Source organism: Enhydra lutris, unplaced genomic scaffold (genome assembly GCF_002288905.1).
Source record: "Enhydra lutris kenyoni isolate GAN:26980312 unplaced genomic scaffold, ASM228890v2 scaffoldscaffold47, whole genome shotgun sequence".
Lineage (NCBI taxonomy): Eukaryota > Metazoa > Chordata > Mammalia > Carnivora > Mustelidae > Enhydra > Enhydra lutris.
In genome coordinates, this window is record NW_019154131.1 from 14,792,149 (window position 1) to 14,936,327 (window position 144,179).

Consider the following 144,179-nt stretch of genomic DNA (forward strand, 5'->3'; position numbering starts at 1 on the left):
AAGTTGATTGGATGTTGGCGCTACCACAGCCTCATCACAGCCACGATGATTCCTGCTGAACCCCAACTTGCTTCTTGTTCTTCTTTGGGGTATCTCTCCCTTTTGCGCTTAATTCAAAAGCTTGTAAACAAAGCGATCGTCTCAAATAGATTTCCCAGTTGTGAAGAGGACGTTCTTTCGAGCAGATCCAGGTTTCCGAGTGCTATCCAAGTTCCTTATAACCTGCACAAGTGACTGGACAGATTCAAGCTAGCATGGGTCCTCACTGCCTTCTTTACTGCCAGACAACTCCTCGGTGACTGCTGGCAGGACAAGTGCATCATGTGAGTTGCCTAATCCAAGTGTCTCCGAGTTGCCAGGTTGAGGCTGAGAGGTTCCAATAAAAAATGAAGGCAGCCTCCCAGTCTTTGCCTGAACTTGATTCAGCTCACATCTACTTGGAATAAATTACCTTCACGATGTTTTCTTCATGACTTCTCCAGTTATAATCGAGAGAAGAAACCCAGAAGCTACTTATTAACATTTCCAGGTAGAGAAGAAGAGGGCAAATTCATCCAAATCAACGCAAGGACAGTATTTCCTCCTTCTGAGTTTTCTTCAGGTTCAGGTAGAGATTGGGAATAGATGGGCCTCTAAAGAAATAGGGATAAAGAAAGGGGGAATGCATATGTTTAAAACCTTTTATGCATTCATCCTAATGTAGGGTCTGCAAACATTATGACTTGCCCCTTTCCACTTAAGTAGAAGTTTGGAGGAATCAAGGGAGATGACTTCGTGGTGAAATGGGTTTTTCTGGATACAAAGGAACTTGCGGGCAGGTCAGTAGAGGTGGAGAGAAATGAAGAGGGTGGATTAGATCACTCTAAGAAGAAACCAAACAGGAGGTGATGATTCAAAGGCTTTTAAATACACCGTGGCCACGACGGTTAGTTGTCTCAATAACCCACATCCATTCTAAAAGTTGTGTTTTATCTGCCTGCCATTCTGTCTGCCTGTGCTTGCTCTTTCTCCCTCTCTTTCTGACAAATAAATAAAAAATCTTTAAAAAAAAAAAAAAAAAAGTTGTGTTTTAGTGAGAGGACCTCCTGAGTTTTAGCTGAGTGGCTGTCCAGCTGGAGACGACATCGACCAGCCTGCCTCGCAGCTTTGGTGTTGACGCTGTGACTAACTCTAGCTTCTGGTCATGCCTTTAAGGAAGCTGATTGCTTTCCACTTGCTTTCTCTTTACAAACACCGCAGTGTGGTTGTGGTGGTTCATTTTTGACCTATGTAGATGCGGGCAATCCCTAAGGGTCCAGAAGGCACCTGGATCCTTAGACCACCTCGTGGAAAGGAACCACCCCGCACCTCTGGACTGCCCCCCAGTGTAAACTAGCTGTTTACAGGTGAGGTGGTTTCGCACTGTGCCTGCGATTCTGAGTGTGTTCAGATCAGCCGCAGCAGCAGGGAGTGTATTAGAAATGAAGACTCTGATTCCACCTCAGGCCTGTTGAGTTATAATCTGCATTAAAAAGGAAAAAAAAATCAACAATCTGTAGACACATTAGAAGTTGAGAAGCATGGGTGTAGGAGTTAAAAGCATAGATTTGGGAGCCAGAGCCCGAGTTTAAATCCAATTCGTGACTTATTTGGCTGTGTCGCCTTGGGCAAATCTTTAAAACTCTCTGTGACTCAGTTTTTTCATCTGTACATGGGGGATATTAATAATACCTCCCTGACAGGGTTGTTGTGAGGACTGTATCAGTTTATATAGGCAAACAGGTTGATGCAGTGCTACGTAAGGCTTATGATCATTATCATCATCACCATCATTATTATTATAAAAAAACTTTTGCTAAAGTCCTTTGGTCTCTGGTAATATTCAGCCCTCATGAAGCTCCTATTTTAACGGAAGAGAGAGGAATGACATGGAGATGGGGATTATCAAGTTTGGGTTTCATTATCAGGTTGTGGTTCAGACTGTGTTGGAAAATTTAAGCACCATGAAAAGAGGAAGTGAAAAATAGATCAGAACCTCTGAGGGCCTATGAGGTTGTGGTTATTACAAAATCTGTTTAGGACCAACAAGATTTTGCATAAGGGACTTTGTGACCACAGGAAACCTATATTCCAAAGCAAAGTCAGAAGACTACTAAGTGGGATGGTTGGCTCCAGTTGAGTTTCCCGATTAGGAGCACTCATTGCTGAAGAACAGGTAAAGGGCTCCTCCCTGAGGCCTTTGATGAGTATCACCAGGAGTATCACTTCCTCATCGAGAGCCTTGACTGTCCTAGGAATTCATTCATGTAACTCTTTAGGAAGTGTCCAAATCTTCCACTCACTTCTTTAAAATTGTGTTGTTTTTAAGTTGTCACTGTTACTTTTTAATTTTTTTTTCTTTTTAAATCTGTATAACTTACCTTTTAATTTTTTAAAGTGTCTTTTGACAGAGAAGAATTTCTAACTTACCAATTTACCATTTTTTTTTCCTCTTACGGTTTGAGGTTTTTATGTCCTATTTAGGAATCTTCATGTCACAAAGATTTTTTTTATCTCATTTTTTTCTAGAATTTTAATAGTTTTAGTTCTTTAGTTCTATGACATAGTTTGAGTTAATTTTTACATAGACAGTTTAAGTTAATTTTTGTGTATTGTGTGGGGTGTAAAGGTCAAGGTTCATTTTTTTTTTTTCATGCCGATATTTAGTACCCAGAATAGTTTTTTAAAAAAATTATTCTTAGGGTGCCTGGGTGACTCAGTTGATTAAGCAGCTGACTTGATTTTGGCTCAGGTCATGATCTCCAGGTCATGAACTTGAACACCACCTCAGGCTCTGTAGTGGATGTGGAGCCTGCTTGAAATTCTCTGGCCTTCTCCCTCTGTCCCTCCCCTGGCTCATGTGTGCTCACGTGCTCTTACTCTCTCTTTTACAAGCAAATAAATCTTATTTTTAAAGACTATCCTTTTTCCATTGGATTGACTTGACACATTTGTCAACAATTAATTGATTCTAAATAAAGGGTTTATTTCCAGATTATTGATTTAAATGTTTATTCTTACACCAATATCACAGTATCTTGATTACTATAGTTTTGTGATAAATCTGGGAATTAGGTAGTATAACTCCTCCAATTTTCTTTAACAAAATTGTCTTAGCTTCACTAAGTCCTTTCTATTTGATATAAATTTTAGTAATGTTGGGAGAATAGGTCTAAACATGGGCAGTCCTGGGAAAATTGGCATGTCTTTTCCCCCAAGTAAGATCAGAAATCATTGCTTTTCGCAACTTCAGCAGGACTACGCATGTGTTAGGCAACAAAGCAGCATTTTCTACCAGACTTCTTCACTCTCTTATCTTGGGATTCTGTAGATTCCACTTTTTTTTAAAAAAGATTGATTGATTTGAGAGAGTGTATATGTGAGCAGAAGAGGGGGAACAGGGGCAGAGGGAGAGGGAGAGAGAGAATCTCAAGCAGATTCAGTGGTGTGTTCGGAGCCCAATGTGGGGCTCATTCTTATGACACTGAGATCGTGACCTGGCCAAAATCAAGTCAAATACTTAACCTGAGCCACCCAGGTGCCTGTAGAGAGTCCATATTATGTCACCCTGTGGTTGTAAGAATTTTGAAATGATTCCTTGGGCTTCAATGGAACCAACTCTTACTGTGAACAGAAGCACAGGGTCAAGAAGGCCAAAACTGTTGAAACTGATGAGTGAACATCTCTATGACTCGCCAATGCTTTTTAGGAGCATTGGCAGCAGTAAGGGAATCAAAAAGACTGGGTTTTGGAACAACACAAATATTATTTACTTAATAAGCAACGATCAAAGTTCTTGTTCAGTTTAAAAGCTATGAAAGTAGGTCACGAAGTCCCACCCCCGTATCACTGCTAAGATTATTTAGTCTGACTTTAAAGCAGTACAGGGGCATCTGGCTGGCTCAGTTGGGAGAGCCTAGCTTTTTGCTCAAAACCCTGAATGCTCCTCTGGGTCAGCTCTGTAATTAGAGACCTGATGACCTGGGTAGCTCAGGCCGTCATCACTGGGACCTTGTTCACACTTTTGGTACCACACAGTCATAGCAGGGAAGGACATACTGGCCTCTTCTTAGTCCAGCTTGTTCAAGGTCCTGTTCCTTGGGCTCTGGATTCCCTGGCTTTCAAGGACGCTGCCTGTGACAATGGAAAAGAAGTCATGGTATAGGGTTCTTGAGGACATCAATCATGCCTGACTGGGGGAAGAACATCTTGCCTAGAAGCCCACTGGGCTCAAGAGCCAGTCCTATAAGTTCTCTCAAAGCCATTGGGAGACTTGAATCCCAGTGCTTTAACTAGACAGACTTCTGGAGCTGAGTCCATGTCCCCACAGTGAAATGATGTGGCCACCATGCTGACAGATATTAACGAGGGACATTGTCCAGCTGCTGCAAATCAGCAAAGCTTCCCTGAAAAGTCTGCCCAGAGGTAGCTGTTTCTCCACCATTTTGGAGACGCCTGAGGCCTGAGTTCTCCCACTAAGGACTTCTGAGACCCACATCTGTTGCAAGTGGTGCAGTTGTACCCCATGATGGTGAGCTGGGTGCTGAATGTGTCTGAGTCTCAGGCACTGATCAGTAAGGGCTGGTGCTCCGGGTGTCAGACTCCAGTATTAAACCTGCCCTTCAGGAGCTAAAGTGACACTGGGCAAGACACGATCTCTCTAAGCTTCAATTTCCTTGTCTGAAAAATGAGGATAAAATACTTGTTATGTCTACTTCATGGAGAGGTCTCTTGGAACATCAAATAATCCTTATTCTCATTGGTTTTACAAGGCCCTGGAGGCATCAGATAAGTGTGTGAAATAAAAGGAAATGTAGGTGAAAATACTTTGTCAAGGTTAAAGGGGCACACGAGTGTAGACATTACTGCTTGTGACTTTCTAATAGAAATATAGGCTAAAATATCATCATTTTCATGTTCAGTGAAAATCAACCAACAGTTTCTAGGCTCTGCTTTTATATGTGAGCCTTTGGGAAGGAGTGGTAAGCCCTACACATTCACCTTAAGCCTGGAAAGGCAATTTTTGTGTGGTGAACTCCCTACCTTCAAAGCAAAGGTGTGTGGCAAAGAATTAGAAGCCAGAAGCCAGAATCCTTTCCCTGTGGCTCTTTTCCCCTAAGACTCACACTTCGATTCTTGCTAATCTGCCTCTCATTGGAAATGTGTACGGGAAGAAATGTGGGTCCCATAGCTCAGGGCTGGAGATAATTGGCAGAACATAAGAGGAGAGTCAGTGATCAGGGGAGGGTATAGAAGAGAAAAAGAGGGACCTGGGAATTGGAGAGAAGAAAAGACAATGTACGAGGAAAATCAATCCTCCTGATTATGGCATGTAGAGAGAAGGGACTAAGCTATAAAAATGGAAAGTGGGGACCTCAGATTCAATCAATCAGATGCCATGTGGACATAGCTTTAAAAAATGAGGCTATTATCGCTCAAGTTCATTTGACAGAGCTTACATGTAAGAGTTCAGTGATGATCATTCTTGTCCACAATCATAAAATAAGGTGCCAAAGTGATTTATCACTCTGCTCTTCTAATACACCCCAACTTTAAGAAGAATCTATAAATTTGGATTTCACCTTTAAAAACTCTCATGTTATGGTCAATGAGTCCAGTCTCTGGCACACAGTAGGCATTCCGTAAGTATTTGCTAAATAAATGAACTGAAAGGATGCAGACCTACTTATGTTAATTTGTTGTCATGGGGTTGGAGGCATCAAGCCTGGAAAAGAATACATTTCCCTCCTTACCCTTTTATTTCCTTAAACGTGAGACTCAGAGTTAACGATTCCTCCAGTTCATGTAGGTAACTTAATAGCTGGTGCTCATTTAATGATTGTTGTGTCAGGCGCTATGCTGAGAAGTACCTGTTATCTCAGTCAATCAACATACGTGAGCATGTAATTACCCAGCTTTAAAGATGGGGAAAGTAAAATTCAGAGAGTCTGCCTTCAGAAAGGTCAAGTCACTCGACAAAGGTCACACAGCTGGTACGTTGAGATCAAGTTAACTGATTGCATATAGTTGTCTTTAATAATTTTATTTGAGTAGAAAGGGCACCAGGAAGTGGATCAAGAATTGTAATTACCCTTTTCTAGGTGCTTAGGGCCAGAGGAAACTGTGTACAAAGGGTAAGCTGTCATTAAAACCTGAACACTTACCTATTGGCAGTGACCTTAAGAATAGATGGAGGAGAGGCTCCTGGGTGGCTCAGTGGGTTAAGCATCTGACTTCTCCTAGGCTCGTGATCTCAGGGTCCTGGGATTGAGCCCTGTGTCAGGACCTCTGCTCAACAGGGAGCCTGCTTCTCCCTCTGCCTCTCTCCCTGCTTGTGCTCTTGCTCTCTCTCTCGAAAAAAAAAGTAAAATCTTTAAAAAAAAAAGGGGGGAGGTGGTGTGTGTGACTAGGGCAGAGGCTTTCCAATACCTTTGATGCAGCCAAAGTCATACATGCACACACACTCATAACCATACACACAGTCATACATAGGCACACACACACACACACACACACACACACACGTAAGTACATAACTGAAATAAAACTTTCATTCAGCAATGCTTACTGTTACTATGTGTGAGGCATACTAATATTTTCATTCCTTTTTCCTTCTCCTTTCTCCTTCCAGTATTGTTTTGCGTATAGCTGGCAAACAATGTTGCATGAGTTTCATGTGTACAATAGTGGTTCAACCACTCTCTTCACTATGCTGGGCTCACCCTTGGTCACCATGCAACACCATCACAGCACCATTGACTCTGTTCCCCAGGCTGTAACTTTTATCCCTGTGACAAAGTCCTCCCATAATTGGAAGCCTGTGTCTCCCACTCTCCTTCATCTATTTTTTCCCATCTCCCCCTCCCCCAGTTGCCTCCCCTCTGGCAACGTCAGTTTGTTCTCTGTGTCTATGCGTCTGATCTTCTTCTTCCTTGTGTATTCATTTGTTTTGTTTTTTTTTTTTAGATTCCCCATAATGAGCGAAATCCTGTGGTATTTATCTCTGACTGACTTATTTCACTTAGCATTACACCGTCTAGGCCTTATGTATGTTGTTGCAAGTGACAAGATTTCATTCTTTTTATGGCTGCATAATATTCCTTTGTGTGTGTGTGTGTGTGTGTGTGTGTGTGTGTGTGTGTGTACCACATCTTCTTTATCTATTCATCTGCCAGTGGACACTCGAGTTGCTTCCATATCTTAGCTATTGTAGATAATGCTGCAATAAACAGGGGTGCATAGATCTTTTCAGATTAGTGTTTTTGTTTTCTTTGGGTAAATACCCCATAGTGGAATTACCAGATCATAAGAGTACTTCTATTTTTTTAAGATTTTATGTATTTTTTGAGAGAGAGAGAGAAAACACAAGTAGGGGGAGTGGAAGATGGAGAGGGAGAAGCAGGCTCCCTGCTGAACAGGGAGCCTGACATGGGGCTCGATCCCAGGACCCTGGGATCATGACCTGAGCCCCAGGCAGACGCTTAACCAACTGAGCCACCTAGGCACCCTGATACATCTATTTTTAAATTTTTAAGGAAACTCCATTCTGTTTTACTTTCTTACACTATATACAAAAATAAACTCAAAATAGATTAAAGACCTAAATGTGAGACCTGAAGTCATGAAACTCCTAGAAGAGAACACAGGAAGCAATTTTTTTGACATCAGCTATAGCAACATTTTTCCAGTTATGTCTCCTAAGGCAAGAGAAACAAAAACAAGAATAAACTGTTGGGACTACATCACAATAAAAAGCTTCTGTACAGCAAAGGAAACTATAGACGAAACAAAAAGCCTACTGAATGGGAGAAGATATTTGCAAAGATATATTCAATAAGGGGTTAATATCCAAAATACATAATTTATACAACTTAATGTGAAAAAAAACCACACATAATCTGTCCATAGAAATGGACAGAGGACCTGAATAGACATTTTTCCAAAAAAGACATACAGATGGCCAACAGACACATGAAAAGACACTCAACATCATGAACCATCAGAGAAAATGATGAGATCTCATCGTACACATGTCACAATGGCTAGAATCAAAGACGAAATATCACAAGTGTTGGTGAGGCTGTGAAGAAAGAGGAGCCCTTGTACATTCTTGGTGGGAATGTAAATTAGTGCAAGCCTGGTAAAGAGTATGGAGGTTCCTCAAAACATTAAAAATATCTACATCCATATATTCAGTGCTGGCTGGGACACAATGACTTCACTACACACTAATAGGTTCTGATCTGCAGTTTGAAAACCACTGAGCTAGAAGGTGGTAAAGGTGATAGAAGGCGCACAGACTTGATTCACACAGCAGTGGGGCTTGAATCCCAGGCTGCTGTTACATTAACTGTGTGGGCTAAAGCAAGTGACCTCTTCTTTGAACTTGAGTTTCTCATCCACAAAATGGGGACAATAATACCTACCTCAAAGGGTTATTGAGAATGGCAAGTGGTGAACATAGGCACCTACCCTCATACCTAGTATCTCACAGAAGTATGATGATAGCAGTGTGATGAGGCATTCAAGAGTGAAGAGTGCCAGGGCGTCTGAGTGGCTCAGTTGGTCAAGTGTCCGATTCTTGATCTCAGCTCAGGTCTGGATCTCAGGGTCATGAGTTCAAGCTCCGCTTTGGGCTCTAGGATGGACGTAGAGCGTACCTTAAAAAAATAAAAAATAAAAATGGAGTTCTGGCCCTGGCACTAGCCAGCTGTTTGAGCTTAGTTAGGCAATGTCTCTAAACTTCTAAATCATGTCATCCCTCTAAGCGGCACCTATTCACCTGTAAAAAATTGGAGAAATAGTAACACTTACCTCATACGATTTGTTCAAGAATTAGGTATAATAATACATGTAAAGCCCTTACCACAATCCCTGGTGCTTAGGGAGTGCTCAATAAATTATTGGCTGTATTAGCTGGTCAACAAATAGATCTATTATTGTCCTCAATTCCTCTAGACTAGGTTACAAGATTATTTTGATGAGACAAACTCAGCAGTGTGTGTGTGTGTGTGTGTGTGTGTGTGTGTGTGTGTGTGTGACAAAACTGCTGTTTACTTGCTCATCAGTGTTCTCTAGAGGCCAAATCAAACTTGGCTGCAGCAAAGGAAATCATTTTTGTAAAGAAAGGTTAGATCCAAATTGGATTCCTTCTCCTTGTTCTCCTTTGAAAGTATTTCCACAAAATCCAATCTTTGGCTTGACATTAAAGGCCTATTTTCAGTTTGAGTAGACTTTTACCAAAAAAATAAATAAAGGGGGGGGAAAACATGACTCTACACACCAAGTAGTGGGGAGTGAGTTTAACTTTTTTGAATTCAGCTAAAGAATGTTATCGCATGGTCTCCTGCCTAAAGCCTTCCTTTTTCCTCACTTGTGTGAGGCGGCCTTTAAGATGGCCTCTAATGATGAAAATCTCATGGTATTCATGCTCTGTGTAAACACTCCTCTTGCTGAGTATAGGCTGTACTGACTCACTGCTAAGAGGATAAGGTAGAAATCACAATGTATGACTCAGAATAGGTCATAAAGGCAGTACAGCATTGCCTTTCTCTTCTGGATCCCTTGCTCTAGGAGAAGCCAGTTGCCATGTTGTGGTAGCCCCATGGAGAGGCCCATCTGATGAGGAAGAAAAGCCCTCCTGTCAATAGTCACAGAGGTGAGACTGGAAGCCCCTTCAAATGACCAGAGCATGGCCAGTAGTTTGACTATGACTTTACCAGAGGCCCTGAGCCCCAAAGACCCAGCAAAGCTGTTCCTGGCTTCAAGACTCTCAGAAACTGTGAGACGGTTAACTGTTGTTTCAGGCTGCTAAGTTTTGGGGAATGGGGTAGGTAGGAATAGATCATGAATACACCGCCCTTGAATCTGGCTTCCCACAGCATCTCAGTGTCTGGTCAGTTAGTTCATTATTCATTCATTCATTCTCTCATTCATTCCGTGAAGGTTTCTGAACTACTCGCTATGTGTCAGACAGTGTCACTACCTTCAGATCCTTACTTTCAGGAGGCTACAGTCTCGTGGAAATACTGTGGGCAGACTAACAGTGAAAATGCTGGATGCATGTGAAATGCCACCATGTGGTTTTGCTGGAGGGCTTTCGGGACTCAGAGGAGGGAATGAGAACTTCCAGCTTGGCCAGAAGAAAGGGGGATATAGGTAGGAGATGGCACTTGACCTAAGCCTTGATACCAAGGTGTGAGGGCTTTGTCATGTGTTAACTTGGCTAGGCTGACCTACCTTCCCCAGAATTCCCATGCTTCTGTGTTTCTGTTTAGGGTGAGGCACAAGGGAGATTCTCCCTGATGGCAGAAGGGAAGCAGCAGCCGTTTTGTAGTGCACACACGTCATTGCTGATCTGCTAACTTAGCTTGTTGGTGTGGAGCTACAGCCAAGCCTGTGATCGCTCTACTTTGCCCTGCATTCTCCTTTAGCTTTTCTGACTTCTGGGGCAGCCATGTACTAAGCTTAGCTCTGTGATAAAGGGCTTTGGCTTCTGAGGAATACTCTCCTCACCAAGGTGAGAGGCAAGAACAGACAAGGTTTTGATTGTTCCTTGTGCCTGGGCCGCCAGCCTTCCCGATGGCCAGCCACATGGATTTAAGCTCCAGTCTCAGACGACAGCCTTCTAGAGAATGCCTCACCAACCCCCACAGTTGTGGAAGCTAGTTCCCTGGTACTAACCTGAGGTACAAGGTGAATCGGTGAAAAGAGATCATTCAAGGCAGAAAGAACTGTGTGAACAAAAGCAAGGAAGGGAAAATGTAGGTCTACTAGAGTTCTTAACCACTGGCACACCCTTGGTACTGACTCATCAGAATAAATGCTGGTCCCAGCACAGACCAGCCAGAAGAAACAGTGGCACCAGCACCAGCCAATCAGAACAGATGCTGGCTGTGGTGCCCAGCAGGGTCTTTAAGGACTCTGACTCTTCCCCTTTAGTGACTGAATTATGGAGACTAAGGAGATGTCTGAGTGGATTTTGAGGTGCTTAAAAGCATTTGGGCCATCAAATATGTGACTATTTCCCAATTGGAAGAAAAATGTTTTCTATTTTAATAACTTGTGCTCTTTCCCCACGGGGGCCCAGTGTACAATGGCTGCAAACAGTAGCTTCCTTGACAGTGTATGCAGTCTGCTGATTGAATGGGTTGTCCCAAGGAACCTTGGAGATAGCCTTTCCAGACATTGATGTTGGACCCCATACTCCAGGCTAGTCTCCAAACAGGTATGTGGGGTGCCTTTGGAAAGCCTTAGGGTGCAGTGGCCAGGGTCCATGTTGGCCAAGTCATCATGTCCATCTGTACCCACCTGCAGAACAAGGAGCATGTGATTGAGGCTCTCTGCAGGGCCAAGTTCAAGTTCCCTGATTGCCAAAAGGTCCACATTTCCAAGAAGTGGGGCTTTCCTAAATTTAACGTGGATGAATTTAGAGACAAGGTGGCTGGAAGATGGCTTATCCCCAATGGCTGGGGGTCAAATGTATCCCGAGTCATGACCGTCTGGACAAATGGCAGGCTTTGCATTCATGGGAACATCAGCACTACTCCCTTCTTATTCATACCCACCGATAAATCCTACTTCCTGTCAAAAATTTTTTTAACAACTTGTACTGTCATATTGATGCATTCCAGCTGACTTCCAGCTTTCAAGGAAATAATGCCAGGGGAAGGTGATGAAGAGCAAATTGTTGAGTGTGACTGGAACATTGGCTGACTTTGTGGTCATAGTTTTAAACCCAGTTACTCAAGTCAGTGAAATTGATTTAACCTGTTGTGTCTGGTGTGACTATAGTCAAAATAGCTATTAAAATGGTTCCATGGAGGAATGCAACTTAATCCAATCATAGGAGACCAGGACCCTATCCCTTTACTGAATGAAGGATCAGAAAACAGGAATTTTAGCCTCTGCTCTGCTGCTGACACACTGTGATCTGGCAAGTAACTTACCACAACTCCTCCTGAACCAGAAAGTGGTGACTTGACTTGGGCTTTTCTCTCTGCAGTTTTCTGGAGACCTGGAATGCTTGCTTGTCCATTCCTTAAAACTATACCCACTAGTCCCTTCAATTCTGGAGTCAAGACAAAAAGCTTGCTTTGTATTTTCCTGCCTCACCACATCATTTTTCTTCTGGCAATTCCTTGGTATGAGTTGACCCATTATTGCCTTTTTCTCTCTAGATAGCCTCACCAGTGTAAGTTTATATCCCTCCTTTTGAGAGACTTGATCGCTCAGCAAATTATTTACCAGGTACTCCTTTCATACTTCAAAAGGTCCCCTGGCACTCAGAAATCTGTATACAGCAGGTGCCCATTAAATACTTAAATGTTCCTGTGTCATTTTGGTAACTTCTCTGGTTCCAAAGGAAAGTCAAGCAAGACATTCTAAACTAAAATATTTCGGGGTTTTGAGTTGCATATAGCTTTGTATTGTCCCTGCCTCCCTTCCACTAGCATGAGTAATTAAGAATAGAGTTGGACCCCTGTGTGTGCATGCTGATAATAGTATTTGTGTGCATACAGTAACGGTGTATAAATTAACGTCTTTTGCTTCAGATGAAAAGGCAGCCTTGTTCAATGATTAAGAATGAATGCAAAGATCATTTCAGCATCTTCAGAGCCATTAATTGGGTTGGGCATAATTTGTCACATTGGAACACCATCTTCACTAACAAACACATCACTATCAACTCACTGTCCTTCTGGAAAATGAGATACAGGTTAAACATTTTATAGGGATAAGTAAACACAGGAAAATATGGGACTGTGGTTAAAAAGAAATTCCTAAAACAAAGTAGGTCTGCCAACTAATAAAATGGTGGTGTCTCAGTGTGATTCCTGAGAATTTGGAATTTTGAATACAAATTCTCTGCTCTCAAGCAATTGAATTAGTAGAAGAAAATACCAAGAAAAGCTGAACAGAAAGGACCATAAACAAAAATCTTAAGGCTTTTGAACTACCATGAGGCAACTTTTTCTTCTTAAGCCTGGAAAATTTCCCCCCAAAATGTTGAGGTAGGTTTCTGATCATTTTTACTTACCTGGTGTTCGTATTTAGCAAATATATATTTAATTGAATTTGGTTATGCTTGCTGAAGCCATGGGTGAAAAAAATTAACATCTACACTTAGCATGACCTTGTGAAGCACACAAAGCAGAACAGAATAAGAATTCTTCCTCTTCATTCTCTTTCCCTGGAATAAATCCTATGTTGTTCCACTGTTATTAAACCATTTTTCAATAATAGTTCATCTGCCAGCGTTAGCATGAATAAATTTCTCCTCTCAGTATAGGAAGCAATTCACCACTTTCTTTATCTTTCTTAAGCACATCCAATCCTTCAAGTTCACTTGTCCACTTACACATGCAACTAGGTGTATATAGCTCCTAATTCTTAGCAAACTTTGCTTTCCCCAGTACAAAAAATGTCTCCACCTACCCCAGTAGATTTTGTTAGGTTTGGTCTTCTAAGTCCGTTTTTTGCCTCTTGTAGATTTCCTTTCATAAAACGCAATACAGAAGCTTTAATCATTAGCATTCTGAATCAGGCCTCAAACATGGGGATAGCTCCAGTGCTATTTCTGTTTAGCTCATGCCATGCTTGTAGTTCTTTACGTCAAGCTGCCCTATTTGTGCTGAGGATAAGGGAGTCCGTTGGAAAAGGTTTTGAACCCTTGGCAGATTTTATCATAAAATACACCAAAACGCTATAATCTGTATGCAATCTTCATTAAGAATTTCTACCACCTGCTTGCCGAAGCCACAGCACAGCTCCACTCATAATCACCATGCAGGGGCGGCATTAGTTAACGTCAGTAGACAAATGTTGAGATCTTCTTTTTCATGTTCATTAGCACCAGGTGGGAAGAAACTGCTAGATCCAGGCATGGGACTTTGGGGGCTAAGTCAGGCTTATGCATTATTTAATCAGCCAACTTTCTGAGCATCTGCAAAAAACCAAAAAGGCTAGAATAGCAGTGATTTTCTGGGTTTTTTTTTTTTTCCAGATATGTTAGGGGCAGTGTCAATTTTCAACTTCAGTAAGGAGAGGGTGATCTATAGAAGCTGTGTGGCATTGAGCAAATCACTTAACTTCTCTGTGGCTCTTCCTAAGTGCCAGTCGCTATGCTAAGCTCTCCACATTTTCTCACATAAACCTCAAAACAAGTCTAAAAGGAGAGATGCTACCGTAATTTCCATTTTATAGATGAGGACATTGCATTTTGGAGAAGTTAATTTGTTTATGCAATTAAGCTCCACAGTCTCTAAGAAGTGGATGGTTTTCTAATATGTCATATTACCTTTCGTTATGGGTTATAGTCACCTTAAGACGGGTTATGATAAGAACTTTGAGAGCTGAAAGGACCTTTACACTTGATGTAATCCACATGAAGGAGTTAAAGCTCAGAGAAGTCAAAGACTTCACCCAAGGTCACACAGCCCATTGTGACCAGCTGGGACAAGGACTTTTGCAGGGATCCCTGCTCCTACAACGCACTGCTTTTTATCTTCATGTTATTTTACATAATTAATAGATCTCTTCAAGCATGCAAATACTTAAAAGTATGCATTCCTCTCAGGGCATGAGTTTCTTCAGCCCAGAGATCATATACTTAAATGGAAAATTAATTAAAGGGAGAAAAGAAATACTTGGGAGGTGTTTTTTATTTAATTTAAAATTAAACACAATTGCTTTAAGTGAGCAACATCTTAAAAGATGGTATTAAAGTCATACCCCAGAAACCACAAATACGATAATAAGAGGTTTACAGAGCTTGTTTTACTAGACATTCTTCAGTCCCATGTTTCTTTCCTGTGTTTTTAACCAGCAGGGGACTGAAGGAATTAAGTACAGTATTCTTTCAGCTTCTTTAAGACTTTTCCTGCTTTAAACCTGAATTCCTTATGGCAGAAAAGAAAAGGGAATTCCCTGTTCCTGGATCCACCCACCCCACCCTCTCACACCGCATGGTTACACACACACACATATTCCTCTCCGAACTAAATCTCCTTTTTTTATCTCTTCTTTCTCACAGCCTCCACACTTTCCCCAAAATCCCTTCCCCCAAAACCTAAATCTCAACATTTGGCTCAGTGACATTGTCTCAAGATCAAAGTCAAAAGATAATTTCCATGAAAATCAAAGTAACGTCAGTCTCCTCAGTCCTGCTCCCTAGCTCCTTGGAAAGCCTGGGTCTCCAGCCTGTGAAAAACGAAAAATTCCACACTTGCCCTCTCCTCAGGATGAAACTCTCTGCTCCCTCTTCCTCTTTTCAGGTGTCTCTTCACTTCAAGCATATTTCTGCTTTTCTGTAGAAATGGAGATAGAAACTTGCAGCATCAAATTCAAGACCTACTGGCGCCTGAGTGGCTTGGTAGTTAAGTGACTGCCTTCAGCTCAGGTCATGATCCCAGTATCCTGGGATTGAGCCCCCCCACATCAGGCTCCTTGCTCAGCGGGAGGCCTGCGTCTCCCTCTCCCACTCCCCCTGCTTGTGTTCCCTCTCTCGCTGTCTCTTTCTCTCTGTCAAATAAATAAAATCTTAAAAAAAAAAAAACAAACAAATTCAAGACCGACCTACTGTTAGTGTCTCTCTCTTCCTGGGATCAGCAATGTCTGTGAGGCTTGAGGTGAAGCTGGGACAAGAAGGAGGTTGGAACAGAAAGAGAGGGACAGTAGATGTAGTGGGGGGTGGTAGGAAAGTCCTATTTAGTGACTTCCTGTATGTCAGGTATCGCCGTACAGTAAGAAACCTGTTCTTACTTTACGAGTGAATGGCCTCAAGTTCGCAGAAACTTGAAAATTTTCAAGGTCACAGAGTTTGTAAATGGTCTGGTTAAAATACTAACCCAAGGCTGTCTGACCTCAGAGTCCAAATTTTGTGTGAGGATGTGAGTCAGTCATTTTGTGTGAGGACGTCTTCCCAAGACAAGTATGGGGAAGAGCGGTAGGGGCTCTTTGCAATGCCAGGATCCCGCCCTTATACACCTTCATACATCTTTACGATGAATTATCCACCTGACCTTGTTTAGCACAAATGATGGGCCAGACTGTGGACAAGTACTCTGCTCCCTGTCATTGCCCCACCCTCCCTCCGTGCACAATCATATGTATGCCCAGGTAGCTCCTTTATGGCCAGGCACTCGTAATTTTGCTCTTAAATTGGAAGGGCTCATTCTGAAATCATTGCTGCTGTCCAGGAATCCTCCCATAAAGTCACTAATTGGAGAGTTAACTGATAATAAGAGGACTTCATTATTTCCCTTTGACCAAGACCTCATCTAAGAAATTTCACACAAGTGAAAAGAATCTGCCTCCTCAAGAAATAGCAATAGTAATCCTGGGCTTTGTTAGGAAATGCCTTCAGAAAGGAAATACAGTAGGTTTCTTTTTTTGTTTTTGTTTTTGTTTGTTTTTTTTTTTTTTGAGAGGAAAATATCAAATAACTAACACAGGAAATCTCCCTAGAGTCTACCTCCAGTAGGAGAGCTCATTTTATATTTTGCAAGTTTTATGAGAAAAGCATTCAACTCTAATAAGTAGCTATTTGAATATTATTCCTTGTGTGTGAAATTCATTTGTTGAGACTAGCATAATTCCATGGGATGAAGCCTGTCCCAATAGAAGCTATAAGTCATCCTAGGGATTATGACCTGAAATGTTCAGATATCCATTATTAAAAATGAATGTTTTCTTTTGCTACTTTCCTACCTAGTGGGGAAAAGAAAGAAAAGTACCCTACAGATTATGTTAAAACAAACAAACAAACCAAATCCTAGAGTGTATATTCAATAAAATCTTGGCTTGGCACAGGGACCTGAGTTGGTAATAGGAATCAGCAAGTGTTTTTCCTGATCCGATTGGACAGGAGTGTAAGGAAACGGAAGGCAAAACAAGCATCTAATGAGCATGCTACCCTTGCCTAGCGCCCTGTTACATCGTAGCACTGTTTTACCACTACTCTGGACTTAGCTCTGTGACCTGCTTTGGCCCATCTGATTAACAAATGTGTTGCAAGTAGAGACCTGAGAAGTGTTTCAGTTCCCCCTTATTATCACGTTCTGCCCTAACCCTGAGAACATGTCTGCATTAGCCTGCTGGTGGATGAAACCCACGCAAAACACCCGTTACCCCAACAGAGACGATCCTAGATCAGTCAAGCACTAGATGATCCTCCCCACACATTAGCAAGTCCAACCAAGAGCAGCAGAATTATTTAGCAGGTCCACAAGCAGCAAAGCTTCTGAGCACACCTCTCAGAGGCATGAGTGTTATTGTGGCACTAGATAATGGATACAAAACCCACAGTTAGGAAATAGTTTCTGGGTATCAAAATCTATTGTAAGTTGCATTGCATATTATGTGAAAGCCACAGGAAAGGTTTGCATTAAGATAGGCTGTAGCCCTGTATAGGTAAACCACAGCTAGGAAAGAAGGGGAAGGAATCTCCCTGAAAAGGTTAGCTCATTTCCTTACCAATCACTCAAAGAAAAGGAGTATCTCCCCAAGTGGAAATGAAATCTAAGAGTAAGGGTCATAGGTAGGTGCTATGATGGGATCTCTCCTAGGAGAGTGTTTCTCTAGGGTCCATTCAGAATGACTTCTGCTTTGTGGGGACTGTCCAGGAGCTGAGACGTGAAGGGTTCAGGGGTTTCCATGTGACAGCGATGATGATGATGGCATGTAACACTTTATCGAGCAGATTGCTTCTTTTGTCCCAGGTGCTATACTCAGTTCTTGATATGAATTACCTCATTCAGTCTTCATGCCAGCCCAACAGGTAGATATTATCTTTTCCCCATTCTATACATGAGGCAATTGAAGCCCACAGTTATCATTACATAACTTGCCAAAGACAAAACAACAGAGCTGGGCGGTCACCAATCTGACTCAAGGACCTCTATCCCATAGAGCTATGGAACCACACATCAGACAAGTGGGATTGGGACCAGACTTGATACTTTGTAAATTCAGTTGTTGTTAGCCCATGTACTCTGTTTCTGACTTGGAATGGGAAGGAATTTCATTGCACAGTAAGGCCAGTATCATGGCGGCATCAGGAAGGGAATAGGTAGTTAGAGAAAAACCAATGGGAAGGTCAAGTTGGGGACAAGGTCAGGTGCCCTTAGTTAGGGGCTTTATCTCACTCACTTAGGCCAGGATATTCTCAACCTGGTGTTGTTTCCTTAGAAGTCTGGTGTTTAATTTTATGGCAGAGACGAGAATTTCCTTGTGTTTGTACTTGCTAGGCACTTTTCTATCTGCATTGAATTCTAGCAACAACCTTCAGTGATTAAAGATATTTTTATCCCTAATTTTAAAAATCAGTGTGATTTGAAATGGACTCTCTGGACTGATGGCAGGCTGTTAACTCTTTCCAGGCCTCAGTGGGATGAGAAATTGAAAGTAGGTGTTTAGAAACTTTTAACAACTAAAGCAATGTTTTACCTGTTGAATCTAATAATCTAAAACAAATGAGTATATATTTCATATGTTTATGTTTTCTATTTCATTTTCCTGGTAATTCATTTTAAGGTATTTTACAAAAGTATTTTTCCTCAAATGGATTTGATGTTTAAAAAATAGAGTTTGAGAAACACTTCTGGATAAAAAAGTTGAGGATCAGAGAAATAACTTTGTGCCAAGGTTTTAGTCATTAAGAGGCAGAATAAGATTCAAACTCAAGTCTTAATCCAATGCCTATCAAATAATTTTATTTTTATTAAAATTAACATGCAAGTTGATTAAGACTGTGTCTGCCCGCATCTGCCGATTTAAATAATGATGCAAAGTTTGATTTGGGAGGGGGGAGTGGACGGGGAGGAGAGTAGTAGGCACGTAAGTCTTTCTATTGACAGTCAAGCACTTACAGAACATAGAAACAGGACTTAAGAGCTGAACTTTAAAAATCAAAAGGAGGCTACCAGTGTGGACATGTGATACACACAGAGATAGCATGATTCTTCCAGCATCACTTGGAAAGACCAGGACTTTTTCCTTTGCTCCTTCTCCAACTTCCTCAAAGAGAAAGGTAGGAAATACAGAAAATTCTCCTTTGAGAAAAATTGTCTAACAGATCCTACACCCAGTGAAGCAATTGATTTTTGTGGTCATAAATTCAAAAGCATTTCTTCCCATCATCTGTTACAGTAAAACTGTGTCTCGATTGTAGCCAGTAGTAGTAGATCTAGAAGGGCTTTGGAGCCAGACTTAGGTCCTGCTTTGCCATTTTTTTTTTCCCTCCATAACCTTGGCATCAAGCTAACCTTTCTGGACTTTTTTTCTCATTTGTAAAACGTGAATAATTCATACCTCCTAGGATTTTGAGATAATTTAATAAGGTAACTCGTATAAACTGCTCTCATCAAGTATGAAGTAAGAGGATAATTACATCGGATGCCCCCAAACCAAATACATTTAACCAGCTTGTTTGAGATCCTTTCAAATGCAGTGACTGTACAATCTCAAAATAATTAACTAAAAGATTTTTTTTTTTAATTTAGTTATTCGGCAAGTAGGTTTCTTTTCAGCAAGGAGTAAAACAGGGTCATTTGACTCAATTTTAAAAATTGAGTTAACTGAATTGTTGGCATGTTTTGTTTCCATATACAGAGAGTCTAATAATTCAGGATGATAATTCTGACCTAAAGTACACTGAAAACTGGTTTTATTAAATTTGTAAAGTATTCACTTTTATAGATTACTGATAATCTTATCTCAAAGGGATTTTGGGAGAGTCAAATTAGATTATGTTGTATATAGTTTCTGGTACACGATAACCCCTGAATAAGGATCTTTTCCCTGTATCCCACCTTTTTTTTTTTCCTTCTTTTTTTTTTTTTTTTTTTTGTTTTTTACAGTTGCTGCTGTTTTTAGGTCAGTGTTGCTTTATAGCATTTGATTATGTACAATGGTTAACACCTTGGTCAACTTTTTTACTTCAAGACTTAACAGAATGAAATTATTTGTACCAGAAAGGTGGAAATGTGGGCACACGTGATTTAAAGCCGTGGTGAATTTACCTTGAAATGCTATGGTGAAATTTCTCCAAACAAATGATGATAAAACCTCTCTGAGAAACGATCATCAGGGTCTGTACTCCAACTAGTTTCTGAACTGGCTTGGAGCCTTTGGCATTTTCTCAGTAATTGGCCCCTAAATTATGTCAACAAGTGCTTGTGTATGTACCCTTTATAGTTTTGCCTAACCTTTAATCATTCCAGTATTCTTTTCCAGACAAAACTCAAACCTGTGCTTTAGATCATTAATTGATTTTCCTTGTGACATCCTGGGGACCCGAAGTCTGAAGTCTCTTTTGGGAGCTCCCATCAGGCAACCCTGGAAAGGATTTCAGATTGTTACAGAGGACCCGTTAGAAAACCAGCTGCGGAATATTGCGTGATTTTGTTTCCATCTTCTGGCTGTCGTTTTAGGGAAATCTACAGATTTTAGATCCTTCCAGAGCATGCATAATAACAAGCTCACAGGATCATTTAAGCATTAAATGAGATTAGGTATATAAAAGTACTTTTCAAACTATCAACCATGGACAGAGGATGTACAAAGTTCAAAATATTATTATTTCCCAGGGTGCTTTTACTTCTCTGTGGTTCCTTAATGGGCACAAGATGGCTGCTAGGGCCAGATGTCACATTTATTTCTATGACTGTGTCTCAAGCAGTAAGTGGGGTGGGGTGGAAGGATTTTTCAGAATTTTCTTTCTTTGTATCAGGCAGGAAAATCTTCGCAGAAGCCCCTGAATCCAGCAGATTTCCCTTAAGTTTTCATTGGCCCAAACTAGGTCACATATTCATCCCTAAGGGAGGATCATAGAATTACCCATCCCAGGCAAGGAGAAACAGGATTATCATAATTGGTTTAGGCCAAAGGGACACAAATGGTCTGATTTAAAGATCTTTGATATTTAGCATCTAGTCTTAAGAGCCTAGTATAGTTCTTTTGGGCTCCCTTACTTCTTGGCTCCCACCCTGCTTCCAATGAATACCTCTCTTATCTTGACATTCTCTGGACATATTGATGATCCATTCTGATTTTTCCTCTTAAAATATACTTTTCTACGAAGGGAGTATGCAATCTCAAAAAAAAGAAAAAAAAATCCTTCAAGTGTGCCTGAACTCTGCTACATGAATTCTTGCATGTTTGTCTCCTCCTCTGTACCTCTTGGCCATGCAGACTAATACAGAATTGATGAGAAATGCTGAGCTTTGGAATCAGTTGGACCAAAGTTTGAATCCCAGCCCTCTTAAAGCTAAGTTAAGTCATGGAACCCCTTTGGACCTCCGTTTCCTCATGCATACAAGGAATATAAAGATGTCCGCTTTATAGGATTTAGTACCAGAATAGAAAGTACATGGCAACCAAAGGACATGATCCATTGTTTTGGTATTTCCATCATCAAGTCCCACATCAGTTGCTCTGATTGCTGTATCTCAAAGCCTGGTCAAATTCTTCACTCAAATTTTTCAGCTCACTAGGGTTGGAGACCAGGTTTTTGATGACTTATCCTGGCTTTAACGCCATACTCTTTTAACGGCATGCTCATTGCTTCCAATATTCTATTCTTTGCTGATTACAGTACAGTTCTGGATAAAAGGGTCACATGACAATAATAAATGCTTGTGAAAATAAAAAAGATGTAATGAACATATAAGTATGTGGAGTAAGGTCCATCAATTGCAGTCATAACAAAGACTGGACAGGTGGCTAATTGCAGTGGGTAACCTAGGCTTTGGCAACTTGAATAACAACAAGGACAATAAAACTTCAAAAGATGACATTATGCAATATGGTAAAGAGAGCCACTGAAACAGATCAGGAGAAGACAATGGATCAAAAGAGAAAGGAACTTGGGCTTGACCCAAGCTATTCCAGTAAATGAACTATTGAGAAAGACCTGGAAGCATGAAAGATATTCCTTTCTTTTCTTTCTTTCTTTCTTTTTTTTTTTTTTAAAGATTTCATTTATTTACTTAGAGAGAGAGAGAGTTGAGGAGAGGCAGAGGGAAAGAGAGAGCATCTCAAACAGACTCACCGCTGAGTGTGGAGCCCATCCTCGTTTAATCTCACGACCCCAAGATCATGACCTGAGCCAAAATCAAGAGTCAGAGGCTTCATTGACTGAGCTACCCAGGCACCTCCCCTTTATTTCTTTTAAATGATAATGAAACACTTATAGTTAGCTGTATTTGTTTAATTTAGATACATAGTCGATTTGTGTTATAATCTTTTTCATGGTGTTTTGTCACACCAAGTATTTATTTTTATTTCATTTTTGGATATATATAGAGCCTCAAAAGAAGCCAGGTAACATCTAATACAGTTCAGTCTGGCTCTTGCCACCAATTATACCTAGTGGTGTTCATCGGCACTCTTACCCTCACAGGGCTAAGGTGAGGTAAAATGTCTCACAGATAATTACCTGCTGTTCTCTCTTCTTGAGACCTCACATTTAGTACTTGACCGAGGAACAGAGGCACAAGAAAGGTTGGTCATTGTCATCAGGTCCTTTCTGCTGACCTTCCAGACGGTCTACTTGGGTTCTACACACTGTTCCACGTGAGTTGTTGAGTTTTCTGCACACCTGTCCCTGGCTAATCTAGCTTTCTGGTTTCTTGACTCTGCTTTGCTCTGACCTTACAATTTTGAAGAGTAACTTATTTTATTTGGGTCACCAGCCAGGGTCTTCTATCTCCCACCTTACATTCCTGGGGAAGATCTGCATGGTGTTAAGAGGCTACAGTTTTTCTGCCTTGAATTACCAGTATGCATCCCTGTTTCCACTCTTCCTCAGACTTTTCAGTCCTGCCCTCCTTGGCTTTTCTGGCCTCTTCCCAACCAATCCAGGGAACCAGTTGTCCATGGATCATGGCACTGGGTCCCTGAAGTCTGCCTTCAGGTCTCATTCCCAGTTTCAAACTCTGAGTTTGACTGACCTGCTTCTCCCTGAGTTCTCCTGCCTCCCCAGATTCTGAGCTGTGTTTTAGTTCAGCTTCATTTTTCCATAGTGAGAAAACTGAAAGGGAAAGAGAAACCAGGATCTCACGAGCACTTTTCTACTTTCTTAGGTCCCATAGTCCTAAAGGCAAGGCGCAACACTGAGCTGGTGAGGACGAAGCTTTGCACCACGTGGTGGTTTAGAACATGCTCCTTTTTCTGTCATTAGTATGCTCATTTCTTCCTAACATTTAAAAAAAAAAAAAAAGATTTTATTTATTAGAGAGAGAGAGAACATGAACAGAGGGAGGGGCAGAGGGACAAGCAGACTCCCTGCTGAGCATGGAGCCTGACTTGGGGCTTGATCCTAAGACCCTGAAATCAATGTGAGCTGAAGTCAGATGCTTAAACAGACCGAGCTGCCCAGGCTCCCTTCCCTGATTTTAAAACAAGTGTAACCCCTAGATCAGAACATCAGTTTTATTTCTATGGAATGTCAAGAGAAGTAGCTTTAATTTCATCGGATCTAAATGATGATAATAACAGCAAACTTTCATCAAGTGCTTAACCATGATAACCAATATATTCATCACTCAGACCCTCTGAGGTATCATTGTCATCCCCACTTTACATATGAGGAAACTCAGAGGCAAAGGAACTTCCCCAAGATCACACAGCAAAGGATTGCCTGACAGGATTCACACTAGGACATTGTACAGTCTGAGATCTTAATCATTATGTCACATGCTTCTAGATCTTTGATACGGTCCTTGATATCAATCAATCAATCAATCAATCATAGAGGATATACAAATTATGAATTTTGGCAGGGATTTTTTAAGTTTGGAGATTTTTTTTTTTTAAATCTGACACGTGAAAATAGGTAATTCATCCTTTAATCGAAAGGATGATGCACTGAGATGCATGATGATGCTCTGAGAGGTACATCGTCCTGTCTGTAGTCTGAAGTGCAAAGTCATTTCTATAGCCTAGTTGATTACAAACGCAAGTGGGCTCTGGTCGCCTTCAGCCTTCAGACTGCTGGAGAAGCTAGAGGGCATGTAGGGAAAGGTAAATGTGTGATACTGTTTTCAACGTCCGCCCTCCCAGCAATGCTTTTTAATAATTATGATGGTTAATAGCAGTCATAACTCCTCATATGGATATAGTATTTTACAGTTTATAAAGCACAGCTCCATGATTTATTTCCATTTTTGTCCTCCTGATATTCATTTGCAAGATGACAGGTCGAACAGCTCATTTAATTAAATGAGCAAACTGAGGAGTCGCAAGATTAAGTGACTTGTCCACAGTACGTCGATAGTGGATGATCCCAGCGAGATAAATTCCTTTGCCACAAATCCTCAATCCAGGTGTTTGTGACTAGACCGGGCAAGTCCCGAATATATGAATTTCAAGGAGCTTTTAATATCTGAAGAATAATCATTGGACTGAAATATTTAATAGCTCACTGATGCATGATGATAAAAGTTTTTCTCTCCACCCCAGAAGTGGCTCACATCACTGTGATTTTAGACTTAGCTTTATGCTGCAAGGGTGGGTTTCTTTCCTGTCACTAGAGGACATAACGTTCTGACTCAACAAATGGGGACCGATAGGAGACGTTATTGTCAACGCAAAACAAAAGAGGGATCTGGGCTGGGTAAGGAATGCCTACAAACAACAAAAAGATACAAGACACTCAATAGGAAAATAGCAAAGCAATTAAAAATGGAAAACTTCAATGACATAATAAAAACAATGTTCCAGCCCAATAGTAATCTGAGAAGTGCATTTTCCCCATCAACTTGGGAAAAAATTAGAGAACTACATAATGCCATGTGTTGGTAAGGATATGGGTAAAGGAATCTTCACACACAATTGTCAGGGAGATGAGTATTTTGGTTCTGCACCTAATTTTGATTCATGGGGGGAGGGGCCCCCCACACCTCCAAACAAATAATGTTCTCACACCAGCTGGGTGTCCTACCATTTAACTCACTGTCTATCACAAAACAGTATCAGATCCCTTGGGGTAAATCATGAGTCCTATGAGACAACCACCCCCCCACCATCACCCAGCCCCAATTCTGGCCAATGGAAGCTCGCCTGTGCTTCTCACCAACTGACTATAAGTCAGAGAGTCCCACAACCCCTTCCTCAGCTTCAGCTAATTTGCTAAGTGGCTCACAAAACTCAGGGAAACATTGTTCTCACTAGATCCCTGGTTTATTTAAAAAAGGATAAAACTCAGAAACAGCCAAATGAAGGCAATACAAAAGGCAGGGTATGGATAAAGAGGGCAGAGCCTCCATGTCCATGTACACTGCTCACCCAGCACCCCAAGTGTTCACCAACCCAGAAGCTCTCCAAACCCAGTTCTTCTGGGTTTTTACAAAGGCTTCAATTCATAGTCATGATTTTTTTTTTTTTAACAAAGGCTTCAATTCATGGTCATGATTTCTTAAATCATTGGCCATTGGTGATAGATTCAGCCTCCCTCTCTTCTCCTCTTCCTAGGGTTGAGGGTTGGGATGGAAAGTTCCAACCCTCTAATCACTAGACTGATTCTCCTGGCAGGCAGCTCCCACCATTAGGTGAGTACCTTTGGTTGCCTCATTAACATAACAAAGGGCACCTCTATCTCCTCATCACGTAGGAAATTCCAAGAGTTTTAGGAGTTAGGTGCCAAGAACAGTGGAAGAAGACCAAATATACATTTGTTATAAATCACGGTGTCACAGCAAACCAGCATAGCCATTCGGGAAAGTAGTTCTTTGTGAAATTAATATGTATGTACTTTATACCCAGTAATCTGCTGTTGGCTATAAATCTTAGAAAAGTCCTCAACCAATCTGTAAAGGAAAATGTATAGGGATATTCCTTGCAGCATGTTACTGAGGTTGGAGGACACTCCCACTTCCATGAGTCCTTCACTAAAGGATTAGATGAGGGAAATGTGTATCAAATGCTAGATTTGTTAGAGTCTTAAGACCTTGCTAAAAGCAATAAATACATATAATTATAGTATTAAATAAGTTTCTTGAATGAAAGTTTCTGAATAAAAATAACTTGAATAAAAAAAGATAGAAATCACAAACACATTCACAATGTCATCTAAACACATTCAAAGGCGGTCCTCCGCTATGTCTCCTCATTGCATTTGGGCTTTACAAAGATGCCTTCAAATACCTGCTTCCTTCTGCCCTGCACAAGTCCCCAAAGCAAGGTGACATCAGGGCTCCAGCTACTTGCCTGAAACATAAGAGAAAGGGAAAGATTCAGTAAATCAAGCCCAAATTTGTATCTCAACTTAGCATTCCAACTCTTCTCTAGGGAAGAAAATCGCACCCATCTTCCTATCTTCTTTTTCTGACCTTGCTGCAGAGAAAAGATGTGCACACAGCTAAAGACATACTAAATACATTCAAGTGGGCACCTTGCAAGAGGTGGGAGAATGTAAGCTGAGATAAGGATAAAGGAGAAAAATAAGTAAATCCAGAGTGGGACCTTGATTTAGCGGATGATGGTCATGGGCCATGAACTAAAGAGAAAGACAACTTCCTTCCTCCTACAGCCTTCCCACAACCCCCAGGAGAGTCTTATAAATAACTTAAATTTCCTGCCAGATTAGATAGATAGGTGCTTAGAGGAAGATTTAATTTAATTGCAGAGAATAAGAGAATGGGCATTTCTGCACTTTTCAATTTGTTAAAGAAGACTCCAACTTGCTTCAAATACATTTCTATTCATAGAAGAGTCATTGACTAAGCTGGTTTTCCAACTTTATAACTGCATGTAATGCCCTGTATAATATTATGTCGCCATCTGTATCGTGATCACTTGATGCCTTCTTTAGCAAAAGGATAGAGGAGCCACTTTTATCAGTTCCTTAAGAAGAGAGCCTTAGAGAGAAATGATAAGTCTCAGCGCACTGTTGTTCAGAAATAACCCCTCGTGGTTATCTTTAGCTTGCTTCAATTGCCAATTTTTTTTTGAGTTGAAGAATGTATTATTCAGAGAGAGAAAAAATGTGACCCTCGGATAATTTCTATACTCTTAAAAAAGCCTTAGGGTATGGGACAGGTGGTGGTAGAGGAGGAAAGGAGAAAGTGTCAGCGTAACCAACCAATATTATGATTGCCAAGACCAATTCAAGGAAAGGAAAGGGCATATTTTCTTCAGAGTATTTAGCAACTTGAGAAATAGCCATTGTTCCCAGCTACCTTAGGACAAAGTGGAGCAGGCAGATACCCACATCTAAGTCATAGGGGTGGGGCAGTGGAGAAAATGAATAATTCTCTGGGTTGCCAGAAGGAAGGCCAGTGAAGAGAAAAGTTATCTTCTTGCTAAGGAGTGGTTGTGGAGGTGGGGAGGAAAGCTAGCAGAAAGAGGAAGAAAGGGACAAGTGAGGAGCTCTATTGAATGAAAGAAGCAAGTTTTTCCTGTACCTTGAGGAAGGCTTTAAGGCCAAACCAGATCATAAAGTATCAATAAGGTTCGGGTATGTTCTGTGTGCTTGTGTGTGCTCCCCTTTCTAAGTGTTAAACTGGATCTTTGCCCACCGGTGTGCGAAGAGCAGAGGTGTGAGATAACGATCCCAGGGTACGGCAAGTAACTGAAACATTTCTCTGGCAGCCCTTCAGCATCTTAGCTTAGACCTGCCGTGACAGCCTGTCCTGGTATACTTGGGATGATTTAGAATAGTGCTCGCAAACTTTTATGTGCACATGAATCATCCAGGGATCCGATTCAAAATTCAGATTCTGGTTCCGTATGTCTGAGATGATGTCTGAGATTTTGCATTTCCACCAATTTCCAGGTGATGCCCATGTTGCTGGTCTTCCAGACCACACTTGGAAGAATAGCAAGGGCCTAGAACACACAGTTGCAGGTATACCTAGCTATTTAAGATGTGTGGTATAAACATGTGACCTTGGACATGCATATAGGTGCAAAGAAAGACATTCACTCATTCATTTAGACAATAAATTTTGAGGACTTTTTTTTTTAAGGGCAGGCACTGTACACATACAGACATACATATGAAGGACATTCAGATAGTACATTTTAGGACTGACCTTTGCGGATGGACCTTAAAATTATAAAATATTTCTTTGGTCTCCTAAGACATGTGTAATTCTTTAGCACCAATCTCTTTTGCCTTACTTTCCTTACTCTTAGTTACCAACTTTAGATTTAGGCAGCTACCCACATGCAGAAAATCCCAGTATGCTAAGGTATCTCTCTTCACTGTCTAAAATTCTTAAAATGGCTGTACTGGCATAAAGGTGAACACATACGTATTAAAATGAAGAGGTCTGGGCTCAAATTTCAACTCTGTCATTACAACACAATTTTAAATTTTAACCTCCTTGGGCTCCAATTTCTGCATTTACAATATAATGATAAAAAGTCTCCCTCCTGTGGATGGCTATTTGCCTAATTCAGAAAAATATCTATTGTCAGTTGATTGTTTGCAAAGGATGTAGAAATGGAGTTGATTCAATTTCTTGATGCAGGGAATTCATAGTCTAGTAAAGAAAACCGATATAGTAGAATGTAAAAGTAGAGGTCAAAGAAATGGCATGGGAAGGAATTGATTGATTTACGTGGGACATGGGTGAAGGCTTCCTAGAGGAGGTAATAGCTAAGCTGGACTTTGAAGGATGGGAGGAGTTACCTGACAGAAAAGGAGAAAATAGACCCATGTTTCTCAAATTAAATCTACATTTATATCATTGGAGTTACGGATCCTGACTTAGTTGCTGGGATAGAGCATGTAATTCTGCATTTTCTAACACGCTTTAAGTATTGCTATTGTTGGTCACACAGTTAGAGAAGTGAAGGAGTTAGGCATTCTGGTTAAGGAAAAGCCAGCACAAAGGTGAACTGAGAAACAGTATAGTGGGTTTGAAGAATAATAAGCAGCTAGGAATGCTTGGACCATCAACTCCAAGGAAAGAAGACATGGGCGCTGATGCTGAAAAGTGGGCAGAGTTGGATCAAGGGAGAATTAAATGAAGAGACAGGAGTGACTCTTCCTGGCACTTAGCAGGGACTTCAGCAAAGTTGCAGGACAAAAGATCAACACACAAATTTAGGTTGCATCTTTGTATTCCAGTGGTGAATAATCTGAAAAGGAAATTAAGTAAACAATTCCATTTACAGTTGCATACAAAAAAATATAATGCCTAGAAAAAAACCTAACCCAGAAAATAAGAGACCTGTACACTGAAAACACAAAACATTGCTGAAAGAAATGAAAGAATTATAAATGGAAAGACATCCCGTAATCGTGAATTGGAAGACAATAATATTGAGACGGAAATACTACCCAAAGTAATCTACAGATTCAGCCCAATCCTTATCAAAATTCTAATGGCCCTTTCTGCAGAAATGGAAAAACTGATCATCCCATCCGTATGGAATTGCAAGGGGTCCTGAAGAGCCAAACAGTACCGGAAATGAGCAAAGTTAGAGACTCACACTTCTGATTTCAAACCTTACTACAAAACTGCAGCAATCACAATAGCACGATACTGGCATAAGGACAGATGTATAGACCAGTGGAATAGAATTCAAAGTCCAGAATAAACCCATACATTTATGGCCAATTTGTTTTTGACAAGGTTGCAAAGACCATTCAATGGGAAAAGAGTATTCTTTTCCCATTCAATGGTCCTAGAATAACTGGATATCCACATTTAAAAAAAAAAAAAAAATGAAGTTGGGCGCATACCTCACCCCATCTGTAAAACTTAAGGGACTTGGGGGAGAGGAACATATGGGACTCTCTTTACTTGCTGTGTAATTTTACAGTAAACCTAAAAGTACTGTAAAAAATAAGTGTAATTAAAAAAACAAAACTCCTGGTGAAACAGCAATCCACATTGCTCGAATAGCTACAATGAAAAAAGACTGACAATATCAAGTGTTGTTGAGGACCTACAACGTCTGAAACATACATTGCCAGTAAGAGTTGAAAATCATATGTCTATTTTGGAACATAGTTTGGTAGTTTTCTTGTAAACTTAAACTTACACTTACCATATGACTCAGCATTCCCACTCCTGGGAATTTCTTCAAGAGAACTAAAAACATATGTCTATAAAAAGACTTGTATGAAATGTGCATAGCAGCTTCATTTATAATAGCCAAAACATTGGAAACAAAAGTTAATCAACTGGTGACTGGACAAATTGTGGTACAAATATACAATAGGCATACTACTCAGAAATAAAAAAGAACGAATTACTGATACACACAGCTTAGGTGAATCTCATAAAGTATTATAAGTGAAGAAGACATACTATATGAATCCATTTCTATGAAATTCTAGAAAAGATGAAACTGTATTGACATAAAGCCAATTAATTTTTGCCAGGGACCAGGGTCAGAGAGGGTATTAACAATGAAAGGAGGCAAGCAGACTTTTGAGGGGTAATGGAAGTGCTCTAAATCATGATTGTGATGTAACTGCATACATTTGTCAAACCTCACCAAGTTGTACATTAAAAATGGAATGTTTTCATATGTAAATTATACTTTAATAAGGGTGATTTTTAAAAGCATTGAAAAAAATGAACTCAAAATGGATCAGTAACTTAAACACGAGAGCTAAAACTATAAAACTCTTAGAAGAAAACAGGGGTAAATGTTCACAATGTTGGATTTGACAATGAATCCTTATTTAAGACAAAATCTAAACAATCAAAAGCATTAATAACAACAAATAGGTAAAATGGAGTCTATCAAAATGTAGAGTTTCTGTGTATCAAAGGACATTATCAAGAGAATGAAAAGATAACATACAGAACAGGAAAAAATATCTGGAAATCACATTTCTGATAAGAGTCTAATATCCGGAATATATAAAGAACTATTAAATTCAATAACAAAAAGACCAACAATCCAATTAAAAATGAACAAAGGGCTTACATAGACATTTCTCCACAAAAGATATAAAAGTGGCCAAAAAAGCGCATGAAAAGTTCAATCTCATTAGCCATTAGGGAATTGCAAATCAATACCACTTCACACCCCACCCTCTAGGATGGCTATAACAAACAAATGGAAAAGGAAAAGTGTTGGCGAGGATATGGAGAAATCAGAATCCTTGTAAAATCAGAATCCTTGTAATTGCTGGTGGGAATATAAAATGGTTCAGCTGCTGTAGGAAACAGCTTGGCAGTTCCTCAACAGTGAAACCTAGAATTACCATTTGACTAAGCAATCTCACTCCTCTGTAGATACTCCCAAAGAACAGTAAAGCAAATTCAGGTGCACCTGTGTTCACAGCAGCACTACTCACAATAGCCAAAAGGTGGAAACAACCCAAATGTCCATCTACAGATGAAAGGATAAATAAATTATGCTATATACATGCAAAGTGATGTTATTATACCACAAGAAAAGGAATGAAGAACTGATACATGTTACAATGTCAAGGATCCTAGAAAATACCATGCTAAGTGAAAGAAGTCTGGGACAAAATATGGGCATGTTGTGTGAATCCTTTTATACAAAGTACCTAGAATAGGTAAATCCATAGAGATAGAAAACAGACTGATTGTTACCAGGGACCAGAGATGGGAGGGAATAGAAGGTAACTGCTAATGGGTACAGATTTCCTTTTGGGGTGATGCAAATATTTTAGGAACTAGGTAGAGGTGTGGTAGTTTCATGATACTGTGATTGTACCAAATTGTTGACTTTAAAATGGTTAATGATGTACCTTAAGTTTATATGTTTTTGTCAGTTATGTCTCAATAAAGCTGGGAAAAAAATTATAAAATACAGACGACCCAGTACAAAATAAATAAAATGGTTAATAGGTGAATTTCAACTGAATTTGAAAACAAAAAGTGATGAAAGACCACGAACTCGAACTCAAGCAGAGTCTGATAATGGCGAGAAGGAAGCAGATGAGAAGAGTGGTATGGGACCATGGACAGTGAGGGGGAGGAGAGAGTCAAGGGTGCTGCTGAGACTTCTCACCTGACGCTGCATTGGGAATGTGGGAGGAAGATCAGGTTTAAGTGAGCTTAGTCGGGTCATGAGGATCAGAGGTGCCTGTGGAAATGTGCAGGTGGGAGGCTCTCACAGTCAGTGGGGCCTTTGGCCTCTGGAATATAATGGAGGGGAAGAGCTATAGGACACCCTAGAGGATATACTTTATGCATGAAATTCTCTTCTGAAGCAAGATATTGATCATGTACATGAAATCATTAACTTCCTACCTTCCTTCTGTTATGACACAGGTCTTTCAGTAGATTTGGTTTTGCCATTTTAATTCATTGGTGAAGACTGAGGATTGTAATATTAAGGATTCATCCAGAGACATGGAGCAAACCCATCCTAGAGCCAGAGTTTGTCCAATGCTGATGCTGTCAATACTCCTGCTTCCATACCACACTTACTAGGCACAATTTCACCACTGACAGCAGCATTGAGCTTAATTCCAGACTCAAGGACCAAGAACTGCATCACTGCTAAGGCTTGCTGGCCTTCTGGGGAAATGTATCTATTTTCTTAAAAGTCTTTCTAATTCCCAAAAATTAGCTGGAGCAGGTTTCCTTAGTATCCTAAGGCTAGAGCAAAGTTACGGGTGTTAGGAAACTCCGTCTTACCCTGAGAATCCTATCTGTACTCTAAATTTCCTCTGGTCACTTTCAGTGCTGTTCATCTTCACTCATTGACCACCTTCACCCAAAGAAAAGGGAAACCATGAATCTCCAAGTAAAGGAAATATTCTTTGCTATGGGGGCACTGAAGCAACACCACTGTCTGTATCTCACCACTCCCCACTCTGAGTTCATGCCCATAAGCTCCAAGTTTGGAATCCATTGGAAATGTCAATTTCATTGAAAACAAAAACACCTTTGTAAAATTATGCTAAAGAGGCATTCAAGAATCACGGAGAACTTGTGAGTGCTATAGAAATAGTTCTTTATTCACATCTGGAAAACATTTGGTAGGGACACAAGGAGGGGCAGATGATGTACAGGTATGTATAGGAATCTGAGTTTTTTGGTGTTTTTTTTCTCCCCCTACTTTTCTTGACTCCTTTCTCCCTACAGCCTCTTTGGCTCTTCTTTGGTCTTCCCAAATGAGCCCCCTTGGAAACCTGCCCTTGCAAAGTTCTCCCTGTCTCCATTTAATTCCCTTTTCCTCCTTTGCAGCTGGTTTTGAGCCACACGGCCCCAGATGGTCAGTCTGGGAACAGACACAAGCTTTTTCAAAGAGACAGTATTGATTCTCTCTAGACCCACAATGACCTCTTTCTTCTGCTTCTTCTTACTCCAGTTCACAAGGCTTTTAATCCTCACTGAAGACAGTGCTTCAATATGGGTCAGAGAATGGGCCACAACTCAAAATCAACTGTTCCAATCCAGGAAGCTTCGACTGGCACGAGCAGCGTTCCATTAAGCAGGGTCTGGTGCCATTGTTTCTGACAAGGCTCTCACCAGCTGGTCTTGCTATGCTTGGCTAAGATTTAGACAAGAGAGGGAGGGTCTGGCTTGAATGCCAAGAGAGACGAGAGCTGGCTTTAAAAGGTGATACCCTCAAGACAAGCTTGAAGGGACAGGCAACAGGCTGTGTCCCCCACAGGGGTGGTTCTGCTTTTGTAGAAGAACCAAGAAGGCAGACAAGAAACAAGTTTATACACACTTAGCTGTCTCTGAAAAAAAAACCGAGACCAGAAGAACACTGAATTTGCTCATTCCCATTCACATACCCACCTTTGACTCCAGATCTAAGGAAAATCTCCTATGATGAAATAAAACATAAAATTCTGGCTGAAACTTTAATTTTCACAGTAGGTTTGTGAAACATAAATATGCTCGCAGCCATTAGATTTTTCTTTTGGGGAGCTAAGTTTCCTAGTCATCTGTTAGAAACACACTTTATCTAGCAGCAGAGAAATACGAAATGTCCCGCTTATGAATTCTGCAGCTTGCTAACACACCAGCATTGAAAAAATGTAAACAATGCTGGGTAAAACAATCTAACAGGATACTTTAATCATACATATTAATGATAAATACTGTGTATTACTCCATGCCTGTTTAATCAGAATTTGTCAGACATGTTAAACTTATAAAGTAGCAATATTATAAATGGTTGGGATCACTAGCCTTAGAAGCAATAGAACTCTGCCGCTCACCAACTGAACACGTAGAATGAGTCTCTTAATTTCCCCAAGACTTCTTTTCCCTCCTTTGTAGAATGGAGGGGGATAACACTATGCACAATGAGAGTGAGTCAAAACTCTTAACATAAACACTCAGCATAATGCCAGTCTGTTGTAAGCACTTGACAATAAAATGCACTTATACCTTTTATTGCTAATTTTTGATGATTTGGGAGTCATCATAAGGAATGTCAATTACTGCCCCTAGCCCAGTCAGTCCTTTTATGTAAGTGTCTGTTAAAGTGAATACTAATACTGTGAGGTCCCTACAGGCCATGGTTTATGCTAAGTGATCTGTCAAGATTCCTTTTTCTTAGCTTTTGCTTGCCCTTGCTGCTTCTAGTCTGATCTCCTTATAAACTAAGAACACCATTCCCTCTCCCACTCACCAAAGAAACTTAGATAATCTTCTGTGCTAAATCAGTGGGTTTAAACTTCTATCCGATCCTAAATAAACAGACTAAGTATCCAAGACTTCCCTGTAAAGAAAAGTACACGGGCTTTGTGATAGTTATTTCTTTTAACCAGGAAAGAGGTCTCTTGGAATGAGGACACATCCCTCAGAGGAGGAGAGAACAGCACCGTGCAGAGAGGGAAAGGTGCAAAATCATGGAGACAGGCCAGGCCGTGTTGGAGAAGGGGTAGATGAGACGGTGCCCTGACCAAATCGTAGGCAACTGTGAGGAAAGGAAAGGCTGTCCAATGATGAGTTTGGAGAGCTAGGGCTCAGCTATCCAAGGTAGTGTGTGATATTAATATAGAGGACTAAAACTAAAAGCGTTTTCAATATGCTGGGTGCTACGTTAAGCATTATATGTGTATTATCTCACTGAATCCTTACCACAGTCCTGTTAAATCTATACTATAATTACAGATGACTATAGATGACAAAACTGAGGCTCGAAAGGACTAAATAAATCGCCCAAGTTCTACCCAGGACTATTTGATTTCAAATTCTATACTTGTAACTACCATGTTTGTCTCTGCCCTAGAATTAGTGTCTGAGAATAATTTTGACTACTCCGTGGGAGCAAAGGGGAGTTAAGGGAGGTTCTAAGTGGAAAAGTAATATGATGAGATTTATTTTTAGGAAAATAACTCTGAACGATGGGTTACAGAAGAAAGAGAGGCTGAAGTTCAGGAGAACAGTCTGGATGTTCAAAATAGATCCGAGCAGGACCTAAGCTAAGGCTTTGGCAGCAGAGATAAAGAGGGGGAGGGGCTCTTGAACCATCCCCAGGTAGAGGCGATAGGACTTGGGGGACTGGCGGGTTGAGGGCAAAGAAGCAGGGTTACCCAGGGTTTTCGACTGATGATTGAATGGCTGATAGGACCAGGCTGGGACAGCACTCTATACTCTGTCCTCTAGGGAACAGAACTATGAAGGCTATCATTCAAAAGGAACCCATTATCAACGTGGTTGGGTTAAATAGGATTGTCTTGCAGGACTTCTCAGTATGTTTAGACACTATTGCTCATTGGAGCTTCTCAAGGGAACAACTCCATACGCATTAGGGGGTGTCTGGGAGCCTTTGGCGATCTGGGTCCATTGCTCAGGAGGGCTGGGCAGGAACTGGAACTCTGAGGATTGATTTCTTCAGATCTTTGACAGCATCTCTGTCCCAGTGACTGCTCACTTGATGAGTGTTGCCAAATACAGATATTTTTAAAAATTCCAAAACCAGTGGCTATATAGCAGAGTGGGAAATGCAGTCTGGGTGAGTACTAAAATATAGTTACCTCTGGGTGGAACCAAATAGCTTTATAGACGAGCCGTGTATAATCCAATTCAAATCGGCAAGCTTCTGGGTGGGGGATAAGATGTTTTTCAACTGAATAAAGAACCCAGAGACAAGATGCGGTTCATTGTTTCATCTGCCTCTCAAAGAATCCGGAGGGCCCAGGGCCTCACTGGAGCGGGCTCAGGGATTCGGAGTAAATTCAGCTCGGTGGACTGGGGACTTCCTTGCATCACAAGAAAAGCCACCCATGCCGCTGTTTGTAGAATCACATCAGCTCTTTGTACCTTGGCAGAAGTATGCTCCCAGCTGCCCAAGTGTGTGGTTTCTCTGGTCCTACAGTAAAAGCACTTGTGACCTTAAGTAACCCACAAGGGTTTGAATGACAGAGCCCAGATTTCTTCCTGGCAACTGCAGTGCAGTCTGTTGACCCATCACTGTGTGTCAGTGTGGGGCAGGGTAACACTCATTCTCAAAGACCTGGTATGACACCTCCTTAGTGGCAGTCCCCAAACCCATATAACCCTCACGTTTTTTTTTTCCTCTTACTCTAAATGAACTCTTAACTTGTGCCAAGCAGTGTTATGAACTCTTTGCAGATATTAACCATCCCCCACAAGGTAGCACCATAACTACCCCTATTTAATAAATGAGGAAAATGAGCTACAAAACTGTAAAAGCCTCTCACAGCAGAGAGACAACGATTCTGCTTCTTATCTTTCCATCCAAAAGGTATCCAGAGACTAATCCTATTACTTCCAGCAGAGTTTCCCAGACTTTGGTCGTTTACATACCACATACCAATGATTGTTGGCATACCTACATTCTGCCTTTAATATTATTTAATGTATTTTAAAACTCAACACACTCTTAAAACCTCAGTTTTCCCCCAAGATCGAGAAAATAGGAACCTACAGGACGCGTGTGTTAATTTGTTTCTAATCCCCTTGAAGATAAATTCCTAGCTTTTACAGTTTTGTTCCCGTCCTTCCTAAAACTTGTTCCCTAACCATTCACAGACATTGACTTTTCCTCTGAACAGCTTGTGTTGGAAACTAGAATGTTATTCATTCCAAACATTGAATATGTACAATCATTCGGCACTGTTACCAGTTATAAAGTATCTGCTACTGTATTCAGGGCAACGTGCCCCATTAATTCCTCATTCCACACCCTCCCTCCATGAAGCCGAACCTGATAACCAGAGGCCACATGGATGTCTTCCCACCCTGCGCCAAGAGTACGCACGAGGTATTTGGGCATTTTATGGTAGACCATCCTACTCTAATTATGTCTTTCCCCCACAAGATTTTAAGCCCCTCTAGAAATATTACTGTTATATCCCCATACCCACCAATAAAAGAGCTTTGAACCTCGTGCTCATAGTGATTGATAAAGCCCAGGTGTTAATGTCCATGGTGAAAGTGATCAGATCTAAACACAGGAAGAGCAGAAGAAAGACACGGTAATTGAGCCCCCACTATATGCCAGGCAGCCTTCCCTTATTATCCTGTTCATTGGTGATTAATCTCCACAGCAGCACTGTGTAGGAGGAAACTGAGGTGAAGAGGGGCCAAGTGGGTTACAGAGGTTCATAATGCTGTCAGGTGGCAGAGCTGGGAGCAACCCGGAGATCTGGCTGATTCCAGGTGAGCGGCTTTTTCTCCTGCCGCTGGCTTCTGCACTCTGCTTCTAGTAGAAAAAGATGGAGGAGGACAACCTCCTCCATCAAGAAAAGACATGGCAATTTCTCATTATCTCAGAACATAAGTCCTCTGCTGACAAGTACTAAATTAATAGGCAATAGCAAACTGTGACCATTGGCAAAAGACTATGGAAAGAAAGCCTCAGCGTGGATGGCCAAGGTAATTAACCATCAACACAATAAATTCCATGGGCAAGAGTCTTGGGCAGGCTCTCATTCTCTGCTCTGAGTCATACAAATTCCCGACTAGAGCATGGCCAATTGGTTTATGTCTGAAGGAGCTGGGCACCTGTGGGCGCAGCAGCTGCAGGGTTTCTCATCTTGGCTCATTCACAGTGGATTAACAAATCATGCCTGGGAGGAAGAGACGACCAGGCCCTTCGAAGTCTCACTTAACACTCTTGGATTGAGAGCGGGGCAGGAGTTGGCATGCTAGAAGGGAATGCCCAAAAGGGGAGCAGAGGGGCTTCTTGGGGGCCTCTGAGGACCTCTGCGTGTGTGAGGAAGGGGCACTGGGTGCCATCTGCTCACCTGTGGACGGTGTGGCTCCACGCACCGAGGTTTGAGAACTTTCCATAGCACACTAAGTCCCTTCCTTTCATCTTCCCTGGAGTCAGCCTATGTTGGTTCACTCCTCAGAGAGAGAGAGAGAGAGAGACGCTTCCTAAAGAGGTCTCTTCAAATATGCAGAAAGGGGTGGGACTGGAGGCGTCTATTTCCCATAGAATGCAGATTGCATTAATTAAAACTAACTAAAATAATAGCTGTTTGTCTTAAAAAGCCAAAGATATTGAATTTCAGTAGGAGCAAATGCCATTATTTTTTAATTTGGGGGATGGTTAAGGGACTTAACTCCTGTGTGAGCTAATATCTCAGAACTCGAGTTTTTTTCCATATAAGGATAACTGTTCCCTTCATGCAGGATTATTATGGGAGTGAGGATTGAAGAGTGGCACATGAATTTTACCACAAATGTCAGCGCTCTTTTTCTTTCGTCTTCCGTGAATATCTTTTGAACTTAAAAACAATAATCTTGGGGGCCCTCTAGATGGCTCAGTTGGTATAGCATGCAATTCTGATCTTGGGGTCGTGAGTTCGAGCCCCATGTTGGGTATAGAGTTTACTTAAAAAAAAAAAAATCTTGGTATGTAAATTACATTTCAGTTAAAATATCATAATCTTAATCAATTCAACATTGAACTTTTCTCTTACGACCTCTACCCTCCGACCTCTACCTTCGAACTATGCTCATCCTTCAGTTTCTCTTTGAACACTCATGCCCCAAGGAAAAGGGAGGGTTGGAATTGTGTATGGGTATAATAGAATGTCCTGTCCTCTGGAAGGAAAAAAAAAATGTAGGAAGAACTGAATTTATTCCTTGGAACATACTTGTCCTGTAAACCAGAGGATCCAGGCCGTGAGGAGGCCATGTGAGAATACCTGGGGATGAAGATCTTTTCCATCTGACACCGGGCAATTTAGGCCAACTGCCTCACGTAAGAAGGAGGGCTTAATGATGACAATAGCTCATGTTTAGTCAGAGGCCACAATCTTTGAAGCATTTAACACATTTGGACTCTTTGCCCTTCTTTACCAAATTATTATCCTGCTACCATCTCCATTTTCTAGATGAGTAATTTGAAGCACAGAGAGTTTAGTCCAAGATCATCCAATTGATAAGTGAAGGAGCCATATGCAAACAGCCATAGCAACCAGCCGTCCATCACCCACTGCTCCCTAATGTTCAAGACATGGGGAACCATATGCTTAGCGAAGGCAATGTGGCTTCTGCCTCTCGTCAACTTGGTCATGAACAGCCTCACGCTCAGGGCTGAGCTAACCTCTCCAAGCCCACTCTCAAGAGGAAGCCAGATGAGGCTCTTTGGGTGAGAGGAGGGAAGGTTGAGAGAGAGCATCCACCTTCAGCTTTTTAAGAAGTGGTGCCTAAAAGATAAGGGTGCCTAAAAGATATTCCAGAAACACACAACGAGAGAGCTGGTGTCAGCAAAGATACTGCAGGAAGTATGGGGCATTGGGAAGAGCATGAATGGGGAACGGACATGAGGCTGGGAAGAAAAGGCAGGCTCCAGACCTCAGAGAGCTTTGTTCACACCAAGGAGCTTGATTTCATCCTTCAGGCCCATGCTCCACTAATTTCTCTGAAGTTTTAGTTAGGAGAGTGATTACTTTTCTCCTTAAGTACTGGGTCAGGAGCCAACAAGTCCAACTGTGAAATTCCTCTGGAATCCCATGTTTCTTCTTTAACAGCCAGGAAAACTATGTGTTGTATGCCACAATATATTCATATTTGTGAATATAAGGCTAAGCTTTTACATTTATCACCAGTTGCGTTACAGAAGATCTGTGCTGTTTATGCTGTGCCTTCCCAGGCTCCAGGAGACCCCTTTCCTCAAAGCAGCCCTTCCCTAGTTCGACAATGGTGGATCCAGACATGAGGAGTCTGACAGTCCAACTAGGTAGTGATATCATTGGGTTTGAATCATAGAAAGTGGTCACAGCATGGAGAATGGAGTGGAGAGGAGGAAGGCAAGACAGAGGGAGACAAATGGTCCAGAAACTGTGCCAATGTTACAGGCAAAAGATGGTGTAAAAAGCCAGAAGGCAAAAAATTTCCTGAGCCCTTTAGCTGGAGTGTTTTTTGAGAATAAGAACCAAAAAAGAAGTATTTTCCTCAAGACTGGAAGAAATATCTAAAATTTGGTGTAGAAGAGGATCTTTGGCATTTCTTCTTCATAATTTGCATCATCTTAATGTTGGTGCTGGATTCTCTATGGTCAGACTAGGCATGAGTTTAGGGTACCAGCAAAGCTGGGACACAGAAAGTGAAATTACAATGCCACCATCTATTCAAGCTTTATGTCATTTTGAAAGATGAGTTTATTTAACAAGTTGATACTATTTTAATTTTTACTTTCATATGGGCGTGGGAGTACTATAATCTTTTGTGATGTTCCTTAAGCTCTTAATCTAGTCCTTAGGGGGAGGAAGCCGAGTTCCCCCATCTGTGAGCCCAGAAGGAGGGCGTGGGGGTCATTGTGCACATTCATTCCAAGGGTAAGATTCACCCAAAGACAGAATGGTTTCCCCAATTGCTGATGCACCATTACTGATGGGGAAAGGCCCAGGGAAGTTGTACTGAGTAGTTAAACATGGTTTCATTGCTGAAAAAACTGGTCTACAATAGCAGCTGTGAGCCTGGCAGACAAACTTCAGGCTTCACACTTCCAAACAGGTTCAGCTCTGTTTAGATCCGAGTTGAGGACATGCTTGGATTCAAGCAAAAAATTTTACCTGCCAATGGAAACACTATTTGAATAAACAGTTAATTTGCTACCATCCCTCACTGCAAAGGTGAAGCTCTCATTTTCCTTCCCAACATAAGCCAGATTTCAATCCTGATTTTATCAATAGAGGATGCATCATTAATTTTCCCCGACTCCTTCCAACAAGCTCTCCTCATTGTGAGCTCTTAGTTCATATCTGGCATTCTCGTTTTCTGGGCCAAAAAAAAAAAAAAAAAAAAAAAGAGCCAATAACATTGGCGATAAGCCACAGCAATAATAAAAAAATTATAGTAATAATAATGTAGCTCTCCTTTATTTAGCACTTAACTCTGCGCCAGAATCTGTGCTGGGTGATTTACACTCAGTGTCTCAATGGATCTCCATTAACAAATCAGCAAGACCTGTGATCACCATCACCTTCATTCTATCCACAAAGAGACTGGGGTTTAGAGATGGCCAAGCTGAGATTCAGACCCAGGCACATGAAATCTTTCTGTCTTGGTCCATGAGCTCTGTGTACAGCTTTCTGCCAACAGGCTTGGGTCTTCCCTTTGGGGGAAAACTCAGCCAGACTTTGTCTACACATACCCCTTTTTAAAGCTCAACCCCCTTCTGCCAGTGGTACTTCCTGGGATGTTTCCAGGATGTACATCTGGGTCACCTCTCCCCTCTGTCAGCCTCATGGCCATTAAATGCCAGGGCCACACTCGTTCTTTTTAGCTACTGCAGTTCTTTTCCTGAGGACACGCTATTTTCATTAGGATTAAAATGGCCCTCAGCAATAAATATTAAAAACCTGCCCAGTGAAAAGAGCAGTTTCCTCAGAAGCTTATGAGGATTAGAATTTTTAAGCAGGCCCCGCTACATATGATCACCCTCTCCTTTAGCAGCCCTTTGTGCGATCCCGCATGGGTGTGCTTTCAGCATCAATCAGACCTGGTGTTTTGCTCAAATCTGTTCCTACTAATTGTCTGCCCATATTGCTGAGTGCTCCGGCTAGAATGGTCAGGGGAAAATAGGACCTTACCCCTTCTCCCACCCCCGGGGGAGCTACTGGGGGGGGATTCAAATTCCATGTGCTTGATCTTTGTTGGTGGCGAGATGAAAACTCTTGCTATGCACAGCAGCTTTGCTCCTTGATGTTGAACGGGCAGCCCCGCGCATGGGGAACCTCGGCCCTTCTGTTTGTTAACAGAGCCACCCACGGAAGCCTCCGACCAGCAGAAGCCAGGAAGCCGCTAGTGGGAACCTCTGATCCAGCAGACAGCTTTGGGAAAGCAAATTCATTTCCGTATGAATTGTGGTTCCACTGCTTCGTGGCAGGAGATGGTGATCCTCCGTTTACTCATGTATAGGATGAAGATGGTAACATCTACCCATTGGAGCTGCCGGGGGATTAATGGAGCCTCCATAAAGTGTTGCACATAAGGCCCATAGCAGGGGGATGCTCTTCTGAAAGTATCCTCCCCTCTCCTCTCTGGCTGCAAGCCTGAAGAGTAGGTGAGGCATTCATTATCCATGTTCCTAAACATCCCCGAAGACTTGTGGTTCCTGCATTAAAAACCACATTGACTGTTTCCAGCTAATTGGGTGTCCTTGGGTCTGAGTTTCTCCATATGAATATATGAGCTTGAGAGTTTTAAAGAGTGTACAGTAATTATGTTCTTGGACAAATGGTACATTTTCTAGAGAAGCACAGAGAATTTATTCAGCACCCGGAGCTGGGTAGGAATTGCTTGATATATGGGTGGCAACTCACAGTAACTAATGATTTACAGTAAATACTTCAGCAAAGAAAAGTCTGGGTAAACTCTATATTTTATCCTTCTGGCAATGAGCTACAAAAGGTTTGCATCTTAAATCAACTGGTGGTTTGCACCAGAAGGATGTGGTCTAAATAGATTTGTATGACGGGGCAATTACTCATCATGGAAAGGATCCCAGCTGCTGTCGTGGCTTCTCCCTACGCAATCAGTGAGCAAGCAGTTATGGAATTACAGAGCTGACCTCCTGTCCACTGCCCCAAAGTCTCCCGAGCCAGAGTCACAGAGGATGTTCATCAGTGAGACCCAGGAGGCACGAAGAGCTGTCAACACCCACAGCTGGGACTATACCATCTGGAAGGGGTCCCTTGTCTCCCTCCTCATTTTGGTCCTTGGTGCTGATTTTGGCAGGTGGCAGAAGGGCTCCACGGGGCTGGCCTCAATTCAGGATCCTCGTGAGACTATAGTTTTGCAGGGACTGGTAGCACAGTTTTATGAATCGCTAACTCTGTGATCCGGGGCGAGAAAACCACATTTCTCTGGCTTGCTGTGTTCCTAGCTCCACCATGAAGATGACAATTTCTACCTAAAAAGACTTTTGTAAACTAAGGTGCATACAAGGTGTTGGCACTCAGTGAGTGTTCTTATCCCGCCTTATGTTCACAATCGCTAATATTTACGAATCACTGCCATATGCCAAGAGCCCATTGTGAATATAGCTCCCAACAGCTTCCTAGTCTCTGTATCTAGAAGCAACAGAGGTCATAACTGACTTGCCTGTATACAGCTAGAACGGAGCTAGTAAATACCAGAGACAGCCTTGGGCCCGGGCAGGTGGGATCCAGACTGCCCTATAGCTCCAGTAGGGAGGAAACCGACCCTAGATGGGAGAGAAGACTTTCTGTGCCGGTTCTCGATACTCAACTTGCATGATCTCCATCCTCAAAGAGTTCATCCAGTCTCATTGGAGGGTGATAAAGAAACAGCAGAAGACAAAAAAGCCCAGGGACAAACCCATGATAACTGTGACAGGAGCTTGAGGAAGATCCTGAGCTGACTCTAGAAAATCGGATCCCTTCTCCTACAGGTTCCGTTTCTGCCACCTTTTCACACTTGAGGTGTTTTTTTGTTTTTTGTTTTTTCCCAGTGTCCATTTTTACAGTTTTAAGGCTCTGATTTTGAACTAAAAGATGAAGGGTGGCTTTGGCTAAAGCAAAAAGAAAAGAAATACACATGCCAGAAAGAGAGAATTAATAATAAAATGTAAGACTCTTTCTCCTTCATACACAGAGATAGGTTTTATGGGAAAACAGAATCACTGTGGACAGGAGAGTTATGTGTAAGGAGGTGTGGGGGAGTGAGGCAGAGAGCATCAGTTGAAATTATTGTTTTGTAAGTTCAGAAGGATTCTCCTGACCCCAGCAGATAGTAAGACAAATATTATCTTGGTATCTGAGAGCAGAGATGACCATCCATTGCTCTGATAGTCAAACTCTCACTTTTATTTATTTTTTAAAATATTTTATTTATTTGCCAGAGAGAGAGGGGGAGAAGCAGGCTCCCCACTGAGCAGGGAGCCTGATGCAGGACTTGATCCCAGGACCTCGGGATCATAACCTGAGCCAAAGGCAGATGCTGAACCGACTGAGCCACCCAGGCATCCCCATACTCTCACTTCTAAAATAAATAACCAAAGGAAAGGTGGTAGTTGCATCCAATAGGTCACAAAGGAACAAGCCAGAGGCCAGTCTCTCAATCCCTGACAAGATGTCCTGTCCTCACAGATCCGTGCAATGAATGGGGGTGAGGATGAGCAGGGAGTGTGCACCCACCTTTCTGAGAAGCTCCATATTCCTACGTGGACAGCGCCTGCCAACCCTCACAGAATCTTCTTCCCCTCTACTAGCTGCACTTGGCGGTCCTGTGTCAGCCTGAGCCCGGCCCTATGTGGGGAGAGAGAAACCGCCCTGCGGAAGGAAACCCAGGGAGGGCATGGCAGGAGGGGGATGGGGCCGGCACAGCCAATTAATTTTTCTGTGCTGCTTACTTCGTTATCCCCCAACCTGCTTTGATGAGAATAAGCGTAACTGTCCCCAGGATGTCAAAGTCTGGTGTTTTCAGTAAATCACACGGAAATCAGAAGTAGGCTCACTGTGTCACTCTGAATAGAGGTACCTCAATCCATGCTCAGGTAGGAATGGTGAGGTTTGGTGGCTAGTCTGCTCCCCTCTGTGTCACCTGCCATCTTTGGGACCTACTTGTCTCATCATGAAAGGAAATGCTAGGTATTTTCCTACTGGGTGGGCCTTTAAGACTCTTGTTACATGGATCTAGTCATGAAATAGTTATGTGTCCTGTTCATGAGGTCTCCAGCTAGCAGTCACCTGGCCAAAGAAATGACAGTTTACAAAGCAACACCTACTTTGATCTAGAACTAAAGTATTTAGTAGAGCAGTTCCTCCTAAAAGGTGTTTCTTGGAAACATCATTGGTCCCATGGTACGTTCCCAGAAAAACGGGCTTCATGGAAAGTATACAATACAGTGTCTTTACATACCAGCGTATTGACGGCGGGACATATCATTTATAGGAGTTCAACCCAGCATTTCCAAAATTTATTTGGTCATTGAATTCTTTTGCTTTCCAACCTCTAGAGGCAGCCCTGAGCCCTGGTTTAGCAGGACATACTTGGGTAAGTGCCGACACAGTCTGGAAGGATTGCTTCTGCTCCCTGCTCTCTAGTGCAGAGACAGGCTTTCTACTTTTCACCACATGACTTCAGCATGAGAGGAGTCATCGTAATACCAATAACGCCCTCATTCTCTGCCTCATTCCAACACTGTGTCTACGGAGGCTGATAAGCCAGCACTCTCCCACCAGTGACTGGGAGGTATCTCTGTGCATTGCTTCCATGTTAGGGAAACAATTAGCATTTTGTTCTACAAAAAGGCTCACTGCAATTTACTAACATTTTTCCCCTAGTAAAAATGTTCAGTTTGATATCCCCTTGAAAAGGTAATAGTATAAGGAATATCCGCAGCTGACCCAGGGGCATGATCAGACCTAAAAGCAGAAGGACCTTTAGGGTATGTACCATTTACCAAGCAAACCCTCCAAGGCAGGTCCTCTTATTACAACCATTTTGCAGATGAGGAAACTGAAGGTAGCTAGCTTCTCCAGGCTCCTACAGGAGCAGTCTGATTGCTTGAGAGCCCATGTGCTTAACCCCAGAAGAACAGGTAGCTGATGGAGATCCCAAGTTGGTGCCTTCAGAGTGACTGTCACCAAGAAGGCCACGGAAGTTCCTGACGCTCCCTCTTCTAGATGCAGAGTGGTTAAGTACTTTTTCCAGATATTTCTGCTGTGCTTCCACCGCATATGTCTGATGGTTTCCACAGAGCTTGGCCACAGGGGCAGACTGCCTTCTATTCAGCAGAATCCTTATTAGCTGTGGCCTCTACATGCAGCCTCTCCCTACCTGGAGGGCTGACTTCCTGGGCCTGCATTCACATGGGGCCCCAGACTGTGCTGTTGCCATCGTGAAACTCTCAAAAGCTTCTGAATAAGGGGCCTGCTGCATTACTTTTGCCGTAGCCCCTACCCCCCAATTATGAAGCTGGTCCTCCCTTCCTCTTTGATGTCATTTTATGTAAGAGGATTTGGGGTAGCAAATCTCTGTGAGAGGACCCTCCCCGAAATGTATGAAGGAGGGTCCCTAGAGATGATAGGTAGCAACTAGCTACACAATTGAACACATAACACACACTCACGTTAGGTAAGTATGCCTGTGACAAGAATCGTGCTCCCAAGTCTCGATTTCGGCAATTAGCCATGTATCCAGAGGTCAGCCCAAATCCACACCTGTTCTCTGCATCCATATGGTTGACAAGCACCCTGCTATCCGAGAAATGCATTGTTCAAGGACAAACTGTTTTGTTTCATGAAGTTTTATCTAGAAATCATGAGCTGCCCAAATATTCATACCTTTTGGTGAAGTCATCCTACATTAAGGAAAGTAGGCTAAGGATATCTTTTTTTTATAATTTAAAAAATTTTTTAATAAACATATAATGTATTATTAGCCCCAGGGGTACAGATCTGTGAGTCACCAGGTTTACACACTTCACAGCACTCACCATAGCACATACCCTCCCCAATGTCCATATTCCCACCACCCTCTCCCTACCTCCCTCCCCCTGGCAACCCTCAGTTTGTTTTGTGAGATTAAGAGTCTCTTATGGTTTGTCTCCCTCCCGATCCCATCTTGTTTCATTTATTCTTTTCCTACCCCCCAAACCCCCACATTGCATCTCCACTTCCTGATATCAGGGAGATCATATGATAGTTGTCTTTCTCCGATTGACTTATTTCACTAAGCATAATACCCTCTAGTTCCATCCACGTCATCGCAAATGGCAAGATTTCATTTCTTTTGATGGCTGCATAGTATTCCATTTTGTGTGTGTGTGTGTGTGTGTGTGTGTGTGTGTGTGTGTGTGTGTGTATACCACATCTTCTTTATCCATTCTTCTGTTGATGGACATATAGGTTCTTTCCATAGTTTGACTGTTGTGGACATTGCTCTATAAACATTCAGGTGCACGTGCCCCTTTGGATCACTACGTTTGTATCTTTAGGGTAAATACCCAGTAGTGCAATTGCTGGGTTGTAAGGTAGCTCTATTTTGAACTTTTTGAGGAACCTCCATGCTGTTTTCCAGAGTGGTTGCACCAACTTGCATTCTCACCAACAGTTTAGGAGGGTTCCCCTTTCTCTGCATAAGGATATCTTTTTTAAAAAGGGGGAAAAAATCTATGAACCCTGATATTCAGTGAAGTGGTAGCAAGATGAAAAAGAGAAAGCAAACTAAATGTTCAGAAACAGAGGGACGGTTAAATGAATTACGGAGTTCAACTTAAAGGAAAGTGCGCCAGGGGTTGGTAAACTTTTTACACAAAGAGCAGAGTAGATATTTTAGGATTTGCAGGCCACAGTGTTTCTGTAACCACTAATCAATTCTGCCACTGTAACAACCTAAACAACGCAAAAATGAATAATCATGGCCAAGTTTCAATAAAACTTTATTTGGAAAAACAAGCAATGGGCCAGACTTGGCTAATGAGAAGTTGTTTGCTAATCCATGGCATCACCATTTGAATGATGATTGTGGAGACTGTATTACATGGGATAGTTAATGAAAATGAGCAGGATAAAAAAACTGTATATCCTCAATGAGTACAACTGCGTATTTGTCTGTGTCTGTATATTTTACAATCTGGAAAGAAAACATACATATATGCAAGTAGTAGTTGGGCTGGAGAACGAGGATTGTAGGGTGATTTTCTTTGCTCTGAGAGAGATTTTCTCAGCCTTGATGTTCTTTCATATATCTAATGCTCAATTATGTATGAAATAGATACAGGTGCCTGTCCCTTATAACCAAGTCTCTACCAAGCGGCCAACGTATACTTAAAAAGCATGGGCTGTTCTTATGCAATCTCCATTTGCATAACAGCTTTTGCTTCCCAAATCTTTAGTCCCCAACATTTGGAGGTTTCCCTTCAATTAGCATTGCATCAAAAAGGAGGACACTTCTGCTGACCAGTGCTCAGCTGGGCCCGTGGCCACTGTGTTGCTTGGCCTTTTCCAGGAAAGCTGGGCACATCACTGAGCATTCCACAATCTGCGGTGGGGAGAGAGAGGAAAGAGAAGTGACATTCTTTGAAAACCATGCTAACTCTATCTTACTGTGGATTCTTCCAGTTAATAACTGAACATAAGCGATCGTGAATTTGCGTTGGGAGACCACCTGCCTAAAAGACTCTCTTGTTTTGTTTTGCTTTATTGAACTATGGGGTGGTCTCCATTAGTGGATTTCACCGTATACAGATTTAGTCAAAGCCATTATTATATTTAAATTTGTTGAGCTGGAGTTTTATAAGAGATTTATCCCCAAAGGAAATCGACTCGCCTTTGTGTATGTGTTCATTTCAAAATACAGTATCTTGTCTCATTAAATCCCAAAGAATGAGGGATTACAACAAAACAAAGCAGGCACTGCCTTTATTAAGCAGGCTAAACAATGTGCAGTAAAGACGATGAGTTTTCTTTTCTTCCTTTGGGATTACATAATTGAACATAAGTTGATATAAAGAGAAGATTTCTGAATGAGACAGACTTGAAAACAATCTCATTTAAAAGAAAAACACATTTTTTTTTCTTTTCTGGAAGGATCTGATATTAAATAAGAGATTTTCTCTCTAGTGCTCCTGTCTCTTAGTTATCATAACGAAATAATTTCCCAAACTATACCTCTTGTTACTGGTTGTCATGGAAATAGTTGTGCTATATCCACAGTTGAGCATTAAAATATCACAATGAAATTCATAGAGAGGAGAGTGCCTGGAGAAGTCTCTTTAATTTTAATCTGAATGCATCTGATAATACCTCAAAGATAAATGGTTACCATTCCCTTCATCCACAGTTGATCAAAAAGCTAAGCAAATCATAAGGCCCTTTTCTCTTTTGCACAAATTTTTGGGTCTACCAGATTATTCCCTCATGAGAACTGGGAGAAAGATGTTTAATGACCCAGCAATCCTCAAAGTAGAAGACTTTAGGAAATAATATTAATTAGCAATAATCACGCCTTGGTTAAACCTCATTAGCTACGATACTGCCACTGTGCAAAGCTTAGGAAATAATATTAAAAGAAGCATCTTTTGATGGCATGCTCTATGCTTGGTACTATGTTAAAGGCTTTGCATATATTAGCTAATTAAATCTTCATAGTAGCCCACGGTGTAGATGCTGATGTTGTACCCATTTTACAGATGAAAAAGACAAGCAGTAAGGTAAGTAACAGAGTTACTAAGTTGTTGAGCAAAGACTTGAAATCAGGTCACTGGGATTCTAAAACCTCTTTTAGTGACTAATCCAGTATGTTGCCTTAACAAAGGGAAAGGTCCTAAAGGATTGGGAAGGGAAGACTTTGGGGGGGATGGTATATTGAAAGAGGATTCTCCCTGAAAAAAGTTCTTCGGGCTAGTAGTGGAGGAAGATAATTTTACATTGTTAGTAGGTTGTGAGTCTATGAAACCAAGTGCCAGTGGTTCAACCAGGTACTAAAAATGGGAGTAGAGATGGGAAAAACATGAACAGTCAAAATGATCAGGAATTCCAGGATCTAATTCCCTGTTTCTAAAATAAAACAAAACAACCAAAAAAACCCTGAAAATTTTAAGATTTTTTTATCATTTGAAAATGACCTGAAAGTTGGGGATGGGGCATAGAGTAAGCTGGTAACTAGCATTTCAATAGCTTCTCTTGGGAAATTTGGACATACATTCTGTCATATCATAGCCATGTGCTTATACGCACATAAACATAGTTACCCAATTTATTTGGCTTAATGATGGGCTATATGATATACCATGTACAGTGTAATATAATATCCATACATAAGAAATTCATTTTAAGGCATTTAAATTAAAAAACTATCTACATTTACTTACCTTTCTTATTTATAGAGCATATTAATTTAATATTTACTTAATGACTTAGGGTAATCATCACAAACATTACATATTATTCTATTCTAAAATTCATGGCTTTGGGTGTCATTGAATTCTAGGGGACTCTCTGCTCCTACATCACATGACATTAGGCTACTATGCCCTTGAAACCTGAAGCTTGTAATCTGGAGGTAGGATGTATCTTATGCTGTGTCAAGAAAATAGTATGTGCTTTGGAGTTTTAAAGACTAGCATTGACTCCCAACTGTGTGTTCTTGTATTAGTCACTTAAGTTTTGTGAGCCTGAGATCTTCTCATCTATAAAATGGAAATAAATTGCAATACTTCACTTAGAGTATTGTTTTGAGGATCAAAGAGAATATATATAAAGGAACAAAGTTAAAAATGCTTAGTAAATGGAAATTTATTTTATTTATGTCGCCTTCTTCTTCTTCTTTTTTTTATGTTGCCTTCTTTTTGTCAGTGTCCTGGCTTCCTACCATTAGTGCCATTTACTCTAGGAAACTCTCAACTCTTAATTAACTCACTCTTTAAAGCTGTGGACTGATAAATCAGATGACAGCTGATAGAACTTATTAAAATTAAGCCCTGCATAAGATTAAATAGGATCTGAGCAAATAAAAGGCATAGTTTCTATAACTGCTTAAAACTAGACTCCCTGCTCCTGATCTGTGGTCTAGAATCTTGAACAGGGATGGTAAACAGGTTTCATCTTGTATGCCAACTCTAGTCTCTTGGAAGTGGCTGTCTGTAACACTGGATTGAAAAGGATTCTCTACCTGAGTCCTAGCTCAGCATGAATGAGGGCAGTGATCAATTAGTAATATCTGCCTCGGGCAAGGGTTGGGATGGGATGAGGTGGCTGGCATGTCAGTCACATATTTGCAAAACGTAATCTAGGTTCTCAAGCTTTCCAACTCAATTATCTTCCTATAAATGAGGGGTATATACATTTTGAATATGGGTGTATATATATACACATAAATCAGTATATGTATATATAAACAGATTCATGTGTTTTCATTGAAAAGTCTGATTGCATTGGGGATTCTCAATGAAACAGTTTTATTTTTCACTAACCAGTGTTCTCCACTGTTAAGTCTAAGGTCCCTTCAGGCATCATCCATGACTTTTTGTAAAAATTGTTTTAAAAAGAATTATTTCAGCCCAGTTTGGAAGTCAAATCCCAAAACCAATAGAAATTTCCTCTCCTTTTCTCTGTAGCACAAGCTGGATCTGTATTTTAAGACATTTGCAGACACTAGGGCAAATGGGCTTCCCTTTAATTCCTCTTCCCCTTTCCTTTTCTAGGTCAGACTTTGGACACTTCCTTTGCCCCAACCCCAGCGCCATCCATTTCTGGGTCTCTGGGTTTTCTGGGAAGGGGAACTTGAGAGAGGGCAGAAATCCCTGACTGCCTACCTATAATGGAAGACAGCTTTGGTCTCACTCTGGCTTGGCCTAGTTTCATCTACCACTGGTGACTTTTGTGTATGGAGAGTTTATATGTGGTTTTAAGAGGTGATAGTCTTTACTCCCTCCCCCCCCCATTGCTGATGGGTGGTTGTGCCTACATTTGTGAACATAGTTCCTCACCTCTACCCTCTCTCCAGATGAGGTAAACTTCACTTGGTTGCCACCTGTGTAGCCCATGGTTTTTGTGTTTTGCATTGGAGCTGTGGGTAATTGCCATCATACACTTCAAAGGTAAGGTGGGTCAACCCCTCCTTCCCCATATCCTTCTTAAGAATATACTACATTGTTTTGGGCCAGCCTGCTATCATTAGAGACCTCTAGGAAGGAGGCAGACTCTGGACTCCACATTCCTTATGTCACAAACTCCAGTGGATACACTGAGCTCCCACTCATTCCTTCTCCACTCTCTACCCAATTGGCAGGGCCAAGGAAGATCTTCAAGTTTCCAGCTCAAATGAATTCACAGTTAGAGTGGGGAGATGCTGGTCTTCCCTTCATTGGGAACCCTTAATTTCTGAGCCATTCTCTTAAGTGCCCCTTCTTTATGTTTATGTGGTTTATATTCAGCTATAGTTTTGGCATCTGGTGCTGGGCCTGACATCAACAGCTCAGGCAGTCAGAAAGGAAAGATGGATATAAAGTGGGAGAGAGCAATCGAGGATGAGCTGGCATCTGTCAACGTCTCACTGTCTCTCACTTCAAAGATGGGGAGCCTTATAGAAGCTGGTGCCCCTTGCTATGGAGCTAAACACAGGTCTGGCCCAGGAGTTGAGCTGAAGGAGGAAATCTGATGAGAACCAGGGGAGCTGTGGGCTGTAAAGGGCTTATAAAATAAGCTAGTGTGTTCCTGACAATATGCTTGAACATAAGCTCAGTGTCTGAGCTTCTAAGAGATGGCTGCAGCCTCCCTTCTGCCTTGTGGTTCCCTTGGGAGTTCCTCTTATGGCCAATTCCAGCCCAGACCATACTGAGAAGGGAATTCAAGAAAACACATTTCTAACTTGGCTAAGTTACACAGTACAAAGTGCCTAAGACTTTGAATTCCAGTGATTCTTTTGTTTTCCACCCACTTCCAGTCTTCTCATCTAGACTTGGATGGGGATCAAAATGATGGTGGCTAGTGGCAGTACAGCTAATCTCTTAGGAGTCCTGGATGGGAACCTAGCCCCATTTGTTTGAATGTGGGTGCCCTGATTCCTCCTATTCTCAGTTTTGGACCCTGGTCACCATTTCCAAGGCAGTAGGAAATGTTTCACCAGATAAGACTGCATTTTATCCCATTCTGAAAGATTCTATTTCACAACCCCATTAGATGAGATTATATTTTTAAAAGAATCTTCTGTGAAGGAAGGGACTGGTACCTGGACCATGCTAGTTTATTTTTAGCTGTTTAGACATTTCTATCATCACCTGAAAATGTGTCCAAGTATAATAAGCAAATTTATAGTGTACATGACAATTTTGCTAATTTAGATCTAAGCCAGTGCTTTTGAAACTATGAGAGGAGTGTAAAAAATGATATCAAGTAGATCCTTGTTTATCTTATATATATAATCCATGCCTTTCTTAGAAATAGTGTATTTCTATGGGACCAAAATGTTATTTTTAGCTTGATTCTATTGTATTATTAAAGAACTCAGAATCCATTCACTAGCATATTGTTATTAGGGAAAACATAAAAATGTAGTAGATACTTTATTGATACATATAATCTCTAATTCTAGGGCTTAGATTAGAAAGACAAGATTCAGGACATAAATGTAGATGTATAATAGAGACACTTATGATATAGTTCATGAGGTTAAATGAACTGTACTCTACATTGATTCCTAAGTGATTTCCTGAATATGTTTTGCTTATAATTTATGCTACATTCACCCATATCCATCCACTACCAAAAAGGATCTGAGGTGACTGATTTTCTAGACTTAAACTAATCCTGTGCATAATTCAAGATAAATAAACTATGAACTATGTATGATTTATTTAACTCTTCCACTAAAGCTGTCTAAATATTTTCTCTAAGTACTAAATATTTCTAAATCATACAGGATATATTTAAATTCAGTGACTGATTTGTTGAAAGTAAATGTAATATAAACCTCCAGCTACATGCACACACATGCAAATGTTCAGAAAAAGGCATGGGAGGATTCACTCCCAAGTGTGAGTAGCAGTTCTCACTGAGGAGGAGAGAGACACTGTGTAGGGAGGAAGGAGGGGGATATTTGGTATCAGGGGAGAAAAAGAAGTGCTTTCATTTGCAATTTTTACAAAATGTGTGTGTTCGTGTACCACTATTATATTTAAGGAAACAAACACTTCTAATTAAAAGATAACATCAATTTTAATTTAAAAAGGCATAGATCTGTAGAATCTTTAAATAGACCGATTACCAGCAATGAAGTTGAATCAGTAATCCAAAAGTCCCAACAAAAGAAGTCCAGGACCAGATGGCTTCACAGGAGAATCCTACCAAACATTTAAAGAAGATTTAGTACCTATTCTTCTTAAACTATCCTCAAAGATAGAAGAGAAAGGAAAACTTTCAAATTCATTCTAAGAGGCCACTATTACCCTGGCCAGATGCCAAAACCAGATAAAGACACCACTAAAAAAAAAAAAACAAAAACACTACAGGCCAGTATCCCTGATGAACATAGATTCAAAAATCCTCAACAAAATACTAGCAACCTGAATCTGACAATACCTTAAAAAAGTGATTTACCGTGATCAAGTGGGATTTATTTCCGGGATGCAAAGGTGATTCAACATTTGCGAATCAATCAATGTACCACATCACACCAATAAGAGAAAGAATAAAAGCCATATAATCATTTTAATAGATGCAGAAAAAGCATTTGACAAAGTACAACATTGATTCATGATGAAAACCCTCAACAAGGTAGGTCTAGAGGTAATATACCTCAACTTAATAAAGTCCCTATATGAAAAACCCACATCGAACATGTACTCAATGAGGAAAACCTCATTGAGAGATTTTCCCCTAAGGTCAGGAACAAGACAAGGATATCCACTTACACCACTTTTATTCAACATAGGACTGGGAGTTCTAGCCACAGCAGTCAGATGACAAAAAGAAATAAAAGCATCCAAATCAGTAAGGAAGAAGTAAAACCTTCACTATTTGAAAACCGTTGCACATGATATTATGTAGAGAAAACCTTAAAGAGTCCACCAAAAAACTGCTAGAACTGATAAACAAACTCAGTAAAGTTGCAGGATACAAAATCAACATACAGAAATCTGTTGTATTTCTGTACACCAATAATGAAGCCGCAGAAAGAAATTAAGAAAACAATCCCATTTACAATTGCACCAATAATGACATGTAGGAATAAACCTAACCAAAGAGGTGAAAGACCTGTACTTGGAAAACTATAAAACTGATGAAAGAAATTGAAGATGATACAAAGAAGTGGAAAGACATTCCATGCTCATGGATTGGAAGAACAAATATTGTTTAAATGTCTATTCTACCCGAAGCAATCTACACATTTGTTGCAATTCCTAGCGAAATACCAATAGCATTTTTCACAGAGGTAGAACAAACAATCCTAAAATTTGTATGGAACCATAAAAGACTCCAAGTAGCCAAAGCAACCTTGAAAATGAAAAGCAAAAGTGGAAGTATCACAATTCCAGACTTCAAGTTCTATTACAAAGCTGTAGTGATCCAAACAGTATGATACTGGCACAAAAGTAGACACATAAAGCAATGGAACAGAATAGAAAACCCAAAGTAAACTCACAATTATAAGGTTAGTTAATCTTTGACAAAGGAGAAAAGAATATCCAATAGGAAAAAGCGTCTCTTCAACAGATGGGGCTGGGAAGACTAGACAGCTACATGCAAAAGAATGAAACTGGACTACTTTCTTTCACCATACCCAACAATTAACTGAAAATGGATTAAAGACCTAAATATGAGACCTGAAACCATTAAAATTCTAGAAGAGAGGACAGACAGTAATTTCTGTGACATTGACTATAGCAACATTTTTCTAGCTATGTCTCCTGAGTCAAGGGAAATAAAAAGCAAAAATAAACTATTAGGAATACATCAAAATAGTTTTTGCACAGTGAAGGAAATAATAAAACTAAAAAGCAACCTACTGAATGGGAGAAGATATTTGTAAATGACCTATCCAATAAAGGGGTTAGTATCCAAAACACATAAAGAACTTAAACAACTCAACACCCAAAAAACAAACAACACGATTTAAAAGTGGGTAGAAGATATGAACAGACATTTCTCCAAAGAAGACATACAGATGGCCAACAGACACACAAAAAGATGTTCAATAAGACTAATCATCATGGTAGTGCAGATCAAAACTACAATGACATAACAATTCACACCTGTCAGAATGGCTAAAATACAAAACACAAGAAATAGCAAATGTTGTGAGGATGTGGAGAAAAAGGAAGCTTTGTGCACAGTCGGTGGGAATGCAAACTGGTGCAGCCACTGTGGAAAACAGTATAGAGGTTCCCCAAAAAGTGAAAAGAACTACCCTAAGAATGAGTAATCATACTACTGGGTATTTACCCCCAACATACAAAGATACTAATTCAAAGGGATACACGCACCCTTGTTTTTTGCAGCATTATTTGCAATAGACAAATTATGGAAGCAGCCCAACTGTCCATCAGTTGATGAATGGACAAAGAAGATGCGGTATTTATATAACAGGATATTATTCAGCCATAAAAAAAGAATGAAATCTTGCCATTTGCAACAACATGGATGGAGCTAGAGAGTATAATGCTAGGTGAAATAAGTCAGTCAGAGGAAGACAAAAACCATATACTTTTACTCATATGTGGAATTTAAGAACCAAAACAAACCAACAAGGGGGGAAAAAGAGATTTAAAAAGAGAGAGAGACAAACCAAAAAACAGACTCTTAACTACAGAGAACAAGCTGGTGGTGACAAGATGGGAGGTGGGTGGGGGATGGGTGAAATAGGTGTTGGGGATTAAGAGCACAGTTATCATGAACGCTTAGTAATGCATAGAATTGTTGTGTCACTGTATTGTATGCCTGAAACTGATACAACCCTATGTTAACTACACTGGAATTGAAATGAAAAACTTAATAAAAAATTATATCAGTTTAAAAAAAAAAAGTCTATGTGGGAGGTGTCTATCACCCTGAGCTCAACCCATGAGCCTGGGATTCCTGATGTTTAAACAAAGTTTAACCAGTGAACGGGCAGATTCTCCCCTAGCTACACACCCTTTCTGCTCACGTGGCTGCTGTAAATATTTGATGGGGCCGTGGATATAAAACAATTTACACAGTAACTGGCATATAGTTAGCTCTTAATAGATATCAGGAATGATGGCTGTCGTTTACGTACTCACAACAAAATGTCATAGATCGGGATGAAAGTCGTTACGTTTTATATGTATAATAATTATAATGAACTTTTCTATTTTTTGGCATGAAAAGATCTTTATCTTGGATTAGTAAGTGAAAAAAAGCACTATTTCAAAGCATGCTTTGGGTGAGTGCAATTCTATAAAACAATCTAGAAAGTGTGTGTGTGCTTGTATTTTTGCATGTGTGTAGAACTGGTCTGAGGTTAATCTATACACTAAAACACCGAAGTGATCATCTCTAAGTGGAGGTGGTAGGTAGTCTTTCTCCTTCTCTTATGCTGTTTTTACCTTTACTTTTAAAATTTAGGAAAGTCAAAACATTTAAATCAAATACTCCGTTAAATTCAACATCATTTAAGTAAGATTTTCTGGAAAGAGTATTTTCCAGGTAGCTCTTTCCCACTAGTCTTTATTTTTCATTTGTTCCCTTGGAGATGAGGAACTCACACTGGGTACACTCATAGACTTTTTCTTTTTTTTTTAAGATTTTATTTATTTATTTGACAGACAGATCACAAGTAGGCAGAGAGGTAGGCGGCGGGTGGGAGGGGGAAGAGACTCCCTGCTGAGCAGAGAGCCCAATGCGGGGCTTGATTCAAGACCCTGGGATCCTGACCTGAGCCGAAGGCAGAGGCTTTAACCCACTGAGCCACCCAGGCACTCCCACTCATAGACTTTTGAAACCATTTACTCTACGTACAGACATAATTTTTATATGTATAGTCATGTACATTTATGTATGTACAAATCCAAACACAGAAATAGTAGACTAAAAAATGAACATCTTCACACTAAATAAGTAATCATTATAATACAAATAATTAAATAATTTTCATTTTTTAAAAAGATACATAGGGCGCCTGGGTGACTCAGTCGGTTACTCGTCTGCCTTTGGCTCAGGTCGTGATCCTGGGGTCCTGGGATTGAGTCCCACATCAGGCTCCTTGCTGGGCGGCAAGCCCGTTTCTCTCTCTACCCGCTGCTACCCCAGCTTGTGCTCTCACTCCTCTCTCTCTATCTCTCTCTCAAATAAATAAAATCTTTTAAAAAAATAAATAAAATGTCTTTTTTCTCCCCTGAAAGGAACCACATCACTGGATTTCCTTACACTCCTTCCTTCCCCTACTCCATATCACCTACCAAATCTCCTTCCACTACTTTCCACAAAGATGATGGTAGTTTTGAATGATAATAATATCAAAAACAGAGGCGCCTGGCTGGCTCAGTCAGTAGATCACGTGAGTCTTGATTTCAGGGTTGTGAGTTCAACCCAACCCAACGGTGGGCGTGTAGCCTACCTAAAATAAAATAATAATAATAATAATATTACAAAAACATACACAATTCTTACATACAACAGGTATTTTTAAGGCAATTTTTATATATTAACTTATTTAATCTGTACAAAAACCTTCGGGGTGAGTACATTATTAGCCACAGTGTCCCTGAGGGGACGGGGCCACAGATCCATAGACAGCTTGCCCAAGGTTTCACAGCTTCTAAGCTGCCGAGGGGGGATTCAAGCCAAGTGAGTCTGGGGTCAGAGGCCAGGCGCTCAATGAGAGCGCCTCCCTCCCTCACACGCTCGCTATTACTGAAGTCGGGGGCGGTGTGATCCCTGACCCAGGTGCTCTCTGTCACACACAAAGGAACTGCGGTGGCTAAGTTACATTCCTGAAGAAGAGGCTTTGCTGCTTCCCTCTCACCCGTTCCTTCCTGGGACCTTGGTCCAGGAAAGCTACGGTCAGGAATGGGAGCTGACTGTTATTCAAAACAAAAAATCACTCACACAAACAATCCTGGTCTGTTGCCAGTTACCCAGCCTCGACCCTGCCCTTGAGCGGTCATTTATTCGCCCATAAAGATGATCGCATTCCAGATCTGAAAAGGGGTACAGCAGGTTCTGAAACACCCACTACACGCTGGGCGTTATCTGGGGCATGGTGCCCTGAATTAACTTGGTTTGATTCAAGGAAATGATCGGGGCAGGTAGGACCTTGGGGAGGGTGGGGATCTGGAGTCGACCGAGAATATTAAGTTAAATTTAAATGAGAAATGCTTCAGTTACGAACAGAAGAGAAAATGAAATGGCAGCATTTCATTTAGATACTGAGCAGTCTGAAAAATCAGTCCGCTCAGTTGTGAAAGCTGTAATAGACCCTCAAGTCGCGCCCACTGTATATTTTCATAATAGATTTGAATGAAAACATGTAAATAAAATGCGTGGCCCCGAGGTTTGAAATGACCCCTTTGACCTGCTCTCAAAGTGGTGCAACTAAATAGAGTTAATAAGATCAATACACAGAGGATGGGTTTCCCATGCTTGCTTTTAAAAATATTTCGTGTAAACCGCTCTGTATTTCCATGGAAACACAAAGAGAACCTCGCAGTGAGGTGAGCAGAAAGCAGCAGAGAAAAGGGGCAGATTAGCAGCCTTGGCTACTGTGAATAATTACCTGCGTAAAAAGGATTGCTTTTGGAAATTGCACAATCTTTGTAGCTGTCACTCACTCGTGATCTCAGGTTTCGCTGGGACTGGAAACCAATGGCTTTGGTTCATTTCATTTGCATTCAGAAAGCCCCCTCACCTCCCACCACCAATCTAAGAGATGATGAAGTCCCTTTTCTCCTGTCTTGCTTAGAAAGAGCACTCAGCCACAGGAGAAAAGGCACAATCTGTTTAGCCTTAAGGTTCCCTACTTTCTCATTTACCCAGCTCTTGGCTCCCGGGGATTTTGTTCAGGGTTAGAGAAGTTAGCCAAATGCCCAGAGAAGCAGCTGTTCCTTAGAAACAAACTGGGAAGATAAACAATCGACCCTCCTGTTCCTCAGCTGGGGAAGGCAAATGGCTGGCCAGCGGGTTCAGAAAGTGATGTTTCCAAGGAGTGCCTACCATTCGACAATGTTGAGAACATATTTTCCAACAAGTAAAGGGCCTGGGAGCTTCGGGGAGCTGGGAACTTCTGTACTGTAAAGGAATATGATGCTTGGACATAAGAAAACGGGCTAAGAGGACCACGCTGGTTCCTCTAGCCTTTAATTAGCTGCATCTCCACGGAAACCCTTTCCCATTTTCCCAGTTGTCTCTGTAAATCAATTTAGAGCCACTTTGCCGAGGCTCCAGGCAGACAGAGCGGAATCACAGCTCTTCCAAGAGGTGTGAGTCTCTCCCATTTATCATCCTAGGGTGCTTGCTTCAAAGCCGAGTCCGAGGACTACTTAAAGGCCAAAAAATCTAAACAAAATGGGCCTGTGCCGTCTGGATGGGGCTGAAAATCTTGAGAATGCGTGGCAGAAAATTCCAAGCACAGACCTGGAAAGCGATTTGCAAGAGACCTCACAAAGGGCTTAGAAAAAATAAATAGTCGATGAACTCCCGTCCACAAACACATACACGCACACAAGCGATGGAGCTGGAATAGAAATGTGAACTTTACTGGAACCCGTATTTGGCACAGGAATAGGTTTTCCCAGCTTTGGCCTTCAGCAAGGAGGTTACTACTGAATTATTGACAACACTGCCAAGCTTGATAGCCTTTTTTACATTTATTGGTTCCCACTCCAGCCTGTAAATATTTAAGCTATTTGTGGTGTTGGGAATGTGATTATGTGATTAGAATTAGTGGATCCTCTGATAAGGAAACCCGTGGGGTTTACAAATTTTAAAATAGTATAAAAATAAATGTGTGTGTGTGTGTGTGTGTTTGTCTAGCTGATTTCAGTCACTACAAGAAAGGGTGGGACTAAGGTTTTAAAGCCAAAACAGAAGTCTAGTCCCAAAGCATGAAGCATCTGAACCCAAAGAATTCTGGATGAGCATTTTTGAATGTTTTTCAATCCGTGGACATCTGTTGACTTACTGAGAAACACCTGAGGGGCAAAGGAAACTTGTAATTTGGCCATCTGGTCATCTTCTTGTTCAAGCATCTGTCCTTCTGGACCCTCTTCCCTAGACCACCAGATCAGTAACTTTCAATGTTTTTTGATCTTAGCCTACTGCAAGAAATGCTTCTTTTTACCCTGCCACTCAGGATATTTGCAACACACTCACAGATATTATGGAAATGAAAGTTCCTAAAATGATACCCAAAGTTTACTTTGGTATTTGCTATTCTATTCTTTTTTTTAAAAAAGAGTTTATTTATTTATTTGACAGAGAGAGATCACAAGTAGGCAGAGAGGCAGGCAGAGAGAGAGGAGGAAGCAGGCTCCCCACTGAGCAGAGAGCCTGATGCAGGGCTCGATCCCAGGACCCTGAGATCATGACCTGAGCCAAAGGCAGAGGCTTAACACACTGAGCCACCCAGGTGCCCCTTCTATTCTATTCTGTTGTATTTTCTCGAATGCTTATCATGACTCACTAAATTAATTTTATTTCTCACTAATGAACTGGGTCCTGCTGTTTGAAAACATTGCACTAGCAAGAATTAGGCTTCAGTGCAGAAATTGTAATCACCCCGTATCCCAGCTCCTAACACTTGGCTGCTTGGTTAAGTATTTGCTGAAGAAATGAATGGTGAACCAATAAATGAATTAAATTGAAGTTAATAATGTCTATCCAGTATGTTAAGCAGAAATATTGGTCTGGAATATTTATTCTGGAATATCCTTTAATTTAAAATATCATTTAGTACCTGGAATAGCACTTAATTTAAAAACCAATCAGAAAAGTTACAATCATAAAATCAAAGGGAAATGTCACCTTTCCAGTGGTGGTTTGGGATATTTCAGTGAATATTATTACCTCTTAGCCAGCTCCTTGGTAGTGATAATAATTTATAATAACTATGGCAATAGCAATAACAATAATAGCCCACACTTACTGAGCTACTATGTACCAGTTTCTGTGTGGGGAGGTGACGCTCTGAAGACGGTTGCCGCCAATTCCCGTTCTTGGAAAGCTCCTGCTATATGACCTTCTTCTTCTGATCTCCCAGTCCAGAAACCAAATGTTCTGGAATTCTAATTACAGGTGACATTACGGTCAAGTGGAAGTGATGTCTCTTAGAGAGGTGGGAGGGACGAGACCCATGCGCCGACAGCTTTCATAGACAGCTTCTACGCAAAGACGCAGGGGGGTAGAAAAGGAGCTGAGGACATGTTGCTGCCATTAAAGAATTGTTCTGGACAACTTCTCTTGCCCTAAACAAAGACACTCTACTATCGTGTGGAAGCTTTGTTGGGATAGCAAAGGGATAGAACGCATTGGTTAAGCGCTTTTCTGTGGTCAGAAGACTCTGTGTTCAAACCCTAGACCCCTTACCAACTGCGTGGCAGGGGCCAAGTTGCCTATTCTTTCTTTGCCCCAGTAATGAAATGGGGACCAAGCATGGCCTATTTCATAGGGCTGTTTTAAAGCACAAGTCAAATACAATAGCCTACTGGGGCTTGGCAATAATGTCAACGAAGTAAGGGGGTAAAAAGTTCGGGAATAGCATGGGTTGTGGAAAACCAAAGAGCCTAGATCCCCTCTAAACACATTCAAGTTTATATCTGGGCAACAGAGTTCCCATCTACAGGCCCGATTGGTCTGCATGCCACCAGTTTGCAATTAAATAAGACAATGGTCATAAAACACTTCGCACAGTGCCCAGCACATAGTAAGCACTCCATAAATTGAAGCTATTATTAGCTTTTTTTTTTTTTTTAAATCACATTTGTAAAATCCCTGGAACCATTTGCAGATTCCCTTTAAGAGATAAAATAAATGGTCTCAGACTCACTCCTTCACATGCCTCGGTTAATGGCATCATTAAAAATATAGACGGGCCTTAGGCCAATATAGCGATAGAGGAACTAGAGGAGCCTGCGGTCTGTTGTCTGCAGATGAGAGAATAGGAAGAAGCTCACATTTAGTAAGCCAGAACCATTCCTGGGGTGTGAGGAAGTCACAGGGGAGTTCTCTGGGCCCACACGTCGGGGACTCCTGCAGCCTTTGCAACAATGAACAGCGAAGCAATCACTTGCAGAGCAAAATGCATTCCTACAGCTGGTACTAAACTCCTGCCTCTCCCTTCCAAGGCACATAATAGAAGGTTCTGGAGTCGGGCAGACCTGGGTACAACCCTCCCTTTTCCCACTTGCATGGTACAAGGTGAACATAACCAGCAGGCACTAACACCCTCTCCTCTGTTGTAATGGGTTAGCAGTAACCGTCCAGTCAGCACTCGGCAGCCCAAGAAGGGCCCAATACTTTTAACCTTCCTTCCTCTCCATTTCCTGCGAGCAGTTTTAAATGGTGATGGCTTATTATTATTTTTTTTTTTTTTCTCAAACATCATCTTGATTGCCGTCCGTCTAAGAGTGGGGACAGGGCAGTGTCACCCCTCCACTCCCTTCCCTGAGTCACTCCCATGGGTCCCGAATGACCCAGATAGCTTCCCACCCTTCCCTCACTCTGCGGTCATTCACAGAAATGTGCCATTCCACTTGGGCTTCCGCCCAGCCTCACAGAGCCCATCAGGCTTACTAGAAAGCTCCCCAAAGGGCAATAAAAAGTTTATGTTAACCTCAGGCCCACCTGCAGCATCTCTCGAGTACACATCCTCTTGTCTGTCCTCCTCCTTTGATTCCGGGCTTTGTAAATTTTTTACCACATGTTGTCAAAAGCCTGGCAGATCCCCAAATTCTTCCCTGATAACACCCGCTCTCTTTAAACAACCTGGCAGCACTTCTAAGTGAGAAAAAGCCCTAAAATAAAATACACTGTGTTTAGTCTCTAAGGTCATTTCCTGGCTTTGTCCTACAGTTTCTGTTTCCTCTAACTAATCACCAGGCGACAGTCCTGGCTTTCTTGTGGAAGCTACTTGGAAGTTTGGGGGAGCCTCTGGGCCAGACCGCACACCGCCTCCATCACTCTTATTCCTGCTCCCCAGCGATTTATCATTTGCTGTGATTTAGTGCGGGGGCTTGAGGCGTAACTGTAGCAGGAGCTAGATCGTTGGCAAAGCTTTTCAGAAGGCGAAAGGGCCAAGCCAGCATGATCCGCACTGCGCGTGCTGTGGTCACGGTGGGGCCCGTGGTCACGGTGGGACCCGTGTCACGGAGGGGCCCATGGTCACTGGTGGTGTCCCAGCTGGCGTCCTCATCAGCCCATTTCCAGCTTTTATAAGAATACCTGACATGTATGAACTATTTACAAAGGCAAGGCCAATAGCTTTATTTCATTTACTACTCACAACCAACATGTAAGGTGAGAACTCTGATTATGTAATTTTTAGAGGTTTCCCAGCTCAGCGTCGCAACCCAAGCCCATCTGACGGCAGAGCCCATGCTCTCAACCCGTCTGGGCCAGTCCGCTGTACTTGACCCACAGTTCTGATCCTACCCTGTGGAATGGATCCTGATCACAAGGAGAAGTAATCCTGTCACGTTTACCGAGCTCTTAGGAAATGTCAGGTAGCTTTTGAGAACTTCATAGATGATCACATTACGCTCACAACAACCTTGTGAGGGTTTACTCTTGGGACTTCCAGACTGCCTCGGTGGAAGTAGGATTCCGTGGAAGAATTGGACTTGAACGCAGGCAACGTAACCTTTAACTCTGACTTAGCTGTCATTGCTGGGGCATGTGCTTGTGTGTGTGTGTGTGTGTGTGTGTGTGTGGTGGGTGAGTGGGGTGAAATGAGCAAACAGCAGGACAAATACTAAAAGACAGTGTGACAAGCCCCATGTTGGAGTTACACAAAGGGTTCTCTGGATGTATTGAAAATGGGCCTATTGTTTTAGTCTGTTCTGTCTGCTGTAACAAAACACCAGAGAATGGGAAGCTTAGGAACAACCAAAATTTACTTCTCACAGCTCTGCAGGCTGGGGAGTCTAAGACCAAGACGCCAGCAAATTCAGTGTCAGACGGCTGCCATCTTGCTGTCTGCTCGCATGGCAGAAGGTGTGAAGGAGCTCTCTTGTCTAAGGGCTCTAATTCCAGTCCAGGTTAGTTTTCAACATCTGAATTTTGGGAAGGCACAACCAGTCGACCTATAGCACCTACAATGAACTTGAAGATTTTCTGAATTGGCATCACAGAGTGTGTTATGTTGGAGGTGAACCTTGAAAGAATTGAAAATTCACCACAGCAGAATGTTCTCTGGGGGTTCTCAGGAAAGCACACATCAGATGGAAGGAACAGTACGTGTAAAGGCATAAAACATGACAGGCAGGACTGGCATAGCACTGGCATAGTGTGGCTGGAGGCAAGGAGCATGGCACCGAGTGGCTTCACAGTGGAGCAGACACCAGATGTGAAAAGCCTTTTAGGTTGTTTTACCACAGGTGCCTGTGTGGCTTAGTCAGTTAAGCATCTGACTCTTGGTTTCGGCTCCGAGTGGCGAGATCGAGCCCCACATTGGACTCCATGCTCAGCAGAGTCTGCTTGTCCCTCTCCCTCTGCTCCTCCTCCCTCTCACTCTCTCTCTAAAATAAATAAGTAAAATCTTTTTAAAAAATAAAGATAAATTGTTCTACCACACTTGAAATCCATTCTGAAAGTTATGGGGAGCTTTGAAGGGTTTTCAGGGAAAGAGTCAGGTGGTCGTATGTGTTTTAGATAAATCACTATCTAAGGGGTAGATCAAAGTAGAAATCATATCTGGTTTCTGGAGAGAGGGGTCCAGGGAAGGGGCCGCTGCTGTAACTGAGATTAACAGTGGGAGGAGGACCTGAACTTCTGTCACAGAATCATGCATGGGCGGTCTGTCATGGGAGAGCACAAGTGCTTCCCTTAGGAGGACTCCAACTGCCATACAGTGAGCAGGGAGGCCACCAACTGACTGTACCCACAGAGTGAACTGGTCATCTGGTCACTCATCACATTTCCTATGCTGCTGTGAGCTCTGGGGTCTCTACACAACTTCTCGTGCCATCCCCCCTTCTAGCTCCATGTCTTTGCATATGCTAGATTCTTGGCCTCTGATGGCATCTCTCACACAGTTCTCAATGTGCCTGCCACTGTAGTCAGAGCTCCGTGAACGGTAACTCACTTCATTCTTAGAAGGCAGGGATGAGATAGCTAGAGCCAGAATTCGTTGTACAGATGAGGAAACCATTAGTAACTATGTAGTAAAATGAACACTTTTAGAGGAACAACTAGGAGAGGGCAGAGAGAAGGGGAAGCAGTAAATGTATTTCTCGGAATGGGATGCGGTGTAGTTAAGTGATGAATTTACCCAGTCAGAACCCCCACCTACTCCCACCTCACCTCCTTGCCAGCATTTCCCACCAGAAGGAACCCTTTCTCTGAGGAGAATGTTTGTGAGACTGCCCTGTTATTCCCTGGCCCCTAAAAATCATCTGGATTCTATGGGAATCCATTGGATTCTATGGGAAGGCCACTCTGTCTTCGATAAAAACATTAAAAAAAAAAAAAAGCAACCTTCAAAGACCTACATTTTATTCACCCTATAGATGTACACCCACGACTTTTACAAAGAGAAAAAAAAAAACTTATTGTTTTTTGAAATACTAAGAATTTATTACTTTTTTTTTAAATGAAGAGTAAGCCACTAAAAGATTATAACTACGTTTTAAATTAATGGAGAATAACCATGAGGGGAATATGTCCTTTTTTGTAAATGAAAAGATTGCTAGGAACAAGAGCGATGTCTATCACAGCTGTTTGAGGATTCACTGAGAGGCTCTGTCCAGGGCTGCCAGGGTCCTGGGCCTGGAGCACAGACTCAGTAAACGCTCCTTCCTTTCCTAGCTTCCCAGGGACAGAACTGCAGCCTGCAGACCAGCCCCAGAGCTGGCTAGGATTTTGGCATTTGTAGACAGTCTAGAACTCAGCCACACGTCACCTCTGCTGCTCTAGGATGCTAGTAAATGTCGAACAACCAGTATTCCAAAAAAAAAAAAAAAAAAGGAAAAAAGCCCTGATTTATAGTGTGCCCCGATTTCTGTGGTGTAAATCCTCCTGTGCTGACTGATTTCAAACTGCTGAGGTGATGTCAGGGAACACGGAATTGGGAAGAGATTCGCACAACTGGCCATCCGTGGCCAGGTCTGTGTTTGCATAGTACGAGCTGCACAGGGTTCTGACCCCATGTCTGGTCTCCTGAGCTCCTGCTTTGCTCCCAAGACCTGATCCATACCTCAGACACCCCTCTATTAACCAACTGTCTTGTCTAGTTCTTAAGTGGGAGTTACTCTGTAATATTTGAATTGGTTAATGCTTTGGGTGGAAATTGATGTTGTCACTTCCAAATGGGAGATAAGCCCCCCTCCCCAGAGTGTTTCTTGGAAGCCCCTCATAAGCTGAAATGGCATAAAACGAAGAAGCAATTGCCATTAATGTGTGTGGAAAATATTTTGAGTGTTCTTAGACCCCCCAAATAAACCTCTCTTGGGGCTTTCTGATACCTTAGAACACATCTAGCTAGTGGATTCAGGAGACAAATCGAGATAGAGCACAGATGCTCACAAAACTCAAAATTATGATGGCTTGATGTTGAGATGCTGAGTATAGTTCCTTGGGAAGGAGCTTGGGGGTGCCACCGTCGCCACTTGGGACACCCACAGCCCACAAGGGAAACCTTGAACACCGGTTTCACTATTTGTCTTTTCTTGTAACAGCAAAAATTCTCTTCAGATTTCTTCTGGTTAGAGAACACAGTGACTAATGTAGGTCTTCTGTCAAAGCGAGGCAGCCTAAAGCCCAGGATACGTGCATTTCAATTTAAATTCCCTAATTCTCTGTGTTACAAAGATTTCAAATCTCTGCACTGTTTAATTAACAGAGAAGGATAGCGCTCTTGTATATTTGGCCCAGAGCAATTAAGCCACCAGCAAAGTTTGCAGGGAAAGGAAGGATGATCATTTAATTAGAGGTTAAATAATGAATTATTAATTATTGAATTGAGTTAGTATTCATTAATTAGTTTATAAAGTGCAATAATTACATCTTTTGTGTTTTAATACGGAACTGTGTTTTATAATTATCTGCTAAGTCAATTACGTAGCCATTAGCATTTTGCCCAAGGGTCAGGTTACCATTGTTTTTTGTTCTCTGCAGACTGCAGATGACAGAGAAATACGGTAACTGCGTTCTTTCATATAAATGGCATCCTGTTTACAGTAAAATGTTAGACAACTTGGGTCACCAAGTCAACAAAATCCGTGCAGTTAATGTAGACAAGAGGACAGACATTTGGCATCATCTGCATTAGGAGGAATTCAGCCAATAGGGAAAGTTTCCTGCTGTGAATAAGGTGGCAATGGGAGCTGGTTCCAGTAGGACAAGGAAGGACCCCAGCCAGGGAGGCGTGGGGCCAGGTGGGGTAAGGATAGATATAGGGCTGGGGGAACACAACAGAGTAAAGACTTCTACTGCAAGCTGACTTACCTGTTTCTCGTTCCCCACAGCTGATCAAAAACTAGAAAATGACAAGACAGAATCCCAATTTCCTTTTTTTTTTTTTTTTTCTCCTAGCTGGTGTTCTTTGTTCAGGGTCAAGGCCCCCTTTCGAGAATCCAATAAAAGATATTCTCTAAATAATGTATACACACTTGCACAAAAGGTTGAATGCAATTCACAGACCTCGAAGTGCATTCATGAGCTCCAATCTAATGATTCTCAAACTTGAATGTGAGTGAGGATTATTTGGGGGTCCATGTTAAAATGTGGATTCTGAAGCCCCATTCGCATAGATTTGGATTTACTGGAAATACTCATTTTAAAACACATACTCAAGAGAAATGGATGTGCCTGAGAATGTGACTCCATGGCTCTGCAAGTTAAAAACCCCCTCTTTGTGTTTTCAAAAAGACCTTGAGCAGCATGATACTGGTGAAAAAACTAAGAGCATCTAAATCAGGTAGACCTGGGTCCAAAGCCACATTACACTACTTCATTGCTAGGCATGTCATTTAGTTGTTTTTAGACTTAGTTCCTTCATCTGTGAAATGGGCATAATACCTAACGTGCAGGGCTGCTAAGAAATAAATGAGAAGATGAACTGGAAAATGCTGGCCATAAATAATGTTTGGGATCTCCCTTTTAATCTTTAGTAGACAAGGTAGATACCTGATAGGGGAAAAAAAAATTAACAATGGAAAGAATTGTCATTTCAGAGCCTGGGAAAACTTGAGTAGTTGCTGAAGAAATGCAGGAGTTTTTACATGTGTTGGCATTTGTTGTTGTCAAGGTACGTCAGTCTCACCTTGATATAGTAAATGAGAACTATCCAGGCCAAGCAGGAAGGGCATTAGCTTGGAAAAATTAGGGAACACTTTAGCACTAGAGATCTTCTTCTAAACTACACTGGAAGAGTGAGGGTGAAGTTGACCACAGAGAGACAGTTCCAGAAATGGGAGTGGTTTTGTCAAGGATGTTAAAAGTTATTGAAGATGCCTCAAAAGTCCTTTCAGCTCTCTACGCCCCCAGCAAACCGCCCCCCCCCCCGCCCCGTGCCTGGTTATTGGCCTACTCCTTCCTTACAAAATGGTTTCAATCTGTCTAACATTGTTTCTTTACTAGAGGAATGTTCATCAGGTTTTATAACAGAAGTTGATACAAAAGCATAAGCTTTGCTCTATACAGAGTATGTGTGAACTACATCTCTGATAAAATAAAAGATGCCTCTATTGACTTTTTTGGGCAACTCTTTGCTTAAGGCACTGCATTACACTTGCCTTCACTCCGTTCTTCTAGATGGTTTGCAAACCGACTCAACTACTGGGGAAAATGTTCTCATTCCTGAGTACTTTGGCCCTCTCAGATTCAAGAACCAGTAGACACTGTTTCAAATAGAACTGGCATTGATCCATCCCACAGTTGTCTGTGAATGCTCAATAGGGGCAAAAGACCTTCATTTTAAGGGAGCTTCTGTTACAAAATTGTATTTATAAGCATGTGTATTTGAAATTCACACTGCATTTCTAGTCTAGGAATATCATAAATTGAGACATTCCCCAGAATTTCTCAACAATCCATTTTCCGAGAATGTGGCTAAAATATATCATGTAACTAAATAGAAAAGATAGAAAAGCCAATACTATGCTATTTTTAGAAATCTTAAAGGAAAATGAGAAACGATGAATTGAGTGGAATGCTGATGACCAGGGCTTGAGTCCTCTTTCTGTCTTTTCCTGACTTGTGGAAAATCACTTAAGCTCTTCAAATGTCCACAATGCTTAGATTATGCAAACCTTTAACTTGATGTCCAGAATGATGTCAATTCCAAATAACTTAGTTAAATTGTGATGATGAACTAAGACAGTGCTTGTAAAGCCACTTATGCCCATCATACAATATGTGCTCAATAAATACTAGCTATCATTACCAATATTGTTGAAAAATTAATTATGATACATAGGTTGGCCAAGAATATGCTAGCTCCTAAAAAAGTAGAGACTTGCAATGAAAAATGAAGCTACAGAAGAAAATCTCTCTCAAGTTTTGAAAGGGACATCTGTCCACTTTTGAAAAGCTTAAAGGTTGATGATGGGAGGTTTTTATCTCACCCAATCCCATATCAAAACATCTGTCTTTACTTTTTCCTGGGAAGGAGATTAACAGCAGAATAGTTAATCCTTATCTGAAATGGCTAGGATTCTGTTTTAGCTCCTACGGGAGTGAAGAGGGAGGGGAAAAAGGAAACGAAGGGGAGAAACGAAATGACTCATTAAGGTGACTGGGGAAAAGTTAGAGGAGAGAAAGAGAAAAAGATGATGAGAATATGAGGTTGCCAAGAACTGAATGATTCTCTGAGGGGAAGAAGTGAAAAGCAGGAGAAGTAGTTGCCCATATCTCTGCACACTATCTCCCCGACTCCCTAGTGGCAAGAACATTCTGGTGACGCTCTGGGGCAAGAGTGTGTTAAACACTGGTCGCATGTATTAGACTAGAAGTCAGGACTGATGATTTGGACATCTAACAGAGTGGTTCTCAATTGGGGAGGAGTGAGGGGCATGATCTTGACCCCAAGGGAATATTTGGCAATTGTCTGGAGACATTATTGATTGTCATGATTTCATGATTCTGGGAAGAAGGGAAAGAAGGCAACAGATGAGGCTAGAGGCCAAGGGTGCTGCTAGACATCCCACAATGGACAGCCCAGCTCTTCACAATGAATGATCATCCAGCCCAAAATGTCAGTAGTGCTGAAGTTAGAAATCCCGACACGTGCCATCTAAAGAAATGAGTTTTAGGATTGTGATTACAATAAAGCTACTATGTTTTACTTTTTGAGAGAGAAAGAGTGCACATGAGTGGGGATGGGCAGAGGGAGAGAGAGAGAATCTCAAGCAGACTCCCCACTGAGTGTGGAGCACACATGGGGCTTGATCCCCAGATCCTGAGATTGTGACCTGAACCAAAACCAAGAGTCGGATGCTTAACTGACTATGCCCCCCACCAGGCGCCCCTACAATAACGCCACTTTAAAAGGCTAAGGCTGGGAGTAGCAGAATTTGGCACAGTTCAGAGAAAATGTAATCATTCTGCATTGTCTGATGATGGGAAGTTGGGATCCTTCCAGGTCTCAGCCTTTTGGGCTCATCTTAACCTCAAAGTATGGCAAAATGTTGTAAAAACCAGTTTCCCCCAAATATTCCTGTATCATTAGACACACCAGCTCTGGAGTTGCTAGCTTCCCTGTGCTTGATTTCCACCCCTGCCTACACCAGCTGGGTAAGACTGGCCAAGCCACTGACCTCCAAGCTTCACTTGCATCATCTGTGAAATGGAAGGAATGTGAAGAGAGCCCACAGGAAATTGTGAGAGATGAAGGAGCTAATCGATGTAAAGTGTTTGGCCAGATGCCAAGTAGGGAATTAGGGCTCCTTAAATACTAGCTATCATCCTTTCTGTTCTTGGAGAGTTGCTTCCTTGCAGGAGACTTGGGGCTCTGTGCCCAATACCTTAGTAAGGACTTGACTGGTTCTTGGTTTCTCCTGAGGCTAGAACTACAAGAGGTGGCAGGCCCAAGACGGGAAGCCTGACTTTCAACGCAGTGCTCTCTGCAGATGACCTCAGCCCATAATTTCAGAAATGTGGAGCGTGAGGCACTTTTACACGTGATGCGTCACCTTCTGTGACCTTGCTGCAGCAGATTCAGTATAAGTACCAGCAAAAAGTCTTTTCCCTCAATATAAAATAAAGAATTAAACTAAAACCACAGGTTTTCTCATTTGCATTAAAAAAAACCCTGGGTTTCACAAATAATGAACAAAAATGGATTGTTAGATGACAGGTCTGATACGATAGTGGTGCGGATAATAGGAGGAGTGAAACTACACGGAGGCAGAGACTAATTTCTGCTGCTTAGAAGGCAGGAAAGATAAGCCAAGAAAGGTGCTAGAATGAAAGAATCAAGCTGAATTTTGAAGAAGTTATATAAAAAATTTTAAAAGCAGATTCAAAATGTGTTTTTTAAGAAAAATGGATGGGTCTTAAGTGGAAATGGAAATTCAACATAATATAAAATGTCACAGAAATAATGGACTAAGAGAGAACAGATGTTAAAACTTAAATTAAAAAGGTGTGGGTGAGGGAGAAATGGAAAGCAAGAGGAAAATACAGACAGAAGGGGAGAAGGAGGCAGCACGGTGTGTTGGAAAGATGCTGAACCAGGCCCTCGACCTCTGTGTTCTAGCTCCGGCCCGTGTGCCTTTCTTTGTGACCTTGGCGAAATCCCTGAACGTCCCTTGGCCTCCATCCAAATGAGGGGTGGATTAGATGGGGTCTCCTTTGTCTGGAGGCACTCTGGCCCCATCCTGCCTAATTGCAGGGGTGCAGAGCAGACCAGGGAGAGCTGGAATCTGGAGCTGGGCGTGCCCGCTTAAGTGGGGCAGCTAGTGGAAAGTTTGGGGGGCAGGGTGGACAGGAAGACCAGTTCCAGGGCAGAAGGAAGGATTGGGAGGGTGTAAGAACAGTGGTGAGCACTAGGGGGCAGAAGGCGCTATAGCAAAAGTGTTCCTCCAGGTCTTCCTTAGAAGGACAGCAGGTGAAGCAGGCTGGTAGGAGGTTGGCATGGTAGAGATTGGCAGCCAGCTTCTGGGTTTTGGATTGGGGGCATATTTTCACGCCCTCAGAGTGGCTCACTGGTGGGGTAACTTGGAACTCTGTGCTGACAACATGGCGTTACTGAGCATAGGGGAGGAAAATGTGGACCCAGCTAGAAGGAGAAGAGAATATGGTAGCCACCCAGTCACAGAAGTGAGGATGGGAGAGGAAGGGCAGGGCTGAAACTGTAGGGAAGACATAGCAAAATCCAGGGTGCCAGACGTGGGGATGTGGATAAAGTTCTCTCAATCTCTGATATTCATCCATCCATTCACTCAGTATAGGGTCGCAGTTAAATCTTGGGCTCAGAAGACGTGCCGACTTGACGTCAAGTCTTAGGTCCTCCAGCTCCCAGCTTGGTGACATCGGGTGAGTGACTTAACATGGTGAACACTCAGTTGCAAAATATGTCTGAAAGAATCTCCAAGGTTGTTATGAAGTATGTGAATGTGTGCTTGGCACCACCCCTAACACAGGGTCTGTGCTTCACACACGGAAGCTATCCTCATTCCGTCAGCCCAGATTGACTCAGCCCTTCCTGGAGCGTGACTCTTCGTCAGGGGAGATGGAGCAACTATTTTGTTGTTATCTTAGCGCAATCTTGGTGGTAAATGACAGCAGTGGGTATGTGTGAGGTGTTTGGGAGAGATGCGATGCTGAAGAGTGTGTCAAGCAGCTGGAGGCACTCAGGCTACTGCATACAGTGCAGAACGATTCCAGGTTGAGGGTGGGAAAGAGGGTCGGGGAAGACGGAATAATGAATCAAATGTTGGCTGCGCCATTGCCAGGACTTCTGAGCCTACAGCGAGACATAAGAGGGCCTGGCCAGCTCCATCCCAACATGCGTCACCCAGTTCTTTTGAACCTCCACCAAATGACCAAGGCAAAATGGCTTGAAGTGTAGGAATCTGAGCTCCGTTTGAAGCTTCTCTGAGTCCCATTTGCAGACTTCTTTCTTGTGGCAGTCCAAAAGTACACGAAGTAAGTTCCGAGGTTCCAAGTGGTTCCAGAACCTTCTGGAATTGTCCAGAGGCCCCCGCCCCCGCCCCATGGCTTCCACTCATCAATGAAGATGCAAGTAAAGTCTAACATCAGGGCTATTTACCATTGCTGGTCCTCTTGGCGACCTGACACAGGGAAGGGAAAGGCGAGCTCTCCTTAGAGCCTACTTGAGGCACTTTCTTCATGCATTTTGTAGTTTCATCCTCAAGACAAACGTGAGAAGTCCACCAGTGGCAGATGAAGGGTAGACCTTTAATAAGTTGCTGTGGGTCACACGGTCTGTGGGAGATATGAGTTGAACACAAGCTTGTTTAAGTCCCAAGATGATGCTTTTATTCTCTCCTAAAAAAGACATCACTGCCAATAATAGACTTCCAGTTTTTAGGACATCTACTTTTTTCAAGGAAGTGATGTCTAAAAGTAAAGCAGGCTAACCTGTGCGTATGCGTGTGAGTGTGAGGAGCATATGTGTATATGTGTGTGTGTGGGGGGGGGGTTCTTCTTTTATGTATAAAGCAGCAGACCCTCCCCTCCCTTTTTCATTCCAGTGTAATCTATGCACATGCAAAATAATTACTTCTTCCTGTAGGAAGTGTCAGTCCTCCAAGCAAAGAAGAAAAGGCTCCAGCATATGTTACCGACACATGTTTTTGCTAGTCTTGTCTCTGTTCCGCCTGCTGTGGCAGTCAGCTTTTGCAAATACTGTCACTTACCAAATACAAAAAGCATGTGAATGCCCAGCCAATGGCCTGGGATAAACACAACCAGGCTTTCTGACTTGGAACATCCACCCAGAACAGAGGCTTTGTTTTAAAAGAACAAAACCAGCCTTGTATCATCAAAATCGTTTGTGGGGAGAGAGAGGGGGCAGTTGGGATAGCAGAAAGACATGGACCCAACCCAACAAACTGCTTCAGGGTCAGCCTCATACATATGAAGGAAAACTGATAGTATCTGATAGTGGGTCTGCTTCATCCGGCCCAGCCAAAGATGGGTGGGGCTCAAAAACACTGCTGGAGAAGTTGGTATCTGGCCAAATAGCTAAGTAGCCAGTTGGGGGTCTCAGAAGCACATGCACAGAAGGGCTTTGAGCTGTGCCTCTTGGCAGGATGCCCACCCATCAAGTTCTTTCAGAGGGAGTGTTGGCAGTGGGCACTCCTAATCCCAGAAGCTCTTGACAGGTAGGCCGGCTGCCGAGAACCCCCCCTGTTCCCCCTCAGGTGCCAGACTCTGCACTTTGGCCACACCAGCTCCAAGCTCGATGATGAGACAAAGGAGGGGAGTCTGGCACCTAGGGTGGGGAGCCTGTCATCTTGTGGTGGGGCATTTGTTGAGTGCTTCCTGGCCTGGGGAGTGTGACACCAAGGGGTGCGCCATCCCTGGTGTGCAGACCATGGCAGGAATTGGCTGGGGTCAGGAGGGCACAGCTCTGGGCATCTCCAGCTTGCCACCGGTCCAAGACTTGTCAGAGGGCAGCCTTTAAGCATATTTAAATAATAAACAGGGAAGAGATGGTGGGCATTTGCGGCATCGGTGAGAGGAAGAGAACAGTCTCATTTAAAGATAGTGTCCCAAGAGAAATCTGAACTAAGTTTGCCCCCATGAGGAACTCTGGGACATTGAGAAGGCATCTGGGATTACATTTGTATAACACATTTGGGCCTTCCAGAAGAAATGCTCAAGAGGATTTTTGGAGCCTACAGTTAAATTCTACAATTCTTAGAACTAATGTCCCTGAAAAAAGAGTGGAAACCCCAACTGCCTGACCTTTGGGGACCTAGTCCTGGGAGGAAGTTCTCCCTCTTCCAAGTAGGAGTGGGGTGGCTCAGACTTCCTTCTTGGGATTGAGGCCTTGTTGGTGAGGAAGAGAACATGCTTATCTGGCCTTCCAACACCCCCACTTCAGGAATGAGGAATATATATGTTATGAACTGAATTTTGTGTACCTCCAGAATTCATATGTTGAAACCTCATCCCAATGTGGTGATACGAGGTGAGGTCTTTGGGAAGTGATTAGGTCATGAGAATGGAGCCCTCGTTACAAATGGGATTCGTGCCCTCATAAAAGGGGGCCAGAGAGCTGGCTCACTTGGTTTCCACCCTGTGAGGCTACAAGGAGAAGCAGGTGATCTACAACCCAGAAATAAGACCTCACTCAGAAACCAACCCTACTAGCGCCCTGATCTTAGACTTCCCGTCTTCAGAGCTGTGAGATATAAATTGCTGTGTAAGCCGCCCAGTCTATAGTGTAAGCTGTCAGAGTAGCCCCAAATGATTAAGACAATATGCTAAGCTTGCAGAAGGCCTTTGGGGCCTAACGGGCTGCAATCACAGGAAGGAAAATCTATCATCTCTGCTGGGCCAGGAGCAGGATTTGTGCAAGTGGCAGCTGGAGCTGCCACAGACCTGGAGACACAGATGAGGTGATTTGGGCTCATTTTACACTTTGAGGTAGGCTATGCTCAGAGCCGTGAAGGCATCTCTGCTACCCCCCATCCCCCCCACCAAACTCCCTTTGCTGGTTCACAGGAGGCCGGGGGGTCCGGGAAGAAGACTGTGGACTTGGGTCCTCTCTGGGTTCTTCAGAAAGTTGCAGATTTTTCTCTTATCTAGGAAATTGGTGACAAAAACTCTGCAATGACCCAAAAGATCATAAAGGGAAACCGACATGGAACTAACAACGTTAGATAGCTCCAGGGAAATGCAAATTGTTATTTCCTACTACATAATTGGAATTCTTCAGATTATCCTGGTTATTTGGTTGTGTGTGTCTGCCCTCATGCCACCATGCATACATCTCTTACTAATAAATTCGGCTTCCATAATATGTAGTTAGCACGTGGCTCACATATGTGTCATCCTGGTAAACTGTGATTTATCTGACACATGGCTGTGGACCTCTTACAGGTCATCAGGCACCATCTTTTCCATCTCTGCCTCAGCAGCTTCGAGCACCATGTCTAGTACAGAGCATGTGCTCGATACATTTTTGTTGAATTGAATACAACTTCAGTTTAGCTGCTTTATACCCTTTTCTGTGTGGGTCATTCACTCATGCATTTGGCAGAAATTTATTGAGACACTGGGTATACAATGATAAAAGGGAGCTTACATCCTAGTGGAGAGGACAAACATATACCAAGGGATTACACCCATCAACCTGTGATTTTAAAAAACAGATTTCTCAGAAAACATGCAGCAAGGTGAGGTAGGAAACTTTCCCTGAGGAAGTGACACTTAAGTTGAGATTGGAAGGAAGGGCAAAGATTAATGTCGCCATTTAAGTAAGACATAAAAAGGGAACACTTACCACTTATAGGCTATTACTGTGTGTCACACACCATTTTTTGATTTTCGTCTCCAACAACCCTGGGATGGAACTGCCATCATTATGCCTCATTATGCAGGTGGCAAAATCAAGGGGGTTAAATAAGAGTTTAAAAACTTGCCCGAGGGGTGCCTGGGTGGCTCAGTGGGTTAAAGCCTCTGCCTTTGGCTCAGGTCATGATCTCGGGCTCCTGGGATTGAGCCCTGCATCGGGCTCTCTGCTCAGCGGGGAGCCTGCTTCCCCCCCCCCCCTCTGCCTGCCTCTCTGCCTACTTGTGATCTTTCTGTCAAATAAAGAAATAAAATCTTTAAAAAAATAAAAAATAAATAAAAACTTTCCCGAGGTCCTAGAGACAGTGAGTAATGGGGTTTGAACCTGGAAGGCTGTCTCTGGAGTCACGTTCCCCACATGTGGAGAAGGAGACCAGCTTGTGCAAAGGGCCTGTGCCTTAGTAAGCAACGAAACAGCAAGTCTACTCACCCCCAGGCTGGACAGGCTCCTCGCTGCTGTCATATCTAGTCTTTCCCAGCGCTGACAATTCCCTTTCCTAAGGAGAACTGTAGCCAGGGCACTGGCCGCCATCCTGTTTTACCTGTGAGGCACCTTTCATGATGGTAACAAAAAAATATTTTTGGAGCCAAGGCACTGAGGCCAGGTGGTGCCCAATAAAAGAGGAAAGGTAAGTGCCCACAGCATGGAGAGGCCAGAGGCAGTATCTCAACAAGGAGACTGGTTGGCATCCATCTTCATACCCTCTAACTGCTTCAGGAAGAAAAAAAAGAGGAAAAGGAAGGAACAGGCTGACCCGGGCAGGTCTCCCTGTTTGTTGCATCTGGTGACTGCGAATCACAGAGTAAGGAAGTACTTACTCAGGCAGACAAAGCCAAACTTCCACCAGAATGGCAACACCATGGGCTTTTTCATGGGCACTTAAAATCGGTTGTCAACAGAAATGCAAATGGAGCCCATCTTAGTCTTGAAGCCATATGTCCTCTGCGATAGAAACATTTTTTCCTGCTGAGAATGCTGTTCAGGGTTTACTTGGTTACAGCTTGACTGAGTACTGTGTGGTAACCAAGGGTGGGCAGTAAGAGGGAAAAGCAAATGCCCAAAGAGCTACAACTGAACGTGAACAATCTTTACAGAGACAGAAAAGAATTTGCACACTGAGAAGCCACCTATCACCTGCGGGGACGAAGAGGAAAGCTCCTTCGCTGTGGGCTCCGCTCATCTCCTCCCTCCCCCAGGGACTCTCACTTGCGTTCTCACGCATCACCTTCTCTTTTTTTACAGCGATGTTTTGCCTCTCCCTAAAACACTGTTTCTAAACAGTAAATCTCTGGGGTACTCCATGTCTATCTACATTCCTTTGAAACCCAGAATTCTATTCTTGGTTTTTTTTAAATTCCTCATTCTAGGGTCCACATGGAGCAGCCAGGAAGACCACTCAGGGAGTCTTTGTTTTTATGGGAGTGCTGTTCCTCTCCTTAATCATGTAACTCTAGTTCTTAACGCTAGAGCTGGGAAGGACGCCACAGCCCGCCTGTAAGTGTCTATTAGGACTGGAGTCCAGAATAGCATCTGCCCAACCGGGGATTATGTCAGGTGGGGCTAACGTGAAGGCCCATGGGCCCAGGCAACATGGCGGAGCATTTAAGAACACAAGCTCCCGAGTCAAGTTGCCTGGACTCCGCTCCTGGTTCTTCTGCTTTGCAACTGTTCAGGAAGCTTGCTTAATTTCACTAAGCTTCAGTTTCTCTCCCTCTCTCTCTTTTTTTTTTTAAGATTTTATTTATTTATTTGAGAGAGAGAGAGAGAGCGCATGAGAAGGGGTAGAGTCAGAGGGAAAAGCAGACTTTCCGCCGAGGAGGGAGCCTGATGCAGATCTGGACCCCGGAACTCCAGGATCATGACCCGAGCCGAAGGCAGTCGCTTAACCAACTGAGCCATCCAGGTGCCCTAAGTTTCAGTTTCTAATAAGTGAAAAAAGGAGGCCAGTAGGACCTATTATATAGGATTCAATGAGATAATACTTATAAACACTTATAAGCACAGTACCAGGCTAGAGTAAAAGTCAGGTTAAATGTTAACTATTATCATTATTAAGATAAGGGGATTAAAAGCAGGAGCTGGAACCAACGTTAAAGGAGGTAGGTAGGTTAGTTAATAGATTAGTACTGGTCGATACATAAAGTAGATAGGTTGGTAGTTGGGAATTAGGTTAAAGTAGATAAAATGGGAAGGGAACATAAGCAGGGGAAGTATCACATGGCATCTGTGCTTGTCCCAGCTTGATCCTTTTGAGCAGGAAAAACCCACGATCTGGGTATAATACCCCAGGTCAAGAATAACTACCATTTATTGATGCCAGGAACAATGTTAAGTGCTTTAAATAACTTGTTAAATATAGTCCCTGTAGTACTGTGAGGTTAGTGTTTATATTCTTGGAATGTCTAGCACAGTGCTTGGCACGTAATAGATGCTCAGTAAATATTTGTTGACTTTAAAACATTTTGCAGCATTACTAGGTTAACCCTTTTGAAGACACATAATTTGCTTGGCAAGTCAAACATGGGAGCGATTATTATAGGCGTTCACCTTCTAACCACCTAAAGCACAGGAGAATACACGTATGTGATCAAATCCATTGGTGAGAGCTTTCTACGTGGGTGAGAAGGCTTTTCTACATTGGCCTACATTGAAAAGAAGCAGCACAAGCCAGTGATGGGTCAAAGGGGGCATTATTTAGAGAAATTGCTTCAGGCTTTATAGGCACACAGGGCTAGACCGAAAATATTCTTCTTGGCAAATGAGTAACAAAGTAATTAAAGGAGGCAACATTCAAAACAGAGAAGTGAAAATCTAAAACAGGCAGTGAGACAAATAAAACATGAGTATAGCTCAGCTGGGTGAGGAAATACCAATTAATAGAGCTATCTCTAAAAGGAAAAAACAGAATTGTAATCCCTCTTAGTACTTTTTTATTTAACCAAGGATCTCAATATTTCTCATGTGAAAAAATTTTATAAATAGCAAAACCAAGGTTTAAAAAATCCTCCCAAATAATTGATGTTCACAAATTTCACAAAAATTTCAAAATTTTTTTCTACCCATTTTGCCATTCCTATTTTTAGCAATCCTGGGTGTTGGGTGATTGCTGGGGTCTTCTAACCCAGTAAGAGGACAGACATTGAAGAACAATTCTAAGTGGCAAGGATTTCCCTGGGATTATCTAGCAGTAGAGAAGATATTAAGATGGACAGCAAACTCTATTTTCTTTCAGAGAATGAGGAAATAGTTGAAGCAGGAAAGGGACTATTTTTCTATTTTGTAATGGTTATTGTTCCAGAACCATCACATCAATCAACCAGCAACTATATGTTTGAATACCTGTGAAAATGTTCATATAATTCATTGTGTCACACATCACTGAGTGGGTACCTTAAGTCATTCAGTGACTCCAATGAATTTTTTTCCCTTGGAGTATCTTACTGGCTCATAGTTTAACAGCTACCATTTTTTGGCAGTGCATAGAAAGCCACGTACACCAAAGTGGGTGACTCTAATTCATTTCTAAATATAATTTCTCTGTATGTTTCTGTTTTTCTCCCTTCTCTCTCTCTCTCTTTCTCACACACACACACACACACACACAGAGTCACTTACATAGTTTCAGTCATGGTCCAACTAGGAAAAAGGAAGCCACACTAAGTATGGAAGAACACATTTACTCCAGGTGACCAGTTACAAAGATGACAGAATACCTGAGTAGTCACATGGGGATCATGTAAGCGACCCAGAGACTGGCAACATCAGGAAACTGCTGCCGTCCTAAACTAGAGGGATTAAAGGAGGTTTATCAGAGCCCAGAGGTAGAAATCACTGAATGGAAGCTAGAAACGCACTGCATCTGCTCAGAGGAAATCAGAACAATGGAACAGACACAGCTACTTGGGAAGATGGCCCTGTATGCAAAGAGAAAAGGAAAATCACCCAAAGTCTTCCATTCTCTGCCCATTCTCACCGGTGTGCCCCATTGGTCAAACCCAGCAAGAAACCAGCTGATAGAAGACACTGGGAAATACAGCTTTCAGGTATGAGTTACCCAGTAGAACTGAGCAGAGGAGGGATGGGACATGGAACATACCTGGTATCAACAGGCCAAGGACAGACACAGCATATGTTCACATATACACACACGCACATAACTTGGTTCCAACATCAGCATGTCCCTCTCTGCATTTGAAGCATGAAGCAATGTGATATAAATGAAGCCAGTCATTTGCAAAATAATTTACTCTCCAAGTTTACTTGACCTTACAATTCCAGGGACTCCTCTTTCAGTTTGGTCAAGGTGCAGCTTAGAAAAAGAAAGGGGAGAATAGAAACGGAATGCTTAACCATGTGTTAGGATCAGTGTTCACTGCTTTTCAGGCATTATCTCACCTTATCTTCACATCAACCCCGTAAGTTCATTATACACTTCCAAGGCTGAAGTGGGAAATTGATCTCCATGCACAAGTGAAGAAACTCAAGGAAGTGAGTACATTATCCATGATAATACAAGTAAATACTGGAGCCTAGTTTTATATAGGTGGGTCTGACTTTAAATTTTTACTGACATCATTCAACCTAGGATGTAAGTGATACAAAGTTGAAAACTATTCATTTGCTTTGCATTCTGCAGTCCATTATAATGAAACAGTGATTGAAAAGAGGGGAAGAACAACTTGAACTGAAGAATAATAAAAAGATCTATGACTTTCAAATTACAGAGGAAAATGGAAAAAAATTTCAGTAATCAAAATAGGGGAAGAAAAGGGAAAATTAATATGTAAAAGAAGATTAGAAAACATAGTAAGATAGTAGATTTAAGCCCAAATATATCACTAATTATATTAAATGTAAGTGAACTAAATGTACCAGCTAAAATAAAAATTATCAAATCGGCTAAAAACACAAAACTCAACAATATGTTGTTTACAAAGCAGGACAGAGATAGTTTAAATGTAAAAAGATAGAAAAAGAGTATTTGGTTGAATAATACCAACCAAAATAACCAAGCAAATAACCAAGCAAAAAGTATTATTAAATATAAAGAGGGACACTTCATAAAATTTTAATCAATATGAAGGTCAGTCTAATTCTCTGTACATTTAACATAAAAACTTTAAAGCATATAAAGAAAAATTGACAGAAGTACAAGAAGAAACAGACAATAATCACATACTAGGACATTTACACATCTGAGAAACTGATAGAACAGACGATAAATTAGTATGGATAGACAAGATGCAAACAACATGATTAACACACTGAATAACATGATTAAGGTACTTGACATAATAGGTATCCAGAATAATACTGTCAACAATGGCACCCATCTTATTGAAGCACATATTGAAACTTTACTAAAAATTACCAAGTACTGAGCCCTAAATTAAGACAAAAGCACTCTACCTCTGTTACTATACATTAATTTCTTTCTCTCTCTCTCTCTTTTTTTCTCTCTCTCCTCTTTCTTTTGCACATTCCTCTTGTTTGCTTGTCTTGGTCTTTGTATTTCATTTTGGAGGATTTCTGAAATGTATGGTGATTTTTTTTGCTACTTGTTAATATTTAGGAGAGCTTATTTTAAGCTATACATATAAGAGGAAGGGCTTTACTTATTCACTAGGGAACCCCTAATGTCACTGCCTGTGGTCTTTTCTCTGGGATGATTCAGTTTCACTGAGAACACTAATTCCCTTTTTCTCATGTGTAAACTCAGAATAACGGGAGTTTCTAGCCCACAAGGCTATTGTAAGGATTGATGAGATAATCCACATTAAGTGCTTAAAATATTTCCTAACACATTGAAGCATCCAATATATATTAGCTATTATTATTTGAAGTTTTCAACTACTCTCATAGTTTCAAAATTATTAATTAGATAGGTTGATTATACCCAAGTGTATATAACCAATCACTTTTTTAACATCTCTGCATGGAGGTATCTAGGCCAAACATAACATGTTAATTCTCCTCTATCTCAGTAAATACTCATTCAATATATCATTACTGTCTTAGTCAGCTCAGGCTGCCATAACAAAATACCATAGATTTGGGTGGCTTAACCAATAGAAATGTATTTTCCATAGTTCTGGAGGCTGGAAGTCTAAGATCAGGGTACGAGTATGGTTGGGCTCTGGTAAGGATGCTTCTCTTGGCTTGCAGATTGCTCACTGTTTCCTGATATGGTGGGAGAGAGACTGAGCTCCAGTCCTTTTCTCTACTTATAACGACTCTCATCCCCTCACAGGCATCTCACCCTCATGAACTTATCTAAACCTAATTACCTCCCCAAAACCCCACTTCTAGATACCATCACATTGGAGGTGAGGACTTCAAGATATGAATTTAGGGGGATATGAAACATTAAGTCTATGAAGGAAAACTGACAGAAGGAAACAGACAATAGTCAGACTACTAGGACATTTACACATCTGAGAGACCGATAGTACAGAAAACAAATCAGGATGGATAGAGAAGATGTAAACAATATGATTAACACACTTGACATCACCTTTGCAATTGCTAAAACCCAAATCCCAACCTGTCCTTGAATCATCCCCTTTATTAGTTTATGGCCTTTCTCCCCAACCAAAATGGATGCTATTAGACTATAAAGACATTCTTTTGTCTTTTGGGCAGTATGGAAAGTGTATGCCTGCAATGGCTGTGTCTAAACTAGCATATACAATAAAATGAGGCATTAAAATAAAGAAGAACTGTACTTTCCAATCTTGTAGCTGTAAAACCATATTCTTTAAAGGTTGGACTTGTTTCTGTTTGATTTTCCTCTTTTCTCATTTTTTTCTGTTTTTCTTTTTTTTTTTTTCTCACTTCAATCCACCACTAATTACTTTCAGATAGAGCCTCGCTCTCTTCTCCATTTGATTATTGCTGTATCTTCTTCTCTCTCCCTTACAGCATTTGCTGGTGAGGACTCTTTACCTGGTTCCCAGTTGTTATCCCCTGACTGCCATTTCCTGGACTCCTGGGCATCATAAAATACCCTTGGACTCTTCACAGCAGACTGTTGAATTCGGAAACGTAGACTTTCTTTCAGATATTTTTGGCTTTTCCTTTCAGACTGCACTGTTAGGCCTTTGAGGCTTCATATTGTTTATTCTTGGAGACTTCCTGGAGTGTCAAAAATGGCTTAAAATGATTAGTATGCTCTGCATATGACATTCAGTCGCCCTATGACCGAGCTGTAGTTCAATGAGATTTGCGTAAAAGAATCAGAAACACATGGATTTCATCCTCCCTGACTACCTCCACTTTTTTAAAGGCAGGGTCTCAGCTTCCCTGGATATAAAATGTTGGAACCTGAATGAGATATGCAAATCAAAATGAGAGAGGCTTTCTCATTCCTGATGGCCATCTTATCTCTTACATCATCCTAGTTATGATTATGTGTTTGTTCATTTCTGCCCAAATTCCCTCTCTTTCTCTTGCCTCTAGGTTTTCCTTCCTTACTCTAAGTCCCTATTAATCCCCTTCTCTCCCTGCATCCTTCATCCTAGAAATAGCTACCTGTTGGCCTCTGCCCTGCCTTTCCTAGGCTCACATCCTACAGGGATGGCAGAGGGTTTTAAAACCCAGGAATTCCAACACATTGTGAAAGTATCATGATAGAGAAGCATAAAAAGAACTTTGAGGGAGACAACTTCTGGGGGCATTTTGTATTTTCCTACCTTTTGTTTGCATTATTTATTACTTTCTTCACAGAAGTGCACTCCATTGTACTCCCCCCCCGCCCGCCCTTTTGCCTCTGTTGTCCATTTCCGGTCTTTTCTCTCCCACCTGAGTTTTCTACAGCCACACTGGCTCTTTCCAACTCCCCATTGTAAAAATTCTTTCTCTCCATCTGGTGCTGCATATGCATGAGGGGTTTGGTGCTTTCCTCTCCTAGACTCTTAATCCATTGTCCTGAATGGAAGCCTCACAGTTGGAGCCTTTGCTGCTCTTGGGCTGAGGCCGCCTCAGTGTGGTGTAGGTCTCCAGGGACCAGAGCTAGTTCCTGGTGGGCCTATAGGCTTAGTGACTGCATTGAGATCTCCAATTGCACAGCGCAGAATACATGGCCATGAGTAGACAAGACCGATGTAATTCTACCACAGTGTGGAAATAAAAGGAATGTTCCAGGACATGAGTAAATAGACACCCATAGCAGATACAGTCCATGGGACAATCAACAGCTCTGATTGATATTACCGCCCCTTCCCCCCAATAATTGCGTTAACTCATCCCCCTTGGTGCCAATCATGAATGACATATCAGGAAGCATTTCTCTAAGAAGTTTTTCTTTAAACACCTCAGCAAATTAGTGTCATTTCTGTTCACCTGTACCACATTTGAAGCATTCTGCTGAAAGACAACAAAATACTATCAGTTGTGAACATGTCCCGCAAGGTACGAGATCTCTGAAGGCAAGGAATGTTACAGAATGAACATAAACTCAGATGACCATTAGACTCTTTTCCATCTATCTGCCCATTTCCTTGCTGCATCAAGCTCTTTCTCATCCCCTAATGACCCAGCTAAACATCTGTAGGTCAAGTATTCTTACGGGAGAGCTAAAGGGGAAATTCTGCAAGTTGTCCATTACGGGATTCAGAAAATTAAAATTCAGGTGAAACTGAAGGAAACAAACTACATGGTCCAAGAGAAGGGTTAAAGTACATTGTACTGGATTTGATTTTTAACATTTTACCTATCAATCACTAATACACTACTTAATTATTTGCCAGGCACTAATCTAAGCATCTTACAGATATCAATATGGGTAATTTTCATAACAATGCTTCTGTAGGGGTACTACTATTATCCATGGTTTACAGATGAGAAAAGTGAGACAGAGCAAGATTAAGTGATCTGCATGCTCATGCGTTTGAAGGGGCAGAGCCAGGATTTAAACCCAGGCATCCCAGCTCCAGAGCCCATGTTGTTTCCCCTCTGCTCTATTGCTCTACAATGGTAGAGGTTACAGATGTATATAGTAGTTAAAAGTTTAGAAACTGACTGTTGTATTTAAATTCTAAGTGGAACCAGACATTTGCTAGAAGCCATCTGCCTCACAAAGATGATCTGTAAAATGGGAATAGTACCTGTAATATAGGAAATTATGATATTTATATTAGTTACCATTTTCAGTCAAGAGCCTGGCATTTGGTAATAGTATCCATTATCCTAAGAAACAAAAGGTACACTGAGTGCTGTATATATGCATTAATGAATGAATGGATGACTGACTGAGTAGATGATTAAATAAGCAAATAAATAAACAACCATATTTCCCAGATTCAAGGGGAGGGAAAAGACTCACCTAGCAATGAGAGGAGTATCAAGGCCACACTATTTGAGAAGGATATGGGATGGGAGGATATTGTGGGGGCCGACTGCAGAATACCGTCTGCCAAACAAGGTTCTAGCCCCAGTTCTACAAGCTAACCAGTAGATGTTGGGATTAGTCATTTGAAGGTCTCACTGTGTCTGGTTATCCTGGTTATACACTTTTTCTTTTTTTTTTTTTTCTAAAGATTTTATTTATTTATTTGAGAGAGAGACAGTGAGAGAGAGCATGAGTGAGGAGAAGGTCAGAGAGAGAAGCAGACTCCCTGCGGAGCCGGGAGCCCGATGCGGGACTCGATCCTGGAACTCCAGGATCATGGCCTGAGCTGAAGGCAGTCGTCCAACCAACTGAGCCACCCAGGCGTCCCGGTTATACACTTTTTCTAATGAAGTAATTATGTACTAAGTAGTGGGCATTTTTTTGTTTTTGGCTCATTGATGCTCCAGAGTGTTCCTCATTTGGGAGACTTCCCTATTGAACGCATTAAATGGAAATCAGATCCTTACTTCCACTATTTTTTTTTTTAAGATTTTATTTATTTGACAGAGAGAGAAAAAGAGCGCAAGGAAGGGGAGCAGGAGAGGAAGAAGTAGGTTCACTGCTCAAGGAGCCCGACACAGGGCTTGATCCCAGGACCCTGGGATCATGACCTGAGCTGAAGATGAACGGTTAACTGACTGGGCTACCAAGGCACCCCCTTATCTTCCGCTATTAAATCTGACAATCCAAAGCTAGGTCACATGACCTGATCTCAGCTAATGCAACTTCTTTTTGTCTTTGAAGCTTGACTGGGTCACATTAAGACCTAGGGAGAGATAGATATGGCCATCTGATTTTGTTCTAGCAAAGGAATGCCCAGAAGTGGTATGTATATCAACATGCTCTTGAATGACCCTAATGAGCAAATGGCCCTATATTTCCCTCTTATTTCTCCTTTTTCAAATACAAAGGAAAAAACAAACTTTTCTCTACAGCATGAAATTCTCTATAAATCATTTTAAATTATTTGGAAAGAGACATTTCTTTTAGTTCTTCTTGCATGGTGTTGGAAGAAATCTTTCTCTCTAGAGCACTGATTTCATTTTGAAACTACAATGGAGATTAAAGACATAATTTTTAAAAATCCCTAGTAACTTTTTGTTCTCCGAATAGAACAATTGTTGACCTAAGTGTGAATTTGTATATACATCATACAGATCCACAAATAGTGTACTAGAAGTGCAAGTCCATTATTACTATTCAATATGGAGGGTTTTTTTTTTTTTTTAATTTGAGAGGAATGGTAATTCATTTCATTTGTTTAATACATTACCCTTTTAAAGCATGTTTTTATAATTCTCAAAACTTTCTGAGGTGGATATTATTAACCTCATTTTACATATGAGAAAACTGAGGCTCAAAGAGATTTGAAATAATCTTCCCCAAGGTGAGGTGGGTTGCAATTACCAGAACCAAGACATGAAACAATACCATCTGATTGTACTCCAGAAGGTTACCAAAACTATCACACATTATTTTCCAGTGCACTTGGTGGTTATCCTTCAAAAGTCCTCATCTTGATAAACAAAAACTTTTAAAACCAGATCTAATAAAGGAGCTCAGCATTTAACATTAAATTTACTGGCCAGAAAACCCCTGGCTCACCAATAGAGATTTTTAAATGATGGAAAGAGAGCAGTTCACAGATTGTGCTGTTCTCTCTTTCAACCATAACTTTTCTCCTAGGTTTATAGTTATGGTTTGGCGTTAAAGTACAAAGCAGTAAAACCTAATTGAATAGAAGTCAGATGAAGGTCTTTTCAAGCTGGACATAATGTGAGTAACACATACAGATGAGTCAACATTTAGAAAAAATTTCAGTTACAAATACCCCAGTGGAAAACCTAACTCCTAATTTATAAAATCTTCCCTCCATGAAGCATAGTTATTGTGACATACATAGGAATAGGCCCATGACTATTCTTTTTTTTTTTTTTTTAAGATTTTATTTATTTATTTGTCAGAGAGAGAGAACACAAGCAGGCGAAGTGGCAGCAGAGGCAGAGAGAGAAGCAGGCTCCCCACTGAGTAAGGGGGTTGAGTAAGGGTTGATCAAGCCTGATGTGGGACTTGATCCCAGGACCCTGGGATCATGACCTGAGCTGAAGGCAGTGGCTTAGCCGACTGAGCCACCCAGGCATCCCGCCCATGACTATTCTTAATGGAAATGAAAACTATACCATAAAATTCAAATCTAGGGCCTCAAAGTATATTTCTAATACAAACCCATGCCCTACCAAAAAACAAAACAAAACAAAACAAAAAACCCACAACAAAAAATATTTGTAGGTCCCTCAGATTTTCTCTACCTTAGTGTGTAGGAAGAAATGACTCTCCCATGTAAAACCTCTTACTATGTCACATTTAATACATTCAATTCAAAAAATACATTAAATACAGTCTTCTAGCCTAATTTCCATTGTCCTATAAGTTGGAGCCCCCTTTTGATCTGATGGAATAATGTCCATCATTCTGATACTTTGGGAATTAAAAAAAATGCTACTTTGATATTGTATTTTGCACCATGCTATTGTAGTTGCACATGCACCTTATTTCTGAGTCAGAGCTGTCCTATCCTGGAGGTAAGGAGTGTGCTGACTGTAGATAGATATTTATTTAGCCAAGACTATCCAGTTACTGTGGTAGGCTGAATAATGACCTCCCCAATATGTCCATTTCCTAATCTCTGGAACTTGTATATGTATTTCCTTAAGAGGAAAAAGGGAGACTGCAGATGTGATTAAAAGTTCTGAAATGAGATTTTTCTAGATTATTTGGGTGGGCCCAATATATTCACAATATATGATAAATAGAGGCAGGAGGACATCTAAGAGGAGATCAGCAAGGATATAAGGACTTGAGCAATACTATAAATGAACTGGACCTAACAGACATATATAGAACATTCCATCCAACAATAGCAAAATATATATTCTTCTCACATGGACATGGAATATTCTCCAGGATAGACCATAAAGCCACAGAAAAGTCTCCATAAATTTTAAAAGATTGAAATCATCCAAAGTATCTTTTCAAACCACAGTGGAATAAAACTAGAAATCAATAACATAGGAAAACTGGAATATTCACAAATATGTGGAAATAAGACAAAATGCTATTAAGTGAACCAAAAAGGAAATCAAAAGGGAAATTAGAAAATACTTTGAGATGAATGAAAATGAAAACACAACATACCAAAACTTATGAGATGCAGCAAAAGCAGTGCTCACAGGGAAATTTATAGTTGTAAATTCCTACAATAAAAAGGATCTCTCGCAAGTCAATACCCTAACTTTAGACCTCAAAGAAATAAAAAAAGAAGGGCAAATTAAATCCAATAGTAGCAGAAGGAAGAAAATAATGAAAATTAGAGCAGAGATAAGTGAAATAGATTTTAGAAAAAATAGAATCAACAAAATCAAAAGTTGATTCTTTGAAAAGAGCCACACATCTGACAACTCTTTAGCCAGACTAAGAAAAACAAAGAGAAGATGCAAATAACTAAAATCAGAAATAAAGGTGGGAACATTATTATTGACCTTACAGAAATAAAAAGAATTGTAAGAGAATACCATGAACGATTGCTAAGTCAACAAACTGGATAACATAGATGAAATGGACAGACTCCTAAAAACACACAAATTACCAAAATTGGTATTTCTATTTCATGACAAAATAGAAAACCTGATCAGATTTATAACAAGTAGAGAGATTAACTCAGCAATCAAAAGCCATTCAATAAATAATAGTCCAGGACCAATGGATTTACTGGTAAATTCTACAGAACATTTAAAGAATTAGCATCAATTCTCAAAACCTTCCAAAACAATAGAAGAAGGGACACTTCCTAACTCATTCTATGAGGCCAGCATTATCCAGTTACCAAAGCCAGACAAAGATACCACTAGAAAAGAAAATTATAGACCAATTATTTTTTTTGAGCACCAGTACAAAAATTCTTAAAATATTTGCAAACCAGGGGCACCTGGGTGGCTCAGTGGGTTAAAGCCTCTGCCTTCAGCTCAGGTCATGATCCCAAGGTCCTGGGATCGAGCCCCGTATAGGGCTCTCTGCTCAGTGGGGAGCCTGCTTCCCCCTCTATCTCTCTGCCTGCCTCTCTGCCTACTTGTGATCTCTCTTTGTCAAATAAATAAATAAAATCTTTAAAAAAAAATTTGCAAACCAAATTCAGCAACATAGAAAAGAATTGTAGTCAAAAGCCAAGTGAGATTTATCCCAGGAATGCAAGGTTGGCTTCATACATGAAAATCAATTAACATAGTATGTCATTGTAGCATAATAAAGGACAAAACCCATGTGATCATCTAACAGATGCAGAAAAAGCATTTGACAAATCCAACATGCATTCATGATTAATATTTCTCAGCAAACCAAGAATAGAAGGGAATTGCCTCAACTTTATAAAGAGCATCGATGTAAAATCTTCAGCTAACATCATATTTAATGGATAAAGATTGCAAGCTGTGTACTGAAGAAATGAAAGTTAACTAAATTGGGAAATAAGAAGTAAGCTCTTTATTTGCAAGTGATATGGTCCTATTTGTAGAAATTTTTGAAGAATACACACACGCATACACATACGTACACACACACACTCCACAGAAGTCCTAGAACAAATTTAAGCAAGGCCGTGGAATGCAAGAGCAGTATGCAAAACTTGTTTGTATTTCCACATAACAGCAACAAACAATCCAAAAGTAAATTTAGGAAAATAATTCAATCACAGAGAACAAAAAGGAGTAAGATAGTTAGCTGTAAATTTAACAAAAGGTCATTATTTACACAATGAAAACTACAAAGCATTGCTGAAAGTAATCACAAAATATATCAATCCATGGAGAGTTGTTTCATGTTCATCAATTAGATTCAAGAACCTTTTATGGAAATTGACAAGATAACACTAAAATGTATATGGAAATGAAGGGACCTAAAATAGTCAAAACAATTTTGAAAAAGGGAAAGGTATCAAGACCATGTGGTATTTGTATAAAAATAGCCCTATGCATCCATGAAAGAGAGTTAAATCCAGAAATAAACACTGACATTTATGGTCAATTGATTTTTTTTTAATGATTTTACTTATTTATTTGAGAGAGTAAGTGAGCAAGAGAGCACAAGCAGGGGGAATGGCTGAAGGATGAGGACAAGCAGGTTCCCTACTGAGCAGGGAGCCTGATGTACAACTCGATCCCAGTACCCTGGATCATTACCTGACCTGAAGGCAGACACTTAACCAACTGAGCCAGCCAGGTACCTCTGGTCAATTGATTTTTTTAACAAAGGCACCAAGACAACTCAATGAGGAAAAGGTATGCTTGTCACAAAAGGTTGTACCAGCACCATCTACAAAAATTAATTCAAAATGGACCATAGGTATCAATATAAGAGCTGAAAGTATAAAATATCTAGAAAAAAACATAGGAGAAAATCTTCTGGTTAGGCAGAACTCTCAGATACAATAGCAAAGGCACAAACCATAAGAGAAAAACTAATAAATTGGACTTCATCAAAATTAGAGCTTCTGGGCTTCAAAAGACACCACTAAGAAAATGAAGGGACAAGACATAAAGTAGGTGAAAATATTTGCAAACCATATATCTGATGAAGGACTTGTATTCAGAATATGTAAAGAACTCTTAATGCTCAAAGAGAAAACAGTCCAGTTACAAAGTGAGCAGAACAGCACATGAATGGCTAACAAGTACATTAAAAAGCTTCCAACATTTATGAGTCATCAGAGAAATTAAAACAGGAATTTACTATTGCATACCCACCAGAGGAGCTAGAATAAAAAAGACAGACAGTATCAAGTGTTATTGAGTATTGAAGAAACTGGACCTTCATAAATTGCTAGTGGAGGGCGCCTGGGTGGCTCAGTGGGTTGAGCCTCTGCCTTCGGCTCAGGTCATGATCTCAGGGTCCTGGGATGGAGCCCCGCATCGGGCTCTCTGCTCAGTGGGGATCCTGCTTCCCTCTCTCTCTCTGCCTGCCTCTCTGCCTACTTGTGATCTCTGTCTGTCAAATAAATAAAATAAAAATCTTTTTAAAAAATTGCTAGTGGAAATGAGTAACCTTACAAAACAATTTGCGGTTTTTTAAAAAGTTACATAAACTTACCAAAGAATTCAGCCAACAATTCCCCCCTCAAAAATCTACCTGAGAAATGAAAATATATGCACAAAGACTTGAACAATATCACAGGACTGGAAGCATTACCACAACAGCCCCAAACTGGAACCAGTTTGAGTGTCTATCAACCTGAGAAGTAGAAGAGTAAATGTGGTATATTCATACAATGGAATATTCTTCCCAATCAAAAGGGATGAAATCATGATATTTGTTAAAATGCGGATTTAACCTCAAAAACACGGTAAATGAAAGAAACCAGATCCACGAGGATACACACTGTGTGATTCCATTTACATGAAATATACAAAAATGTGCGTTTATAGAGGCAGAAAGTTGATCAGTGGTTGCTGGGGCTTGCGGTGTGTGAATGGAGACGGTAAATAGGCTTGAGGACAAGTTGAGGGGTGATGAAAAAGTTCAGCCCAAATCAGATTGTACTGAAGATTGTAAAACTTCATAAATTTTTTAAAAATCACTGAATTGTACACTTAATTTATGGCATATGAACTATATTCCAATAAAGTTTTTTTTTTTCCTTAAGTTGTTGGAGGGGAAAAAAATTAGCCAGGAGGGAAAAAAAAATCAAGATTAAGCTTTTTTTTTTTTTTTTTTTAAGATTTTATTTATTTATTTGTCAGAGAGAGAGAGGGAGAGAGAGCAAGCACAGGCAGACAGAATGGCAGGCAGAGGCAGAGGAAGAAGCAGGCTCCCTGATGAGCAAGGAGCCCGATGTGGGACTCGATCCCAGGACGCTGGGATCGTGCTTGAGCCGAAGGCAGCTGCTTAACCAACTGAGCCACCCAGGCGTCCCGAGATTAAGCTTTCTTTAATCACATAGCCTGCTGTGTGTACTTTTATCGTAGCACTTAATTATACTTTTTCAAATCACCTGCGTTCTTCTCCGACTTACATTCCCCATTGGAAATGTAAACAGAAGCATCACTGATGGATACGTTAACCGTTCTTTCCTGCTCAGGACTTTTTCCCACGATAGGTGTCTAGGTGGCGCGCGTCTATCTTGGCCAACTGACACTTCAAGCACCTGGAGCTGAAACCAGAAGCAGAAACCAGGATGAGCCGGGAGACCAAAGAGAACAAAGGTCCACGATCCACAATTCTGAGAAGCCATGGTTCTCAGAACTGTTCAATGCACCCTAAGAACCCAGGCTGAGAACCCCGCTGTGATGACTCTCTGCCCTGCCAGCCAGCCAGGGTCGGGGAAGGGGTGCTAGCCTCCAGAGTGAAAGGAGGAAGTGAGGAGAGTACAAAATGTTGACGAATAATCCTGTCACACACACTTTCTCTTTTTTTTTTTTTTAAAGATTTTATTTATTTATTTGACAGAGAGAGATCACAAGTAGACGGAGAGGCAGGCAGAGAGAGAGAGAGAGAGAGAGAGAGAGAGAGGGAAGCAGGCTTCCCGCTGAGCAGAGAGCCCAATGCGGGACTCGATCCCAAGACCCTGAGATCATGACCCGAGCCGAAGGCAGCGGCTTAACCCACTGAGCCACCCACGCGCCCCACGCACACACTTTCTCTTATTCCAAAAAATGGTATCCCATGGTGGGCTGCTAGAGGCATGTGAGGGCCCTTTGTATCATCAGACAAACTGAGAAAATTTGGTCCGTGGCCCTAAAACACTGAATCTCAGAAGCTTACTATCACATTTCACAGTTTCGGGGAAAACCAAGCACGATCGGGCGGGGATTTTGTCAAGGAAAGACCCCTGCCAAACCAGGTCCTAGGAGCTTCCTCTCTCTGCAAGGACTGGGATTATGATGTCTGAAGCAGGCCTTTTAACACTCCAGACCAGACAAAGGATCTTATCTGTGAATCAGAGTTTAACGGTGGGACAGGCTAGGAGGACAGGTTTGCATCTTATCCATATTTTTCCCTGCAGAAGGCAAAGGAGACAAGAAGATGCTAGTCCTACATGTGTGCAAGTGGAGGTTTACGTGAGCTGAGCAGAGGAGGAGAAAAGGGGGAGGCCATCCTTTAGGAAACTGGCGTGTCTTTTCTTTTTTCTTTTTTTTAAATTTATTTATATATTTGACACAAGAAGTTGGGAGCAGCAGGCAGAGGGGAGAGGGAGAAGCAGGCCTCCGGCTGAGCAGGGAGCCCAATGTGGAACTTGATCCCATGGCTCGGGATCATGACCTGAGCTGAAGGCAGTTGCTTAACCAACGAGCCACCCAGCCCCCCGAAACTGACATTTCTTCAGGGCCCCCTCGCCAAGCACCATTTTCTTTGACTGAGTCCTTCCAGGAACCTTGTGGGATGGGGATTTTACCACATTACAGATCAGAGACTAAGGCTCAGAAATCTGTCCTACCCATCAAATAGGTAACATTATACATCAGCTACGGGTAAGAACTTGCAGCTCCAGATTTAGAGTGACGGGCGTTATGTATTTAGTAAGTGGCAGAGCTAGTATTTAAATTCGGGTCCCTGTGAGCCCTGAGCCCCTGTGCCTTTATACCACACTGTGTCCATTCAGGTTCCGGTAGTTTTTAAAAAAGTGTTTGGCCTTTCAGCTTCAGCTGTCTGACTTCTTGTTTCTGGATGATCATAAGCCGGCCAAAAATCCTCTTGGGAATTCTTTCCTCCCCCTAGGGCCCAAAGAATAGAAAAAAACACCACCGTGCCCTTGAAGTTTCCCTAACAATCCCAACTATAAAGCCTAAAGTCAATGCGGAGAGGATATTATTAACAAATGCTTTCGGCAACGTCTTCAGGGGGTTCGAAGCCGCCCACGCCACTTGTGAAATCTTAGGGAAGAAACCCGATCTGGAAAATGGTTGGGAACCACAAACCCCAGTATCAGACGTCTAAGAGGAGGAGGTCCGTTGCCTTCAGAGCACTTGTTTTATCATGGACAATAAAAGTGTTCCAGTTGATTCAACAAAAAATAACCCAAAACAAGGCTATTTATTTATAGGACTACGGCTTTCATTTCCTTGGCCTTCAGATCTTTAGCGGCACATTCTGAGGAGCAGATGCTGTCGTATAAGGAAGACCACCTGCTTTCCAGGGCATTTCTGCAACAAATAGCTTTGAGAGAGAGGGAAAAGAAAGATCACAGGATAAAAAGGAGAGAATTAGAAATGGGGAAACGGGAAATTAAGAAGTTGGCTTAATGCATCGCTTCTGAATTATTCAACTGCTAAAAAGCTGACAGATTTCTTTTGACACTTGACTGTCTCACTCTGGGTCTATATCCATATTCCACTTTTTAAGGACCTACTTTAAGAGAATTCTGTCCATCTGTACATATCTGTGACATATTTATCGTTCCTTGCAAAATGTAGACATAAAAAATTTATAGAACATTAGGTACTAATTAAATGGTATTTTAGTTTTAGAAAAGTTGTGCAGCTTTAAAAGAACTCCCAGGGGTGATTCTTTGGGTAAAGAAATCTTCTTTTGGAAATTAAAATAGCTCATACTCTCTGCTCCTCCTCACAACCCCATTACTTAGCACTTTCAAATTTCAGTTTCTAAAACTGTGTTAAACTCTTACTTGAGGCAACAGGTATGTCTTGAGTCCCTTGAAATTATAGCCTCAAAGCCTCGGTCGCCACGTGCCAAGGAAAATAAGACATTAAGGAAATTATTCATATAATTCCAACCAAGTTAACACACTCACCTGAAACATACCAGTAATAAAAGTCATAATAGGAAAAGCTTACAGTTTGGAAGTCTTAGGAAATAATTTGTTCTAGAAAGCTGTATTTTCCATATGCTGAAATTTTTCCTTTTATTAAACACCCAAACATTGTTATTTTAAATTTTAACTGGTTTTAAGATCTTTCTCAAATATATCAGACATTACTTTGCCTTCTTAACAATGTTTATTTAACTATAATTTACTCTATCTATATTTTCAAAAAGGATTTCAGAGAACGACTTAAACTATGCTCCACACATAATTTGAACTCTTTTTGATGTCCTGGGGTCTTCATATCAAACACCAGTGACAGTATGAGACTATAACAAGGCAATGCCCTTGGAGAGATAAGCAAATCAAGTCATCGTATTCTGTGGTGGCCATATCCTCCTGTGTTTTTTTTAATTCTTATGTCAGTTTTTTAATGTTGCTCTGTCTCTTCCCTTGCTGCCAAGCAATGAACTTCGTTCATGTGACAAGGCTACCTCTGATGGTCCCCTCCTTCTCACAAAGTATTATGGCTAATATTCCACAAGCATGGAAACCAGATGACCCATTAGAATAAAAAGGTGCTAAGTAAGGGCTTAAGAGACCTTCTGCTGGGAGTAACACACAAACACGTTAGAGCTCTTCTGATGTGTTGCTCAGCAACCAGAAAGAAGCAGGTTGAAATAGCGTTCCCTGAATAGAGGTGACAGATGAAATGTTGAACCCACCATATTTGAGATATACTTTTGCTCAAAATTATTTGTCGATCCAAATTCAAATTTCACTGGACATTCTGTATTTCTATTTGTTAAACTTGTTAAATCTAAGAGGCACTGCTGACCAAGAGCCTCCAGGCTCTTCACTGCAATGGTCAAGTGGAGGTGCCCTGACTCCAACCCTGTGGCTCTCAACGAATTCTTTAATTCTAGACATTGTGGCAGCAGAAATATTCATTGAACAAGGATTGAAATGCTGGTATTGATCCTCATCTTATTTTTGTGCCGTAGCCCTTTATCTGCATGGCTAAATGAAGAGCCTGTGGGCTAGGCTGGCTCTTTTCCCCCCCACCCCACTAGATTTTGCTGATGTTCTTGTGCCTATGTTGTCTATGGTTGGGGAACCTTAGAACTTGAAACTGAAGAGCGTTATTAGTTCTGCTAATGGAACTATTTAAAGTGACTTCAATATACCTATCTTCAAATGTTGATTCTTCTGGGATATTTAACTTCCTAGACCATACTCTGCAAAGCGACCATTAGAATTTACAGTCTTGCCTGGGACAGCTTAACAAAGGAACCAAGAATATATGGTGGGGAACTGATAGTCTCTTCAATAAATGGTGTTAGGAAAACTGGACTATTTCCTTACACCGTGCATAAAAATCAACTCAAAATAGATTAAACATTTGAACGTAAGACCTGAAACCATAAAACTCCGAGAAGAAAGCATAGGAGATAAGCTCTTTGGCATTGGTCTTGGCAACGATGTTTCAGATTAGACATTCAAGGCAAGGGCAACATCACTGGCATCCCAGAGTTACCCATGCATCCTTGCAGATCACAAACTTCTCTCTCTCTTCTGAAGTAACCCATTATTCTAGTTTCTTTGGCAATAATTTCTTTTCTTTCCTTTATATTTTTACCACCTACATATGCATTCCTGAAGAATACAGTTCAGTTACCTTATTTTTTTTTACATTTCTAAAATGGGTTTGTGCTGTATTCATTACTCTTTCCTTTTTTTCACTCAACAATATATTTATATTCACCCATATTGTTCTGTGTAACTGAAGTTTTTTTTAATAATCGACTCTTTACGTCTCTCTTTCAGTGGACTCTTAGCATCACATCCCTTCTGTTCACCGTTATAGTCCCACCACTTCTTAGAATGTGCTTGAAAAATAATTTTGTGTGTGCGAAAACCGAAACCATCTATACCCACAGAGCTTACTGTCTACACTAACATAACTTCTTTATACCAGTCTTACTCAATATTATTTCATTATTCCAGGAAAATCCTGCCTAGGAACATAAAAGTTGCAAGTAATTTTATTTTTCATTTCAGAAACTTCCTTTAAAAACTCATTTAAATAAACTTTAAACTCTCCAGTTCTTCAATAGATAGCATCAGATGACTGAAACATCTAATTATTCTCCAAGATTCTTTGAGCACTTGCCTCTCTTGGCTCTGCGTGGCTGTAGCCACCAGTGCTAGACTACCATATCCCACTTCTCACCTAGCCTGAGTCATGTGCCCACTTTGAATGACTTGCCTTTAACCAGACTCCAGAACCCCACGAATATCGTGATTTTTGCCCTATGCACTCTGAGATGCACTCAAATTCTGTCAAGATCCTACGTGGCAATTACACAAGTATTTGCTCGATAACTATGACCCTAACCATGGTAAAACTGAACTCAGCTTTGTATTATTAACAGGTCGTTTAGATGGTATTTTCAGGCAGCCATTGTTGTGCATTTGATTGACTTTGTAAATGAACCGAAGAAACCACAGGCAGCATATTCGGGTTTGAGAGTTGGTGTGCTTTGGCCCCATGCAGCATTCCTGCTAACTGCTAAAGAAGCCAGTACTTTGCAAAGAATAACAGAGAGGCAAAGCTTTTCATGGAAATGAAATTACAAAGGCCTGATACTTAAAGATTCTACTTTATGCAGAAGCATGAGGAAAGTCTAAGAATAGATCCTCAGAACAAGATACTAATGATTCTCCATAACTCTCCAAGGATTTACAAATAGAACGTCAAAACAAGACTGCAGAGCCCACACTTACGCTTTCTAAGGAAAAGTAGAGAGCGTACTGTCAGGGTGTCTGGACAAATATGCTTCATGGCCGCTAAGCTTGCTAATGCCTCAAACATAGTGACCCTGAGAAATTAGAGTTCCACTCATTACAAGAGATGAAGGGCCCAGAGTTTCTAAGCATCGCCATTGTTAGAACCATCACTGATGTCTCACCCTCTGCTCAAAGGGTCATCTCAGGATAAAACAACAGTGTAATAATGGATGAGAACTTGGACACCTTTGAATAGAGTTTTGTCCATGAGATGGACATCGATACCCTAATCCTCAGAAACTGTGAATGTTACTTTATATGGCCAAAGGGACTTTGAAGATATGATTGTTAGAGACTGAGATGGGGAGATTATCCTGGATTACCTAGTTGGCCTGATGGAATCACAGTAATCCCTATAAGAGATACAGAGGATGAGCCGGAGTCAGAGTCAGGAGAAGGGGATGGATGAGAGAAGCAGAGATTGGAGTGATGGTCTTTGAAGATGGAGGGAGGGGCCATTAACCAAAGAGGGCAAAAAGCAGAAGGAGGCAGGGAAACAAATTCTCCCCTCAGAGCTTTCGAAAGTAAGCTGCCATGCTACCACCTTCACCGTAGCCCCATGGAACTGATTTTGGACTTCTGACTTCCAGAACTGTGAGAATAAAGGTTGTCGTGGTGAAAGACACCAAGTTTGGGGTGATTTCTTACAGCAGCCATAGGAAACTTATTCAAGCAGATACCATACACGGTCCCACTAACTAACTTAAGACTCTCTATTCCTTTGGATCATTACATAACAAATTAGTACAAATGTGATGGTTTAAAACAACACACATTTTAATATCTTGGCTTTCGTAGACCAGTTCAGGCATGACTGAGCTGGGTTCTCTGTTCAGGGTCTCACAAAGCTGCAGTCAAGGCCTTGGCTAGGGCTGGGGGTCTCTTCTGTGCCTTGGGATCTTCTTCCAGGCTCGTGAGGTCATTGGCAGAATTCATTTTCCTGCAGCTCTAGAACTCATGGTGTCCTGGAGAGAGGCTCTGTATCTTCCATATCTGACCTCTAGTCTGTCTTAAAAAGGTCTCATCTGATTAGGTTGGGCTCACTCAGGATAATCTCTTTTTTGATTAATTCAAAAGTCAACCGACTTGGGATTTTAATTAATCTTCAAAATCTTTCCACCTTTGCCATGTAACGTAACCTGACCATGGGAGTGATACCCCATTCTTTTCTCAGATCCTACCCACACTCAAGGGGAGGAGATTATACAAGGTGTGTATATCAGGTGGTGGGGATACCGGGGGTTATCTTAGAATTCAGCCTCCTGCAGACACATAAAATGTCATTTATTCTATGCAATGTACTATTTAACACGGTTAGTGGATGCTGATATACATATATTTAAGGTCATAAATTTAGCTAAAATTCTCATTCACCGATTTTATTTTTTTCCATAAAGTCTCAGGTTCCTAAACTAAAAATTTTCATATTTCTAGGATTTACTGAAAATCGAACCCTGGCCATAGAGGTAGTTACTTTTCTAGATACAAATATATGTTCAGTGTGTATGTAAATATACATAATATGAACAAAATTTAAATATATATATATCTTTATGCTGGAAGCTATTCTGTTTTATTGATTAGGAATCTCGGTCAGTGAAAAACAAATTGAGTGGCCTGGAATTATGAAACAAACGAGAGAATGGAGGCCTAGAGATCAAAATCCAGGTCTGGACAATTCTTGTTCAAAGTTCTACCCACTATACCATAATATAATCAGTGTTTGCCTCTCAGAAAACACATTATGAGCTCTATATTATAATTCAGATTTATATGCTATTGATGGCAATAATTTCCAGCAGTACGGTATAATACAAGTCCTCGCAAATGCTGGCATTTTCCCTTCACACCCCTAGGGAAGCTTTAATCTACCAACATTATCAATTAAGCGCTAATCCTGTGTTCTTTATTGCCTCGTGCGTGTGTTTAAGAAACTGACGTGGCCTCATTGCTCGATGCGCATATACTATTTATAAGGTTCATGTCCTTGCCACTTAATCATGGAGTCCAATCATTTATTATTCATTTCATTTAGGACAATTAATGGTTTTGTTGGCAATCATTTTACAGCTACAGTTTGGCAGTCCTGATTAAGTCATGTCCAGTGACCTAATGAAAAATAATCAGAAAGAAATAAGAAAGAGAGAGAGGAAGGAAGAAAGCTCACATCTTTATTTTGTATTCCCTTCATTCAGAGCTTTTTCATAGAAGCCATGGGTCAGTATAGATCAAGTTTTTATTCAATCTACTGACCCTTTAGTCCCAGAAGGGTTATCTAGTAGGTTTAGAATTTTCTCTAACGTTCCATACCACAAAAATGCTTCTGTTTTTTTTTTTTCTTCTTCTTCTTCTTATTTGCCTTCTCATGGAAACCAGAATTTCTAGCACAGAGGACACAACTCTGGGACAGAAGCTAGGGGTTGTGGCTTCTCCCTCCAGCTCTGCCTCTAACAAGTTATGTGATTTTAGCAAATAACTCAGGGCCTTGGTTGTACACCTAAGAAATAACAGAAGACTTGTAAGCTCCACCCAGCTCTAAAATTCTACGAATTCTCTATTAAACTAAATCCAAATGAAATTCAGTATCTTTATTACAAAACATTATTTTGTGTCACGACTTTGGTATTACTACTTTTATTGCTTTTTAATAGCTTGGAAACAACTCATATTCACTATAATAGCAAAGTAGAAATGAAACAGGGAGCAGAAATCTTGATAAAACTGCCATCTTATGAGCACTTCATATGTGCCTGGCACCATGCTAAATGCTTTGCACTTGTATTTGATCATCAGGACAATGTTCTAATAGGATGATTACCTCCATTTTACAGATGAGGAACTGGAGGCTTAGGATGGTTAGGGGTCATGCCCAAGGTCTCATTGCTAAGCCGGAGGGCCTCAGAGCTCAAATTGGAATGTGTACCACTGAACTCCACAAACTGTGCTTTTAGTTTTTCCCATCACTACCTGTCCCTTGTGCAGTAGTCAATCAAGCCCAACATTGCCCCACTGGGGGGTTACCCAGACTGGTAGTGAACCCTGTGGTTCCCATTCTCCCTTCCACACCCTCTTTGGATGACAAGGGGTAGAGGTCGAAAGGCTTGTAGGTGTGGGCTCATTCCTTTCAGCTTTCAAATATTCCATTTCTCAGGGTCTCTGCTTGTCTCATCAGCTTTAAGAATCAGGGGAGTCAAAAGGCAGAGCTCCCTTTGGCAAATCTGGAAGACCGCCTAACTGTGTCCTGGATGACTCCCCTTTACTGATATGGAACTGCCAGCAGAAATGGACCTCTGTTTTTTCCCAGTCTTGGAGAAATTATTGTCAAATGAATACAGGACATGTCAAAATTTAAGACTGATCCAAAGGGTAAAAGTAAAAAAGTTAGAGTCCCCTAGAATTTAATAGTGGGATGAACATTAGAAATCAGGTTTTTTTCCTAGATGATATGAAGTGATTCAATGAGCTTGTACAAGTCACTCGGCTACGCAGCACAGTAGGAACAGAACTGACACCCAGTTTCTTGACTCTCTTGGTTTGCTGCTGTACCTACAATGGGGGAGTTCTGATGTAGAAAGAACACAGGACACATGAGAGGGGAGCGCAGAGCCTAAAAGGGGTAGACTTTACAGCTGCAAACCAAAGAATGCCAAAGAGTGCCGGTTAGCCACCAGAAGGGGGGTGGGGGGCAAGGAAGGATTCTCCCCTACAGCCTTGAAAGTTCTTCTGACACCTTGATTTTGGACTTTTAGCCTTCAGAACTGTGAGAAAATATGTTTCCTTTGTTGTAAGCCACCCAGTTTGTTTTGACAGAGCTGGGAGACTAATATACTTGTTGATTTAAAGTAATAATTATTGCTGCCTGTTGGATATAATTTGCGATGGATGTGGCAGGAGGACAGAGCAGGGTATTAGGAAAGCATGGGCATTGAGAGTCAAATGCCCTGAGTTCAAAAAAGGAAGAATGCATTCTATGTACTTACCTTCCCAAATGTAAACATGCTTGGCAGTTGTTGGGTTTTTTGGTTTTTTGGTTTTTGTTTTCTTGCATAAACCTTCCTGCAATTTTGTGTATAAACATAGATATGCTTCTTTTTTTTTTTTAACACAAGGGGAATTATCCTACTCTCTCCCACTTGTTTTTTTCACGTATCATGGACATATTGCACATTGGCCACAAAAAGATTTGTCTCACCTTTTGATGGCTACAAAGTTTTCATTGTAGGACTCTACACAATTTATGTAACCATTCTCTGTAGAAGGACATTTTGTTTGTCTCTGGTGTTTTGCTATTTTTACATACTAGTACAACGATAGCTGTATTTGGCAAATACACCTATGGGATAAATTCTTAGAACTAGAACCTGTAGGTTCAAGAGCATGTGTTAACAATCACCTTCCCAAAGGACTGCTCCCCATTTTCACCTCTCAGGATTTGAGAAGACCCGTTTCCCCACACCACCGGCCACACCAGGTGGAGTCAACAACTTTAATCGCTACTGGACAATATTTTTCATATTCCTCAGATGTTATTGGGTGTGGATAGGGAGAGAAACTTTCTATGCTGGGAATTATTACCCACCCTCAAAAATTCTACTTAATGTTATTTTTCTTCTCTAAGAGAAAATATCCTTCCCAGAGAGATTACTTTGTAGCATTGTTCCCTGAACCCTGCCACCACCCAGCGGTTAATCCCAGCCATCCCTCATCACCTTTTAGGGGATTCTCACCATGACCAGAGAAATATTTTGACTTTCCAAATCCTGGTTTGAGGACTTGAGTGAACTTCAGGCTGACCCATTAATCTTATGTCAGATAAATTTGTCTGTAGTGCATTGTACCTGAGGTCTCTTTTCCAGTTGACTCAGATTTTATTTGGTGAGTGTTTGGCATTGACTGACAACATCTCCAGGATATTAAGAGACGGACTTGATACCCTCAACCAGAGGGCCTGCCCCAGCAGGCTGCTCTATTTGGGATAGCTTGCCTCTTATTCACCCTGATTCTGTATGTGTGTACATTGGCTTCTCAGCACCTGGCAGAGCCAGGTCCCAAAACCTCCTTTCCTGGCTAATTCCTCTTTTCCAGGAGACTCATGTGCAGAGTACATTGGAGGGACCCCACAGCCTCTGTTTTTATCCCAGTTTATCCCTGTCTGCTTGCAGACCTCTGAGACTGACACCCGGAAGCAGCAGATCTGCTATTCTGCGCAGCTAGCATACCCCCTCCAAAAGGGGCCGCAGCCCCTCATGCCACCCGCCCCTGGGCTCCGCAGGGGCATCTCTCTGCGTGACTGCTCCAGGGCACCGTCACCAGCTGGCTGCCTATCAGCTGTGTGAGATGTAAATGTCCCTGTGCTTCCAGCCCTCCTCTACCTTTTCTTGACATTTTGCTGTAATCTGGAAAAGGGAGCTAGGAGATGCTTTGAATTCCCCACCTCTAGTCCCCGTGGAGGGGGCAAGGACAGTGGGGGCTGCAGCCTGTCTCCCGGAGTGGATCTGAAATTCTTTCTCAAAACAAATCCAGATATGTAGGTTATGGATATGTTACCAAAGTAAAAAAGAAGAGAAAAGAAAAAAAAAAAAAAAAGGAACAATAACAACCAAAAACAAATGAAAAGCTGAGCACATTCTATTATTTTCCTTCCAAAAAAGCCACCAAAAATAAGGTCTTTGATCCAAATGGTATCTCTCCCTCTTGCATGATAACGTGTCTTTATAGAGAAACAGGAGGGCAAGTGTGCCCTTCCTCGACATGACTTCCCCAATGCCAAGGATGCTGGAAATATATGTATGTCAGTGACGTAGTGCTGGGATACAAAGCTTAGCCTTTTGTAGATCTCACTCGGAGAGCAAATGATTGTCATGGATTTGAACTTGAGAAATCTGTCTCATAGTTACAATGGAGGCATGGATATTTTCATCTCTGGATTGCCTCGAACCTTCCCTTCCCACGGGTCTCCACTCCATCAGAGCACACACTGTCAGGTGGGAGGCGTAATAAACAAACAGTGCCCACAGCGTTCGCTTTCATAAGCTCAGCCTGGCAGCTTGCTCTCTGGGGCTTCAGGGAAGGCTGCCTTCATCTCCTGTTCCCCCTCCCCAGAAGCTTTGCACCACCTCTCGAATGGACCAGCTCTCCCTGGGAGGAAATGGCAGACACCGTGCTCTGTATACCCCAGCCCGAGTCTGGGCAGGATCCGGGCAGGGAACCGCAGAAAGATAAAAAGAAGTGAGAAATGAGGTAGAGGGCCCCAAACCAAAAGGGGGTAAACGTAGCAGCAGGAAAGAACCACGGAGAAGGATTTGGATCCCAGCAATACGACTGATTACCATGCCTTCTCACATGCTGTATTAGAAATACATTAGCAGCTGAACTGCTATTCACTCGACTCTGCCAGTGTCTGAAAATCATTTTAAATACCATTTAGTAGCATTTAGATTATTTTATGATAACACAGTACCCATTGAAAGGATTATTAAGCTCGTATTTGCAGTGGCCTGGGGAAAAAAAAATAATAAAACTTATCTCTTCGAAAGATGACTCCCACAATTGCCCCTTCAGCAATTATTCATCTAGGAGCCTCTCTGCCTACATTAGAACCCGCGGTAAATTGGCATATGCTAATTTGGGCCTATAGGTTTCTCCTATAGGAGTTCAGGCTCTCATTACCTACCCGTTGATGCACGGGATCCTGGACTCCATTTCCTCCAGTTTGGTGTCGCTGTTACAGTGTTTGCTCTGAGCCAAAGTAATTTCTCTTCCTTTCCATATACCTATTGCTCCTCTGATAATGGGTTTCTAGGGCAATATTGCAAATAATAAGCCAATGGTCAGAGCTCGCATGCTTGCCTCCAAAAATAATACCTCATTAGGCAGCAGATCTCAGCTTTTTCCTGTGGAACAGGGAGATTTTATAAAAAGCATCACTCTTCAAGGCTCACAGAAGCCCATAACTCACTCAAGGAAGATAATGTTGCAAAGTGAAAGCTGGTGAGCTTCTCAGCAAGCATCTTGGGGGGCTTGCAGTGATGGTGATACGGCTTGGTGTGGGCAGGCCAGTGTTGTACATCTCTTCCCACCTCCAGGTTCAATGACTTGCTGTCAGGCAGGTAGCCTATAATTGGCCATGAATATTGGGAAACGCTACAGATGGGAATTTTCTTTCTCCCTCCCATCCTCTGTCTCTGCCATTTCTGTTTTTATAGAGCTGATGATTAAGCATAGGCCACACTCCCCCACCTCATTGGACACTCGGAGCAAAATGGTTCCCCAGACACGGCTGGTTGGAAACCAAGACTCATTCATTGCTGGTCGCTCACCATGAAAGTGGACTGGCCTGTTCCCTGAGAAGCACCACCTCTGACACCAGACTCATTATTTCTATCCAACTCATTCAGTCCAATACCTACAACTACAGCTTCTCGCATATTCCCCTGGACTGTAACCAAGAAGCTTCTGGAGTGAAAGTACCATGAGCCTGATTATACTTAGTTTTGAAAGGGAAAATCCTTCTTCTTTTCAGTAATTTACTTTGAGGTTGGAAGGACAGTTTAGGGTTTCACAGGCTTCAGGAGAATGGGAAAGAATTGCTTCTGTTATTACATCTATTGTTTTCCTAAAACACTGGAAGCCAGACAAGTCCCAACGTCTGTTTTTAATTCCTTTAGCTTAAGGCTTTAATTATTATTGAATCAAAATTTCATTTTTTAAAACTCTTATTATATTCTATGTGAAAGAGAAAGATTTTCATGGCGGATGAAAGATACAGAGGAAAGGGGATTCACAAGAATGAAGTTCCCAATTCTAAATGTTCTCCCTTTATCATTATTTTTAGAACCAGCCTGGACTGTAACAGTATTAAGTAACATTTTAATTACACAAGCCCATCGTTCAAAAATATGAAGCGTAAAGTACAAAATCAAAAGTAATATTTCCTATTGATGCTGCACCTCGACCCACTGTTCATAGTTAATTATTGGCAAAATTTTACAGCGTACCTTTCCAACTTAAAATAGTACATTTGAGTGTGAAACATACTATTGTACTTGATTATTAAATATTCATCATAAACTCACAATAGTTTCCATTTTTTTTCCAAATATGCTTTTACTCATACACACAGACATCAAACAATGCTCATTAATATTAAAAACCTGGCTGGCTTGCTGCATTAATTACAAAAACCTGTGATTTTGCTGCTTCCCCCCCGCCTTGGAATATTTTTTCCACTTAACCTGAATACAGTAGAGAAAATGCAGAGGAAGTGAGAATCCAGAAGCCCACTCAGCTCTAAGGGCATTTTCTGCCCTCAAGAGATATGTGATCCCAGAAGGTACCCTGCCTGGCCTTCTGTGTCATCGAAACACCGCCTTCTCAGACCAGAGGAAGGGATTCTTGGGTAGACTCAAGTCCATTAAAAAACAACAACAACAAACAAAACAAAAAACCCTCACAAAATGCTCACAACAGCAGCCCTCTGTTCTCTCCTCTCCAACCTATCAAGGGCTCATGTCTTCAAATACAAATCCCAGGGTCGTTTATGGGACCACGTGGCCCATAGTGTGTGTGTTGGGGAGGGGGGCATCTGCTTCAGGGCCTCTCACCTCTGTTCTCCAGGGCCTGGAAGCTTGAGATTCACCCCCAATTCATACGGAGCCCCCAGCCTCCCAGCGTGACTGCTCATTTGCCTTTGCCTTTGCCCCTTTCTGATTCCCACACCCTCCCAAGGGAGGAGGGTGGATCTTGCTGCTTTTAAAATGGACTTTACTAAGGGCGCTCGCTTAGCCTCAGGCCTCGGAGCAGTTTCCTTGTCAGGAGAAGTGGGTCGTGCCCAAGTGCCTCGTTAAAGGCTCCTCTGTGGCAGGGGGGAGCCTCCCCTCCTTGGTATTGTTTCCATTGTTACTGTGTCGGTCTTATCTGGGCAGTGAGTTGTCTATTTCCGTCTATTTCCAGGCCTCTCCCTTTGCTCCTCCACTTCCCCTTCCTGTTTTGTGCATCACTCAGCTTCCTGGAGCCCGCAGCTCCTACAGCCTGGACAGCCCTGATCTAATTGAGAAACGCAGTATGTGAATGTTTGGGCCTCATCCCAGAGCATCATGGAGCCACTGGGAAGACGACACTGCACGCTCGCAGGCGGTGTGGTTAATATGCGGGAGCGCCCTTGCAGGAGGTTATTTGAATACTTATGCACCCCCCCCCCCCCCGCCCACACACACTTCCACTATATGCTCTCTTCTAGAATGTTGATGCAAGGGAATGGCTGCCTTCTTGAAAAAAATACAGCCCAAATCCTCCAAGGGTGGTTGGTGAAGTTTAAATTTCCTACAATGGGAAATGCCTGGGTTGTCTGTGTCTGGCTGTTATCTGGATTTGGGGCGCATTTTCATTGCCTCTCTGCTTCCCCATCATGCTAGTCTAAGGATTAGAAGTAAGACCCTGGTTCATTCTGGCCTCAGCTGTGGATATTCATTCATTCAATAATTATTTATTGAGCACCTACTGTATACCAGACTTTGTTCTAAATGCTAGTGATATCGAAGAAGATTCCTGATTCTCTCCGGGTTCCCTATAGTACAACTGGGACAAGAATGGAATGTTTACATAAGAATAGATGTTAATAACAGGGACATAAATAGAGAGACCCCAAGAAATTGAAATTATCTGGTTTACAAGATACACTTGATCTCTGGGGTTCATATAGCAGGCCACATGAGAAATCTCAGCCTTGATATTAGACTCACCACTCAGGAAACCATTTACATAAATCTCTTACCCTCAGAGCATAGACCCCACTGCTCAAGTCTCAAAGAGAGATAATATTTCCTCTCCCTATAGCTTAAAGCCTGTCTTATTCTGCAGGAGGCAAAACGGATATAAAATCTTCATGTGTTTTTTGGATGCTCTGTAGCCTTCCTTTCTCTCTTTCCTACTTGATCTAAGAAAGATTTTCTTTAATGTGTTGATTTACCATCTCTAGTATTTTTCTTTCAGCTTCTACTTGTATGTGTATGCCTGTTTTTATTGTGTTTATTTTAATACATAATATATTTGGTTCATAAAGGTTTAGGGCAGTAGTTCCTTCCTTGTGGAATGAAACCATGGCCAATAAAAACAGCTGTCTTTGTTCTGTTTAATGATTTCTGATGTGAATTAGCTTTCCATAACATTCTGATTCTCATTTCCTTTATATTTTTAGCTTTTTAAATACATTTATGCATCCTTTTCTTTTTATCTTTTTCAAGTCACTTTTTTTTTTTTTAGCTATGTCTCTTTAAAATAGTATGTAAATGAATTTTGTTTTTTGATCTCCATGAAATATTGGTCTTTTAGCAGGGAGAATGAAGTATTTACCAAAAATATGTCAGACATCTTGGGTTACAAACTGTATCTCTCAAAATTTCTTTTGCTCCTTTATATTCTCACATTCAGTATGACAGAGGCAAGCTGAATTTTTTGTTCTTCCTTTATAGAAATTCTTTTTTTGTCTGTTTGGATGCTCATGGATCAGTGTTTCTAAAAAGTGTGGTCTGTGCACCCACGGGGGTCCCTGAGACCCTTCAGGGAGTCCATGAGGTCAAAACATTTTTCTAATTTTACTAAGATACTATTTTCTTTCCCAGTGTTGGCATTTGCACTTCATTTGCTAAAGCAGTGAAGCCTTAGCAGGAATCAAGGCTGTGGCACCAAACTGTACTATTAGTGCCTGGATATTCTAGTCACTGATAAGGAGAGGAACATATAAGTCATTTCCACAGCATGTCTAAGAATGATGACTATCTTGAGGAGAAGAAAACCACTTGGGCAATTGTTTGAGTTGCAAGTTGAAGTAGTCATGTTTTTTATAGAGCACTCCTTCTTACTTGAAGGAACAATTAACAAACTATGGTAACTCAACCTTGGATTTTTGTCAGACCTTTTTTTTAATGGACAGAGACTGTCACTATGAGGAAAAGAATTTGTTGTCATGGATAATATTTAAGCTTCCCAGCAAAAATGAGAGTTTTGGACAGCTTGAACTACCACTGTGAGCTTGTCAGCTTTGCAATACTTCAGGCTTTTCTGATGATATCAGCGGTGATATCAATAAATGTGATCTTTAATAATTATATGATGAAATGTGTCCACATTTGGAAGGTCTTCATAACTCAGGGAAACAATATATTTCCAAATGACCAATGAATGATGTCATAATATATGAGCAAAGATCCATTTAAAGTGTAAGACAGGCCAATGGATTTTGCCATAACTGAACATGGAAGTTATTTAATATAATTGCATTTTCCAAATTATAATCAACCTTTCATAACTACCACTTTTCAAGTTTTAGTGCAGCATTTTAAAAATATCTATAATCATCTGAAAAGGCTGTTAAAATACTCTTTTTTCCAACTACACATCTGTGTGAAGCTAGATATTTTTCAAGTACTTCAACCAAAATAACATGTTAAAACTGACTGAAGACAGAAGTAAATGCAACTCCTTCTGATTCTCCTAAGCCAGACGTTGGAGAAATTTGCAAAAATGTAAACCAATGTCTCTCTTCCCGTAATTTCTTTGTTTTGGAAAATGTAGGGCTTTTTTCATTAGAATGTGCTGCTTATGTTAACATGTAATGGGCTTATTTTTTCAATGAATACCTAAATATTTTCTTCACATTCTACATTCTGGTTTATAATATGGCAAACATTGACAGATAAAATCTATATAAGCAGGGTCCTCCCCACGTATGTCCCAATCGCACCTTTCCTGACAATTTTATGAGTCTCCGTTAATAATCGCTCACCTCTGAGCATGTCAAGAAGACCTTCTGTGCTGTGCCTATTGTACAAAATAATTGCAAGAGATAACCGCTTATCTCTTATCATGAAGTTGCCTCGCATCTCATCTACTCATCTTTCAGTTCTTCCCTTAAATGTCCTTTTCTCAAGCAAGACTTCCGCTGATGTTCCAGATTAGATTAAGTGCCCTTACTACACACTCCATACCCAGCTGCATTTCTCCGCACACTGTTCAACAGACGTGCAGATACTCAAACAAGGTCTGCTTCTCAAAAGATTCAAAGTCCCCGAGGGTAGGAACCTTGTCCAAGTTCACATCATGATTTCCAACATCTAACACAGTGCCCAACACTTAGTAAAGTATTAAACAAATGTTTTAAGTAAGTCATTCTTCAATACATATGAATATCCCAATGTCACTTAAGAAGATTAGTAAGACTTCTTTTTATTACCACGTACTCGTTTCAGTCTTAATATTTCATTTTTCCAAGTAGTGTGTATTTAAAATTCCTTTTTCCCTGATCATTTTCCTTTTTCAGGAAGGATTTCTCGTTTTGTTTTTGTTTGGTCTTTTTCATTCCTTTCCCTTACCTATCCTGCTGGCTCATTTGGCTTAGAAAGAAGTAAACTTCTTATAGCTATGCTCTTCCCAGAGACATGCATTCTCTCTAGAACCTTACTTAACCAATAGGCATGTGTCCACGCAGACAATTTGTGCAGGCAGGCAAGGCCAGGCTTCCTTGGAACCGTGGTCTCATTTCTGAACTGTTGAGGAAATCCCATCTGTACTTCTTTTGGATTCAGGTAATTCCATTTCCAGGTGGGATGTTGAGTACCACAATCAGAGACAGGGCTTTAAATGCAAGTCCTTGCAGGCAAAATTGTACTTTTATTTAAATCTCATTTAAGGTCTTAGTGACTTCTCATCATCCTTTCTGAGAATACATTTGAAGGATGGGTGTGGCCCCTGGGGGACAGGCAAAGCCAGGGGGGAAGGTGGAGAAGTGCTACTGCGTCTCCATTTTACTGAGCACTGCACTGGCTCTTCACCTACGACCCTCACAGACTTTATTCAGCCTATTTTTATAGTGTAGGAATGTAAGAGAAGCTGCCAAAGGAGCTGGTGCTTTCTATATGGCCTGTATTCATGGAGACTACCTACCTTGAAGCAGATCTTTGTTCTCAGAAGACTTAGTGGAACAGCCCCCTTAGTTAGGAAAATAGACAAGTTGATATTCATTGCTCTTGAGGAATAGTGTGGCAGATTATTTTCGGCTTTATCAAAGCTGTCTCATCCCAGGGTACCTGGCTGGCTCAGTCGGTAGAGCATGAAACTCTTCATCTCAAGGTTGTGAGTTTAAGCCCCACATTGGGCCTGGAGACTACTTAAAAAAAAAAATAATTAAAAAAATAAAATGGCTGTTCCTACTAATACCCCTTGGACGACTGAAATCAGAGGTCTCCAGGTTAGGCAAATTTATAAGTAGGCTAAGAAGTTTCCTGGAAGGAAAGGATGGAGACTTGACCTCTTCCCTTTTGAAGATTAATGATATTAACATCTCTAATGACTTAGAGTGGTTTGGGGTCAGTCTGGGGAAAAAAACGTTAAAAAGAAAAAGAAAAAAAGGAAAGATTCCAAAAGCTGCCCAAGAAGAACTCATTGTGAGGGAAGCGGGGCAATGAGCGTGGAGAGGAGATGGCAGTGAAAACCACGGCTACATTGTTGAAAGCCTGGAGAAACATCCGTGAACATAGAACCTAGGCCTTGGTGACGTGGGATAAATGCATCTGAGATTAACACTGGGAAAAAGGCCTCCCTTTTCTCCCTCAATAATAATTGTAGCCTCCTTTATACCAATGAAATAGAGACAATATCATTCCGTGCCAGCTCTCATGTTTTACACCAGGTGTTAGCCACAGACGCAACAGGAACAAAATCTGGGCTCTTGCTAGTGAACAAGATGCCCTACTTCTTCCTTTCTCCAAAAGGAGTTGAACTCTATCCTATGCCTTCTGGAATGAGTAAGGCCATGGAGTACTTAGATGATTGGGGTAAAAAGGACCTAAGAGAGACTAGACTTTCTGCTCCTTTCGATAGATATAGAATTTAAAAATTAACATAAATAGAAATAATTTCAGAAATATATGTAACCTCAGGTCTCCCCCAGACCAGTGAAGCATGTTGTGCAGAGAAGTTAACATACAGGCTTGAGACTATCACCCTCAGAAAGGCCTGTTTGTAAGGTTGGCCCTTGGCTGGCATCTGGAGAGCTGGGTTTGAGGAATATTCCTATGACTCTTAACAGATGAGTGGCACACTGGGCCTAATCTGTGCAAACAACAACGTTTATCTTCCATACCTGCTTTTCTTCTGGAATCTCAAATTTTGGTACCTGCTAAGCAGAGGGTGTATGTGTGACCAGTCCCAACATAAACTTTGGGCCTCAAGTTTCTACCAAGCTTTCCTCACAGACACTTCACACTGGTTACAACTTGTTTTGGAGGAATGAAGTGTGTGGCTCCACTGGGCAAAGGCCTTTGGAAACTTGTGCCTGGTTTCCTCCAGACTTTGTTCCCTACACCTTTTCCCTTGGCTGATTTCAGCCTTTTATCCTCTCCCTGTAAATAAATCATAGCCATCAGTATGGCTATGATACTCAATCTTCCCAGGGAACCACAAAACCAAGATTGTGATCTTAGGGGCCCCCCAACACACAAGTAAAACACATTTGTTTTCAATCACAGGGGATGCCACTTTTTCAACATGATTATCAAATTTTTGCTATTCTATGTATCTACTCTTGTATTCTTTTTACACAAAAAGCTATTTGTTTTTCTTACATATTAATAGAGTTATGTTAATTTTTAAATCATTTTCTATTTCGATGTCAAGCCATCTGAACTGGAAGGGATTTTAGAAGAAAGAGAGTCCTATCCACTTCCTTCATCAGAAAAAAAAATAGAAGATGGGTTTCAACAGACTTTAGGAATGAGGGCTTTTGTAAATCACTTTAAGTCTAAATACAAAGTGACCATATACATTACTTAAAATAGTGACTTTAAAGCAAATACATACATTTTTATATTATATATTTATATATAAAGCAAATATATACATATGTATATAACTGGCCTACAATGTATTTTATAGCAGGAAATTTTACTCTTGCTCTGAAATTAACCCAATTATATTAGGAATTCAAGAAAATCTGTTGACATGTGATATCATCGGCATAACGAAAACTATTCAAAAGCTTCTATGAATAACCAAATCAACGGCCAAATAAAATCTCACCCAAAGTAGCTCAACTTCTTCTACTTGCATTTCTTTTTTTCTACTCTACTCTATGACATTAACCTAGGTCATTGTAACAATCAAAGAGTGACTTGTGTACTTTTATCATTTTAGAGTCCTACCAGTCTTTGCCTCTCTTTGGTCTCCAGACTGCCAAAGAACATGTCTTATCTGCAACCCAAAGAGTCAGCAACATGTAAGACTACAGAGTACCTCTCATTCTTAAATTTCCCCTGTGGTCATCTTGTGTGGATGGCATCAAGCAGGCTCCTTTGCCTACTGCTTTTGGTTGGATTTGGATAATGGGAGGCCCTAGTAGTGAGCTGCAGGGCAGGAGGAGAGTGAGGTGGGATAGTTATACTTACTTCCCACCTGTTCCCCCTCCAGGGTCACAGTAGTTTGGTTCAGACCCCGATAGAAGGCCAAGATTGCTCTGAGTCCCGTCATCCCTCCCCAGGTTGTTCTCTGTCCTTGTTTCTTGAGATCTAGGATTCATGTTGCCTTCCAGGTGCTGCTCCCCCGGCGGCACTACACCATCGCTTGCTACTTTTCTGAATGATGCCCACACCTTTATAAATCAGCCCTTAAGTAATCTTTCCTCCAATGTCCAATTTGCGTCTGGTCTGCCGTCTGTTTCTGCCCAGGACCCTGATGGAGGCAAACATTCTTTAACCCTGGCTTTAACCTTTGATGACCAGAAGCAGCCACATCGTCTGAGAGCATTTTAGAACTGTAGGTGCTTGGGCCCTTTCCAGACATACTGAAAGAGAATCTTCTCCATTTTAACAAGATCCTCAGATGAGTCACACATACATTAAAGTGTGGAAAGCCCTGGCGTAACACATCAGTGGATATAATCAAATCTAGCATCAGAATGTTAATGGCTTTATTGAAAGACTGTTATCTGGCCCTTAGTGTCCATTGAGGGCTGCTTCTCCAACTCAGAAGAGAATACAAAATCGAAAATGAAAATGTCCTGATTTGGTAAACCTAGAGAATCATACGTTCAAAAGTTGTTGATTCTAGTCTCAAAATAATTTCATTTTAAAATCAGTAGAACATTTGGAAGGAAAATCAGAGGAAAGCAGTGCTTACAGATAGAGTTATGAATTATAATTAAGTCCACCTATGCCAAACACCATGAAAAAAAGACAACAGTAGAGTTAACTGGATGAAAATCTTTGCCATATTGCGTACAAGTATTGGTAAGTGGAGCCTCATTTGTCAGCACTAAGCTATTCGTGTTGATTTTTCTACCTCTGCAAACTGGAAGTTTGTGATGCAGAATGAAGAAATAATTGTCAACAAGATCTCTCTGGATGGGGAGAAAAAAAGAACATTTAGTCAAAATAAGAAAGCAATCCTCGGTAATTTTCGACGCTTGTCTACACGCAGAAAGCGAGGCAGGATCCAAGGGAGGGTTTAGAACTGCAATTTTGCTGGTCTGTTGAAAACACTTCGCACATTATTCAAGGGAAAATCAGACCCATCATGTATGCAGATAGCCTTAAAGGCATCCTTCCAGGTTAAAAAAATTTATGAGAATGCAGTTTAAGTTATTCATCCTCCTTACCATATAAGATTACCTCACTTTGCACCAGGTGTTCTTGAAAATAATCTGCAACTTCCTTATATTAAAGGAGAAATGTTTGATTTATAGCTTGGGTTTAAACCTATAATGAGGTATTCCATTCCGAGTGATCTCATATACCCAAAGCAATAATAACCCCAGGGTGTCCGTGCACGGGAAGCCCTGGCTGGATGGACGTTCTGTAGTCTGGTGTCAGCTCTTTTTCTCCCTGCTCAGAATTGCGGGGGCGTGCGGTCTCCCGGGCTGTGGAAGGGGCTTGGCTAAAGGCACGCTATCTCAATGGTAGCGTGCCCATCTTTAACAGACCGCCTCCCCTACCTGTACCCCTAAGTCGTTCTTTTATCTAGTTTGTAGGATGCGAGAAAACTAAGTGAGGCCTTCCGTCCCTAGATGCCAAGACAACGGTCATGTGGTGAGACGCACCACAGCGGTAACAGGCTGTTCTGGGCTCAGACTGTGCCTCTGTTATATGGACTGCTGGGCCCATGCCGTCGCGGGCAACAGCCCTGCCATCAGCTCGATCCCCGGAGCTTTGCACACACACAGCACTCACCGGCGCTTGAGCATCTCCCAGGCTTCTGGTCCTCACCTTGGTCTCCCAGTCACTTGGGCTCTTTCCCCAGACTTGCCTTCCTGACTTGTCTAGCCCTTACTGTCCCCATAGCTCTGGGGAGCAAGGCAGCAGAGTATGACGATTAAGAACCCACTGGGTGGCTCAGGGGGTTAAAGCCTCTGCCTTCCGCTCAGGTCATGATCCCAGAGTCGTGGGATCGAGCCCCGCATTGGGCTCTCTGCTGGGCGGGGAGCCTGCTTCCCTTCCTCTCTCTCTGCCTGCCTCTCTGCCTACTTGCGATCTCTGTCTGTCAAATAAATAAATAAAATCTTAAAAAAAAAAAAAAAAAGTGGACCCAGACTGCTTAGGGTCAAATTCTGGCTTTGCCATTTAGTAGTTTGGAGAGAGTGATTTGCACTCCTCGTGCCTCAGTTTCCTTAATGGAGACATAATCATCACTATTTTAAAGGGTGTTGTGAGGATTAAATAATTAATATATAAAAAAACTCTTGGCGGAGGGCCCATCAAATGGAGGAGGGCTATTTATGTTTGTGATGATTATTATGATGTTCATTAAAAATAAATTTTTTTAAAAAGATTTTATTTATTTATTTGACAGACAGAGATCACAAGCAGGCAGAGAGGCGGGGGGGAGGGGGGGTGTGATGGTGGGAGGAAGCAGGCTCCCTGCTGAGCAGAGAGCCCGATATGGGGCTCGATCCCAGAACCCTGGGATCATGACCTGAGCCGAAGGCAGAGGCTTTAACCCACTGAGCCACCCAGGTGCCCCTAAAAATAAATTCTTCACTTACAGTAAAATGTATCTTTGCTGGTTCCTTACTGAAGTGCTTGCTTTTGAAAAGTTTGATTCATATTTTTACTTGATAATTATTATCTTTTGATTGTAAAAATTCAGAAAATGTGGCACTATTAACATTTTCATGTATTTGCTTTTAAAGTTTTCTTTTTTCTGAACTTTTTGATACATTATATTAAAAGCCATATATATATTCCCTTTTTTCATACGCATTAAAATATAGGTTTTAAAATATATATTTGCATAAAGTATACTTTTATGTATTTTTAATTCATCATACATATCTATTTATATATTATATATTCATTATTTATATTTATCTCATATACAGCATATAATGCACATACTTATATAATATGTGACATTGTATATATATATTTATATAATTTAATCTGTATGGACTTAATATACATTTATTATATGTAACGTATATGTAAATTATATATGAGGTAGACATTTATATTATAGTATATATAATATATATACATTTATACAAAATTGAGCTCAAAAATAAATTTACATATGCCCTCAAAAATAAATTTACATATGCCCTTATCAAGAAACATAATATCAAAATACATCCCCTTGTCATTAAATATTCTTTGAAAATGTGATTTTTTTTTTTAAAGATTTTATTTATTTGTCAGAGAGAGAGGGAGAGAGAGTGAGCACAGGCAGACAGAATGGCAGGCAGAGGCAGAGGGAGAAGCAGGCTCCCCGCCAAGCAAGGAGCCCGATGTGGGACTCGATCCCAGGACGCTGGGATCATGACCTGAGCCGAAGGCAGCTGCTTAACCAACTGAGCCACCCAGGCGTCCCTAAAAATGTGATTTTTTAAGAGCTGTATAGTCTCACATTATATAGATACCACAATATACATTATATGATATCACGATCACACCATCTCCTGTTTTCTCTTTTTGTCTTGCTTTTTGTCTATTTCCAATTACTCTTCATAAACAATAATAATTTGGTGAGTTGTTCTTTTACATAAATTTCTATGCACTGACTGCTGCTTTCAACCAAGATGGAGTAATGGAGATCAGATTCATACTCCCCCATCAAAAATCTAAAACAATGAGAAAAAAAATGAAACAATGGTTTCAGACATCAAACAACAGGCAGCATAGGACGGTGACCTCTGAGAGAGGGGAAACACATGAGAGCAATTCTCCCATAGCCCTACCTTATTATCTGTAAAGAGATGCCAGATCACATCCCAGGGAGACTCCAGGGCAAAGGTCTGCAGATATACTAGACTGTAAACCTGGGTTTTGGAGTTGGAGGAATTTAAGGTGGCAAAGTATCAGAGACGAGAGCTCTCCATCCAACAGAGGATTATCAGACTGACTGGTAGAATGTGGCAGATAACCTGCACGAGCACCCCACTCCAACCCAGCAAGGCCAAGGAAAGAACCACCCCCACAGGAGTAGATGGAATGACCTGTGCAATTCATACAGGGCCAGGAAAAGTCTGTGTTCCTTCCAACCACTAGCAAAATCTCATACCTGGGGGACCAGCCACAGTGCTCCAGAAGCAGTCATTTCAGCGGTGGGGCAAAATTTGCCATATAAATATGACTGCTCTGGGGGCATCTGGATGGCTCAGTCGGTTAAGCATCGGCCTTCAGCTCAGGTCGTAAACTCAGAATCCTGGGATCAAGCCCCGCATCAGGCTCCCTGCTCAGCGGGGAGTCTGCTTCTCCCTCTACCTCTGCCCCTCCCCTGCTCCTGCTCTCTCTCTCTCTTTCTCTGTGTCAAATAAATAAAATCTAAAAACAAACAAAGAACAACAAAAGAAAGGACTGCTCTGGTCCCTCCTAATAAATTCTAAAAGCCACGACCAAAAAGGACAAACTGTTTCCAAGGAACCTACCTACATCACCTGCTAGTATTTGCTCACAGATGAAATCAGGAGAAAGTCCCAGGAGAAGGCAGTACGTCATCGCCAAAGCGCCGTAGCGCACCCAAGGAGAAACGTTTGGAAGAAGATCAGCCTAGCCTGCTGTGGAGAAGGGGAGGTTCTGGTTCAATAATGTTGATCAATCAATCCATCCTTTTAAGTCTATACTAAGCCTCTACGAATTTTAGCACCAGTCAGTACAGACAACGCCTTCTCCACAGTGCTCAGCCACTGCTTGGGGAACCCGGACATGGCCAACTCCTTTGAACCCCCTGGCCAGCCTCCCTGCAATATGACTGTATTATGAAGGGAAAGGAAAGCATCTGATGAACGTGTCAAATCTGGTTTCTTAAAATACAATCAAACTGCACGTCCTCTGAAGGCTTGATTTGATTTGTGCTAAACCAACAAAAGGATCTGTTGGTAGACCACCCTGTTATGAAAGTTGCTGACACTTTGTGTCCAAGACAAGATGCACTGAGAATCCGCTCTGTTCCTGTTCTTGGATCACACACTCTCTGAATGGACTGTCTGTGGTATATTGAATTTCTCCCATCGTCTTCATTCCAAAAATGGCTATTAGCTGGTTTCAATTTGAGACAATTTTCAAGCCGTGATTGCATCAAACTAGAATCTAATTGGGGGAAAGTAATTTCTGGAAAAATCCCAAGCCAGGAGATTTTCTATCTGAGAAAATTATATACTGAGCCTGCCAACTCAGAATGGAAAGCTTAGCAGCATTAAACACAACTCTGCCATTGTCCATTTCTGTACCCTCTATTTGGTGAAGAGCCTTGCAGGACAAGGCAGAAGTTGCTGAGGTTTATTCTGGGGTTTAGTCATTCTTAAGACCAAAGAATGAGACATTTGAAGGAAACTTAATGATAATGTCTCGGACCTTTTCTAACTTCGGAGACTCAGCACACGCCATGCCTTTGTTCAGACTGCTCCCACATGGGAATGCCATTCTCACGTCTCTAAATTGAGCCAACATCTTGAGACTTAACATTATCCAAGAGCTTTTGCTCTCTGCTCCAGCCTCGTGGATCTTCCTTTACTCTAAATGCCTGCAGATCCTGGGAAATGTAAAATTTTAATGAGGTATGATTTGGGGGGGGAGGAAGCATTCATTGTTTTCTGACTGTTTTGAAGGAAAGTGGCACATCATTCATCATAGGCATTCATTCAATTCAGGGGCACTAGCTCCCTGAGTAGCAGCTCTCCACTGGCGCTCATAGCATCCTGGGCTGACTGCTTTCCCAGTAGCTACTGCCCTGTGTTGTGTGTCCAATGCCTGTCTCTCTCTTCCACTGAACAAGAGTTCCGTGGGGCCCGAGATCCTGTCTAGGAGGCATTAACACTCCCGGAACACAGTACAAAGTAAAAACTCAATAGACATACGTATGGAAGGAGAGAAAACGAATAAATGAATGCATGAATAATAAATGCATGAATAAATGAATAAATTCTAGAAGCTAATAACTACTTATTGATTGATTCATTGTTTCTGGGGCTAAAGAACAGAAGAAGCGTTGTTTTCCTCCGTGCTCAGTGAAAGTTGAAGATAACACGTCGCTGAGATCATTCCCAGCAAGCATTAGCTGTAATAAAGGAAAGAAATGAGAAACAAAAGCAACCGCAGTCATGTTAAGCCCTGTTAATACCCAAAACATGAGCTCCGTTATGCAAGCATACCAGTCTCTTTCTTTGGAACAATCGAACACTGTTTTTTCTACTCTCATCCTCCAGGAAACTCACCTCCACCACTTTGGAGGGAAATAGAGTCTTGCGCTCTCTCATTTCATCTGGCAGGATTAGGCTAGAAATGTATTTTGGCAGGGACTGATGGCCCCACCTACCACCCCATCATCCTGCCTAGCCAAAGATAACACCTCCTTTCCTAGCAGGTAGGTGTGGTCAAATAACTAGCTCTGGCCACTGCTACATGAGTAGAAGTGAGGCATAGGGGTTCTGGAAGTTTTCCTCAAATGAAGGAAACCTGTCTCCCCACCCCCCATTTCCATCAGTCCCTTTCCCAGAGGATAAAACATAGTGGAGGGCCGAGCAACAGCATGGAAGGACACTGCCTCCCTGACACTGAGCTACGTACTAGCCTCTTGCATGAAGGAGAGATCATTTTGCAATTTTGTTATTCAGGGTCTCTTGTCTTTACACAAGATGCCTCTAGAAGAATACTAGAGAAAAGCTGGAGAATGAAACTCGCCTAGGTAAAATGCTTTCTGTGCAACAGGCACTCTGCTAGATGACAGTCTTAGAAAGTATTATATTCCTTGTGTTAGAAACAAGGACCCTGAAGTTCAGAGAAGTCAACTACCTTGCACAAGATCACATGCCAGGGAAATGGCGGTGCCCGTGTTTGTTGATTTCCAAAGCCCATTCTCTTTCCACTTGACCATAACAGTGGAAGTGATAGTTAGAGATAACACATATTAAGTGCATATTAGGTGTCAAAATCTGTGTTGAGCATTATGCATGAATTAACTTAATTCCGACAACTCTTTGATGTAGGTTCTCCTATTGCACTTATTTTATCAATGACAAAAGGACCGCTTAGAGTTCTTTAACAAACTTCCTAAAGGTACAACACTAGGAAGAGGCAGTGTCTGCCTCTTCACACAGGGTCTGACTGACTTCAGAGCTACAAGTCTTACCCCTCTGTTTGACTACAAGCACATCTTTAAATTATTCTTCAGTTACAAAAGGAATAACCAGTGCCCAGACTTTGCCTTAGGATAAAGAGCAAGCCATCCTTCTGAATCCAAGGGCTTAATATGCTCATATGTGACCAATCTGACCCCAGTGTAGAACTGGTAGAAATTTAAAAACAAAAAACCTTTTATTAAATTATTTAATGCACAAGAACTATGTGATAAGACTCAACTGTCAGTTTGCTATCGCCAGCGTTTACCGTACTGTCACCAGCTGCTAATTTGCAGCCTAAATCAATAAGTCATTGTATACAAGCTGAAAGAAATTAATTATACATGATTGAATAATTCAATTCTGCTAAAATCCTATTGAAAAGCTAGGGATGTTATGGAGTATGATGGACCAAACATAGACGTAAATTAAGCTTCTGTAGGCCCTTGGCTGAGGCTGCAATGACGCTGAAGACTTTTTAAGTGGCCATTGTGGCCTCACTCAAAAATGAAACTATGAACTCTGTTCTCAAATACAGAATTTTGTCTTTGTTTTTGTTTTCATTTTTAGTTTAAATCATATATTCCACTAACAGAAGCCGAGGTGTTTCTATCAAACCATCAATACAGAAAAAGGGAATGTATTCCAAAAATACAAAGTTGGCTCAACACTCAAAAAATCAATAAATAATTTGCCACATTGGTAAAGGAAGTAAAGTCGTACAATCAGCACAGTAGTTGCAGAAATGGGACTTGGCAAAATTTAACACCTCTATCACAAATATTCTTAGCAAACCAGGAAAAGAGAACTTCTTCAAGTTGATAAAGGACAACTATGAAAAACTTAAAACTAACATCATACTGTATGGTGTAAAAACTGAATGCTTTCCCTAAAGATTGGGAACAAGAAAAGAATGTCTCTCTTTTTGGGTTCAGCTTTATACTGGAGTTCCTATCCAGTGCAATAAAGAAAAACAATGAAGCAAAAGTCATTAAGGTTAGAAAAGAAGAAGGGAAATTGTCTCTATGCAGGACAATGTGATTGCTCATGTAGAAAATCCTAAGGAATTACATTAGTTTCCTATTGCTGCTGTAACAATTACTACAAGTGTGGTGGCTTAAAACAACACAGATTTGTTATCTGTCAGGTCTGTAGGTTAGATGTCCAATATGAATCTCACTGAGCTACAAGGCTGAGTGTTGGTAGGACTGTGTTTCTTTCTGGAGGCTCTAGGAAAGAATCTGCTTTCTTGACTAACTTTAAGAGACCACCCACATTCTTTGTCTTGTCACCCCCTGCCCTCACCTTCAGAGTCAGCAACATGACATCTCTGTAGCCACTCTTTATGTACAAATGTTTTCTCAGACTATGCATTGCCATTTGGTTTTCTTAGTGGTGTCTTTTGAAGAACAGAAGTTTTAAATTTTGATTAGGTCAATTTATCATGATTTTCTTTTATAGTTCGCTCTTTTCTATGTCCTATTAACAATGTTTCCAACCCAACGTTGTGTAGCTTCTAGAGGTTTTTCAGTTTTAGCTTTTATGTTTGAGTCTATGATCATTTTCAGATGCATTTCAAATTAATTTTTTTGTACGGTGAGTGACAGGGTCAAGTTGGTTATCCGATAGATCCAGACCACTTATGAAAAAAGTATCTTTCTTGTCAATAAATTGTTTGTATATGGGCAGGTGTGTTTGCAAACTCTATTCTTGTCCTCTATTTGCCTATCCTTTAGCCAATATCACACTGTCTCAATCACTGAAGTTTTATAGTAAATGTTGCAATCAGGCAGTGTGGCTCCAATAATGGTCTTCTTTCTTGATCTTTTCTCAAAATTGCTCTGGCCGTTCTAGATGCTTTGCATTTCCCTATATATTTTAACACTTCCTTGCTAATTTCTACTCAAAGAAAGCCTGCTGGGTTTTCATTCGGAATTGCATTGAATTTATGGGTCAATTTGGAAATAATTCACATGTCAGCAATATGCAGTCTTAGAATCCATAAACATTGTATAGCTATTTGTTGAGACCTTTAACTTTTTCAAGAAATAAAATATCGTTTTTGGCGTAGACATCTTGTAACTTTTCTGGTTAGATTTATTTGATGCTGTGATAAATGGAATGTTTTTAAATGTAAGTTTACAACCATTAGTCCAGGGGTAAGCAAAATCTTTCTTTCTTTCTTTCTTTCTTTTTTTTAAGGCTGAAAAGCTTAGGTACAGATTGTGTTTACAGTGTCCTTTAACAAAGGAATTAAAGTCAAGTTCGGTCTCCCGTCAGTCAATAAAAGTTGGCTGAGTACCTACCATATGCAGAACTCTAGCTGCCCCAGGAATTCAAAGTTGATTACATACAATCCTCTAGAGGATTTTTTGAAGAAATTCTATCAGTGCTTTCCAGAAGTATCCACTTCTTTCAGCAAGTTTTTAACTCAGTAGTTCCCCAGGGGCATTTTAAGAAAATACAGATACCCAGACCCCACCCAAAGCTACTCGTAAGCAGAAATTCAAAACTGCCCTATGAAGAAGTCATTCCAAAGGACAATTGTCCTCCGCACATTCATTTTGGCCATGGCGCTGTTTTTCCTTCTTAAGAAAGGCATTACTGTATTCCTTTCATCCTTACACCTAGACCTTTCTACATAGCATGCATTATACATAACCTCGAAGGGTGGGTGGGGGATTGCTCGCTAACAAAAACCAAAGCAGGGAAATCTGCTAAAGCAGCATTCTGTGATCTCCTGGGGATGTGTTCATTGGACTGAGGGCATTTCAGTGAGGTGAACTGGGGGACACCAAAGGTTCTGAGGAGGGCTGCATACATAATTTGCCAGGCTGAGTGAAAAATGAAAACCTAGGTGCCTTGTTCAAAAATTATTAGGAATTTCAAGATAGCGAGAGGAGAGCATTTACCCAAGCAGGCGGCCCTTCCAAGCGGGGCTGTAGGTTACATGAAGCCAGACCTGATTCTGAGGCAAGAGTGTTTCATTTATACTCGGTAGTTGCACACGCTTGGTGGTAATCAGGCAGGCAAAGCAAAGGAGTTGATTGCATTTCCATCCCAATGGCCATGTTAAAAAAAAAAATACTCTTGAGTTCCAATTTTTTGTTTAATCCTCTTCTGACTGCTAGAGAAGTCATTTGAAATGATCATCCTAGCCCCATACTCTTGTTTTGGATAAGGATACATACGCTTAATATCGCAAGTTTACTTTATTGGCCATATCCCATAAAAATTGAAAACCTGAGAAGAAGACATGAATTTTTACCTTTTTTTTTTAACCTCCATTTTTACCTGAGATTTGCTCAATGCCATTCCTGTAGCTTTCAGCTTTTGTCTCAAGGAGAAACACCGTTTATGGAGCACCCAGGGAATGTTTGATGTTGACGCTTCCTAAGAACAAAACCAGGGAGGAGGAAATATTTTCCCTACTTTTTCAGATGGCAAACGTAAGGCTCAGAGAAGTGAAATAACCTGTCTAAGGAGGGGGTACAGAGAAGTCATTAAGATTATTGACTTAAAATCAGGCAGATTTCAAATTTCATGGTGGGACTTACATGTGTGACACTTGAGGAAAATTACTAAACTCCTGTGAATTTTATTTTCTGTCATTGTACAATGGAAAGAATAATATCGACTCAGAGGATTGCCGAGTGGATTAAGATTATATAAGTCAAGTATGCAGTATGAGGTAAACATGTGATAAACGTGATGATTATTATTAAAGTCACATCTAGTAAGTAGCAACAGTGGTGTTTCTTTCTCCTTTGTTAAATGAAGATAGCATTGGTAAATTTCCACTCTTGTTTTAGATAATCCCTGGATTAAAGAAAAGTAATAATCATCAACTACTTTCAAGGTGAGTTTGAGGCTAGAACAAGAAACTATTACACGCAAATACTGGAGAAGACACAAAATACAGTGCTAACTAGCATTTTGAAAATACCACACCTAACTGTTCAAAGCCTTTGCTTTCTCCTCGATTCCTGATTATTAGGCTCAAAATACCAAGAATATCAACTCACAGGAAAGTATGAAGTATTGTCTTACAGATGCACTTAAATAAATTAACTACCTTTCTAGTACCTTCTGCCCTTCCCTGACACAATGGTAGAACACTTAGCATACTTTACCTCCTATTATAATTTTCCTCTTGGGGGAATTTTCCAAGGGGAAGTGGAGATAAGAGCCCAGATCCTATTTTATTCTTCCTGATATAACTGTGTCTTTGGCAAAGTGCCCTGTATACAGTGAGCAGGAAGATATGGTGGTTGCTTACAATAGACAAGGGAGAGAAGAATTGGACCAAAGTATTTTCAGAGTTCCTTCAAGCTCAAAAAAAAAAAAAAAATCTGTGATTCTGTACTGCACACCTATAGAGGGAAAAGACAGATACACTATATTTTTTTTTTTTAAGTAAGGCTTATCAGGGTTTTTTTTTTTTTATTACAAAACCCCTTCTGCTCATTGTAAAAATGTTGGATAGTACAGAAAAGCAGAGAAATTATAAGAGAAAAAAATCACCCACATTTCTACCCTCAAAGCCAATCACACTTTGATATCCTTTCTTTAGGTAGCCCCTTGTTATGCAACTTATGCCTGTATTCTTCTGTCCTTTCTCATCTCCTTCCTTTGTCACATACTTAGTGCCCTCACGCGGTGCTTCATTCATTGCCTGTCCACAACTTTTGTCAGTTTTACCTCCAGAAGCTCAGCCAGGTTCTCACAGTGAATATCAGAGAAAAATCCCCTCTTACTTTCTGCAGGGGAAGGGGAAGAGTTGGCATAGTGAATCTCGGGGCTGCATGGATAGTCTTGTTTGAAGAGAGGGTCAAAATTTAAAATTGAGGCCTTAGATCTCCTGGCCCAATCCCAAACTCCTTTCTGTCATGGTCTAAATTGTAGACACAATTTCAAAATGGGACCCATAATTTTGCTTCAGCAAGATGATGTTTGCTGACTATTTAGAAACATGTCAGTGCACTCTGTTCGTAGCAAAGGGTTGCCCTTGCCCTCAGGGGAAGCTGGAACCAGAACCTAACCTTACATGTATTTAATTGGAGCCCAACCAGCCTGGAGAAAGGGAAACACCCAACTCCTGTTGGCTCTCGCCCTTTATTAAGAGGAGGGAAATAGCCAACTCTACCTATTTTAGCCATCCTGTCCTGCCTTACTGGGGACTGAGAAACACTTGTTAAGTTTCAGAGTCCAGAGGCACAGACTCACTAGAAGACTGAGACCTAATCATAGGATTAGCAATCACCTCTCTTCCCCTCATATACATCACCACCTACTACAGGCCTATTTTTAGGAGTTCTTTTACCCAGTGCCATCAAGTCAGCTTAGGCAGAAAACAAAGTGTGCAAAGATTGAGCAGACATCAGAACTAGACTCAGATATGACATTGTTACTGGAATTATCAAACCAAGAATTTAAATCATAGGATTAATATGCTAAGGGTTCTAATGGACTACTTACTCAGGGATAGGCAATATAAAATCCCTTCCCAAAGTTATCTGACCCATATACACTCCTGTACAAGGATCCTGTCATTGTACATCCTTTCCAACATTTAGTATTGCCTGAGTTTTTAATTTCTGACAAACTGGTGGGTACGAAAACATCTTTCTGTGGTTTCAAATTGCAGTCTGTTAAGTTCAGCATCTCTTTATATGTTTATGAAACATTCATATTTCTTTTGCAAAAGGCTGATTATACCTTTCACTTTTTTTTTTTTACTAGATTGTTCATCTTCTTTTTGATTTGTAGAAGTTGTTTTCCAGATATTCAATATCTTCAGTTCATTGCCCTTAATCTTCTAACTTCCCCTAATTTATCCATGGTGGTCAATCAACAAAGGTTAGCTTTCTGTAGAAACACTCACATTCATGCCTATCTAATCATCTCAAAATTCATTTCGGAATTCAGCAAGGAAGATTTAAAAAAAAAATACCTCTGAACACAATTGTTACACTTGCACATACTTTTTCTTTTATCCTCACCCCAAAGTTAGGGAAAGTGCCGGAAATGGGTGAGTCTTTAAGGATCAAAAGTTTTCAACAAAATCTTAGAAGAGGAATTTTGCTCATTCACTGCTTGACTGCTCACGTTTATCTTTTGGTTTGACAGCACAATTAAACATACATATATTTTATGTTCATGAATAGCCTTAATTCCCCTAATTATATCAGCTCTGAACTGTAGGCAGAAACAGGAGGGGGGGGCAGGGAGGGAGAATGTGGAACCAGAGGCAAGAAACTTTATTGATGTGGCCTCTGTCTATAGGGTGTATCATATTTTTAGGAAAAGGAGGAAAAAATGCATTCTGAACTGGTTTCAGTTACTTACGTTACAGAGGGGGTATCCATGCCTAGAACAGCTTTCATGGATTTATTTGCCAATTGACATAAATTAAAACCAGACCAAACTTCATTCCTTCTCTTGTGTTTTTCTCCGGTAGATTTTCTTTGCCTTCTCCCTGTTCTCTCTATCCTACCCCAACGTCTAGCCTCTCAATGTCTTTAAAAATAATTTTGCTTTGAACACGTTTTCTTCTTTCTCAAGAGACATTTCCCATTGCTCTAGTTCCCATTCTGCCTGAGGGAACATTTTCTTCTTTCCTTCCATTCCTTCATTTTAACGCTCTCAATTATATGAGCCCCTGCGTAGATTCCCTAATAAGCATTCAGAAAGTAGGAGAGGGCTCAGTCTTATTGACTGAGTGATTTTATTTATTTATTTTTTGAGACAAGGAGATTTTAAGCCTAACAGGTTCTTTTAAGAAAAGAACCTTTTTATAGTAAGGTAATCATTTGCATTTTTTGGATCATTTTAACAACAATTGAGGACTCCTGAAAATCACGAAAACTGCTAAGCACAAAATCTTAACCCAGCTCTGGGAGGCAGCTTGCAATAATGGAAAAAATAAAGAACATTGTCCTTAATAAGACCTGAGTTCAAGGGGCCCATGTTCCATCTCTTTCTTGGGCAAGACTCCCTCCGAGTCTGTTTGCTTTTCTGTAAAATACTGTGCAGGTATGTTATGGAGATTTTCAACGAGCTAATGGTCAGAAAAGACTTTGCTCATTGTTCCAGTTAGAATTCTAAGTTAAGGTGAAGGAAATTTATTAGGATCTGGGGAGACAAGAGATGACTGGAAGAGGAGGGAATGCCCATAACCAGAAGCCCCAGCCACTCTGCTCTCCAGACCGAAGCATCAGCAAGTGCAATAAAATCCAGGGAGTCCACGAGGGAATGAAGAAGTTAAAACTATGTCCAGTCCCAGGGCAGTTCCTTACCCAGAGGAAAAATGGCCATCCTATTAACACCCCAATCTTTTTCCCAATCAGAAAGCCAAGTTCCCAATGAAAATTTGAATTGTTTTAGGAAGGGGAAGAGGATGCTAGATGACCAAAAAGTAACCAAGGCATACATAGGTTCTCAGTGCTAATTTCTTTCTTTGGATAAAAAAGATTCAACGAATGAAATTAGACATACCTACTTCACGTAAAATGTAACAGTCACTCCCCTCCCCGAGTGATCCTGTTCTTTTGCCCAAATCTTACTGTCCTTTAAGGTTCTGTAAAAACATCACTTCATCTCTGAAACTTTCCTCCACTATCCCACACTGGAAGGCTTTCCTCTGAAATCACCTCCCACCCACACCACACTCACTCCAGTAGTGGATACATACTACCCACTATTTGCAATCCCAGCCATTTGCCTGTGTGGACAGGTGTGTGAGAGAAACAAAAGCCTTACAAAACAATAGTTAGCTTTAAGATGTGTGAAACATGTTGATGCTTTTTTATTATATCCTATTTTATTTTTTTTAAAGATTTTGTTTATCTGACACAGAGAGACACAGCAAGAGAGGGAACACAAGCAGTGGGAGAGGGAGAAGCAGGCTTCCTGCCTAGCAGGGAGCCGGTTGCGGGGCTCCATCCCAGGACCCCGGGATCATGACCTGAGCCGAAGGCAGACGCCCGACAAACTGAGCCACCCAGGCGCCCCTCTATTTTTTTTTTTTTAATGCTGATACTAAACTGATTTCTCAATACGCTAATGAGTTGCAACAGTTTGAAAGTCACTGATCTAGTGGTTGAAAGGGGGCTATGGACTCAAAGGAACCAGGTTCAAGACTTGTCTCTGTCATTCAGATGTGTGGACTTAAACAGGTCACTTTGCCTCTCTGAGCCTCAGATTTTGTCAAAGAGAAATCATTCCTCTACTTCAAATAACTGTGAAATGATATACAAAAAGTAAGAAACATAGTGCCAGGAACATAGTAATGCTAGTTCTTATTAATATTAAATACTTTATAACCAGTAGAATTTAAACCTAAGTGTAGAAAACTGACATTGGAAGAAAAAGAGAAATTTCAGGGCAAATATGGTAATGTAACATTCTTCCTCAAATGGACAAGATCTTTTTACAAGCCTCAGATGACAATATAACTGAGATAGGATTTTCTTCTTTTTGCCAGATTATCTGAATGGTTCTCTTTCTTGGACCATTTTATATTTTATTTTATATATTTATATGTATATAATATATACATATTTATATATAATATTTATATATTTATATATCAAACATATCAATATTAATAATTAACATTGCTATATTTATGTTAATATATAAATATAATAGTTATATTATATGTAAAGATAATAAATATGATATTTTATATTTTATATAGTTATATATAAATATATTTTATTTTTTTACTTTATTTCTTTTTTCTTTTTTTATTATGTTATGTTAGTCATTATACAGCACATCTTTAGTTTTTGATGTAATGTTCTATGATACTTTGTTTGCCTATAAAACTCAGTGCTCCATGTAATCCATGCCCTCCTTCATACCCGTCATCTAGGTTTAGATTTTTCAACCAAGTTACAAATCTCTCCATTGGTCCATCTTCTTCCTTCCCATTCTCCTCATCCACATGGCCCTATCCTGTTTCCCTTCTTATTCTTCATTTCCTTTTTGGTATCATAATCTACACAGTTCCTCAAACTGGTAGCTTGGCCTCACTCCTCAACAACCCAACCTCCACCCCTAACAATAAGTCCTGCCAATTCTCCCTTTAAAGTATCCTTGGGACCCATCATTTCCTTTGTATTCACACTGACATTGCCTTTGTTCAGGCTCTCTTCAGCCTTCCCTTGGACTATATCATAGGCTCCTGTATGGTCTCACCACCTTTCTCCCCCCACAAATCCACTTTCTACTGCGCTCTCTGAGTATTCTTTCTAAAATACAGTTCAATATTTATGTAACGGTTGTGTCCCCCACTTCTGCCACCAAACTGGGTTTATATATGATACATAACTCCCTATAGCCTACAGAATTATCTCCAAATTTCTTAGTGTTCCATCTGAGGCTCCCTATGAATTCATCCTCGGCTGCTTTTCGTCTTCATTTCCTGCTGCCCTTGAACCTTCAGACCCTTCCAACCTTGTTAAATGGATGAATCACAGTCATAAGCCTCCGTGCCCTCATAACATGCTGTTCCCTCAGCCTAGAATTCTATTCTCCTTTTCTGTATGGGAAACTTCTGTTTATCATTCAAGTCTTAGTCTGTCCATTTATTCAATAAACATTTATAGAGCACATAAATGCTCAAAAATTCTTCTCAGTAATGGGAGTACAAGGGTGAAGAAAGAGAGTTCTCAACCTCAAGCTTCTAATAGAACTGTGAAACCCTAGGCAAGATTAATCACTCTCTTCCCCATGCTATCTGAATACTTTATACATAATGTTTAGTGAGGCCTTTATCACATTATAGCCCAGCTCTGTGCTTCTACATGTTCCTCATCAGATAATAAATATGCTCAAAACCAGGGAATATCTCATATTCTTGCAATACCCACTCCAGAGCCTGACACTCCATAAACAATGCCTGCTATAAGAATGAAAATATGAACTATATTTAATGGAATAGTTTAATCTCAGATTGATTTTGGTAGGACCCATATTACCAGGTCCAGTCAACTGTTTATTTAAGTCTTAAGTCTGGTGAAAGAAAGGGTGGAAAAGACAGATGATTCATGTATTTTAGAAATGATTACATTTTATCTTCCACATGATTTTTCTTCTCCTCTCTGTCCATTATTCAATTCTTAGGATTGTGGAAGGACTGGTCAAGGAAGACATATTATCTTCAAATGTGACCAAAAAGAGATACAGGCCCTAAAAGAAACATTAACAGAATACATATTATTGGATCATATGTTTTAAAAGACTGCTAAGATTCATATAAGTAGGGACAACCTTGAATTCCTATTACTGTTACTTCTAATAATAATATCACCTCAGCAGGATTTTTTTAATACCAAACTATAATAATTGTAATTTACTTGAATTTGGGGCTACATTCTTCTAATGTGTTAAAACCATATTAATCAGAACAACATTCAAAAGGTAGACTGAAATTTTCTCAGGCCTTTTCCCCCAGGATCTCAAAACATATCCACAGTGTTTCCTTTTTAAAAAAAAAAAAAAAAAAAAAAGGCATTTTGATTTCCTCTAGAATTAAGAGATAAGAAATAAATCCATACATGCTTGGTCAATTGATTTTCCACAAGAATGCTAAGACTGCTCAATGGGAAAAGAATGACACTAAGAGCATGAGCAACAAAACTAAAAATAGATAAAATGGATTTGATCAAAATGAAAAACTTGTGTATCAAAGGACACTTTTTGTGCACCAAGAAAATGAAGATAATCCACAGAAGGAAGACAATATTTGCAACCTACTTATAAGGATCTAGTATCTAGAGTATGAGAATTGTTATAATTCAACAACAAAAAGTCAAACAAGCCAATTTAAAAAATGAGCAAAGGACTTGAGTAGACTTCTCCCAAGAGAAATAGACATACCACTGGCCAACAAGCACAAGCACAAATAATTAGTTATTAGGAAGTGCACATGAAAACCATAATGAGATACCATTTTATGCCCACAGGGATGGCTATACTGTTTTTAAAACCCCCAAAGCAAAAAAAGCACAGGAGTTGATTAAGATGATGTGGGGAAGTTGGACTCCTCATACATTGCCAGTGGAAATGTAAAATGGTACAACTGCTGTGGAAAATGACTGATGGTTCCTCAGGATTCTCTAGAGAAACAGAACAAAGATATTTATTTTCAAGAATTGGCTCACACAATTATGAAAGCCGAGGAGTCCTGCAATCTGCCATCTATAAGCCAGAGACCCAGGAAATTGCCTCATGTAAATCAGTCCAAGTCTGGGGCCCCATAACAAGGGGAGATGATGATGTTGCTTCCAGTTCAGATTTGAAAGCCTGAGAACCAGGAACACAGGGAGCAAGAAGAGATCAATGTGCCAGGCTAGTAGTCAGGCAGGAAGAACCAATTTTTTCCTTCCTCCACCCTTTTGTTCCATTCAGGCCCTGAATAGATTGGATGATGCCCATACTGGGGAAGGCCACGACTTTACTAACTTCACCAATTCAAATGCTAATGTCATCCAGAAACACCCTTAGAGACACACTCAGAAATAATACATAGATAAATATCTGGGCACCCTGCAGGCCCTGTCGAGTTGACACATAAAATTAACCACCACAGTAAGTTAAACATAGAATTACCATAAGACTGAGCAATTCTACTCCCGATAATGAACTAAAAGAATTGAAAACAGGTGTTCAAACAAAACCATTTACAAGAATATTCATATAGCACTCTTCACAATAGCCGAAAGATAGAAACAACCCAAATGTCCACCAGCTGATGAGTAGATAACAAAATGTGGCGTATCCACACAATTGAATAGTATTCAGTCATAAAAAGGAATGGAGTATTGATGCATACTACAGCATGGAGGACGGACCTTGAAAACGTTATCTGAAATGAAAAGAGCCAGACACAAAAGGCCACGTGTTATATGATTCCATTCATATGGCATGTCCAAGATCGGCAAATCCACAGAGACCAAAAAAGTAAATTAGTGGTTGCCAGGGTTTGGAGGCAGAGAGGGGAACATAGTGACTACCTCCTGGGCCCGGGATTTCTTTGGGGTGGAGAAAATGTCCTGGATCCAGATAGTTGCACAACATTGCGAACGTACTAAATGTCAGTAATGGTAAATTTCATGCTTTGTCTATTTTATTGCAATAAAAAAGAAAGAAAAGATTTCCAGCAATGGATTTTGGGCCAGCAATTCCCCATTCAGCCTGAAGGCGCTATAGAAAGACTCTTTGCCTGTGGATCTAAAATGAAGTCCCCAGCCACACAGTTTTGGCCAACTCAATTCTCCAGCGTATACTAATTCTAAGAATAGCTCATAATGGTGTGCAGGAGTATTTTTTTTAATTTCTTAAACACTTGCACAATGCCTGCTATATGGCAACCTCTACATTAGACATTAGAGACACCGTGGTGAACAAGACAAATGAGAAATTTACTATCAAGGAACATAAACAATGGCCAAGAGACAGGAAAGAAATGAAACATAATTTCACGAGGATCCGCAGTTAACAAGGAAAATGAAACAAAGTGAAGTGATGGAAAATGATAGGGGAAGAGGGGAATCCAGTTGAGTTGGGAGCCTGAATTCAGGAAGGAGCAGCCCCCAAGCAGAAGAAACTGTGCGTACATGAGCCTAAAACTGGAAAGGCTGGGACATACTCAGAAAAGACTAGAGGGGCCAAAGCAGAGTAGGTGAGAATTGTAGGCATAAATAGGTAAAAGCTGTTAGTTATTGGAAGCCATCATAAGGTTTTATTTTTTTTTAAGATTTTATTTATTTATTTGACAGAGATCACAAGTAGGCAGAGAGGCAGGCAGAGAGAGAGACGGGGGAGCAGGCTCCCTGCTGAGTGGAGAGCCCGATGCAGCGCTGAATCCCAGGACCCTGAGATCTTGACCTGAGCTGAAGGCAGAAGCTTAACCCACTGAGCCACCCAGGTGCCCCCATTGTAAGGTTTTAGGTGTGGGAAACCATGATCTGATTGATGCTTTTAAAAGCACCGTCTCTGGCTGCTGCGCTCTGGGAGAAGGCTCTGAAGATCTCGGGGCGGAAGTAGGGTGACAGCTATGTTAGAGTCCCCATGAGAGGCAGTGGTGTCCCAGAGCTGTATGGGAGCACCCAAGATTCCTCACCCTGTCCCCTGCCTCCCATTTTCAGCCATTTTTTGCCTCTTGGATTATCACCTACAATGCCCCTGCCCTAAACCCAGCCTTTGTACCCTGGCCCAGCATGACTTGGCTGCCAGCCCCTTGCCAGGACCTATCCTGTCCTAGTCTCCTTGCCAGGACTGGGGTCAGAGGTCTGAAAATACCCATGACAAAACAACAACAACAACAATAAAAAAAATACAAGAAAGAACAATAGCCTGAGGTTTCTATTTTCCAGAACATGGGCTCTGTTACAAGTAGGTTGGTCCAGACACTTCCTGTTTATAAAAGGAGGTCCTGCAGTTCAAAGCAGGGCTTGATTTAAGGAGAGGCCATACGTGCCCCTGCACACAATGGGAGCAAAGGCTCTTGGCTCTGTCATTATTCCATGAAAGCTGGTCCCTAAAGGGCACCCCATCCTACCTTGGAGAGTAGTTTATCCTATTGTCAACAGTGAACCCCAGACTGGGCCCCTGGATTCTCTGTTTTTTCTGCTGTTCATCCTTGAGGACTAGCCCAGGAACTAAACCAGAGACAGAGTACACCGAACAATCAAGAATTTGAATGAAGGGGAAAAGGACACCTGTCAAGATAACAGAGCAAAACTCAGGAAGATACCTCGCACAGGTTCCCGGTTTAAATAAAAATATAGCTTTGGTGTAACAAGATGTCAAAAGCCTAAGGAGTAAGATACAGGAGCTTTTGTGAGTTGAGAGAAGGCTCTAGGAGGTTTTGATTATTCTTATTTCAATGGATGTAACAGTTGGAAAGGAAGAGAGGAAAGAAAGAAAGGAAGATGGTTGAATCTTGCAGAAGTTCAGAGATGTGATAAGCTCACCCCCCCCGCAAGTTTTCCTAATTTATAAGCAAATGATCCCATGCACATGCAGGCTACTGAGTAAAAGAAGCAGTAATCTTAGCAGAACTTTCCTAATAGACAGAATTTACCAGCAGGTTAACTTGATATACATAGTTAATGGGGTGCATAATCATGACTGTGCTTTGGAGTAATTAGGCATAAACAGTAAATAGTTTACATCATTAAGTGTAATTGGTGTTACTATTACATAACTGAACACATTTTGGCTTTTCTTCTCTGGCCTTAAGTTTTCCAGCATCCGTACTGTTATCAGTGGGACCCCATGTCCCCGACACTCACGCTGAATGATCACTGTCCTAAGGAACAAACACCCAAACCAATGGGTGTGTGAATGTCGCCCATCTCTCCCTCTGCTCCTCCTAAGTATTGAGGTCTCCCTTGTCCTCCAGCAAGGGTCCTCCTTGGGTAGAACAGCTATTTGGAGCTTTCTCATGCAAAAAGAGAAAGAAGGCAAGAAAAACAAGACTAGGGCTGAGAATGGGGACGGGGTGGGAATTTGCTGGGGGAAATCACAGAAGTGCTATGAAAGGGAGTTAGACAACACACAAAAGAGGCATTCTTTTAGAAGTATTCTGTGATTCACTCTTACATCAAGAAATGCAAGCAAAACCCTCAAGTTATTTTGAAATTTCTCTTGATTGCTGGGTATTACTGTCATTTTTTGCCATGATCCAGCTCTGACACTGGATCGCACGAATCACAAGATTGAAAGGGTGTTCATCATTATCATTATCAAACACTGATACAAATATATTTGAAAGTTCTCAAATATCACTCCATAATGGCTTGAATTCCATTTTCTGTAATTCCCATACTATGTGTCAGGACTGAGGACCCCCGTGGTGTATCTAATTCTACTCTGCCAGTCTCAATCTATTGAGGATTTGCTTTTCTTACAAATGTGGAAAGCCTTGTGCACAGAAAAGACCATTTGCAACTATTTGGTTGACTATAACCCCACAATCATATCTACGAATCACAATCATAAATATGAAAACCTTGGCTTTCTCATGTCTTTAGGCTCATTTTATAAATTGTGTCCATCTATTTAAAAAAAAACTAGTAATTCTAAAAAAAAAAAAAAAAAAAGGAAAAAAAAGAAAACAACCTAGCGATTCTACCTTAAAAGAAAAATGTAGTGCAGACTTTTACTTTATGTTTCATGATAAATTCAGTAGATTAAACCCCACCAAAGGGTACAACCCATTCATAAATTAATTAAAATATCTTTGACATTTTTTGTGATACTTTTCGATGTGTCCATTGACTAGGCTATAGTCTTCCAGTTAATTAGCCAAACGTTAGTCTAGGTGTTGCTGTGAAAGGATTTTGCAGATATAATTAGCACCCTTACTCAGTTCGGTGTAAGCAAAGGAGATTATTCTGGGTCAACCTGACTTTGTCAGTGAAAAGGCCTTAAAAGCATGGCTGAAGCTTTCATAGGAGGAAGAAAAAGAAATTCTTCATCTGGACAGATTTGGCCCATGTTGATGGAGCTAGAGCCTATCAGGTCAGGATCTTCTCCCCTTACGACCTGCCTTACAGACTTTGGATTTGCTCAACCCGCCCCTACAATTGCACAAGCCACTTTCCTTGTGATAAACCACACACACACACACACACACACACACACACACACACACACAACACACATGTACACACCTCCTACTGGATCTGCTTTTCAGATTGAACCCTAACAGATACACATTTCAGATCTGATAGAGCTAAAACTACTTCAAACGCCTAGCAGGGCAGACTTACAAACCCTACAAGCACAATTTCTATTAATCTAATAAAAGAAACTTTTAAAGGTTAAAAAAAAAAAACCTAGGTTTTCTTAAATATGCAACACTGTTTCCAAAACTGATCATATTCTTACTTTTCTTAATTAAAAAAAATACATCTACTAATAACATTGCAAATTCAAGCCACAAAGCAAGAATGACAGTTATTCTAAACTGTCAAATTTTCTTAATATTTCGAAGAATTAAAATAACAAAACAGTGGATTATGAGAATCGTTTTTTCTCCTAAAAGCACACACACACAAAAAAACCCTGTAAAGGTTTAACTTACTTTGATATATATATGTGTGTGTGTGTGTGTGTGTGTGTGTGTGTGTGTGTTTATGTTCATATTTGTGTAAGTTGCCAAAGCTATAATGTCACCTAACTCTTTAAAGGTCATAAAAGTAAAACTGAATTTGAATCAGGGTAAATAGTTCTATGATTGGAACAAATGGTATGAACAACGGACAATAACCTCGTTCCACTTCAAATACATTCAAGAGATTTAATTCCACAAATGTGTCAGAGAGCTTTAAAGACAAATACTTGAGAGATGTATCTAAACATGAATTTCAGTTTAACCTAATAAGGTAAATTCTATTTGAACCTTCCTTGTTTTGACAGCTGAAGATGTCTGAAGTGAAGAGAAGGGGGCTGTCAGTAAGAAAACACGGGGGCAGAAAGCAGAGGGCAGAAATTAGAGAAGGCTCCCATGATGGACATGTTTTTGTCAAAGCCTTCATGAAAACTATGATACGGGTGAGGGCTGGAGCTGGCGGAATGGAGAGTAAGAAGGATAGTTAAGAAAGCATCCTACAGAGAAAGTGGCAAAACTTGACGAGGCCACAGGAAAATTGTAGTGTAATTTGAGAAGCAATGCTTCAGGTCAATAAACTGATTCTAAACAATACCTGTATCTCAGCTTTAAAAGAAAAAAAATATATATATATATATTTAATTTTGGGGTGGCTCAGTCAGTTAGGCGGCCAACTCTTGATTTAGGCTCAGGTCATGATCTCAGGGTCATGAGATTGAGTCCCATGTAGGGTCCTCAGCATGGAGCCTGCTTGAGATTCTCCCTCTCTCTCTGCCCCACCCCACTCGCATATACTCTCTCACTCTCTCTCTCCAAAAAAAAAGAAAGAAAGAAAGAAAGAAAGAAAGAAAGAAAGAAAGAAAGAAAGAAAAGAAAAAGAAAAAGAAAGAACTATATATGATGAAGTTAAGCACTTTTTTTTAAAGCAAAAAAGAGAGAGGGAAGAAGAAAAGAAAAGAAAAAGAAAGAGAAAGAGGGAGGAAAAGAAAGAGAAAGAAGGAGAAAAAGAAAAAGAAATAAATTTCCAAAGGTGAGGAGAAAGGATCTGGGGTCATGAAAGCCAAGAGGCTACTTCAGGAGAGGTGAGACCACTGAAACTCCAACAAGGGAAATGAAAAGAGGCCTATGTTTCAAGAATCAAATAGAACTTTGGGTGAAGTCTGAGAATGAAGATGTAGAGATAGGTGGGGATGAGAGGAGCCAAAGACGGAAGAAAATTGGAGAAGAGAGAAAGGGGAGCATCTTCAGAAGAGTTATTAGATTCCCTTTAATTTCCTTTGAACAATTCAAATAAAGCCCAGGACTACACTGTAATGACTTTTACTTGCAGAATTGTGTGTCTAACTGCAGCAGTACACTAAGTCTGGGCCCCCCGGCAGACTGGGATTGATTCAGATAACATATTTTGGAAAATGATTTGCTAAATTCTTAGATCCGAAATGGGGAAGAAGGTTTTGTGTTGCTTGCAAAAGTACAGAGATCGGCTACTTTCCCAACAGAGTCCATCTGCTTTGCAAGGGTCATCTTTTTCCTTGCATTCGAGGATAAGAAACCTATCTGCCTTTTGTAGGTTTATATACTTTTCAGGCATTACATTATGTTGATATCAAAGGAAATCTACAATACTAGTGGCGGGGTCCATTTCTTCGGTCATTCATTCGGCAGAGGTCTGTGAAGAAGCAATTCTGTGCCCAGCACTGTACTAGCTTCTGAGATTAGGGAGATAAAACATGAATTCGTCCTTTGAGAAACGCAGACTGGTGGACTGTGAATTCATTCTTCCCATCCTTCTGGAAAGTAGTTCAGCCACAGCTCTTAAAAAATATACGAATTTCACGTGCCCCAATAAATCCACTGCCAGAAATTTGACCGAATGAAATGACTTTTGTGACTTTTATTTTTAATCAATTTCCATGTAATTTAAACTTTTAAGTTTTCACATTTTAAGCCTTAGTCAAACAGATGTCTGTTCAAATCCTGTCTCTGCCACTTATTACACTGTTGCCTCACTTTCCCGGGGCTGCACTGCTTGTAAGACCAAGAGAGCAATTCCAGCATATCGAGTCACTAGAGGTGTTTACTGTGCTGGCATGTACATCATCTACCACTGTGCCTAGGACATGGAGGATGCCTAATAAACAATCCTGTCTCCCCTTAAGTGGTAACCACGGAAGTCTGCAATTACATACAAATCCATAAACTGGCGAACAAAGCTGAGGAAATAGGTTCTCAAACAAGCTTGCTAAGGTGATCCGGTTACTGGGTTGGTTTTTGTTTTCCCACAAATGTCTTCCTGCCACTGAAACTCTGAGTTCCAAGTTCCAAGTTATATTTACATATTTCACTGTGTTGGGGGATGCGATTGTTTTTCTTTTTCCAAAGGCAGGACCCATTTTGAAGCATCATGAGAAAGAGCAAAGAGCAGTGCTTCTGGGTTTCCCTGGATAATCGGGGTTGGGAATTCAGCAGAACGATGTGAACCTCGCATTTATTCACAGCTCAATAAACATTTTTTGAAGATCTATGATGGGCCAGACACTGGGCCAGGAACTCGGCATTCAGAATGAAATGATGTGATTCTTGCCCTCAAGGGGTCTATTTCTGGCCTTTATGGACAAATAAATCTGCTATTACAGAACAAGTAAATCCTACCACAGAGTCATGCCCGGTGTTACCACAGGAGCCTGGAGAAGAAGCGTCTACACCAGACCAGCTGGGGAAGGGCTTCCCAAGGTGGTGCTTAAACTGAGCTTCAAAGGATGATGAGGAGTTAGTTAAACAAAAAAGCAGAGGGGCCACGCCAGGAAGAAAGTAAAGTCTACTCAGAGAAACAGCAGGAGTGACCGGGCACCAGAAACCATCATTCCTCGCTTAACATTGACATTATGTTCTCTGGAATTGTTCTTCAGATGAATTTAAAGCAATTTTCTCAATTACTAAGTTTTCTTACAAGAGAAGAAGGGAAGCCTTCACTCTGGAGTTACCTCAGAATCTCCACCTTGATCATGGCCTGTCTCCGAGGAATACAGAACCATAGTGATGATTCAGGAGCGCAGGGAGACAGAACATCTCCTAAAACAGTCATTTTCTTGGCCAGGTGAGTCTGCCGTAAGATGGACTTCCCTGGAGGAACCAACCGCCCTGAACTTTTACTCAAAATGCATCTGCACACCTTTTCCCTTAGCACCTGCTCACCTTCCAATGTGAACTTTTCGGTTACATTAAAGGCAAGAAGTGGGGTTGGGCAAATGGAGCGTGACTGGCCAAAATGGTGTATTTTATTATAATTGACATAAAGCTCTCTGATCCAGAGACATCATAGTAAATGGAATCTTATCTGGCATGGGATTTAGTGCCCAAATTTGGATAGAAGGCACAGGAGTGTGGGCAAAAGTACCCTTGAACATCCCATAAGCCACCCACAAAGAATAATGTGCATGTTTTGTGTTGACAACCCTGTTTAGTACTATGTGTATATAAATGTATAATGCATACCATTGTGGGTGTATAAGTGTATAAGGCGTAGAGCAAATGACGTATAAGCAAAATAAAATTTAAGGCATTTTCATCTGAGTTATTTAAAACAGCGCTTGAATAGCTAAATTTAAAAACTGAAACCTGTGAGGGGTCCCCACTTTATAAATCCTAGTTCAATACTCATGCCGGTCCAGGAGCCTAGGATTTTTAAGAGATCGAAGGAATTTATTCTAGAAGAGCGAGCACGGCCCTTAGGATCAGAAGACCTGGGATCCAGTCCTGCCACTGTCACTTATTGATAAAGAGGGCCTAAAGATTTAAAAATCTAAGCATTTATCGGGTTTGCCCAAGATAGTCTTGGAAAATATTCATGTCTATATTTGACATTCGATGTGTAGGTACAGTGCACCAGATAGGGTAGTGAAAGACCCGTGTCTTCTCTCCCTTTCTCGACTTAATAAAATACAACCAGGGACCTTTTTATTTCCCTTGGGTACCTTCACTCATTTTCTCATTCAGTACTCAATAAATGTTTAGACTATTTTTAGAGCAGACTATTTTTAAACTGCAACAAGATTTTTAAACAGAGTTAAAGAGGTTTCCCCACAACTTCATGTATGGAATGAAAGATAGCCACAGGAATCATAATGTATACAATAAATTGACCACAGATTATTTTTCAGAAAACCAGTCTCATTCAACATTGACAACGACTGCATTGCAAAATTAGGGAACAGACTGAACAGTCCAGTTTTAACCTATCTGCCAAACTGGTACTAAGAAGAAAATCAACATTGCCTCCACTGGTTTCTGCCCTGGGTCTCCCCAAGGTCACGTATATGATCATCACTGTCATGGGCCCCCTCCTCTGTGAAATCCCTCAGAACTTAGGAAAATCAGCTTAGCTACCTTTTTATCTTGAGCTCTCTACACCCAAATGGAGAAACAGCCCTTTTTCTATGAATGGCTCGATTTCATTTTTTAAAGATGGTCCGTACACTAGGCTCCACTAGGGATTTCGAAGGTATCGCCTGAGTGTTTTCCAAATAACTCAGGCGCAATAAAACTGCCAAGTATGCTTTGTCATTGGATTTTTTTTTTTCAAATATGAGTAATTTAATCCATGTGTTGCTCATTCATAAAAATTTCTACAATGCAGTTTAAGATTTTTAAAAGCCTCTTGTTCTCCCAGGAGGTACTGGGGCCTACTTAATACTTTTCTAGAAACTAATTTTTAAATCAAATTTCCAAGCGGGCAGCTCCCTTTCCCTTATGAAATCTGGATCCTGAAATTGTAGTTTAGGTTGGAAAACAGATTCCAAATGTTTTGCCTGTTATTTTGTTTGTCGACTACTTGTGCTAAGTTCAATTTCAGTGGGAACGTCAACTCAATTTTGTATGGAACTCAGTCTCTTTTAGGGAAAGACAGACTATTAGAGAATGTAAGCGCTATTAGTTGGATTCCACTGCGTGGTATTTTTGTTTGTTTGTTTGTTTGTTTTGAGGAAGCAAATGAAACCCTGCATCCCAAGAGCTAATGGAAAGATGTTTAATTTCCTTCCTCGTGTAGGGGCTGTATTTTCCCAGGGAACTACGGTTTCATTTAGAAAATTGCTTTTTCAGGGTTCTCATTATTCTGTTGCTCTGGAAGGCTAACTTACCTCCCGCAGACATGAGGTAGCATCTCTTGTCTCAGCTGGAATCCTTCTCCCCTGCACATGTGCAAAGCGGTTCCCTTCCCAGGGGAGGGCCCCACCCACCACGCCAATTCACAGGCTCTGCCTTGCTTTTCTCCTTTTTTCAGCATCTGTCTTCAAAATGATAAGATATTTCTCAAGAACAGCCTAGAAAGCTGTTCCTCCCCCTCCCCCCCACTTCTCCCTGCCTCATAGTCACCCTCCGCTTTCTTTGGTCCGAAACCAACTGTGAATCCCTGTCTGCCTTGCTAAGTGCTAGGAAAGCTGAGAACTCAAGAGGCTGCAAATATTGTGTCTTTGTTTTGCTTGTCATTTTGAAGTAAAGCTAGTTTTTTCCCTGCTTTGGGGGAAAAACTCTACCATGCCAATGGAAGAGGCCTGTGAGAGTTCCCTGTTCCTTCGTGGTGAGATGGAGGACCTCAGTTGAATTCGTAAACCACCTCAAAGAAAGAAAAGAGAAGGGGAGCCTGGGCGGCTCGGTCAGTTAAGCAGCCGGCTCATGGTTTGGGCTCAGGTCATGATCTTGGGGTTGTGGGATTGGGCCCCGCGTTGGGCTCTGTGCTCGGTTCAGAGTCTGCTTGTCCCTCTCCCTTTGCTCCTCCCCCAACTCTTGCTCTCTCTCTCTCTCTCTCTCTCTTTCTCTCTCAAATAAATAAAATCTTTTTTAAAAAACGAAAAAAGGAGAAATGAAATTATGTATTTAACGAGTGAACACGAGCAATTCACCACTGGGAGGAGGTGACTTTTCATTGG